Below are 144,179 nucleotides of genomic sequence, written 5' to 3' on the forward strand. Positions count from 1 at the left end.
AATCTCTCCCAGCCCAATCAACTACACCTCCATTCGCCTCATGTGGGGACAGAACAGTCAAAAAACTGCCTTGAAGCCCGGCAAAAAAATCACCCTTATATCCTAACCCGTCTGCCCGCTCACATACTGCAGCCCTGCTCTGCTATAAAACTCTGCAGCATCACCCCAGACTGCATTGTGCATAGAGACTCTCTGTATATTATACAACATCGCTGTAGATTGTCGGACTGCAAAACCCCACAATCCTCCAAAAACACATTGGGAATCTCGTCAGCACATCATAACTAAGCTGCACTGCGATTTCCAGCTCCCAATTCAAAAGTTCAGTTTCTTAAAGAGACAGTGCACCTTAAATCAAAATGGCCAAAAAAGACCCTGCACAGTCTCCCACTGCTGACACAGAGCAAATACTACCTGATACTGTCCATTATGAAGAGGGGGAAACAGAGCCAGCTTCAGAAACAGACCAAGACTCACGACCAAGACGCTCTGTCAAGCCAACCATAAAGGCTGTGGAAAACTATCACAGTGCAAAGGATGAATTCAATGACAACCTGGACGACCTATGGGAACGAGTCACCATCCTTATGTCAAGCATCAAACTCCACAGAAATGATGCAGCGGGTCTACAGGACACTATAAAATGGCTGGACATGGCCCACGGAAGATACAAGAGACTGTCCGCAAGGTACGTTGCCTTCCTAAAAGGCTCTAATATTGATGAAGCCTCATCAGAATTAAACAAAGTAGATTCCACAGAAAGAGAAAGGGACGCTGCCGTGCAAGACGCCAAAGATAAAGCGGAGCTCCGTATTGCTCATCTGCAAGAATCAAGATCTCACAGGTCAGGCTCATCCAGACACTCTGCTCGGTCATACAAATCATCCTGCTCAAGAACTTCAGCCCTCAGCGATACAAATGGAGGAAGAAATTGCGCTAGCTGAGTTAAAATACCCGAGCAAGCATTGAAGCAAAACCTCGACCCGATTTGCCTACCACCACTGGAAGAAGAGGACCCAGCCGTCCGTACCAGTGATTACGTGCAGAAACAGATATCTGCAGCACACACCTTCTCCAGCTACGTTCAACCCAACAATGTGGAAACGTCTAAGTCAGCCCAACTTACAGTGCCAGTGTTACCCACAGCATCTGCAGAGACCCAAGACCAACGCCATAATGTGTCCCCTCAGGAGCAGCAATCATCACAAGATGATCACAAGAAGCATTCCAGTCCATCTCCACAGTTCAAGCCGCAGTCATCAAAATCTCCAGAGGTTAAACCACAGCTCAACCCTGCAGCAACATCATTCTACCCGGGAACAATTCACCCTTCCGTGCCACACAGCTTATATGTCCGAGAGGCAACACAAGCTAACATGGTAACAAGGAGTGAAGGATCGGATGTGCCCGAGTTAGCCAGGTTTATGGTGAGCAAAGATCTAATCAGCACCGGCCTCTCAAAGTTTGACGACTGTGCAGAGAACTACAGAGCCTGGAAAGCAACCTTCAAGGCCACCATTGCTGACCTCAACCTATCGGCAGAACGGGAGCTCGACCTCATGGTAAAATGGTTGGGTCCTGACTCCACAAACCATATCAAGAGTCTTTGGACCATCTACGTGGGGCAAGCTGAAGCAGGTCTCGCTGCTGCCTGGCTGAGACTCGAAAGAACCTATGGCAGCGCTGAAGCCATAGAAAAGTCCCTATTCAAAGACTGCAGAACGTTCCAAGGATCAACCTTAAGGAAGCCCACAAGCTTCTGGACTTAAGCGATCTGCTTATGGAGCTGCAACTTTGAAAAAGAGACCCGCGTCTGTCTGGGTTGTGCTACGTGGACACCGCCCATGGGGTGAGCCCAACCGTCTCAAAGCTGCCACATAGTCTGCAAGAGAAGTGGGCAGTGTGCGTTTCCAGGTACAAAACGTCACATGATGTCACTTTTCCTCCGTTTAATTAGTTCTGCAAATTTGTCGACGAACAGGCCCAAATGCGGAACGACCCTAGCCTAGACTTCCTGGAGTCTAACACTACAGCTCCAGCAACACCGTCATCAAGGTATGAAAGTACCTCACATAGACGCAAGGATTTGAGGAGCAGTATAAGTGTCAGAAAGACTAACCTGCCACCACCTGCAGTAACTGCCGATAAACAGTACACTATTCCATCAAGAGATAAGTCTTTCAATCGTGAGTGTCCCATTCACAAAAAAACACACTCACTGAACAAATGTAGAGGCTTCAAGTCCAAAACCATGCAGGAGCACAAGAAAATCCTCAGCGAACTTGGGGTATGTTTCAAGTGCTGCACCTCATTAGAACACATGGCCAAGGACTGCAATTCTGCCATTAAGTGTGAAGAGTGCCATAGTGACAAACACCCATCAGCTTTGCATCCAACCTCAGCCACCAGTGATCCAGCAGTCGCAGTTACCTCTAGTCCGGCTACAAGCCATGGCGGGGAGCCACAGAATAACGCCAAGTCTACCACGGCTGTCTCCTGCTCATGCTCAGCGGTATGTGGGGAGAGCCAAAGTGATAAATGCTGTGCCAGGATATGCCTAATCAGAGATTATCCAGAAGGGCAACCAGAGAAGGCAGTAAAAATGTATGCCATCATTGACGATCAGAGCAATCGCTCCCTAGCTGGACCTAAGTTCTTTGAAGCCTTTGGAATCAAGGGACCAGCAACGCCATATACTCTGAACACTTGCTCAGGCCGCATAGAGACTAGCGGCAGAAGGGCACAAGGTTTCATTGCTTCTCCTGTCAATGGAGGCGTAGAAATACCCTTACCTACGCTAATCAAATGCGATCAAATACCCGACCAAAGGGATGAGATCCCTACCCCGGAAGCTGCGTTCCACCAACCACACCTAAGGCACCTAGTCAGTGTTATCCCACCTATGGACTCAGATGCTGAAATCCTACTTCTGCTCGGCAGAGACAATTTAAGGATACATAAGGTCAGCCAACAGTGTAATGGTCCTGACTATGCCCCCTACGAACAGAGACTCGACTTGGGGTGGGGTAATCATAGGAAATGTGTGCTTGGACCGAACAAGAGTCGATTCCTTTAAGACCTATGTACGCAAAGACGGACGAGCTACTTTCTGCAAACCATGCCCTCATCACTATGAGGTGAAAGAGAAGCCTCCAGATCCCGTACAGCTGCCTGATGTCATTACTTCTCCCTATGGAGACGACTTGGGAAGATCGGTGTTTCATGCAACTAAGGATGACAACAAGGTAGCCCCGTCAATGGAAGACAAGGAATTTGTCAGGATGATGGACAATGAGTTCCTTAAGGATGAGACCAATCACTGGGTTTTTCCCCTACTCTTCCAAGCTACCAGAGTAAGACTCCCGAAAAATCGTGAACAAGCCTTGTCCAGATTCAACTCTCACCAGTGCACACTTAGCAACAAACCGGAGATGAAAGAACACATTGTCACCTTTATGAGCAAGATATTCCAGAATAACCATGCGGAGCCAGCGCCTCCCTTAAAGGAAAACGAGGAGTGCTGGTACCTACCCTCATTCGGACTATATCACCCACGGAAACCTAAGCAAATTAGAGTTGTCTTTGATTCAAGCGCAAAACATCAAGGTGTATCTCTCAACGATGTCCTCCTCACGGGTCATAATCTTACAAACAACCTAGTAGGAGTGAGATGAGGTTCCGGAAAGAGCCCATTGCCATCACCGCCGACATTGAACAGATGTTCTACTGTTTCATAGTCAGAGAGGACAATAGGAATTTCCTCAGGTTCCTGTGGTACAAGGACAATGACCCCAGCAAGGAGATGGTGGAGTATCGCATGAGGGTGCATGTATACGGGAACAGCCCTTCCCCCGCAGTGGCAACTTATGGCCTGCGGAGAACAGCTCAAGAAGGAAAGACCGAATATGGAACAGATGCCAGAGACCTTGTAGAGAAAGACTTCTATGTAGATGATGGACTAAAATCTCTACCCACAGAAGAAGCGGCTATCGATCTACTCAAGAGGACCCAAGGTATGCTGTACCAAGCTAAGCTTAGATTGCACAAAATTGCTTCAAACAGCCAGGCTGTCAAGAAAGCCTTTGATTCAAGTGACCTCCGCATAGTTCTCACATGGGAGGTGTTAGGGCTGGCGGAACGCACCAAATTATAAATAATAGTAGGTGCATTCTCAGCCCCGGGTCCACCGTGCAGAGGTGGTACAATGCTGCTAGGTAATGGCGGAAGAATAGAGCGGCGTGAAAACAGTCACACGTGGGTTACGTCACCAAGTGTGAACAAGAGTGAACTCTGGTGACTCACTGAACCGCACAGCCGCTGAACGTAAATACCGGAGCCTGGCCAAAAAGCGCACAGAAAGCGGCCACAGAACTCTACCCTAAGGACACGGTGTTAGAGTTCCTCTAGGCCCTCTGAGCGCACGACGTCGCTGCCGTGAACGCCGCTATAGACGCTGGCTACGGAGTGTGGAGCACGTGCACTGAGGCGTGCCGAGTTACTGATGGGGACTAATGCCTTACTCCGACTCTGCCCTACCTACACCTAAGCTGGGCGCTAGCAGGCTAGGCTTCACAACACATGCGTAACAAGGGTAGGGGTTTCATAATGAGTCAGTCACCAGAGACATTCATACGTGCATACATCACTCACTCCTCATAGTCTGAAAATACAGTGTATCCTAGCGCATGGCCGAGCGGCCATGCGAACCTTTTATAGCCGCGAGCGTATAGGACCTTCCTGGCTTCTCAGATGTGCCAATCCGAACAGGAGCAGGACCTGAGCACGTGACCTTCGATCTCCAATGGGAGATCACTCCACGGGCATGCTCTGTGGCCCAACATGAGGACTTAGTCCCTGGAGAATCTCGTTGCTGAGTAGCCTGCATTGCCATAGCTGTGCCAGAGGTGGCAGCAGCAAGCAAACCCATGGAGGTGGTCTGGGCAGAGCGCTGGGACCGACGAGTTTGCTGAGCAACCTCCTCTGCGGCTGGGGAGGAATGGGAGACCGCCGGGAGCAGGGCTTGGGATTCCCGCTGTACAGGAACCTGATGCCTAACAGGAGGTTCCTGGGAAAGGATGATCAGGATCTCACACAACATCCTGAATTCAATGTTTATGGACGTAAACTCTTCAAAGCTTATGCATGAGACCTTGGTTACTCTTCTGGCTGAAGTTTCTGCCATAATCAACTCAAGACCACTTGTCCCAGTGTCAATGGATCCCGAAATGCTGCCAATTTTTACGCCAGCTACTCTTCTCACCCAAAAGACTGGGAACCCGCTAACAGTTAGTGGAGAGTTTATTCACGCAAACACCTACCAGAAACAGTGGAAACATGTGCAGTACCTCGCTGATTATTTCTGGAATCAGTGGAGAAAGGAATATCTCGTGACTCTCCAAGGAAGAAGAAAATGGCGACAGAATAAACCGAACTTGAAAGAAGGAGACATGGTACTAATGATAGAGCAACAAGCCCGAAGGATCGACTGGCCTATGGGAATCGTTACAAAGACTTTCCCAAGTCAAGATGGTAAGGTCCGGAAGGTGGAGCTGAAGGTCCTTAGGAAAGGCGAGCCTAAGACATTTCAGAGGCCAATCCACGAGCTCGTATTGATACTACCAATTGAGGACATTCCGGTAGGATGAACCATGAACAGAACATTGCCCTAGTACTTCGTCCATTGGATTACCGTTGGGTCGGAGACAGTTTGGCCTAGTGCAGCTTCTCCGATCCGAAGATGGGTATCTTTGGATTGTCTCAGGAACTGTCTGTTACCTACCTCATTTTGAAGTTATTATTGCATGCATGCATATCTGTGTTTATTTTTTAGGTTATTGAACTTTATTTAAAGAAAAACAAAAAACAATATAGTGAAATCCCTTACGGAATTTCAGACGGGGAGTGTGCTGTTCTGTCTAAGTTATGATTATATGGTTTAATAGATTTAATTATATTACCATTCTTTGTATAAGTCTTGCCTTTGGTCTGCTGCCACCTGCTGTCCTTTTTCTGTATGAAAAACACAACAAGAAAACACAAAATGACAAATTTGCAAAAATACTCTGCAGTAAAAAATATGACAGTAATCAGCAAGTGCTGGATAACAAATACAGTGTATTTAGTCGATGCGTTTTTTGTGTTTTTCAGCCAGTGGGTGGTGTGAGCACTGTCTGACCGACTTGTTCACAATTGTGCATGTCACATATGTTTTTAATCCTTTTTCTGTATGGCAGCCTGCAGCTAATACTAGCACATGTCTTCCACTTCCGGGTCAGTCACTCCTCTTCCTGCTGGCTGCCATTCTTAGTTTCACTTCACCCGGGAGAGACGCGCCTGTACCTAGCTGTGAAAGGCATCAGTTTTTTTACCACATTTGTTGCACATTTGCTGCACAAGTGCTGCACCTTGCTGCACACACTTTGCTTACCATCTTGGTTGTTACACCTGCATGTCTGGAGAAGTACTGCATTACCAATCTTACGCTGCATGTCCAGATTTCAAATAAACAAGTCTGGACTTCACAATCCTTGGTGTGTATCATCTCTCCGGACGCATGAACAGCAAAACAGCAACAATGGTCCTGTCTGCTCTGCATTGAGGAAACGGAAGGTAGGAATCTCTCCCAGCCCAATCAACTACACCTCCATTCGCCTCATGTGGGGACAGAACAACAGCCTCTGATGTTGAGGCTTCTGATAGTTCTTCAGAACTAGCAGCCACTGAACCAGGAGCTGCGCGCCTGCATTTCTTGACATTCAGGGCATACCACCCTTTTCACCCCAATGCCAGGTGTCACTTGATCCCCCGGGTACAGGTCACGATCCGGATGACCTTCCAGGAGATGCAACTCTACATCTCGCTGGGTGACAAAGATCTCTGCGAGCATTCCGGGCTCCTCCCCAGCCTTTCTTCAGCCGGAAGTCCACAATGGTGTCCTGTCTCTGTGGACCCCAGTCTGTATGTCTGGCTTTACAGGCCTGGGCCTTTGCCTGCATGCTCCGCTCTTCTAGAGCCTTCTGCTTGGCTTCACGATTTCTCTCCTCCTTCTCCCTCTTAAGCGCTTGCTGCTGACAATACAGCTGATGGTCTCTATTTTGACCCCCTCCTGTTGGATCTCCCAGGGAACCCGATCAAATCAGTCCCTGGGTGCTCCCAGCGGAACACCACCTTCTCTCCATACACCTTCAGCGGTGTTCGTTTGGGCTGTAGTGGGGCCACCAGTTAGTCTCCAAGGTCAGAGATGTGATCCCAGTCCAGGTTGCTACAAACCCGGCCGGGTGGAAGTGCTGACGGGAGCTTTAATGGGCCCAGTAGGGTATGCTCGGACACCAGGACAAGGTTGATGACAGTGCCTGCTCCTGTTGTTTTTCCGGCGCCGGTCTCCTCCTCCTCTGCTGGGGTCGGTGATGCTGGCTGCGGGGATGGTTGGCACTCCCACACCTCCAGCAGGGCTGCTTTCTACTCTGACATGGCAGTGACTTGCAATTTCAGGAGCTGGCGGCTCAGCTCCTCCAACTCCGCTTCCAAGAACTCCGGGTCCAATGCTGGCAGCTGGTCCGGGCTCACATCCCATTGGCTGGGGAAGTCTTCTGCTTCCTCCCCATGCTCCGGGTAGCCACCGCTCACCATCTTGGGTTCCGGGTTGATTCCTGTTACGCCCATGTGTAGTTCCCGCTTTCTCCTTTGTGGTCGGAGACTTCTACTTTCCTCTTTCCCGACATCCCAGACCAGGAGGTGGATCCTCCTGGTCGAGGGCCATGTTCTGATTGTATGCAAGTATCCACAATGGGTGGACCTTTCAATAACTCAGCCCACTATGGGCAGCTTCAGCACTCTCATTTGCATAAATATGGCACGTCTTGTCACAGTCTTTTTACACAGTCTTTAGGCGCACGTGACCCTGTTTACCGGGTTGGTAGCTCCTGTTTGTGATGCCAAAATGGAGCGCCCGCCAGGGCTGTGGGGATACTTGGTACCAGGCCAGTTCCAATGAAAAATGATGATTAGATTTGAAATAAAGTTTATAAGAGATGGTTCATGACGCCACCTGTGGTACTCAGCCAAGGATGGCCGACGCTGCTTAAAGAGACCACTGGGGCTGATGGTGATGCAGTAGAGTTGATACAGCTCTCCACAGATAGAGCTTAATCCCAGGGCAATTATATTGTTAAGGATGGTGATGATGGATGTAGTGCAAGGTGGATGGTGCAGTAAATAACCCCGAGGACACAGCAGGTGCAGTTTCCACACTTTTACTCACGGTTTGAAGAGCAGGCCGGGGCACTAGTTACAAATGACAATGGTGGTCCGGGGAGCCTGGAAGCAACTTAGGATCCACTAAGCCAGATGGGTTTTGAGGCCTCCGTACTGCGCTGTCCTCTGATGTCCTTGCTGCCTAAAGCTATGCTCAGTCCTCTGTTCCTTATTGTTCTGAAGTACAGGAAGGCAGGCAGCTTGAACCTATTGCAGGTGTCGCTCCTTTATGGCAGCTCTGGGCTCTGGTCTGCTACTGTGTCTTCGCGTGTTTGCTGGTCCAGGAGACCTGCATTCCCCTGCCCTCTGGATTTAGCTGCTGGGACTATTGTACCCATCAGACACGGGCTACGGCGTCCGGCTTCTAGTGTTTTAATCTGGGGTGAGCTTGGTCACAGCTCCACTCCCCAGGTTCTCCTTCACTTCTCCTCTCTCCTCTCTTCACTCAGACTCTGTCTCTCTCAGACCCAGACACTGACTGACTGACCCCACCTCCAGGCCAGAATTCAGAGAGAAGCTCCCCTGAAACCGAGTTTAAAGCTCCCCCTTCTGGTCTGGAGTCAGGAAAAGTGTTGGATGTAAGTGTTATCTGGTTAGGGAACCTCTCCTTGCTTCCAAGCATGTCATCACCCCCCTGTGAGGGAGGCAATGCCACTGTGGCAACCGGACTGCTGGGGTGCCATATTAGCCCCTAGGGAAGTTCAGTACTCCCGGACTGAGGAAACAAAACATTATAACAAGTGAACAATAATAATAATCGTTTACAAAATTTCAAAAATAAAATTTACAAAAACCCAAAGCTCAAAAATAGTACTGGTGACGATTAGTCCAAGCGTCATTGTTCATTGTTCATTTCTGAGCCATGTTGTCAACTATATACAAGTAAGCTCCTGATCACACATAGTCCAGTGGCCCAATTGTCCTTCAACAGGTTATTAGGAAAATTTCATACAGTAAGTCTCTGTAGGCTCATATGCTTAACGGTTACGTATTACCTTAGATATTTAAATATCTTCCTTACTCACTTAACTTACATGCGGAACCTTATGGGGGTTTGACCTTGGGTACTACGGGTAAACTTTCGTAGCACTGGTATTGCTGGTGATCTAACCGGATTCACTGTACTTGCTACCACTGGTGTAGTGCGCTCTTTTTCAGCTACGCTACGAGAGACTTTGCGTAGCACAGGTATGCCTGATTTTCTACGGCTCCTGATGCTCACGGTGGGCATAACAGATTTGCCGCTGGCAGGTGTGGCATTGTGACTGGTCATGTGAATGATGGGCTGTATGTATTGCAGAGGTGGGTGGCCCTGTGATGGAAGTCTGGGCAGATTTTGCTCATCAGATCTTCTGCTGAGGGTTTTTCTATACATTGGGAGGCTTCCAGGTGACTTGAAGATATGCATGGGGCCAGTCACCTACATACCCACCCAAGGGGTGTGTTTCTGAATACCTAATGAAGCCTGTGTTGTTGTAGGTCTCAGGGCCTGCAGTGAGGTCATGACCATGTGACCAGCCCATGTGATCCATACCTCACCTGTGTGTGTGGTTACAAGTTATGTAATGGAGATGTGTTTAGCACATTGGAGTGAGTGTTTGGGAGTCTGGCAGTGTGCACAGACTTCCATGTGTCAAGGTGGGACACTACAGAGTGGTCTGTGTGCAGGGAAGGAAAAGCCACCATGTGTCTGTGGTTCCAGATAGAGCTCTGCTGTGGACATTAATGCCGTGTCTGCCTGATGTGAAGACTGTTTATCTCTTTTGTTGTGGGGTTGAGGGCTTTTTGTAGCAAATAAACTCACATGCTGCTTCACCATCAGCCCCAGCGGTCTCTTTAAGCAGCGTCGGCCATCCTTGGCTGAGTACCACAGGTGGTGTCACGAACCATCTCTTACAAGCTTCAATTCCCCTTTAATCATCATTTTTCATTTTACGCCCATTGCCATGGACCGGGTCACTGCTGCCCTGACACATCCCCTTAAGAACTGGCTCAGTACCAAGTATCCCCACGGCCCTGGCAGGCGCTCCATTACCACATAGATGTAAGGCATAGAGGAATCAATGAAGACACTAGTATGGTTGCTATGGTACTCCTTCAGCATCTTTCAAAACTTTTTCCTCCTTGTCAGAGTACTTTGTTCAACAGGGCCTGGGCGATGGGAGTTTCTGAGAAAACTATCCCAGACCTTTGATATTGTTCCCCTGCTTCTTCTGCATCTAGTGTGTGTCTCCCACGTCTATAATCCTTGCTTGCCAAAGAAACTGTGACCAGCGTTGTCAGGTGGGAATATTTTTAATAACTTTTCAACTGAAGCCTTTGGGTTCTGCAACATTTTAGTAGATCTCTACACCATGTAAGAAGAAATGGAAAGTTCTCCCTGTAGCATGGGTCTAGAAGGTTAACCAACCAGTAACTAGTGTGGGCCAAAATGCACACAATGCGAGGGTCAGGAAAAAGGCAGCGGAACATAAACTCTGCCATGTGTGCCAGACTGCTAACAGCCAAGACTTCCCTGTCTCCACCAAGAGGAAAACTGGAAAGCTGTCCATCCTCTCCCCCATGTACTCCTCCTCCCTCTCCTTGCCTTCAGGCCATCCACTCTGAACAGAAAGGATGAAGGTGATGTGGGTATTACCATCTGTAGCGCAGGCAACCAGCTCCCGTTCCTCCTCCTACTCATTATCACCTAAGCCACGTTGAGAAGATGAGATGAAGCTGGGTTGTGTAGCATTACCCTGTATAGTTTATTGTTCCATTTCAACTTACTCCAGCTGCAAAGCCTCCCCTTTTTTTGTGAGCAGCGAGCGTTTCAGTAGACAGAGAAGCGGGATGTTACGCTGATTATGGCGTCATCGCCGATCACCATCTTGGTGGAGTCCACAAAGTTTTAGAGAACCGCACAGATGTCCTACATCCATCCCCACTCATCAGCTCTTATGTGTGGCGGTAGGCCGCAATACCGACAGGCATGTTTCAGATGGTAGCCAACTACTGCCCTCTCCTACTCACAAAGCCTTGCCAACATATGTATCATGGAGCTCCAACATGTGGTGACATCGCACAACAATCAGAGAGCTGTAAGTTGCAAATGGTGCTGCAACACTACCAGCATGGAGGCTGAGTACTGACTTGTGGAAATGGGCACACATGCAGCATACTTTCACCAGTAGCTCAGGCAGATATTATAGGTAGGTTTTGACAAACGACTGAACCACTAAGTTGAGCACATGGGTCAGGCATGGTACATGTGCAGGGTTGCCAAGCTTCAGAACTGCCACCAGATCACACCCGACGATGCCTGGTTATAGGTTCTGGGGCAAAAGCCAGAGATCTGTCTGGTCTGTTAGACCTTCTAACTACTCTGTGGCGGTGTTCGTTTGTCACCTCAGCAGGTTAGCTTCAGCAGAGCTTGATGCCGCTTTGCCAAAGTAGTACTGCAGTTCCAGCTTGTGACTAATGTTGACTTTTTTGGAGATGGAGGTCAAGGAGGAGAAGGAGCTGCAGGAACTTCTGTAGAAGGTGGGGGAAACCCTGGTCGAAGCAGGGTCCTCAATCCTCACTGTCAATAGCATCTTCACCCAATGTGCGATCACGAAAATGTAGCATCCCTGGCTACAAGCACTTGTCCACATGTCCATGGTTAAGTGGACCTTCCTAGCAACAGCGTTGGTCAGGGCACGGCTGATTTTATTTGACACGTGCTTGTGTAAGTCGGTATAGCATACCGGGAGAAATAGTAGCTGCTGGGGACCGAGTATCGAGGAACGGCTGCTGCCTTGAGGTTGTGGAAATCTTCCGTCTCCACAAGCCTAAACTGTAACATTTCCAAGGTAAGCAGTCTGGAAATGTAGCTGTTTAGTAATGTGGCCTGTGGGTGGGTGGCTACATATTTATATTTGTGTTGTAAGGACTAGGGTAGGGACAACTAAACAATGTGCTGGGACAAGGATGTGGACGTGGTTTCAAGTGTGCACCGACAGATGCAGGGTGGGAGGCATCTTTGCCTGCGTCATGGACAGGGGATTGGCATGCACATAGAGCAGGAAAAGGGGCAAAGCTGGCACCCGCAGACACTGTTTCTGCGTTCTGGCATTCGGCCAAAACAGTCAGGTGCTTTGCTTGCATGTGCCTGAGCATGCTTATGGTGGTCATGAATGTTACGTGGTTTGTGAATATTTGTGAATACTTAGTCCCTGGAGAATCTCGTTGCTGAGTAGCCTGCATTGCCATACCTGTGCCAGAGGTGGCAGCAGCAAGCAAACCCATGGAGGTGGTCTGGGCAGAGGGCTGGGACCGACGAGTTTGCTGAGCAACCTCCTCTGCGGCTGGGGAGGAATGGGAGACCGCCGGGAGCAGGGCTTGGGATTCCCGCTGTGCAGCAACAGGAACCTGATGCCTAACAGGAGGTTCCTGGGAAAGGATGATCAGGATCTCACACAACATCCTGAATTATATGTTTATGGACGTAAACTCTTCAAAGCTTACGCATGAGACCTTGGTTACTCTTCTGGCTGAAGTTTCTGCCATAATCAACTCAAGACCACTTGTCCCAGTGTCAATGGATCCCGAAATGCCGACAATTTTTACGCCAGCTACTCTTCTCACCCAAAAGACTGGGAACCCGCTAACAGTTAGTGGAGAGTTTACTCACGCAAACACCTACCAGAAACAGTGGAAACATGTGCAGTACCTCGCTGATTATTTCTGGAATCAGTGGAGAAAGGAATATCTCGTGACTCTCCAAGGAAGAAGAAAATGGCGACAGAATAAACCGAACTTGAAAGAAGGAGACATGGTACTAATGATAGAGCAACAAGCCCGAAGGATCGACTGGCCTATGGGAATCGTTACAAAGACTTTCCCAAGTCAAGACGGTAAGGTCCGGAAGGTGGAGCTGAAGGTCCTTAGGAAAGGCGAGCCTAAGACATTTCAGAGGCCAATCCACGAGCTCGTATTGATACTACCAATTGAGGACATTCCGGTAGGATGAACCATGAACAGAACATTGCCCTAGTACTTCGTCCATTGGATTACCGTTGGGTCGGAGACAGTTTGGCCTAGTGCAGCTTCTCCGATCCGAAGATGGGTATCTTTGGATTGTCTCAGGAACTGTCTGTTACCTACCTCATTTTGAAGTTATTATTGCATGCATGCATATCTGTGTTTATTTTTTAGGTTATTGAACTTTATTTAAAGAAAAACAAAAAACAATATAGTGAAATCCCTTACGGAATTTCAGACGGGGAGTGTGCTGTTCTGTCTAAGTTATGATTATATGGTTTAATAGATTTAATTATATTACCATTCTTTGTATAAGTCTTGCCTTTGGTCTGCTGCCACCTGCTGTCCTTTTTCTGTATGAAAAACACAACAAGAAAACACAAAATGACAAATTTGCAAAAATACTCTGCAGTAAAAAATATGACAGTAATCAGCAAGTGCTGGATAACAAATACAGTGCATTTAGTCGATGCGTTTTTTGTGTTTTTCAGCCAGTGGGTGGTGTGAGCACTGTCTGACCGACTTGTTCACAATTGTGCATGTCACATATGTTTTTAATCCTTTTTCTGTATGGCAGCCTGCAGCTAATACTAGCACATGTCTTCCACTTCTGGGTCAGTCACTCCTCTTCCTGCTGGCTGCCATTCTTAGTTTCACTTCACCCAGGAGAGACGCGCCTGTACCTAGCTGTGAAAGGCATCAGTTTTTTTACCACATTTGTTGCACATTTGCTGCACAAGTGCTGCACCTTGCTGCACACACTTTGCTTACCATCTTGGTTGTTACACCTGCATGTCTGGAGAAGTACTGCATTACCAATCTTACGCTGCATGTCCAGATTTCAAATAAACAAGTCTGGACTTCACAATCCTTGGTGTGTATCATCTCTCCGGACGCATGAACAGCAAAACAGCAACAATGGTCCTGTCTGCTCTGCATTGAGGAAACGGAAGGTAGGAATCTCTCCCAGCCCAATCAACTACACCTCCATTCGCCTCATGTGGGGACAGAACAACAGCCTCTGATGTTGAGGCTTCTGATAGTTCTTCAGAACTAGCAGCCACTGAACCAGGAGCTGCGCGCCTGCATTTCTTGACATTCAGGGCATACCACCCTTTTTCACCCCAATGCCAGGTGTCACTTGATCCCCCGGGTACAGGTCACGATCCGGATGACCTTCCAGGAGATGCAACTCTACATCTCGCTGGGTGACAAAGATCTCTGCGAGCATTCCGGGCTCCTTGATTAACCCCCAGCCTTTCTTCAGCCGGAAGTCCACCATGGTGTCCTGTCTCAGTGGACCCCAGTCTGTATGTCTGGCTTTACAGGCCTGGGCCTTTGCCTGCATGCTCCGCTCTTCTAGAGCCTTCTGCTTGGCTTCACGATTTCTCTCCTCCTTCTCCCTCTTAAGCGCTTGCTGCTGACAATACAGCTGATGGTCTCTATTTTGACCCCCTCCTGTTGGATCTCCCAGGGAACCCGATCAAATCAGTCCCTGGGTGCTCCCAGCAGAACACCACCTTCTCTCCATACACCTTCTGCGGTGTTCGTTTGGGCTGTAGTGGGGCTACCAGTCTCCAAGGTCAGAGATGTGATCCCAGTCCAGGTTGCTACAAACCCGGCCGGGTGGAAGTGCTGACGGGAGCTTTAATGGGCCCAGTAGGGTATGCTCGGACACCAGGACAAGGTTGATGACAGTGCCTGCTCCTGTTGTTTTTCCGGCGCCGGTCTCCTCCTCCTCTGCTGGGGTCGGTGATGCTGGCTGTGGGGATGGTTGGCACTCCCACACCTCCAGCAGGGCTGCTTTCTACTCTGACATGGCAGTGACTTGCAATTTCAGGAGCTGGCGGCTCAGCTCCTCCAACTCCGCTTCCAAGAACTCCGGGTCCAATGCTGGCAGCTGGTCCGGGCTCACATCCCATTGGCTGGGGAAGTCTTCTGCTTCCTCCCCATGCTCCGGGTAGCCACCGCTCACCATCTTGGGTTCCGGGTTGATTCCTGTTACGCCCATGTGTAGTTCCCGCTTTCTCCTTTGTGGGCGGAGACTTCTACTTTCCTCTTTCCCGACATCCCAGACCAGGAGGTGGATCTGGTCTGCATAAATATGGCACGTCTTGTCACAGTCTTTTTACACAGTCTTTAGGCGCACGTGACCCTGTTTACCGGGTTGGTAGCTCCTGTTTGTGATGCCAAAATGGAGCGCCCGCCAGGGCTGTGGGGATACTTGGTACCAGGCCAGTTCCAATGAAAAATGATGATTAGATTTGAAATAAAGTTTATAAGAGATGGTTCATGACGCCACCTGTGGTACTCAGCCAAGGATGGCCGACGCTGCTTAAAGAGACCACTGGGGCTGATGGTGATGCAGTAGAGTTGATACAGCTCTCCACAGATAGAGCTTAATCCCAGGGCAATTATATTGTTAAGGATGGTGATGATGGATGTAGTGCAAGGTGGATGGTGCAGTAAATAACCCCGAGGACACAGCAGGTGCAGTTTCCACACTTTTACTCACGGTTTGAAGAGCAGGCCGGGGCACTAGTTACAAATGACAATGGTGGTCCGGGGAGCCTGGAAGCAACTTAGGATCCACTAAGCCAGATGGGTTTTGAGGCCTCCGTACTGCGCTGTCCTCTGAGGTCCTTGCTGCCTAAAGCTATGCTCAGTCCTCTGTTCCTTATTGTTCTGAAGTACTTGCCCGTAAGGCAGGCAGCTTGAACCTATTGCAGGTGTCGCTCCTTTATGGCAGCTCTGGGCTCTGGTCTGCTACTGTGTCTTCGCATGTTTGCTGGTCCAGGAGACCTGCATTCCCCTGCCCTCTGGATTTAGCTGCTGGGACTATTGTACCCATCAGACACGGGCTACGGCGTCTGGCTTCTAGTGTTTTAATCTGGGGTGAGCTTGGTCACAGCTCCACTCCCCAGGTTCTCCTTCACTTCTCCTCTCTCCTCTCTTCACTCAGACTCTGTCTCTCTCAGACCCAGACACTGACTGACTGACCCCACCTCCAGGCCAGAATTCAGAGAGAAGCTCCCCTGAAACCGAGTTTAAAGCTCCCCCTTCTGGTCTGGAGTCAGGAAAAGTGTTGGATGTAAGTGTTATCTGGTTAGGGAACCTCTCCTTGCTTCCAAGCATGTCATCACCCCCCTGTGAGGGAGGCAATGCCACTGTGGCAACCGGACTGCTGGGGTGCCATATTAGCCCCTAGGGAAGTTCAGTACTCCTGGACTGAGGAAACAAAACATTATAACAAGTGAACAATAATAATAATCGTTTACAAAATTTCAAAAATAAAATTTACAAAAACCCAAAGCTCAAAAATAGTACTGGTGACGATTAGTCCAAGCGTCATTGTTCATTGTTCATTTCTGAGCCATGTTGTCAACTATATACAAGTAAGCTCCTGATCACACATAGTCCAGTGGCCCAATTGTCCTTCAACAGGTTATTAGGAAAATTTCATACAGTAAGTCTCTGTAGGCTCATATGCTTAACGGTTACGTATTACCTTAGATATTTAAATATCTTCCTTACTCACTTAACTTACATGCGGAACCTTATGGGGGTTTGACCTTGGGTACTACGGGTAAACTTTCGTAGCACTGGTATTGCTGGTGATCTAACCGGATTCACTGTACTTGCTACCACTGGTGTAGTGCGCTCTTTTTCAGCTACGCTACGAGTGACTTTGCGTAGCACAGGTATGCCTGATTTTCTACGGCTCCTGATGCTCACGGTGGGCATAACAGATTTGCCGCTGGCAGGTGTGGCATTGTGACTGGTCATGTGATTGATGGGCTGTATGTATTGCAGAGGTGGGTGGCCCTGTGATGGAAGTCTGGGCAGATTTTGCTCATCAGATCTTCTGCTGAGGGTTTTTCTACACATTGGGAGGCTTCCAGGTGACTTGAAGATATGCATGGGGCCAGTCACCTACATACCCACCCAAGGGGTGTGTTTCTGAATACCTAATGAAGCCTGTGTTGTTGTAGGTCTCAGGGCCTGCAGTGAGGTCATGACCATGTGACCAGCCCATGTGATCCATACCTCACCTGTGTGTGTGGTTACAAGTTATGTAATGGAGATGTGTTTAGCACATGGGAGTGAGTGTTTGGGAGTCTGGCAGTGTGCACAGACTTCCATGTGTCAAGGTGGGACACTACAGAGTGGTCTGTGTGCAGGGAAGGAAAAGCCACCATGTGTCTGTGGTTCCAGATAGAGCTCTGCTGTGGACATTAATGCCGTGTCTGCCTGATGTGAAGACTGTTTATCTCTTTTGTTGTGGGGTTGAGGGCTTTTTGTAGCAAATAAACTCACATGCTGCTTCACCATCAGCCCCAGCGGTCTCTTTAAGCAGCGTCGGCCATCCATGGCTGAGTACCACAGGTGGTGTCACGAACCATCTCTTACAAGCTTCAATTCCCCTTTAATCATCATTTTTCATTTTACGCCCATTGCCACGGACCGGGTCACTGCTGCCCTGACACATCCCCTTAAGAACCGGCTCAGTACCAAGTATCCCCACGGCCCTGGCAGGCGCTCCATTACCACATAGATGTAAGGCATAGAGGAATCAATGAAGACACTAGTATGGTTGCTATGGTACTCCTTCAGCATCTTTCAAAACTTTTTCCTCCTTGTCAGAGTACTTTGTTCAACAGGGCCTGGGCGATGGGAGTTTCTGAGAAAACTATCCCAGACCTTTGATATTGTTCCCCTGCTTCTTCTGCATCTAGTGTGTGTCTCCCACGTCTATAATCCTTGCTTGCCAAAGAAACTGTGACCAGCGTTGTCAGGTGGGAATATTTTTAATAACTTTTCAACTGAAGCCTTTGGGTTCTGCAACATTTTAGTAGATCTCTACACCATGTAAGAAGAAATGGAAAGTTCTCCCTGTAGCATGGGTCTAGAAGGTTAACCAACCAGTAACTAGTGTGGGCCAAAATGCACACAATGCGAGGGTCAGGAAAAGGCAGCGGAACATAAACTCTGCCATGTGTGCCAGACTGCTAACAGCCAAGACTTCCCTGTCTCCACCAGGAGGAAAACTGGAAAGCTGTCCATCCTCTCCCCCATGTACTCCTCCTCCCTCTCCTTGCCTTCAGGCCATCCACTCTGAACAGAAAGGATGAAGGTGATGTGGGTATTACCATCTGTAGCGCAGGCAACCAGCTCCCGTTCCTCCTCCTACTCGTTATCACCTAAGCCACGTTGAGAAGATGAGATGAAGCTGGGTTGTGTAGCATTACCCTGTATAGTTTATTGTTCCATTTCAACTTACTCCAGCTGCAAAGCCTCCCCTTTTTTTGTGAGCAGCGAGCGTTTCAGTAGACAGAGAAGCGGGATGGTTACGCTGATTATGGCGTCATCGCCGATCACCATCTTGGTGGAGTCCACAAAGTTTTAGAGAACCGCACAGATGTCCTACATCCATCCCCACTCATCAGCTCTTATGTGTGGCGGTAGGCCGCAATACCGACAGGCATGTTTCAGATGGTAGCCAACTACTGCCCTCTCCTACTCACAAAGCCTTGCCAACATATGTATCATGGAGCTCCAACATGTGGTGACATCGCACAACAATCAGAGAGCTGTAAGTTGCAAATGGTGCTGCAACACTGCCAGCATGGAGGCTGAGTACTGACTTGTGGAAATGGGCACACATGCAGCATACTTTCACCAGTAGCTCAGGCAGATATTATAGGTAGGTTTTGACAAACGACTGAACCACTAAGTTGAGCACATGGGTCAGGCATGGTACATGTGCAGGGTTGCCAAGCTTCAGAACTGCCACCAGATCACACCCGACGATGCCTGGTTATAGGTTCTGGGGCAAAAGCCAGAGATCTGTCTGGTCTGTTAGACCTTCTAACTACTCTGTGGCTGTGTACGTTTGTCACCTCAGCAGGTTAGCTTCAGCAGAGCTTGATGCCGCTTTGCCAAAGTAGTACTGCAGTTCCAGCTTGTGACTAATGTTGACTTTTTTGGAGATGGAGGTCAAGGAGGAGAAGGAGCTGCAGGAACTTCTGTAGAAGGTGGGGGAAACCCTGGTCGAAGCAGGGTCCTCAATCCTCACTGTCAATAGCATCTTCACCCAATGTGCGATCACGAAAATGTAGCATCCCTGGCTACAAGCACTTGTCCACATGTCCATGGTTAAGTGGACCTTCCTAGCAACAGCGTTGGTCAGGGCACGGCTGATTTTATTTGACACGTGCTTGTGTAAGTCGGTATAGCATACCGGGAGAAATAGTAGCTGCTGGGGACCGAGTATCGAGGAACGGCTGCTGCCTTGAGGTTGTGGAAATCTTCCATCTCCACAAGCCTAAACTGTAACATTTCCAAGGTAAGCAGTCTGGAAATGTAGCTGTTTAGTAATGTGGCCTGTGGGTGGGTGGCTACATATTTATATTTGTGTTGTAAGGACTAGGGTAGGGACAACTAAACAATGTGCTGGGACAAGGATGTGGACGTGGTTTCAAGTGTGCACCGACAGGTGCAGGGTGGGAGGCATCTTTGCCTGCGTCATGGACAGGGGATTGGCATGCACATAGAGCAGGAAAAGGGGCAAAGCTGGCACCCGCAGACACTGTTTCTGCGCTCTGGCATTCGGCCAAACCAGTCAGGTGCTTTGCTTGCATGTGCCTGAGCATGCTTATGGTGGTCATGAATGTTACGTGGTTTGTGAATATTTATGGTATCTCTAAAACTGCTAAAATATCTAATTTTGTAGGCTTCCATTTCTCAGACATATAGTGGTATGTGGTCTATGAATATTTCTGTGTTATATAAAAGTGAATAATAGCTTTTAAAAATTTTGTAGGATTCCGATTTTCAAACATACAGTGTTACATGGTCTGTGAAAATTTCTTTGATCTCTAAATTTGAAAAAGCATTTAAATACTTCTTTGGATTGAGTTTGTTTGTCATCCATACACTTTTGAGTTCTTTCTGTTACAATAGTTACAACAAGGTAGTGTGATGCTAGTCACAATCCACGTCTAGGCCGTGAGTCAGTGAAGTCAGATGTTCATGGGTCAATACCAAATGAACACGTAGTAAACCAAGGGGAAATATGAAGACTTAAGGCAGGTCACATGCCAGGGTCAGTGTAGGGTTCAGCAGGTTCGCAGGATGCAGTGACGAGGCACGAGACTGAGTGTGGTTTGTGGAAACAACTTTTATAAACTGTAGCTGCTGGGGCTATATTGAGCAAACAATAACCAGTCCACGCAGGGACTCAACAAACCTAACACTTTCTTATTATGGATGCGACTAACCCGGTTTGCCCGGGGTGCTATAGGCCACGTATGACCACACTGGGGGTCCTTATCTACTATAATAAACTTATCCTTCCAGGGGTCTGTCAGGTTCACAGGCGTGGCCGCGTAGAGGTCGCTGATGCGGCTGCCTTGACGCCTCGATACTCCAGGATGAAACTGGGCGCAACAGGCCCTGAAGAAACGATGCCGGTGGGGCGCAACAGGCCCTGAAGAAACGATGCCGGTGGGGCTCAACAGGCCCTGAAGAAACAATGCCGGTGGGGCACAACAGGCCCTGAAGAAACGATGCCGGTGGGGCACAACAGGCCCTGAAGAAACGGTGACGGTGGGGCACAACAGGCCCTGAAGAAACGGTGACGGTGGGGCGCAACAGGCCCTGAAGAAACGATGCCGGTGGGGCGCAACAGGCCCTGAAGAAACGATGCCGGTGGGGCGCAACAGGCCCTCAAGAAACGATGCCAGTGGGGCGCAACAGGCCCTGAAGAAACGATGCCGGTGGGGCACAACAGGCCCTGAAGAGACGATGCCGGTGGGGCACAACAGGCCCTGAAGAAACGGTGACGGTGGGGCGCAACAGGCCCTGAAGAAACGATGCCAGTGGGGCGCAACAGGCCCTGAAGAAACAATGCCGGTGGGGCTCAACAGGCCCTGAAGAAACGATGCCGGTGGGGCACAACAGGCCCTGAAGAGACGATGATGGTGGGGCGCAACAGGCCCTGAAGAAACGGTGACGGTGGGGCGCAACAGGCCCTGAAGAAGCGATGCCGGTGGGGCGCAACAGGCCCTGAAGAAACGATGCCGGTGGGGCTCAACAGGCCCTGAAGAAACGATGCCGGTGGGGCACAACAGGCCCTGAAGATACGGTGATGGTGGGGCGCAACAGGCCCTGAAGAAACGGTGACAGTGGGGCGCAGCAGGCCCTGAAGAAGCGATGACGATGGGGCGCAACAGGCCCTGAAGAAACTATGACGATGGGGCGCAACAGGCCAAGAAGAAACGATGACGGTGGGGCGCAATGGGCCCTGAAGAAAGGGTGCCGATGGGGCGCAACAGGCCCTGAAGAAACAATGCTGGTTGGCACGGTGGTGACGCAGTCTCTAAATGTAACCGTTCACCAGTCTCTGCCCAGAGGCCCTCAGCAAACCGGATGGGGGCCTCTACTGCCGCCTGTAGCGAGGTGTCGCCCCCTGGGGTCGGTGATGACAGGGCCGCAGCTGTGGGAGAAGGCAGGGGGGCAGGGTCCTGACGGCTGTAAAGAAATAGTCTCTAGTCGCAGAAGTCAGTGGAGGTCGTGGACCTGTCACAGCGGGATGGGAAACAGCGGGAGCAGCTGTGTGTGACCGTATGAGGGGAGCGGCCACCGCTGCAAGGCTCTCACGTGTCACCAGTCGGTAAGTCTGCAGCTTTCCTTTCACAGGGCCCTGTCGGTCTCTCCAGAACACACCATCCGCTCCCTTGGTCCTCTCTGTCTCACCCGGCTTCTTGTCTGTAGTCCGACTCTCTGTCAACTGCCACTTCAGCGCACCCCCTGCTCCTTTTACCCTTGCCCCACCCCTGTTTCCCTGACAACTTTAGTCAAGTCTCTCCCTTTACTGTTCTCCCAGTATCATTCCCTCAGGAATCCTGATGGCGGTCCCCTGGGTACCTGCCCGGTCACTGCATGGGAGTCCTCCTCCCCTCACTCTCCCACCCTGTAAGCTCGCCAGTCCTCGGGCGAGGGCCTTAATCTATTGAGATCGGTCTGTAGGGGTTTCAATGTTTGTTGCCATATGAATTGATCTTGCTCATATCGTTCAGGGGGTTTGCCGGCTGTTGACCGCTCGGAGCGTCTAAGTTCAACTGGGGTAGAGTCGTCTGGGGTGGTGGACATCGGTGGGCTGATTGGTGCGGGCGGGCTAATTGTGTCAGATGATTCATTAATGAGTGGAGGGCCTCTGTGTCCTGGGAGACAATCTTCATCGTTGTCCGGGTCCCAACATACGGAAGACGGCTCGGATGTCGACGGGGTAGGCTCCGGTTGCTTCGGGTCGGAGCACAATACGAGTGAGCAATGTTTCATCCTTCTCAGGTCGTATCTCGTACACCGGTCCGTCTGGATGGATACGGCGTAAGACCCGATAAGGACTTTCTTCCCAACGTGGCTCCAGTTTGTTCTGGGGGCGTTGATCTAGTACCAGCACCCGGTCACCGCTTTGGAGGTGAGGAGGTGGGGTTGCATTCTTCCCTGAGTGCTCCCAGTCTCGGAGCTTGGTGTGTACAATTCGGTGAAGAGTTTGCAGCCGGTGAAGATGATTTTGGACCCAAGACGACACTCCAGTCCAGGGCTGAGGCTCTTCGGGGTCTAACTCCACCTCTGTGATCCCTTTACCTTCTCATCCGAACAACAGGGAATAGGGGGTATAGCCCGTCACTCGATGTACCCTATTGTTATAGACCCAAACTAATTCAGAAACATATTCGGGCCAACGGGACTTCTTGTCACTCTCCAGAGTGCGCAACATCTGAATCAACGTCCGATTAAATCATTCACAAGTCCCATTCCCTTGCGGGTGATACGGTGTGGTCCGGGATTTGTCAATTCCATAGAGGTGATGTAGTTCTTCCATGACTTTTCCCAAAGAACATGCTCCCTGATCAGAATGTGTTCGTTGATGACAGCCGTATACTTGTATAAAGTTTCTACAAATTGCGGAGGCAGCTGACTCTGCGGTCTGATCCCGAGTGGGGGTGACCACAGCGAACTTGGTGAAATGATCCACCATGACGAGGCAGTGTTCGCATCCCTGGAATGCGGGATGAATGGTCAGGTAATCCACCGTCAGGAGCTCAAGGGGTACTGAAGTCACAATTGTCTGTGTTGCGGCTCGCTGAGCGGGCGGTTTGGCCAATTCACATAAGCGGCACGTCCGGCAAACTTCGTCCACAACAGCCGGCAAGCGTGGGTGATAAGCTTTCTGTTGCAACCATTGCAAAGTCTTTTTAACTCCAAAGTGGGCCCCTTTTTCGTGAGCCTCTCGAGCCAGTTCGTGTAGTTGAGCTCCGGGCGTAACCACCTGCCAAACCGTCATTGAGGTTGTTTGCGATGTTACTTTACGGTACAATAATCCCTTTCGGGTAACCAACCTCTCCTATTGTCGCAGCATAAGCAACAGGTCTTGAGTCAAATTTTGCCATTGAGAGTCAGTGGGTAATTGCCCAGCGGTGACCCATGTCCTGAGAAGGCCAACCTCTTCATCTTCTTGTTGATGTTGTATCCACTTATCCCAGGATTGTTCCAATATGCCCCTTGGGGTCTCAGAGGAAGATTTTTTTTATTGTCAGTTGTAAGCACGGCAGCAGGTATTTCCTCTCCTTCTAAATCTTCGTCTCGATTCTGTCCTGGAGTTGTATGTCGAATCCTAGAGAGGGCGTACGCATGGACATTCTCGGCCCCTCTTTTGTAGATAATCTTATAATTGTACTTCGCCATCCGGGCCACCCATCGCTGTTCCAGAGCCCCCAATTTGGCGTTTTCCAAATGAGCCAGCGGGTTGTTGTCAGTTCGCACTACCACCTTGGAGCCCGCTAGGTACTCTGCGAATCTCTCCGTCATAGCCCACACCACTGCAAGGAGCTCGAGCTTAAAGGAACTGTAATTGTCAGGGTTACGCTCAGAGTCATGGAGTGAGCGACTTCCATATGCGATCACCCTCTCCCGGCCATCCTGAACCTGTGACAACACAGCCCCCAGCCCGTGAAGACTCCCTTCAGTGTGCAAGATGAACGTTTGAGAGAAATCCGCGTAAGCCAACACTGGGGCATCCGAGAGCGCAGCATGAAAGCTGTTTTTAAATATCATGGTTATTCCACAAAATATTGATTTCTGAACTCTTCCTGAGATAAAAAAAATTAGTATTGTTGTTTCTAAATAGTTATGGGCTTGTTTTCTTTGCATTATTTGAGGTCTGAAAGCACTGGGTTATTTTTCATTTTGATCATTTCTCCTTTTCAGAAAAAAAAACAAAATTTATTGCTTGGAAATTCGGAGACATGTTGTCAGAAGTTTGTAGACTAAAAGAACAATTTACATTTTACTCAAAAATATACCGATAAAGAGAAAAAACAGACAAACTGAACATTTTACAGTGGTCTCTTAATTTTTGCCAGAGCTGTATTTCCTTACTGGAAGGCAAACCTGTATTTGTCCTATAGTTCACACATTCGTTATCTCAGTATCTGCCCACTCCACCTCAAAAGCATGATTCTGAGACAGCCATACAGTCTCAAGATGATACATTGCTCCACTTACATTTTCTCCTTCCTAACATTCATCCCAATTCACCTTGAAACTCTCCTGCAGTTAGTAATTTTATAAGTGCTGACACTGGCACTACACAGGCTCAGTGTGTTTCCGAGGAGCAATGAGTTATATAATATATTAATTTATTATAATGTATATTAGCGTTTGTGAACTTCCTGACTAAAGTCATAAACTTATAAGAAAACTTGTGCGTAGCTTTCAATGTTGTGATGTGCTCTCCAGGGTCTGTTTTCCTCCATGTGCACATCTCCAGTCACTCACAGCTTGCTGAGGAACACAGGCCATGCCCCCATGTCATTATTTAGAGCACATTGCAGAGCTTCAGGCTGAGCCATTCAGAGAACAGGCATAAAATCTCTGCTCTTTGTGCAATGAATGGACTGTATTAGGAAGTAACCAGATGGAGATGACATCACCACATGTGACAGCAGAGAAGAAGAGCAGAATTTAATCAACTAACAAATTATGAAGATTCTTCATTTCTGATTTCTGGTTTTGCTGTGCTTTAATAATCTGTATGCATGGAAAACCCCTTAGTGCACTAAATTATATTTTTTATATAGTGATTGAAAGATTATAGAAACTGCATATGTTTGTATGACTTAAAGGGGTTTTCCAGTCTAAGAGAAAAAGTCTGCAGTCATATGTAACTGCAGTCTGCCAACTCTTGACTGTGACTGTAGACTTTTCTCTTAGAATGGAAACATCTTTGAACGTGAAGAAATGATACAGGCCTTCTCTTCTCCATCTAATTGCTCCTTTATCAGAATTCCACAGCCTTTAGCTATTGAAACAGTTCTACCTATCTCAGCAGGATTTTTAATCCTAAACAGAATTTTTGAACTCAATTGCTGTCATTTGGCTGTTTGCTATTTTTGGTTTCCTTATGCTTTCTGTTTTTAGCATAATTCTTTGAAAATCTGATTTCTGAGATGGTATAGTGCCAAAAAAAAAGTAATGACGTGGTTTTTTAGAAATATAATCTAATGCAGGGAATACATTATTGGAATAATGTCATAGCAAAATGTAAGCAAAGTGTTTAGATAGGCTATCCAAGCTGATTTTAATGGCCCCATTTGAGACTTGAACTGTTGACGTTGCAAATCTTCACTGCATGTCGTCAACCTTCTTTCCTGTCTGATATAACAAATGCTGTATGTGACAATTAGCCCATAGATTAATATGGACCATCAAGTTGTATTGAAACTCACAGTGTAGACCTCACAATTTATTCCATAATCATAAAAGTGCTCACACTTTTTTCCCCCTGGAAAGTAATATTGTTTCCTGTGTGCCCCTTTGACAGTTACAATGCACTCAGTTTCACTGTAAAGGAATAATTCCTAGATGCCCACTTAGAAATTACTATTATCCCCTGAAAGCCCATAAAATGTAGTAGTGTCCCTTAAATCATTTTAATAAATAATAATAATGCACCGAGTGCTACAACAAAAGTAATAATTCCCCATGAGTCCCCAATATGCAGTAAAATGTCCCTTGTGCCCAGGACACCTACAGTAATAATACTCCTAAGTTCCCACAGATATAGCAATGTTGTCCCCTGAGTAATCTCATAGAATCAATAATGCCCCCACTCCCCCCAAAAACTAGTAGTGTCAGGAAAAAAAATATATATATATATATATATATACAGAATATTTATATACAGCTCTAGCAAAAATTAAGAGACCGCTGCACAGTTTTATAAACATCAGCTTCTCTACATGTCTGACAGCCATTCTATTCCAGTGTCAGTTGAATTCCAACCAGAGTACACCTCATTCTACTTAATGTGCTTCTGATTAGGTGATCACCTGAAACAAATCTTCTTTAACGAAGGAAAGTATGAAAAACCCTGCTGTGGTGTTCATAATCCTCTTGCAATAGGAAAAGCTGGATGGCAAAACAAGTGCTAGTAATATCCCAAAAGTAATAGGAATGAAAAAAAAATAACTTTTAGGCTATGTGCCCACGTTGCATGTTAAAACGCACACCAAAAACCGGACTCCTTCCCAGAAATCACGCGCTTTTTGCCGCGCGATTTCACCGCGATTTTACTGCGATTATGACCGCGATTTTGCCGCGATTTTCGTGTGCGATATTCAAGCACTTTCCAAGCGATTTGAAGCATCGCTTGGAAAGTGATTGACAGGTTGGTCACACTCGTCAAACATAGTGTTTGACAAGTGTGACCAGGTTTTTACTATTGAGGCCGCCTATGCTGCATCAATAGTAAAAGATAGAATGTTAAAATGCCATAAAAAAATCGGGGTATATTTACCTTCCGGCGTCCCGCGCTGCATTCCCGGGCATCAGCGTTCCCAGTAATGCCTTGCGAGACCTGTGATGACGTAGTCTCGCGTTGCTATAGCGATCTCGCGAGACCGCTAGAGTCACACGAGACTACGTCATCACAGGGCCTTGTCGCAAGGCATTACTGGGAGCGCTTAGGCCGGGAATGCAGCGCGTGACGCCGGAAGGTAAATATACCCCGATTTTTTATTTTTATTCTTTTTTTTACAGGGGTATGGTACCCAGGGCCTGGAGGACAGTCTCCTCTCCTCCACACCGTGGGTACCAACCGCACATGAGACGCTTAACTTCCCGCATGGTGGGCATAGCCACATGCGGGAAGTAAGCGGTTCCCATGCATTCCTATGGGTGCGGAATCGCGGCAATTCTTTGCGATTCCGCACAAAATAATGAGCATGCTGCGATTTTTTCTGCTATGCGATTCCGCCGCGGAAAAAAGTGCAGCATTAGCACAGCATGTGCGGAATGCCATAGGAATGCATGGGGGGCGTTCTGTACACGATTTTTAAACGTTTTCGCTGCATTTTCGCGCTGAAAATCGCGGAAAAAACGCTTAAAAATCGCTACGTGGGCACACAGCCTTAACCATGCCAAAAGAGTGGAAAAGAAAAGTCTTGAGTGGGAAAAGAAGGGCTCAATTCTGGCTTAACTAGCAGAGGGACACAGTGAGCGTCATGTTAAGGCTACTTTCACACATCAGGTTTTCGGCGTCAGGCACGATCCGGCGTCGTGCCGGAACGCCGGATCCGGCAAATGTTTCGTAAAACCGGATGTGACGGATCCGGTTTTCTGCCGGATCCGTCTTTTTCTTGACAGACAAAACCGGATCCGTCTCATCCGGTTCATCCGTTTTTCTATCCGTTTTTCGACGGATTACGCCGGATCCGGTTTTTAAAATTGACCCTTGTGGCCTTCCGAACGGGATTGGCTACTGGAAAACTATATATAGCATGTTCCTACAGCCCTTCTTTGACAGGTTGTAGAGGAGAAAGTGCAGGTTGGAGAGAAGAGCAAGTTACTGGCGAAGATGGATGTTGTGATTGGAAATATTTTGAAGAATTTGGCGGATTTTATAGCGGAGGCGAATCATTTGAGGGTGATTGTTCTGGAGAAGGAGAGAGCGAGACAGCAGCGCATCAGGCATCGTAGACGACGTTTGTGGATCCACCCCATCACAGCCAAGAGAATGACGCGTGGGGTCTATTCTACACTCTGCATGGACCTTCGACGAAACCCGGATACATTTTTTGGATATGTGCGGATGAAAATGGAGAATTTTGATTACTTGGTGGAGCGCATTGCACACCTCATAAGAAAAGCGGACACCTATTGCCGCTTCTCTGTTTCACCCGCAGAGCGTCTGATGGTGACTTTAAGGTAAGCCACATTTATTGGATGTGCTCGCATCAGAGCACACTTTCACTGCAATCTTGTTGGTGGTAGTTTGTATCTCCAAGTGTTATAGGTCAGTTTTGGTATGTAATGCTGTGATTTAAAACTAATTTATTGTTTTTTAATTCCCCACAGATTTCTTGCAACTGGAGAATCCCTTTCGTCACTGCATTTCCAGTACAGACTCGGGATTTCCACCATATCTGGAATTGTGAAGTACACATGCCGTGCACTGTGGGACTCCTTAGCTGAAGAGTTTTTACCAGAGCCCACAACAGAGAGGTGGATTGAAATTTCAGAAAAGTTTCTACAGATATGTCAGTTTCCCAACTGCTTGGGCGCTGTGGACGGGAAACATATCCGCATTGTAAAGCCAGCAGGATCGGGATCGGAATATTTCAATTACAAGAAATGTTTTTCAATTGTCCTCATGGCCATCGCTGACGCGGAATACAAATTTATTGCGGTTGATATTGGGGCCTATGGCCGCTCCAATGACTCTCAAGTTTTCAAACTGTCTGCCATGGGGCGTAAACTGTATGGAAACACCTTCCAGTTCCCACCACCTAGACCGCTGCCGCAAACATCTGGTCCACCTATGCCATTTGTCTGTGTAGGGGATGAAGCCTTCCAGCTGTCAGAACACCTTTTGAAACCGTACTCTAGCAGAGGATTGACAAGACCAAAACGCATTTTTAATTACCGCCTCACAAGAGCAAGAAGAATGGTTGAATGTACCTTTGGTATTCTGACAGCCAAATGGCGGGTCCTATTGACTGCGATCAACCTCAAGACAGAAACTGTGGACGAGGTGATCAAAGCTTGCGTGGTACTCCACAATTTTGTTATCTGCAAGGAACCCATTTCCATTGAGGACACCTCTGAAGAAACCACCTTGCAAGATTACCATGACATTACCACTAGAAGTTCTGTGACGGTTTCAGTAATGAGGGACAATTTTGCACTATACTTTATGTCACCTCAAGGCAGAGTACACTGGCAGGATGACAGAGTGTGAAAGATTTGTGCCCAACCAAACTTGTGTACCTTCTGTACCAACAGTATATACCTTTGCCAACCAAAGTTGGCTATCTTGTCATGGTCTCTATTTTTAGCTTTAGGCCACAGGTGTGTACCTGGTTGTGTTTTATGCAAAGTATTTCACCTTTTAACAAAAGTTGTGTACATTGTTAGGAAATCACCAACAATAAACACAACTTTTTAGGTGAAATACTTTGCTTCAAACACAACCAGGAACACAACTGTGGCAAAAAGCTAAAATTTACCCACAGTTATATACCTAGTTTTGAATACCATTTCACCTTTTAAATACCCTGTATTTAACCTTTTTCACCGCAGAAAGAAATGACAGACAACCAGTGTAAAATAATTTAACTTTTATTGAAAAATGTTTTTTTTAGTAAACTTTTGTAAAATTTTAATAAACTTAAAATTTTAATACACACATTATAAATCTGTGTAATGTGTGGTGGAAATACTGCTGTAGGGGCTGCGGGACACTGGGAGTGTGGAGAGAGGACTGGGATCGTGGTGGGGAAGGAACAGTTAGAGGTGAAGGTGTGGAAAAAACTACAGAATGGGTGGACATGTGGGAAGCAGAAGAGGTGGTGGGTGGTGGAGTGGAGGGTTGGGCAGGGACTGTAGGAGCAGATGATGTTGATGGCAAGTTGTATGGGGAAGGAGTTTGGTACGGGGCAGGTTGCTGGAAGTGGGGAGATGTCTGGTACGGGGCAGGTTGCTGGAAGTGGGGAGATGTCTGGTACGGGGCAGGTTACTGGAAGTGGGGAGATGTCTGGTACGGGGCAGGTTGCTGGAAGTGGGTAGATGTCTGGTACTGGGGAGGTTGCTGGTACTGGGGAGTTTGCAGGTACTGGGGAGGTTGCTGGTACTGGGGAGGTTGCTGGTACTGGGGAGGTTGCTGGTGCTGGGGAGGTTGCTGGTGCTGGGGAGGTTGCTGGTGCTGGGGAGGTGGATGGTGCTGGGGAGGTGGATGGTGCTGGGGAGGTGGATGGTATGTAATAGGAGGGGGAGGATGGAAAGTGGCTGGAGGGGGTGTAGATGTAATAGGAGGGGGAGGATGGAAAGTGGCTGGAGGGGGTGTAGATGTAATAGGAGGGGGAGGATGGAAAGTGGCTGGAGGGGGTGCAGGTGGAGGAACTACTGTGGTGGGAGGAGGAGGTTGGGAGGTAACTTGCTGTAGAGCAGCGTGGCATGAATGCATTACATGCATCTGCTGGGCAGGAGAGAGCGTTTCCATGCGCTCCACAACAGACCTGAAAAAGGTGTGGTTTGGCGAAGATCTTGCTTCTGAATGCATGGTTTGCAGAAGTGTCTTCACCTCCAGAATGCTGGAGTTGATCTGCTGATAGCCTGCGGAGATTTGCTCTGACAAGACTTTTAGACAGTTCTGGAAAGATGCATTCAGATGCAAGAACTCTGGCGCATAAGTCTTTTCCTGACCCCTCTGCCGCTGCCGCCCAGTACCCGCAGGTGTACTAGAGGTGGCAGGGGCAGAAGGGTGGGGTAAAGGGAAAGCGATCTCCTCACCAGCAGCTTCATGTAATGTAGGCGGCCACGATGCTCCTGTGCTGGTGGATGGGACAGATGGGTCGAATGTGTGGGAAGGCTGGGAAGGTGCAGATGTACCGGGGCGATCGAAGTGTCCCTCAGTGCCGGTCTCCTCAGGGATCGCCTCAGAAGGGTCCAATCGTGCAGGCTCCCGAGTGCTGCTCACCGTGCTGTGGAATAAAGAGAAAAAAAAAAACAATTAAAATACTGACATGGTATGGCCCTGGCTGAAAAAAAAAATTTACATCTAACATTTTTTTTCACATGTGGTGTGTAATATTTACCTTCTAGTGACCATTGTTTCCCGGAGGAACGACAGGGCTTCTGCGTACTTGTACTTGCTCCTGCGTCCTCCAGATCCACTCGGGGCCCGCATCTCTTTATTGAACTCCTTCTTGAAACGATCCCTCACAGACCGCCACCGATTCACAATTCTGTTCCCTGAAACGAGAAAGGACAAAGTGGTTAGTATACAACATCAGTGTTTCCCAAACTCCAGTCCTCATGGTCCCCAGGGGTCATGTTTTCAGGATTTCCATAGTAAATAGAAATCCTGAACACATGATCCGTGGGGACCACGAGGACTGGAGTTCGGGAAACACTGGTTTACATCAAGCAACCGGTACTGTATATACTTACGCTCTTTAATCTGGTCCCGAACATCGAGGTCCTCCCAGCGGCCCACAAGGAGCGAACAGATTTCCTCCCAGAGTCGTCGGGTAACGATAAGGTCAGCGTGGCGGCGGTCAGCCATATTCCAGAGCGGCTCCCTTTCTCTGACGAGATCGATGAGGTGGTCCACATCGAGTCCTCCATCCTCACCGTCAGAGTCGGGAGCACGCTGTGAAGGCTGTTAAAGAAAAAGACAAAAATAACATAATTAGCCTCCACAAAAGAAATGAAATAAAAAGTGCAAAAAAACAAAGCAAAAATATTTATACTTACACGCTGTTGACCGCCGCGTTGGTGTCGCCGACGACCCTGGGAGGCACTGCGAGGACCTCTTGGCCGAGCACCAGATTGGGAAGACTAGAGAAGAAAACAAAAAATGTTATGTCTTTGGATGTAGGCATTTGTTTGCTGTGTGTGGTCTGCAGAACATTGTTTTCTATGTGTTGTGTGTAGTGTGATGTTGTGTTTCTGCGTTTGATGAAAAAAACTTACCAATTGTGAGCCCACTCCAGGTGTCTGTCCACCCCTTCCTTCTTCTTCTGGGAGCTTCTCTTCATCTTGTGAATCCTGTTTTGAAATAAAAGGCAATGAATAGACATATATTACAGAGATGATGGATTTTGGAAATAAAAACTTACCGTCAAACGCTGACGATGCGAGGGAGGGCTCCCAGAAGATGATGTGCTGTCTTCCTGGTGGCCACACTCCATGCCTGTGGGTGGTGTTCCAGCTGCTGCCATTGCTGCTGCTGCTGCTGCATCTATTGGGCGGCTGTTGAATAAAGAGAAACAAAGGGCCAATGAATATCTTGATATTCAATAGCCCTAGTTTGGAGGAATGGGGGATTTGATAATTACCGTCTCTCATCTGCTGCTGGCCTCCCCTCCTCAGCATGTTCCATTTGCTGCTCCATTTGGGGTGGTGGTGGTGCTGATGGTGCTGCAGTGGTCTCCTGCCTTCTCCTGCTTCGCTTGGTTGCTTTCTTGGGTGGCATGTTGGGTGTGGCTGTGGGTCCCACTGTCTTGCTTTTATATATGTCTTGTGGGCAGAGCTACTGAGCATGCTCAGACCAAAGAAACCGGATCCGGCGCATTGCGGCGCTCATAGGCTTTCATTGTATGAAAAAGCCGGACACGCCGGATCCGGCGTGTCCGGCTTTTTCGCCGGAGACAAAAAACGTTACAGTAGCCGTTTTTTCCAGACGCCGGATCGCGACACATTGCCGGATCCGGTGAAAACCGGATGAAACGCATGGCCATACGGCGCGATCCGGCGCAAATGCAAGTCAATGGGGGGGAAACCGGATCCGGCATTGCATTTCGCCGGATCCGGTTTCTGTCAAAAGCGCCGGATCGCGCCTGACGGCGAAAACCTGATGTGTGAAAGAGGCCTAACTCCATCCTTAAAATTTCTAAGACGGAAGTCCATTACAACAAGGCCAATGTTAGGTGTCAGGGTTCTGCGTCTGCTCTGCAGGAATCCAGACCCTTACATTCTGCGGTCTCTTGCTGTTTATCTACAGCAGAGGAGATTGCCTTGCAGCAAATCTCTCCAGGGGCTAAGTCCCTCTGTCCTCCTACTGAGCATGCTCATGAGACAATTTCCCATTGGAGATCGGGAGTCATGTGCTCAGGTCCTGCTCCAGATCTCATTGGTCCATCTCGAAGATCTGGAAGCTTCCGGAAGGACCCTGTTGCTATAAAATGCGCGCATGGCATTTCCGCCATGCGCTAGTATAGTCTCTAGTTGCTACTGTGTGAATGATGATGAATGTATGATTCTGGTGAATGACTCATTTGAAACCCCTTCCCTCTGATATTACGTATGTGGACAGGGACTAAGCTTAGAATCAGCGCCAGCGCGCCACTACTACATCATCCACAGTTGCTAGCGTCCGACATGGCACCTCTGTGACTTAACAGAGATTGCTCTGCACACCTGGATGACGTTTAACCCATGTGCGCATTTCCGCCATATTGCTTGCCTGCCACCACTTAGCAGCATTCATATCATCTACTGCATGGTGGACCCCGAGCTGCGAACGCACTTTATTACTATTTTTATTTAGTGTGTTCTGCCATTCCTAACATTATACTAGTGCCAGGGTCTGGCTAGTGATGGCAGAACAGCAGCAACTCTTACAGTATATTCGGTAGCTGGAGGGCCGGTTGGCTACTCTTGAGAGTGCTATCTCAGCTACGAAATCCACTGAAGCTGCTGTACTGGCAATCACAGAAGCAGTTTTACGCATGTCCACGTCCTCCCACGCGCCGACAGTTACCCGCCTCCCATTGCCCGATAAATTTTTGGGCGATGGCGCCTCCTGTAGGGGTTTCGTCAGCCAGTGCTCTATCCAGCTGGAGTTACTGGCTGCGCGATTCCCTACGGAATGGGCCAAGGTGGGGTTTATTGTTTCCCTTCTGTCGGGCAAGGCGTTGGAGTGGGCTACGCCACTATGCCAGCGTGGTGACCCAGAGGTTCGGACCGCTGCTCAGTTTTTAACAGCTATTAAGCAGGTCTTCCTGGGACCACAGGTCACGCACAACACCTCTCTTCAGCTACTTGCGTTGACTCAGTGATCCCTCTCGGTTAGTCAGTATGCCGTTCATTTTCGGACACTGGCTTCCGAGCTGGAGTGGTCTGACAAAGCCCTCATCCCTGTGTTTTGGAGAGGTTTGGTGGAGCATGTTAAGGATGCTGTCTCTACTAGAGAGGTTCCTGCAAGTTTGGAAGAGCTGATTGCCATTTCCACCCGCATTGATCTCCATTTTTCGGAGCGCGGCCTGGAGCGTGCTCAATCCAAATGGAAGGTTACCTCGGCTCCCAACTTTTTTGAGCCTCTGGAACCACCTGAGCCAGAGACTCCACTCCCAGAGCCCATGGAGGTGTCTTGCGCCGTTCTCGAGGCGCGTCCGGCACAAAACTCCATTTGCGGTTACCATTGTCGACACGCTGTTTCTCAGGACAACAGTGCCCCGCAATGGCCAAACCCTGTGCCCCCGGGCAAGACCTTTGTCCCTCCCTGCCTTCGGCCGAGGGTTCTCGTGTGGGCACATGCCTCCAGGAGGGGTGGTCACTGTGGCTACATGCAGATCACAAAACTGGCGGGGTCGTATTGGTGGCCGCACAGGGCTCAGGACGTTAAAAAGTATATTCGGGCCTGCACCTTTTGTGCTCGGAATAGCTTCCTTAAGCAGAGAGTGGAGACGCCAGCCGACACACTGCAGTGTTCCACTTTGGCTTCTGCTCCTGGCGATTTTGCAGACCCCGTTGTCTCCCACACATCCCTTCTTAAACCTGGCAACCTTGCCGCCTCTGATGCCTTCCATGTGTCCCAGTTTTCCTTGTCACCTACCGGGACATCAGACTTGCTTTGGATGGGTCTGAGGCCTATGCCCCTGATGGGCACAAGGTGGTGGATCGGAAGGCTCAGGGAGGAGTGGGCCCTCGGAGGGGGGGTAATGTTAGGCGTCAGGTTTCTACGTCTGCTCTGCAGGAATCCAGACCCTTACATTCTGCGGTCTCTGGCTGTTTTTCTACCACAGAGGAGATTGCCTTGCAGCAAATCTCTCCAGGGGCTAAGTCCCTCTGTCCTCCTACTGAGCATGCTCATGAGATGATTTCCCATTGGAGATCGGGAGTCATGTGCTCAGGTCCTGGTCCAGATCTCATTGGTCCATCTCAGAGATCTGGAAGCTTCCGGAAGGTCCCGGTTGCTATAAAAAGCGTGCATGGCTGTTCCGCCATGCGATAGTATAGTCTCTAGTTGCTACTGTGTGAATGATGATGAATGTATGATTCTGGTGAATGACTCATTTGAAACCCCTTCCCTCTGATATTACGTATGTGGACAGGGACTAAGCTTGGAGTCAGAGCCAGCGCGCCACTACTACATCATCCACAGTTGCTAGAGTCCGACATTGCGCTTGCATACTAGCTTTGTCGTCTAGCGGCAGTTTCCTACGCCGCGCTGCAGTTGCAGCCCTCCTTGCAGTTTGCGACGCTGCACGCACGGTAGGTCTAGACGGACGCAGTTCTGCTGTCTTTGGCTCTGCTCCAGTGACCAGATACTGTGTGTGCATTTACTCTGAGTACTGTGACTCCAACAGGCTCAGCCTTATTGTATTTGTCTTTGTTGGCACCTCTGTGACTTAACAGAGATTGCTCTGCGCACCTGGGTGACGTTTAACCCATGTGCGCATTTCCGCCATATTGCTTGCCTGCCACAACTTAGCAGCAGTCATATCATCTACTGCACGGTGGACCCCGAGCGGCGAACGCACTTTATTATTATTTTTATTTAGTGCGTTCCACCATTCCTAACAGCCAAGCAGCAGACATTGGGGACAACCCCATCTTATTCGAATGTCACTCAGCAACCACAGGACGACATCAAGTGACCTACAAAAGGAATGGCAAATGGCAGCTGAGGTGAAGTGCACGGCAACAACAGTTCGTAACATGCTCCTAGAGGCAGGGCTCAAGTCATGTAAAGCTAGAAAAAAGCCTTTCATTAATGAGAAGCAAAGGAGAGCCAGGCTGAAGTTTGCCAAAGACCATAAGGATTGGGCCATAGAGGACTGGAGTAAGGTAATTTTCTCTGATGAATCTAATTTTCAGCTTTGACCAACACCTGGTTGTCTAGTGCTTAGAAGGAGACCTAGAGAAGTGTACAAGTCACAGTGTCTTGCACCAACTGTGAAATTTGGAGGAGGATTGGTGATGATCTGGGGATGCTTCAGCAAAGCTGGAATTGGGTAGGTTAATCTTTGAGAAGGACAAATGAATCAAGCCGCATACAAGGTTATCCTGGAAAAACAGTTGATTCCTTCTGCTCAGACAATGTTCCCCAACTCTGAGGACTGTTTTTTCCAGCAGGACAATGCACCATGCCACACAGCTAGGTCAATGTGTGGATGAAGGACCACCACATCCAATCCCTGTCATAGCCAGTCCAATCTCCAGACCTGAACCCCATTGGAAACCTCAGGAATGTAATCAAGAGGAAGATGGATTGTCACAAACCATCAAACAAAGAAGAACTGCTTACATTTTTTGTACCAGGAGTGGCATAAGGTCACCCAAAAGCAGTATGAAGGACTGGTGGAAAGCATGCCAAGACGCATGAAAGCTGTGAATAAAATTCATGGTTATTCCACAAAATATTGATTTCTGAACTCTTCCTGAGTTAAAATATTAGTATTGTTGTTTCTAAATTATTATGAACTTGTTTTCTTAGCATTATTTGAGGTCTGCAAGCACTGCATTTTTTTGTTAATTTAACCATTTTTCATTTTTCTGAAAATAAATACAAAATAGTGCTTGGAAATTTGAATACATGTTGTTAGTAGTTTATAGAATAAAAGAATAAACTAGCAAGTAACATTTTACTCAAAATTATACCTATAAAGAGAAAAGTCAGACAAACTGAAATTTTTGCAGTGGTCTCTTAAGTTTTGTCAGAGCTGTGTATATATATATATATATATATATATATATATATACACTGCTGAAAAAAATAAGGGGAACACTTAAACAGCAGAATATAACTCCAAGTAAATCACACTTCTGTGAAATCAAACTGTCCACTTAGGAAGCAATACTGATTGACAATCAATGTCACATGCTGTTATTCAAATGGAACAGACAAGAGATGGAAATTATTGGCAATTACCAAGACACCCTCAATAAAGGAGTGGTTCTGCAGGTAGGGACCATAGACCACATCTCAGTACCATTGCTTTCTGGCTGATGTTTTGGTCACTTTTGAATGTTGGTTGTGCTTTCACACTAGTTGTAGCATGAGACGGACTCTACAACCCACACAAGTGGCTCAGGTAGTGCAGTTCATCCAGGATGGCACATCAATGTGAGCTGTGGAAAGACTGTTTGCTGTGTCTGTCAGCGTAGTGTCCAGTGGCTGGAGGCGCTACCAGGAGACAGGCCAGTACACCAGGAGATGTGGAGGGGGCCATAGTAGAGCAACAACCCAGCAGCAGGACCGATACCTCTGTCTTTGTGCAAGGAAGAACAGAAGGAGCACTGCCAGAGCTGTTATGAATGAGTCACCGAGGAGGAAAAAAACAAAAAGCAAGCTAAGCCCAGAAAACCAGAGAGGTGTCATGGGAAGCCTAGGTAACTTTAGGCTGAAACCCCGGGGCCCCTGCGGTGTCCCTCAGACTAAGGGAAACCCTGTCTGTCTCTCAACCCAGGGTTTACACTGAAGGTGTGCCTGCCTGGGCCTCCACCCTGTCCTTGTCTCCTGTCCAGCCCTAAGCTGAACCCACCACCCTCCACCCAGTGAGGAGACCAAGCACCAGACCCCACAAATAAGTATGGACAGGGATAACGGAAATGCACCACACCGCGTACACACAGGGGAATACAGTAATATGCAAGGGCAACCAAATAATACAACACAGGAAGGCAAAATGGCAACAATGGAATATACTACACCAGCAACCGAATGCTCCTTAGACCACCACTCCAGACCGGTATCGCTTAGCACAAGGCAAGAGCTATAGTCGGCGACGCACATAGTCACACAGGGCAATTTAAAGACAGAGGGCGTGGCTAAGCCCTCAGCCAGAATGACAGCCTGGTTAACCCAATCCAAACCGGATCAGAAGACCAACCAGCGCCGATGAGAGCCATGTGGTAGGATGGGGTATTACCGCTGTCTGCCGGACACCCTGGTGCAAACAGTGTCCGACATGACAGTACCCCGCCTTCTACGAGGGACCCCAGGAACCTCACAATGTCGAGGACCCGGCTTATCCGGATGGCGGCAATGAAACACTGTAATCAGTCGGTCCACATGTATGTCCGAGGCCGGCACCCAAGTCCTCTCCTCAGGACCATAGCCACGCCAGTGGACCAGGTACTGTAGAGTGCGACGCACTACCCGAGAGTCAACCACCTTGTACACCTCAAACTCCAACGTGCCATCCACCAAGACGGGAGGTGGTGGCACGGGAGAAACATCAACAGCACCCACGACTTTCTTAAGTAACGCCTTGTGAAACACATTATGTATCTTGTATACGGCAGGTAACTCTAAACGAAATGCCACAGGGTTGATAATTGCGGAGATCCTAAATGGACCAATGAACCTGGGCCCCAACTTAAGTGATGGTATTTTGAGTTTGATGTTCCTTGTAGACAACCACACCCAATCACCCACACACAGGTCCGGACCAGTCACACGTCTACCGTCAGCCACACGTTTATACCTAGAACCTACATTCAGCAAGCGCTGCTTTACTCTCCTCCAAATGGATGACAATTGTGCTCCCAACTGGTCCTCCTCAGGGACGCCCGCAGAGCTCCCTTGGTGCAAAGTACAGAATTGGGGATGTTGACCATAAACACAAAATAAAGGAGATTCCCCAGACGATTCCTGACAATGATTGTTTATCGCGAATTCAGCCAGAGGAAGAAACGCCGACCACTCTTCCTGATTGTCAGACACAAAACAGCGTAAGTATTGTTCCAGGTTTTGGTTCATACGCTCAGTCTGCCCATTCGACTGAGGATGGAAAGCCGATGAATGAGACAATTTAATCCCTAGGTGTGAACAAAAAGCTCTCCAAAATTTTGCCACAAATTGTGTACCTCTATCAGATACAATGTCAGACGGGACACCATGAAGTCTGACCACCTCACGAATAAATACCTGAGCAAGGGTCTTCGCATTGGGCAAAGATGGCAAAGCAACGAAATGCGACATTTTTGAGAAACGATCAACTATTACCAGAATGACCGTGTTCCCAGCCGAGGAGGGCAAATCCATAATGAAATCCCTGGAAATCTCAGTCCATGGCTTACTGGGCACACAGAGAGGATGCAATGTGCCAGCAGGACGGGAGCGTGGTGTCTTGGCCCGTGCGCACGTGGTACAGGCTGACACATATGAGGCCACGTCCTGCCGGATTTTGGGCCACCAAAAACGACGTGATACAAGTTCCAGAGTGCCCTTAACTCCTGGGTGACCCGCCAGGACAGTATCATGATGTTCCCCTAACACTTTTAAGCGTAGGTGTAGTGGCACAAATGATTTATTAGGAGGCAGATCCGGCGGTACCTCCTCCTGAGCATCAGCAATCTCTGCCTCAACCTCTGTCGTGAGAGCCGAGACCACAACTCCCTTTTGGAGGACAGGCACCGGATCCTCACGTGGCTCTCCACCCGGAAAACATCTGGACAAGGCGTTCGCCTTAGTATTCTTAGAACCTGGTCGGTATGTCACAAAAAAATTGAACCGGGTGAAGAATAACGCCCAGCGAGCCTGTCTGGGGGACAGGCGTTTAGCAGACTCTAAATAAAGCAGATTCTTATGGTCTGTTATAACAGTAATCTGATGGACAGCCCCCTCCAAGAAGTGTCACCATTCCTCAAATGCCAACTTGATGGCCAACAATTCCCTGTTACCAATATCGTAATTACGCTCGGCCGGCGACAGTTTCTTGGAGAAGTAGGCACACGGATGCAATTCGCCCAAGGATGGACCCTGAGACAGTACAGCCCCTACTCCAACCTCAGATGATCCACCTCCACGGTAAATGGTAGGGAGACATCAGGCTGAACCAGGATGGGAGCTGAAGCAAAACTCTTTTTGAGGAATTCAAACGCGCGCACAGCAGCCTCAGACCAGTCAGAAAAATTGGTACCTTTTTTAGTCATGTCGGTGAGCGGCTTAGCAATTATAGAAAAATTCTTAATAAATTTCCTATAATAGTTTGAAAAGCCCAGGAATCGCTGAAGCGCCTTGAGATTATCAGGCTGATCCCACTGCAGCACCGCTTGCACCTTAGCGGTGTCCATTTTAAACCCTGAGGCGGAAATTACATAACCCAAAAAAGGTAATTCTTGGACGACAAATACACATTTCTCAAGCTTGGCATAGAGCTTGTTTTCCCTGAGCAACTGCAACACCTGCCTAACATGCTCTATGTGTGCATCACGGTCGCGTGAGTAAATAAGAATGTCATCAAGGTTAGAGTTGAGTGACTTTTGGTTTTTTAGGGTCGCATTTCGTTTCGTGAAACCCGACTTTTCCAAAAGTCGGGTCGAGCAAGATCGTCCGATTATAGGGAAAAGTCGGGGTCGTCCCGAAACACGAAATCCAATGTAAGTCAATGGGGAATAAAAGTCGGCAGTGAGAGGAGGACAGGAAACACACCTACAGTGCCCATTTGAATGCCAAAAGCATCAATTCTTCTTACTTAAGCTTGTCAACCTTAATTAACTTCATAATACAAGTTACGCACTGAAAAATGGGGGTTATTTGGCTAAAGTTGTGGGGGGGAGGGCTGGCTGCAGGTTTTCATGTGCCCTGGGCGAAAGAGCGCCCCTTTAACACATACCACAACTCATCATGCTCCGATACGGCAGAGAAATAGCGGTATAGTACAATGAAAAATACCTCACTTTTTACATCTCATGACGAGGCCCATCTATTTCTCCATACAGAATCATTGGTCCCATATAATGTTTGAAACAGTATATGATGAGCTCCACATAATGCTACAGTATATGTTGGTCCCCATGGATGAAGCTCCACTGTCTTATGGGCCCAAATAATGCTCCAAACATAATGGGCCCCATTTCTAATGCTCTAGTGTATAATGGGCCCTGTAAATGCTGCTCCAGTGTCTGATGTCCACCTTTGGAATGTTCCAGTGTATGGTGGGCCCCATCTATCATTCTCCAGAGTATAGTGCTCCCCAAAAATTGCTGTCCCAACATTGAAAACAATCAAATAAGTCTCCTCGCTAGGGAATCCCTGTACTTGTCTGGATTCCTCGTCGTCCCCGTATTCCATCTCACTGCACAGTATTTCAACTTTGCAAGTGCTGTGATCCTGAGCAAGCAGGGGGGGCCCACTCGTTGGCGACGGCACTGGCACAGGGCCCCTGATAGTACGGTGGTGTGTCTGATGGCGGGTGGGCCGAACCTGCACTTTCATCTGCAGCTTCCTCTTTGTCACCGTGTAAGATGGAACTGTATATGGGAAGGGTAACCTGAGTTTCATCAGGGTCAGATTCAGGTCGTGTAGCGTGCGAGGGGAATGTAGTGGTCTGGGTCAATGTACCAGCAGATTCATCGAGCAGTGGCTGGGCATCAGTGCACTTGTGTCGCCCCCAGGAGTACGGTCGCCACAGTGGCATTACCTTCTTCCTAGGGAGTGTGATGTCATGCTTGGGAGCAACGAAGGATCTCTCTAGCAGGTTAACTGATTGGGCGGCGTTATTCCCACGAGTCATGACCCTCCAAACAGCGTTCATGAAGGCAAAGTGTTTGTTTTACGTGGGCAGTATGGTTGCAAAGCTGAACCTTAAAGGAATGTCCAGAAGGGCACCACCAGGAGTGGAGCCTACGGTTAAATTCGACTCCACCTGGGAAACCTCAACCATGCCAGCTACAGAACAGATGCACACATTGCAAGCTTAATTCCGTTAACGAACGAGACTCCGTCATGCCCCGCGGTCCGAGTCCGGCTTACTAGAGGGACACGTGAGGCTCTGGCACATGAGATTGGCCAATAACTGGTGTGTCATGCCCTTACATGTCCGTGGCTGCATGTGCGCTACACTGAAAAGGCCAGCGTTTGTTGCTTACAGGTGCAGATAACCCGTTGAACAACGTTAGTGATGGGGATCACTGATTACAATTATTACCCGCGAACAATGATTTCCCAGTAAGTGCAGGTCAACCGCAGTTCCGGAATTAGGCCTAACCGTCATTCCTGAAAAAATGAAAAACTTACGTGTGCAAACCACAGGTGCTGTAGCTTGCTTAACAGCTCGCCAGCCGTTCTCACGCCCAGTATGGATTACACGTGATTGCACAAAGGTGAGAAAGGGTACCGTATCCCCAGATAACATGTATGGATAGCGTACACATTCAAAATATATGTCTCAGGAGGCAGGCTCAGACGGTGTTAGGCCCAGTATGGATTGCACGTGATTGCACAAAGGTTAGAAAGGGTACCGTATCCCCGGATAACATGTATGGATAGCGTACACATTCAAAATATATGTCTCAGGAGGCAGGCTCAGACGGTGTTAGGCCCAGTATGGATTGCACGTGATTGCACAAAGGTTAGAAAGGGTACCGTATCCCCGGATAACATGTATGGATAGCGTACACATTCAAAATATATGTCTCAGGAGGCAGGCTCAGACGGTGTTAGGCCCAGTATGGATTGCACGTGATTGCACAAAGGTTAGAAAGGGTACCGTATCCCCGGATAACATGTATGGATAGCGTACACATTCAAAATATATGTCTCAGGAGGCAGGCTCAGACGGTGTTAGGCCCAGTATGGATTGCACGTGATTGCACAAAGGTTAGAAAGGGTACCGTATCCCCGGATAACATGTATGGATAGCGTACACATTCAAAATATATGTCTCAGGAGGCAGGCTCAGACGGTGTTAGGCCCAGTATGGATTGCACGTGATTGCACAAAGGTTAGAAAGGGTACCGTATCCCCGGATAACATGTATGGATAGCGTACACATTCAAAATATATGTCTCAGGAGGCAGGCTCAGACGGTGTTAGGCCCAGTATGGATTGCACGTGATTGCACAAAGGTTAGAAAGGGTACCGTATCCCCAGATAACATGTATGGATAGCGTACACATTCAAAATATATGTCTCAGGAGGCAGGCTCAGACGGTGTTAGGCCCAGTAAGGATTGCACGTGATTGCACAAAGGTTAGAAAGGGTACCGTATCCCCGGATAACATGTATGGATAGCGTACACATTCAAAATATATGTCTCAGGAGGCAGGCTCAGACGGTGTTAGGCCCAGTATGGATTGCACGTGATTGCACAAAGGTTAGAAAGGGTACCGTATCCCCGGATAACATGTATGGATAGCGTACACATTTAAATTTATGTCTCAGGAGGCAGGCTCAGACGGTGTTAGGCCCAGTATGGATTGCACGTGATTGCACAAAGGTTAGAAAGGGTACCGTTTCCCCGGATAACATGTATGGATAGCGTACACATTCAAAATATATGTCTCAGGAGGCAGGCTCAGACGGTGTCAGGCACAGTATGGATTTGACGGCCCAGACTACACAGCGGAGGAGCATGGAGAGGTAAAGATTGCAAATGCTGGGGCCCTGCCCAAGCAAGGGGGGCCCACTCGTGGGCGTCGGTACTGGCACTGGGCCCCTCATAGTACGGCGGTGTGTCTGACGGCGGGTGTGCACCACCACCGTCAGAGACACTTGATTGCACTATGAAGGACCCTGTACCAGTGCCCGCGCCCAAGAGTCGGCCTACCCACCTGTCCAGGGCAACGGCACTCGCACAGTGTCGTGCGCTAGGTGGTGACCCCGGCCATGGGGGGGGGAGGCAGCACAGTTAGGGAGTTTTAGAAAGTGGCATATGTTGATGTTGGACATTCAGCTGATGCAAAAGGTGAAATAGGTCAAGTCCCAGGAAGAGGTGGACCAAAGCAAGACATTTTTCTGTCACCCTATGTGTCATCAGAGGAAGGTGGGACAAAATCCTTGGAAACCCATGCGTGGTTCATTTTAATGAAGGTTAGATCATCCACATTTTGGGTTGACAGACGGGTCCTTTTTTCTGTCAGGATTGATCCAGCTGCACTGAAGACTCTTTCCGATAGCACACTTGCAGCTGGGCAAGCGAGCTCCTGTAAGGCATATTGTGCCAATTCAGGCCAGGTGTCCAGTTTAGCGGCCCAATAGTCAAAGGGGAATGACCTGTGTGGGAGAACATCGATATGGGAGGAAAAGTAGTTTGTAACCATAGTTGACAACTGCTGTCTCCTGTCACTTTCCATCGATGCAGTATTACCAGTTGTGTGAGCGGTACTTGAAAAATCAGTCCACAACATTGTCATGAAACCCCTGTCTCCAACGCCACTTCTGCTGTGTGCACCACAAACACCTCTGCCAAGCTGCCCCCGGCCCGTACGGCTCGTGTGAGAACCATCACCGCTGCTGTGTGCTGGGAATGCCTCAAGCAACCGATTTACCAGAGTTGCTTGTTTATTAGCCAATATTAGGTCAAGGTTCTCCTGTGGCATGATGTTTTGTAATTTGCCTTTATAGCGTGGATCCAGGATGCTGGCCAACCAGTAGTCGTCATCGTTCATCATTTTGGCAATGCGGGGGTCCCTTTTTAGGATCCGCAAGGCATAATCTGACATGTGGGCCAATGTTCCCGGTGTCAATGATGCACTGCGAGTGCTGGGTGGAGGAGCACTTTCTGGCAAATCCACATCCCTCCAGTCACGCACAAACCCTGTACCAGACCTTGCCACGCCAACATTTTCACTTGCCCCATGAGATGCATCCTCCTCCCCTAAGTAATCATCCCCATCATCCTCCTCCTCCTCCTCTTCTTCCTCCACCTTGTCCAGGAGAGGTCCCTGAGCAGACAATGGCTGAATGTCATCAAGGATTCCCTCCTCCTCTTCCTCCTCATCAACATTGGCTGCAGACGCCTGCTCCTTAAGGTGCGTCAAAGTTTGCATGAGCAGACGCATAAGTGGGATGCTCATGCTTAGGATGGCGTCGTCTGCGCTTACCAGCCGTGTGCATTCCTCAAAACACTGAAGGACTTTACAGAGGTCTTTCAGCTTCGACAACTGCACACCTGTCAACTCCATGTCTGCTCTCAAAGTGCCTGGCCGTGTATCCTCCCACAAATGCATTATGGCCTGCCTCTGCTCGCACAGCCGCTCCACCATGTGCAGGGTGGAGTTCCACCTTGTTGCAATGTCGATAATGAGGCGGTGGTTGGGAAGGTGGAGCAATCGCTGCAGCTTCTGCATACGAACGGAGTGTACAGGCGACCGGCGGATGTGCGCGCACAGTCTTCGCACCTTCTGGAGCAGGGCTGTTAACTCCGGATAATTTTTGAGGAAGCACTGCACCACCAGGTTCAAGGTGTGAGCCAAGCAAGGTATATGGCTGAGTTTTGAAAGGGCTATGGCTGCCACAAAATTACGGCCGTTATCACTAACTACCTTGCCTGCCTCAAGATGTACACTGCCCAGCCATGACTCAGTTTGTCGCTTCAAGTACTCGGCCAGCACCTCGGCGGTGTGTCTGTTGCCCAAACACATCATCTGCAACACAGCCTGCTGACGCTTTCCACTAGCTGCTCGATAGGGGGACACATCGTGTGCAACAGTGGCAGCTGCAGATGGAGTGCTCGTACGACTGCGCTCTGTGGACGAGCTTTCGCTTCTGGAGGAGGAGGAGGAGGGTCGAACGCCTACAGCCAACTGTTTCCTATACCGTGGGCTAGGCAGCACTGTCCCACCACCGCTGTCCCCTGTGGACCCTGCATCCACCACATTAACCCAGTGCGCAGTGATGGACACGTAACGGCCCTGGCCATGCCGACTGGACCATGCATCAGTTGTGAGGTGCACCTTTCCGCTCACTGACTGCTTGAGTGCATGGACAATGCGGTCTTTCACATGATGGTGGAGGGCTGGGATGGCTTTGCGAGAGAAGAAGTGGCGACTGGGTAGGTCATAGCGTGGTACTGCATAGGCCATGAGTTCGCGGAAAGCTGTGCTTTCCACCAACCGAAAGGGCATCATCTCAAACGAGATTAGTTTGGCAATGTGGGCGTTCAAACCCAGTGTACGCGGATGAGAGACTGAGTACTTTCTTGACCTACTCATAGTGTCTGGGAGGGTGAGCTGGACTTGAGAGCTGCATATGGTGGAAGTAGCGGTGGACAGGGCGGACTGAGAGAGGGTTGATGATGGTGATGGAGTTGGTGTTCTTTCTGATGGCCTAGAATCAGTCTTTCGTTGATATAACAGTGGGATTCCCTGACTGCTGTGGCCTTGCAACGACACCTCAACATTTGCTGCTGTGCTAACCGGTGGGCTTACAGTGGGGGAAACAATGTAGCGTTGCTGACTACCTTCGTTGTGATCAGTTGCACGTGTGGCACTTGAGGTTTGGTGTTGTGTCCACGCTTGCAAGTGCATGCTGGTTAAATGTCTAAGCATGCAACTGGTATTCAAATTTTTCAGATTTTTCCCTCAGCTAAAGGTCTTTGCACACTTCTTACAGATAACCTTGGCCTGATCATGAGGATTTTGTTCAAAAAAGTGCCACACTGCACTCTTCCTACTTTGGCAGACATTTTGCGGCCTAGCACGCTGTGATCTTTTGACCCTCTGGACAAGCTGTCCAGCAACTCTTTTGATGTTTGGAACCTGTCTTTGGAGTGCTCCAGGCCTGCCAGATAACAGCTGTTGTGATGTCGATGTCTGCTGTGGATGCTCCTCATCTGAGCTATTGGAAGCAGCACCCTCTTCCCCCAATGGATGCCAATCTGGGTCAACAACTGGGTCATCCATCACCTCCTCTTCTATGTCATATGCACCTTCCTCTGTGTCACCGTGTATGGTGGTATAGTGTGCGGGAAGGGGCACCTGAGTCTCATCAGGGTCAGAATCTGGCTCTGTACACTGCGAGGACAATGTAGTGCTCTGAGTGAATGTACCAGCAGAATCATCCATCAGCGGCTGTGCATCAGTGCACTCCATGTCAGATTCATCTTGGCCTGGGTAATTCACCATTTGACTTGATAATCCAGGCATGGTATGTGAAAACAGCTCCATGGAGTAATCAGTAGTATGGCCTGCGTCATCCTTCAATCTTGGTTGGGGTGAAGGACACAAGGAAAGGTGTGGTTCATGAACATGAGCCTCCAATGACGACTCAGTGCTTTTACTTTTTACAACTGAAGAAGAGGAGGCGATAGAGCTGGAGGCTGAGTCAGCAATGTAAGACAAAACTTTTTCCTGATGCTCTGGCTTTAAAAGCGGTTTGCCAACTCCTAGAAAACTAAGCGTTCGAGGCCTTATGTAGCCAGACGATGACGCAGGCTCAACACCTCCTGCATTCGGTCCTATTTTGCTCTTGCCACTACCATCAGATCCACCACCAACACCATCATTACCAGCTGCCAACCCCCGCCCAATTCCACGGCCTCTTCCACCAGCCTTCCTCATTTTTGGTAGAAATGTAGACAAAATCCAACAAACTATATAGTAATGTAAAACAAGGTACAAGGTGTCTATAGGACAGGGGAGATTTTGAATTTCTGCACACACTTGTGGACACTGGACACTTTTGGATTGTGTGAGGCCCAATGAATATCTGAGCGCTATGTGACAGGCTCGATGGCACAGCTGTGACAAAAGTGAATAGAGGATAAGGGAGATTTTGAATCTCTGCACACACTTTTGGACACTGGACACTTTTGGATTGTGTGAGGCCCAATGAATATCTGAGCGCTATGTGACAGGCTCGATCGCACAGCTGTGACAAAAGTGACTAGAGGATAAGGGAGATTTTGAATCTCTGCACACACTTTTGGACACTGGACACTTTTGGATTGTGTGAGGCCCAATGAATATCTGAGCGCTATGTGACAGGCTCGATGGCACAGCTGTGACAAAAGTGACTAGAGGATAAGGGAGATTTTGAATCTTTGCACACACTTTTGGACACTGGACACTTTTGGATTGTGTGAGGCCCAATGAATATCTGAGCGCTATGTGACAGGCTCGATGGCACAGCTGTGACAAAAGTGACTAGAGGATAAGGGAGATTTTGAATCTCTGCACACACTTTTGGACACTGGACACTTTTGGATTGTGTGAGGCCCAATGAATATCTGAGCGCTATGTGACAGGCTCGATGGCACAGCTGTGACAAAAGTGACTAGAGGATAAGGGAGATTTTGAATCTCTGCACACACTTTTGGACACTGGACGCTTTTGGATTGTGTGAGGCCCAATGAATATCTGAGCGCTATGTGACAGGCTCGATGGCACAGCTGTGACAAAAGTGACTAGAGGATAAGGGAGATTTTGAATCTCTGCACACACTTTTGGACACTGGACACTTTTGGATTGTGTGAGGCCCAATGAATATCTGAGCGCTATGTGACAGGCTCGATGGCACAGCTGTGACAAAAGTGACTAGAGGATAAGGGAGATTTTGAATCTCTGCACACACTTTTGGACACTGGACAATTTTGGATTGTGTGAGGCCCAATGAATATCTGAGCGCTATGTGACAGGCTCGATGGCACAGCTGTGACAAAAGTGACTAGAGGATAAGGGAGATTGGATTGCTTTTAAAAAAGCAGTTTGCAGAGCAGTGGGTAAACAGCAATGCCAGCCTGTCAGGAAGCCTTAGAAGGCAGCCCAACAACCAACACCACTGATACACCACAATATAGCCTCCCCTTGCACTGCACACACAGTGACTGGTGTGTTGTGCAGGCCAAATTGCTAGCAGCAGAAGCAGTTTTTTTTTCTTCTCAGCAGGACAAAAAAAAAAAATTGGGATTGCTTTTAAAAAAGCAGTTTGCGGAGCAGTGGGTAAACAGCAATGCAGGAATGTCAGGAAGCCTTAGAAGGCAGCCCAACAACCAACACCACTGATACACCACTATATAGCCTCCCCTTGCACTGCACACACAGTGACTGGTGTGTTGTGCAGGCCAAATCGCTAGCAGCAGAAGCAGTTTTTTTGTCTTCTTCCCTGCCTAACGCTCTCCCTACAGAATCAGCAGCAACCTCTCCCTATACTGAGATCGGCAGAAGTAAGATGGCGGTCGGCGTGCACGCCCTTTTATGCCCCCTGTGACGCCCACCAAAGCAAGCCAATCACTTGCATGTCCTTCTGAAAGATGGTGGTGACCCCTGCCTATGTCATCACGTTGCCCACAGTGTCCGTGGATCCTGATTGGCTGAAAAAGAGCGCAAAACAAACTTTTGAAACGCGACTTTGGCGCGTAAGTCGCCGACCTCGTGGCCGACCTCATCCTAGGGTCGGGTTTCGTTTCATGAAACCCGACTTTGCCAAAAGTCGGCGACTTTTGAAATTTTTCGACCCGTTTCGCTCAACTCTAATCAAGGTATAAAATAACAAATTTCCCCAAGAGATGAGAAAAGACATCATTTATGAAATGTTGAAATACTGCTGGCGCGCTCGTCAACCCAAATGGCATCACCAAATTCTCAAAATGACCCTGAGGGGTATTAAATGCCGTCTTCCATTCATCCCCTTGACGGACTGTTATGAGATTGTACGCCCCCCTGAGGTCAAGCTTGGAAAACCATTTGGCAACAGACACCTGGTTGAACAAATCGGGTATCAGTGGCATCGGGTAGGGGTCACGAACCGTAATCTGCTTGAGTTCCCTGAAATCAAGACACGGGCGTAATCCGCTATCTTTCTTCTTGACAAAGAAGAACCCCGCCGCCAATGGAGATGATGAAGGCCTGATGTGCCCTTTGCTTAGACTTTCTGCAATGTATTCTTTGAGAGCTTGCCTCTCAGGACCTGAGATATTAAACATCCTGGCTTTTGGTAACTTGGCCCCCGGTTTTAACCTAATAGCACAGTCATAGGGTCGGTGCGGTGGCAGCTCTGAACAACCTCTTTCAGAAAATACATCAGCAAAGTCCAGCAGTGGCTCCGGGATGGCTACTCCTCTGTCAGCACAGCCAACTCCATAACCCTCACCCGAAGCCAGAGGCAAACCCGAAAATGAGCTCACAACACAGAGCCCTGCAAAATTACCTCCAGCAGGCCACAGATGTGCATGTGTCTGCACAAACGGATAGAAACTGACTCCTTGAGGATGGTCTGAGGGCCCGACGTCCACACCTTGCAGGATGCTTGGCATTTGCCACAGAACACCAGGATTGGTAAATTTTCAACTGGCGCCCTGTGCTCTTCACAGATGAAAGCAGGTTCACACTGAGCACATGTGACAGATGTGACAGAGTCTGGAGACGCCGTGGAGAGCAATCTGCTGCCTGCAACATCCTTCAGCATGACCAGTTTGGCAGTGGGTGTCATTTCTTTGCAGGGTCGCACAGCCCTCCATGTGCTCACCAGAGGTAGCCTGACTGCCATTAGGTACTGAGATGAAATCCTCAGACCTCTTGTGAGACCATATGCTGATTTTAAAACAAAATAAAAATCCCTTCATGTCCCCAGCGCAGTCATGTGGGGCTTACATAGGAGCTGCGCCTGTTCCTGCCCCGTCTTGACCGCGTATGGCCAATCTGCGGGGTTTCCCACATCCTGTACCCCAATATACACTTCCCGTACTAGGAAAACACCCATCCTATTAGAATAAAAACACTACACATTATCTTCTTTGGATAATTTTGTCCACAGCGGCCAGTTTAGTAACAAATAACATAAACATTTACAATAAGTATTTAATACACAATCTTATGTGACCTGAGGGGAGGGTTCTTGGAGCCCCAAAAATTCTGGCTAAATATTTGGCAAAAACACAAGAACTTAAAAACTCCACGTTACCCTCAGCCGTAAACCACCAGCTCGAGGGCACCAAAAATCCCATTCCGGGAAGTCCAACCACCAAAAGCTCCCGGGTAAAACCCTGTCCAGAGCCGTAAGCAAAAGCCAGATCCACCGAAACAATTTTAAACTGTCCAGAATTTTAACTTCCAATTCCTTTTGCGCTGATTCAGTGTTAACTCCAAGAACCCCACCCCCCACCAACCATGCACAGCCCTGACCACCTCAGGCTTGTGAGTGCCCCAACACCACCAGTGCTCTTTCGATTCCACCTTGTATCGCCAATGCCCATAAATCAATTCCGATCTCGTTCAAATGAACCCCGTCGTCCCTCCAAAAATTATCAACCCCCAATTCCAATTCAAAATGCCGTACGCAGATACCCCCATTTCTGGAAACAAAACTGGATACGGCCCGGTTCAACTTCACCATGGCTCTGTTAATCCCTTTTAACGATCGGGCCGCCCTCCATTTCTGTCTGGGAACAATATCAGACCAAACCGTCAGCACCCCTGGAAATGATGCCCACAACCTCAAAAAATCAAAGAGAATGTCCCTAATCAACTCCCTGACAGGTTTGACGCCCAAGTCATTTCCTCCCAGATGTACAACCAAAATGTCGGGAGCCTTATCCAAACGAGCAAATCTAGAAAATTCCGACAAACCTCTGCTCCAGACCATCCCTTGAAGTCCCAACCATCGAACGACAACTCGATCCCTCCGAAAACCCAATTGCCTACCATCCGGCCTCACATCCGCCCGAAGCGCCCCCCAATACACAAACGAGTGTCCGAAAATCCAGGCCAAGTACGGATCCCGACCTGAAATACATAACCAAAACAGCAATCGTTAATCACTCCCAAACCATTCACCCCAGCCCATCAATGCCGCACATATGTCAAGTATCGATCGAAATTCCAGCGGCCGATACGCTTGATCTCATCCGCCCCCAAACCACGACTATGTGCTTCAGAGGCAGCACCAATCCTAAAAGAATGCGACCCGTATGAGCCAGGAGGGAGACCCAACTCCCTCAAACCTTTCTTAAGATCCGCAATAAACTGAAAACGAGACAAAAATGCTCCGCCCTCGTGGCACAGTAAGGGGCCAACTCGACCTAACCACAAGCTCCAATATGACTTTTTACACTTTTCCGGGCACATCACGCCCCTTCCACTCTCCCCAACACCACTTGCTTACCCCTTCCCAACCGATCAGTTTTAGAATGCCGAATCCAAAAACAAACCCCCCATTCCAGAATTCACAATCCTCCGCCAGCAAACCTCCAGCCCTGTCTCTACTACGCGACACTATTTCGCCTATCCGCATAGCCCCAAAAAACGCTAACGAAAAAGCCAATTTGAACAATGCCACCTCAAACGGAGAACTCCAACCCTTCCAGTGTGCTAAACGAAATAGGTCGACGCCTGTCAAAACTCTGGGTCCTTTTTCGAAAACCTTTTAACGCTTGTCTAACCAGGAAATTCTTTGTGACATCGAACGAACCTTCCAACGTAAAACCAAAAGCCAGGCCAGCAAGGAATTTATTAACCCTCGTAACTCACCAGTCCATTTCAGCCGCCCTGCCAACCAGAAACAACACCGCTGATGTCCTGTCTTCTTCGGACTCCAATGCTCCCCAACGGGACGCCCATGCCCGCCATATGTTCCATGCTGCTTCGTATGACACCCAAGTTTGTCTCGTAACCGACTCCCGGATCAATGTTCCTGCTCGTCCGTAATAATCTGCCACAAATGCAAAGGGCATTCCGCTCCTGAGGCCTCCGAGTCTGGTGCCAGTTCCCGGAAGCGCTCCCACTGCAAACGAGACAAAGCATCCGCTATAGAGTTTTGCACGCCCGGCACATGCACCACAGTAATCCACGCATTCAATTCCAGGCACCTTACCCCAATTCCCTCACCAGCTTAATCACCGGGGGAGAAGAAGCGGACAAAGTGTTAATCACCGACACCACACTCATGTTATCACAATGAAACCTAACTATCCTATTCTCAAGCATCTCGCCCCAAATCCAAACTGCCACCAAAATGGGGAACAATTCCAGCAAAACCAGGTTTTTTGTCAAGCCTCTCTGATGCCACCGATCGGGCCACTTGCCAACACTCCACCAACCCCTACAAAAGGCCCCATAACCGACCCCGCCTGCCGCGTCCGTATAAATCTTACAATCAAAATTGTTCAAAAATTCCTGTTGAATCAAAGATCTACCATTGTAATTTTCCAAAAATCGCTACCACACCGCCAGATCCTCCCTGTGTTCCCTAGTCACCCGAATGAAGTGATGCGCCAATCACACCCCAGCCGTCGCGCCGGACAACCTACGGCAAAAAATTTGGCCCATGGGCATTATCCTGCATGCGAAATTCAATCAACCTAGCAACGACTGCAACTCTTTCAATGTCACCTTCCTTAATTTCCTAACCCTGAGAACCTCCTGCTTCAACAAGGACTATTTATCCTCCGGTAGCCGACACTCCATTCTTTCCGAATCAATCAGTATGCCCAGAAAACTCAAAACCGTACAGGGGCCTTCGGACTTTTCCCTCGCCAACGGCACCCCAAAAGTCTCTGCAACCCATTCTATGGCTGCCCAGCTATTCCTACATAGAACCGACTCTGGTGGCCCTATGAACAAAAAATCATCCAAGTAATGAATGACAGATGGAACACCGGAAACATCCCTAACCACCCATTCCAAAAAGGAACTGAACGTTTCAAACAAAGAACACGAGATTGCGCAACCCATCGGCAAACACCTATCCAAGAAATACCCCCCTTTCCAAAAACATCCCAACAACGGAATGCTATCCGGGTGCACCGGCAGCAATCTAAAGGCCTACTCGATGTTGTTTTTTGCCAACAAAGCCCTCGTGCCGTATTTCCGAACCCATTGTACTGCCGTGTCAAAAGATGTGTAGACTACCGAACACAACTCCTGAGCAATACCATCGTTGACCGACAACCCCTTTGGGTAAGATAGATGCTGTATCAGCCTAAATTTATTAGGCTCCTTCTTTGGCTCCACCCCCAATGGGGAAACAATCACCCCCTCAACTGGTAACGACGCAAACGGCCCCGCCATCCTACCCAACTCAACTTATTTACGCAATTTTGCACTAATAACTTCTGAGTGCAGATCAGCCGACCTCAAATTTTTAATAGAAAAAGGTACTACGTGACTGAGAAGGGGTAATCTAAAACCCTCTGCGAAACCTGTCCGGATCACCCTGGCCTTATCTTGATCCGGATATCTAATGTACTTAGAAAGGGGGCCATCTTTTGAAGCATCACCGGCATCTCCCCATTGACCGCCACCCACTGCTGGCTTACCCCTTGCTTTCCTAAAACATTTTGAGGCCCCGTGTGAGCCACTGTTGCAATGGAAGCACATGTGTTTGAATTTACAGGTGTTGCCATATTTGCACTGCCCCTCATTGAATTGCCAGCACGTTCCAGATTTGTCTTTTCTTCCTTGCGCACCCTGACCACTGCTTCCGAGCCCCCCCTGCTAGTTGCCACTACCTCCGCTTCCGTGAAAGGACTGCCCGTACCTGACTGGCACCATCACTTTCAACCAGAGCCCAATGTCCTTATGATACCACCTAATCTCCAGCCTCAGAGCCTTCCTCTACATAAACTGTTCGTCATCGCGCAGCCACGCCTGCCCCCCATAAGTACGGTGCGCCTCGCCAATTGCATCGAGGTAACAAAACAGACCTGAACAGTTTTCAGGAGCCTTTTCCCCTATCACACTATATCGCAAATGCTTGTAACCAGTTCACAAATGTCTGCGGAATCAGCCACCACCTCCGTTTTTCCTCCTCCTCTTTTTTACTATCGTCTTTCTTCTTCCTATCCAAATTAAACTTTTCCAGGGGTAGAAGAGAGAAAATCTCCAAAGTCTTTTCTAAATGCGCCCCCAAAGGTCCTTCAAAGCACACGTACACTTCCCCTCTTGCCCTGTCGTCCAATTTTACCGAATCTCCCTTATCCTTCTCAGTCTGAACAGATACCGATACCCCTCCTATAGGCCCGATCTCTCCACCTGGCCTCAATGCCTCCCCGACCGAAGGTGGACCGACCCCCACACCCGGAAGCCAAGCCCCCATGGGTGACGTCAAAATCTCACTCGCGGCCTCCCCATTCTTTTTAAAACTTGGGACAAACTACACAACACCTCCCGCAAACCTGGCGTCTCCGCCCCAATTACTCCGCCTATCTCCCTTCCATCAAACCCAGATCTCTAACTTACCCCGGCCCCTTGTGCTATAGCCCCTGTGGGCGACAAACGACATGGACTCATACTCACATGGCTGCGCGGGTGCTGTGTCCCCACCAGCCAGACGTCCCGAATCCTGCTGCCGTTCGCTGTCGTCCTCCGAATCTTCAGTGCTGTTCCGCTGGCCTGCGCCCCTGGCACCTGGGGGGGCGGAGCTCCTGCAGCACCCCTCACCAACGACCTCCTCCTTGATCTCGACCGCGCTTGCCCACTAGACCCAGGCCGATTAGCCCGGTCCGCTCCACGCCCCCATGACCTGCCAGGCAGCTCCTCTTCTCTGCCCGCCGCTCTTGCTGCCTGCAGATCGGTGCTTGGGCCCGGCAGCATAGGGTCATGCTGCTGCTGCCGGCCCACTGCAACTCTCCCCCGTGTTCTCTTCTCTTCTCTGCCGGCCCTCCGCTAGGGCCGCCGTCAGGTGACTCTGCTGCGGTGGTGCGCCCGGGGGCCACGTGAGTAGCGGTGCCGGCCGCCTCACCCGGCCTGCGCGCCTGCACCGCCGCTGCTCCCGCTCTCTCACAGGAGGCCGCCTGCCTCCCTGCTGTGCCGCGGGGCCCAGGTGCCACACCCCTGGATGTTGCAGGCCGCACTTCCGGTGCAGCCCTCGCTTCTGGTGCAGTCTCAGCCACCGCCTCTCCCCGCCGGTCTGCACCCGCCGGCCGGCTGTGTGGATTCCAGCCGGGCGCGCAGGGCGAGATGAAGCCGCGCCGCTGCCGCCAGCCCCCGCAGGGTCCCCAGAGGGGCTCCTTGGCCTGTGCCGACTGCGCGTCACTACCTCCGGCGAGAGCCTCTCCGGTGGCCTGGTCCTCCTCCTGCCCGCGCTCTCCCTGGTCCCGGCATCGCCTAGCAGGGAGGAGAGCTGCTCCTCCAGCCATCGTCCCCTCCTGGAACGGGCGACGTCACGCAGACTGTCAAGCAGCGCGCCCATGGACGCCATGGTAAGGACTGCACTGATTCTGTCTGTCTTCACTTGCTATCCTTCTGTCTTCTTCTGCTGTCCTTCCGGCCGAAGTCTTCTGCTGTCCTTCAGGCCAAAGTGAGGGGTTCCCGCACATTCTTGACCCTATAAAATGCCCCACCCCCAGTTCTCCTCCCCTATCCCTGAACCACCAATCCCATCCTTCCTCCACCTGATTTTAAAACAAAATAAAAACCCCTTCATGTCCCCAGCGTAGTCATGTGGGGCTTACATAGGAGCTGCGCCTATTCCTGCCCTGTCTGTCTGGTGAAGCCTTATATACAATTTCCAACTCAGGAAATGGAGGCCACACTCTGGCTTGCACAAAATGCAATAATACAAAGAAAAAAAAACACAAAAATTGGGCCTGACTTGAGTTGGCACACATGCAGAATATAAATGCATGTTCACATTGTTTTATGGCCAATGTGAACATGCAAACCTTTTGGCTACCTTTATTCACACACTGACATCAACATTGGCACATGGTAAGGTTTTAATATTAGACGGTTTAGGACTGTCCCCATCAGAGTAACCTTGACGTGGTGGGATGGCTTTTATGCTATTTTTTTATTAAAAAAAAGTATTACTAAAAACTCATTGTTATTTAAATGCACTTTTTGCTTTTTATTTACTTAGTTGCAGCAGGGTTTTTACTCACTTTTTTTTTCTCTTGTACATTTTATTAGACAGAACTATGTGGTGATTTCATTGCGCCAGCAGTGTCGAGACTCTGCCTTTCTGCCATTCTCTGAAGGCCGTGATCCTAAAGTGATCTGCGGACTACAGAAGGGAGAGTGATGGCTATCTGGCTATCTGCTTACCCCATAGTCTACCTGCATCGGCATTGTGTACATAGCGTTAGTGCTAAGAGTGGCATTCGCTCCAGGTGGCCCCCACTGTGTGTGCGCCCTGACTGACCGCCTCCTCAGCCCCCTCCCTGGTAGTTATGCATAAGAGTGGGAGAATAGCACCCCCTGAAGATGTATAATAAAAGCAATTTGTTATGTTAATACATTCCTCAGTTGTTGCATCAATTTATAAAGTGTGCTGTGAAAACAATTGCTAACTGTAGGAGATTAGGTAGAAAAAGGTTAGCATTAGTGGGAAGCCCAGGGAAGGACTGGGGCGCTTTAGAGGCCTAGTACACCAAAATGCCTGCAGTTACAGCACAGTGAGCATTAACCAGACAGAACATAGATTACAAAGACAAAAATAGGAATACAGAAAATGCTGCAGAAGAATTGAGATAGAAGTGAGCACAGCTAATTGGGAAGTTGGGAGAGACCCAAACTGGAACATATCTGGACCAACGGAGGGGTATTCCTGAGGCTACTGTTGATTGGACAGTGGCGCTCTGTAACATTGGTAGATTGCAAGGTGCCTGTCTCGAATCATTACGGAATTTGTGGCAGCTCTGGGTCTGCTGAAATTTAAATGTTTTTTCCTTTTGGACCAGCAAGAGTTAATGTCTGTCTCTTTCTGGGAGCTTCTTTTAGGCTGGTCAGCTGATGTTGATTGGTAACCACTCCCACCTTCCTTTAAATAGTCACATGAGCCATCAGCTGATCATCCGTAATAGAGTTTTTCTATGCAGACCAACCTGCAGACCTGTTGCTTCATGGTAGGTTCCTCTGTCTGATGAGCTATTGCTCTTTTCCTTCCTTGTCCAAATACTGATTTTTCTGTGGTCCGTGTTGCACGTACATGTTGTATCCAGGTGCCGTATGTATTTAAAGGGAACCTATCACTGGGTTTTTTTGTACCTGATTATTTTAATGATCAGGTACCAAGGACTGTGACAAGAACAAGGGGGCATTCTCTTCGTTTGGAGGAAAGACAATTTCTGTACCAGCATAGAAGAGGGTTCTTCACGGTAAGAGCAGTGAGGCTCTGGAATTCTCTTCCTGAGGAAGTGGTGATGGCCTACTCACTGAATGAATTTAAGAAAGGAATGGATGCTTTCTTGTGAGTAACAGTATAGAAGGTTACGAATAACAGAATATTGTAGGTAGATGGTTGACCCAGCTTAGGGGAAGGAATTTTTTTCCCTATGGAGAAAATTGGCTTCTACTCTGTGGGTTTTTTGCCTTCCCCAGGATCAACAATGCAGAACAGTTGCACTAAAAATAGGCTGAACTAGATGGACATAAGGTCTTCCTTCAGCCTTCAAAACTATGTTACTAAGTACTAGATACAAATTTTCCGTATAATATGTGTATAAAATGCCGCAAGCCCAAGCAGCATCTACAGAAATTGTACATCGCCATTTAAAATCTGACCAAAATCAGCAATGTATTCAAATTGAAGCTGAAAAATAAGATTTACTTGATGTTTCCTTGCTATAAATACATGGAGGTTGCCTGCCTCTGGAGACTTATACTCAACATTTTACGTAGACAAAATCAGAACTATTATTATCATATGCTTTCCGGAAATGAATGTAAAGAAGAAAATCCTGGTAACAAGCCATGCATTGGAATATGTAACATTTTATTTCTCACAAATTGAATATGTGAATCCATAGGAATAAACTCCATTTGCCTACAAAGGAGAACAGAGGAGTGCGGAGGTCCAGTGAACAGTCAAAGGCATGATTCCTAAAGGAAAAGAAAATGCACACAAGTCCAGCAATTGCAACCTTAGCCTTCCGCTTTTTATCTATTTGGGCAAAATTATGATTAAAACTGGGAAAAGAGATGGAGTGAAAAAAAAGGAAATAAAAGAAGGTGCTATATCAGGTCCTTATGTGAAGGTTATAAGGACAGTAATATAATAGGCTTAACTTATCTGGTCGCACGTCTGGGCAGCACTGTCATATAGCGAGGTGGTAAGAGCAGCTCTTAGGCTGGTTTCACATTTGCGTTTTTTAGCGCTGGAAAAAAACGCATACCTGCGCATGCGTTTTTTCCCCTATATTTAACATGGGTGCGCATACCTGCGCGCTGGTTAGCGCATGTATGCGATTTTCATGCGCTGCGTTTTTTTGGGGTGTGCGTTGGTATTTTCCAGACGCAGCATGTTGCATTTTTTGGCCCTGCAAAAAAGCGCATGCGCACATATGCGCACGTTTTGCGCTAAAAATGGCCATTATAGCCTATGGATGCGCATATGTGCGCACTGGCATGCTCATGTATGCGTTTTTTTGCATATGCGTTTTTTTTTTTTAACCATGGAATTTAGGGGTTTGGGTTAGAGTTAGGGTCAGGGTTAGGGTTAGGGTTGGGGTCAGGGTTAGGGTTAGGGTCAGGGTTAGGGTTAAGTATGGTTTTGTTAAGGGTTAGGGTCAGGGTTAGGGTTAGGGTTAGGGTTAGGGTCAGGGTTAGGGTTAGGGTTAGGGTCAGGGTTAGGGTTAGGGTCAGGGTTAGGGTTAAGTATGGTTTTGTTAAGGATTAGGGTCAGGGTTAGGGTCAGGATTAGGGTTAAGTATGGTTTTGTTAAGGGTTAGGGTCAGGGTTAGGGTTAGGGTTAGGGTTAGGGTCAGGGTTAGGGTCAGGATTAGGGTTAAGTATGGTTTGGTTAAGGGTTAGGGTCAGGGTTAGGGTTAGGGTCAGGGTTAGGGTTAAGTATGGTTTTGTTAAGGGTTAGGGTCAGGGTTAGGGTTAGGGTTAGGGTCAGGGTTAGGGTTAGGGTTAGGGTCAGGGTTAGGGTTAGGGTTAGGGTTAGGGTCAGGGTTAGGGTTAGGGTTAGGGTTAGTTAGGGTTTAGGGTTTGGGTTAGGGTTAAGTATGATTTGGTTAAGGGTTAGGGTCAGGGTTAGGGTTAGGGTCAGGGTTAGGGTTAGGGTTAGGGTCAGGGTTAGTAAAGTCATGGTTTGGGTAGTGTGAGGGGCCACCTAAAAATGTTGGAAAAAAACTCAAACGCGGTAAAAACGCACTAAAAACGCATACAAACGCATAAAAACGCTGCGTTTTTTTCATGCATGCTCATAAAAATGCTTGAAAAAAACGCAGCAGTTGTATGCTTATGTATGCGTTTTTTCAATGCGTTTTTTGCGGGAAAAACGCGCTGCAAAAAAAAGCAAGTGTGAAACTAGCCTTAGTATTCTACTTGCTCTGTGGAGAGACGGACAAATCCAAATGTGCATTCCAGGATATAAGTACTTACCTGGTGGCGCAGCATGCCACAGTGTGAATGTGTCCAATCCCATCCCTCCAGATGTTTGCGACTGCGGTTTGTACCATTATTGAGGTATTCACTTGTTTGCTGTGTCTGCCTCAGATGCAACATTTGTATTTCACAAAATTGAAAAATAAATTGTCTTTTTTTTTTTTCATCGGAAGAGCACAGCCTTGTCCCCCTATTTCTTCTCTCTGTCCTGTGTTTGGCTGTAAGACAAATGGCTGCAGCAGGACCGTCCCTATTATGTTTTTGCAGCAGGGTAAAAAATAGCTAAGCTAAATACTCCAGCAGAATTAATCAATACATACACAACATTTATTGGGGTTTTGGTTTCTCACTTTTTAACCATTTTTATGTAGTATTTTCAATAAAACTTTACCTTTTTATGAAGCTCTTTGTGCACAGCTCCTTGTACGTTCCTGAAGATGGATCCAGTAAATCGGAGATTATGGGATGTATCCAGACCTTGAACTGTTCTGGGGTAAATATATCTGCACTAGATGCCAGCAAGTTCTATATTTGCGAGCCAAGGTCATTGATTTAACCCCTTCACGACCTATGACGTATAGCTACTTCATAGGTCATTTATACACCTTTGATGCGGGATCCGGCACTGAGCTCGCATCTCTTTTCCAGCACATGACAGCTAGTTTGATCAGCTGACTTGTGCCCCTAACAGCCGCAGGTGGAATCACGATCCACCTGCAGCTGTTAAAATGTTAAATGACGCTGTCGATCTCTGACAGAAGCATTTAGCATGATAGTGCCGAAAGCACGTCACAAACCACACCTATATGCACCATTTGTCACATAATCACGGGGATGCCGTTGGGTTGGCAAGAAAACCGGGGGTCTGCTTGTAATTGCTGATCTGCTATGAACGCTGGCCTATGGCCAGCGTTCATAGCAGATGATGATTTTTGCTACACATAGCAGAGCTGACGCACTCATAAGGAGATTATTGAATCAACAAAAAAGTAGAAAAAAATTGTTTTGTGGTAGCCACAACATTACAATAAAATGCAATAACAGGCAATCGTATCTACATCAAAATAGTGACAATAAAAATGTCAGCTCAGTGAGCAAAAAATAAGCCTTCACCAGCCCAAAATCACGAAAAATGGAGACGTTACAGGTCTTTTTTTTTTTCAAACTTTGAAATTTTTTTTTCCACATAAATAAAAAGGAACCTTTACATTTTTGGTATCTGCGAACACGTATTGATCTGGAGTATCATAATGGCATATCAGTTTTTTCATATAGTTAATTGCACTTTTCTTTGCAATGACACAACACTTGGAATTTTTTTCCCGTTTTCTAGTACACTATATGGTGAAGTCAATGGTGTCGTTCAAAAATACAACTCGTCCCGCAAAAAACAATCCCTCACTCGGCCATATTGACAGAAAAATAAATACATTGTAGCTCTGGGAAGAATGGGAGAAAAAAAAAAAACGCAAAAATGGAAAATCCCAAAGTCGTGAAGGAGTTAAACATGCGTATTGCTAACATGGACAAACATTTAGAGCTCGCCGAACAGGTCCAAGATCAAGGGGTGGGCAAGATCAGCAAACAGTGGTTTGCTTGGTAAACTGTTAGAAGAAGGGGTAGGGTAAAAAGCACAAAGGAGACTGACAGGATGCTGGCAAAGCTGAGGAATAATATCTGGTAGACTAATATTAGGGTTGTAAATCAAGGATTAGCATCACTACAGTAGCTTCACATTCCTAGTGGCCGGAAGAATGATTCTGTAGCAGGATTTCCTGGGTCAATGTGCTCATTCCCTGTCCCTCAAGCTAGGAGGATTCTAAGCTATCCCTGTATCGCAGATTACAACCAGAAGGTGGAGATGCTGGGGTTTTGTACCTTGTTATGCTCCTATATGCATGCTGATCTGTTTCCTTCCCCACCCAGGGAAGTATGAAAGTGTATAATTTAACACAAATCTGACAAACAAAGGAAACAGACAAGGATTAAAGAGAACTTTAATCATACAAATGTATTCACCAAACAACTGAGTGGAAATCCAGAGAAAAGCAGGAGGGGTAAACCAAATGGGAGAGGATTAGGATAAACACACAATACCAAATCCTTGCAGATATAGTCATATGTTAAAGTTTGGGCACCCCTATTAATGTTAACCTTTTTTCTTTATAACAGTTTTGTTTTTTGCAACAGCTATTTCAGTTTCATATATCTAATAACTGATAGGCTCAGTTATATTTTTGGATTCAAATGAGGTTTATTGTACTAACAGAAAATGTGCAATATGCATTTAAACAAAATTTGACTGGTGCAAAAGTATGGGCACCCTTATCATTTTCCTGATTTGAGCACTCCTAACTACTTTTTACTGACTTCCTGAAGCACTAAATTGGTTTTGTAACCTCATTGAGCTTTGAACTTCATAGCCAGGTGTATCAAATCATGACAAAAGGTATTTAAGGTGGCCACTTGCAAGTAGTTCTCCTATTTGATTCTCCTATGAAGAGTGGCATCATGGGCTACTCAAAACAACTCTCAAATGATCTGAAAACAAAGATTATTCAACATAGCTTTTCAGGGGAAGGATACAAAAAGTTGACAGGGTCATCTGCTGCCGAGACCATGAATGCCAATCAGTGTGCTGTTTGCCGGGTGCTCGGGTTTGATATAGTGCTGATCAGAAAGACAGATTGTTGGATGGAATTGTGAAAGATCCTTAAAGAATATGAAAGATGAAAAGATGGAAGATCCCTAAAGAATATTTCAGGAAAATAGGAGAGAAGCTGAAGTCCTGGACCTCTAAGGTAGTGTTTTAAGAAATTTGGCCAGTGGCATGTGTGGCGCCCCAAGGGGTATGGTCCCAACAGTGGCTTTGCCTTCCTCCAGGGGAGGGTAATGCCAGGCTTGGAGGCAATGATGGGTCTCTCTCGCAGTCAATCTATGCATGCAACACAGTTCCACTCCAGGCCAGCAGGGGGAACTGTGAACCGGGATTAAGGGGAGGAGTGCCCTCTGAGGGCCAAGAGGAAGGGGTGGTTAGTTAGTCTGCGGAGGGTGCAGTGTTCAGACGTGTGGAAGGAGCGCTGAGATAGAGCGGAGAGGACGAACTCATCTCTGGAGAGAGCGCATGAACTGGAGCCTGGTCTCCACGGTTGTACGGATACTAACGGTCCTGCAACAGACACCAGAGGAGTAGGAGGCTGTAAATGCCCTACTCCCATCTAAGACTTGAGGGCACAACAGCAGCTGGGATAGTGAGCCGGAATTCAGGAGAGAGGAGTCCCCGAGATAGGCAACAGCTGTCTGCTGTGCAAGTGAGGTTCTTGAGAACATCTGACAGGAGGAACTTCAGTGTAACTCGGTACTGGAGATCCCGCAAATAAGCGCTAGTAAGGAGACTGCACAACCCATCTGCTGAGAGAGAATCCCTGAATTGCTTCTAGGCTAGCCTGCTCCAATACCATCTGTAATCAGGACCCTGGACTGCAGTTATCAAGTAAAGGTAGAGAAATTGCACCCCCCTGTGTCTTGTCTGCTTCCTACCTTTCCAGCACCGCTACATCCCCATGCCAACCACATCTACACTGCCCTGGGACTATAGCTTCACCTGTGGGGAGCTTTTACATCTTTGCTGACCATACCATCAGTCCCAGCGGATCTGCATGCAGCGTTGGCTTAACATCTCCCTTGCCAAGCACCACAGGTGGCGTCACGAACTGTTCATCTAACTACATTCCACCATTCACATCTTCCTATTACTTGGGCGCCCAGGGCCACGGTCCGGGTCACCGCTGCTGTGACACATCCCACTGACACCGGCCCGGTACCGAGTACCCCACAGCCCAGGGAGGGCGACTCACATGAGCATCACTGGAAAGGCAACTGGAGCTTAGGGAGATAAATAATGTAAATGACTTAGAAATTAGTGCAGGAAGAAAGGGTTGGATTTATGAAGAACTGGGTCGACAACTTTGTATTTGCAAAAAATACAAAAACGCAATTTATCTGATATGTACAGAAAATTTGCAGCATCAAAAATGCACCAAATACTCATGGTGGAAACGTAGACTAAAATTACATACTCCACTGTGGTTCTCATCCATTCTTTCTGCAATATATGTATTATATCCAAATAGATATTTTAACAAAATGAATCTCATCTAAAGACATAGATAAAATCTGCATCTCATTTCAGATATGAAATCACTTATTCATCGGTTTCTGCAAACGAAGCAGCTGCTGTGAAGTGCTAATCAGTATCCACAGGTAATACTCCATAAGCAGCTGCTCTCAATAGGACAGAATGAGTGCGTCCTTCCTGCGCACGGCCTATGGGATTAGGCATCTGCTCTTCCTACTGCAGGAGATTAACTCTTTTCACTCTATAGAATGTGAGAACTCAGAAAACATATTGTTACATGGCCTCTACCAACACACTCATTCAGGTGCTTTAGTCCAGCAGAAGCCTATACATTTCTCTCACTTGACAACTTTATGCTTCTTAACTGATTGCCAAATGTGCGATAAGATTAATGGTCAGACTACAGATCAGTTGGAAACCTAATTTAATTTCTCTAACAAAAGACAATATTGATGTTACGCTGCTGCTATGCAGGTAGATGCAGCTCCACTAGATGGTGTGGCATGGCAAAGGGCTGTGTAGTCGATGGGAGATATGTGTCTCATAAATGGCTTGTCTCCATAATGTAAAGCATAACAAATATTGCTGTGCTGTTATTGTTTTGCAAGGACCTGTGGTGAGGTCACAGTCATGTGACCAGTCAGCTGCTGGGTTCATGGATGTGGCTACACCCTTATAATGTAGCCTGCTCCTGAACCAGGTAGCTGTATGTGGGGAGGACTACACCTCCCATGTGTGCTGAGACTCCCGGTCTGAGTCTGAAACCACGAATGTTTATGTTTTGTTTGCCTAAGCTAGAGGCTATTTTTGGTGATACGCTGATTTATGGTTTATGACAGAAATAAACCTCATGAAATTTGGAAGAACCTGTCTCATGATTGTCTCCCGCTGCACCTGAGCGAGTCACATCCCTGCAATGGCAATAGAGTGAAGGGAGGACTGCACATGTGGTGCCCCTGAGGATCCAGTCACCACAGAGGTACTGCACCTCAGCCAGAGGTGTGGTACTCCGCTCTTGAGTAAGGAGGGGACACTACCCAGTACCCACACACTAGCACCCAACACTAGACCTCTTCAGGCCAGGCAGGGACTAGGTAGAAGGTGTGGGTGAAGAAAGTGGAGAAGAGGAGCAGCTGAAGGGAGTGACAGTGAGAGGAGGAGTAGTCATTTGGTGCTGGGGACTGTAGCAGTGAGAAGCTCGTCCCTAGACTAGAAAAGAGTGAGAAGAGAAAGAAGGGGTCCTAGGGGCACGGAAAGTGAGGAATCCACCCATGGCGCTCGAATCCACACCGACTGTTGTCGGATGGATGGACCAGGTCACAGTAGGGGACCGGCCCCAAACTAGTGGAGAAACTGAGGACTCAGCTAGCAAACTGGAGGCTGTAATATCTGTATGTGTGTCAGCCAAATCCACACACATTCGCTGGAAAGGTAGTGGGATAGGATCAAGGGGACCAAGAGATGTCGCGCAACAGGATCCGAGGCTGCTGGCTTGGGACACTGTGTGTGAGGCTCAGGGCAGGAGAGGTGGGAGTCAGCGCAGTGAGATGGCCATGGAAGGAACTTAAGAAGGGGGTTCTGGCAAAGTGTACCCCAATCTATCTAAGAGCTGGCTGGAAAGCCGACCCGGAGAACACAGCACCTGAGCTGGGGATTGTAACTGGAACAACTGTGAGTAAAAGTGTGTAGACTGCATTCCACTGTGTCCTCTGATTATTTATAGCGTCATCTGCCTTGCACTACAACCACCACCATTATATTTAACACCATAACTGCCCTGGGGCCTAGCACTACCCGTGGAGAGCTGTACCAACGCTGCTGCATCACCAACTGCTCCAGTGTATCTGAACTGCAGTGTTGCCATATTATCATTGCTGAACACAATGGGCAGCATCTCAAATTATTCCCATCTTTATTATTCCCCAAAATCATCTTTATTTCCATTGCACACCCAGGGCCATGGACTGGGTAGCCGCTGCCGTGACATCCCCTGAAGAACTGACCTGTCCGGTACCGAGTGCCCCCAGCCCTAGCGGGTGCGGCACACACAGCAGGAGCAGACCTTCGGCAGCCGCAGGTGGCAGCGAAATAGTAAAACAAGCCTGGTTGATATTAGTCTGTAGCACAGTGCCAAAAGAATAAAGAAACAGAGAGTCAGAAACAAGCCAAATGGGTCAGTACTGGTCAGGAGCAGATATGCCAAAGACAAGAGACAAACAGCAGGTCAGGGTCCAAGCCGAGTCAAATGCCAGGAAGTCCAAACATGAAAGGGGAACACGGTTTTGGGATGGGAAGAGGGGAATAAGTGGACATTGGTACAGTCAGCAAAAGCAGCAAGACGAATCAGGGTACACACAGTCAGCTACAGACGCCGTAGGCAGAAACTATAACTGACACTGCCTGCAGGATGCAGTGGGAGAAATAGCTGACCTGACACCAGGACGAGGCAGAAAAGGTTAACCCTTGACATGCTCAGACCGGGAAAGAGAGACATTCATCTTCTGATCTGAACCACCCTGCATGTATTTCACTCCATTCAATGTTAGCAAGCATTGTGAATGGTAATCATGTCATTCAACTTCTTTGCTATAATTCATCTGTTACATTGTTGTCAGTACTTACTGTTGTGCATCCATGGGGGGAATCACTGGAGATGTTATCATGGGAGAGGTGCTTTAGCAGAGAGATGGAATCAGGACTGCGTCTTTGATCATCTTTTCCACACCAGGATGTGTTGAGCAGCTGTTGCTAATTAATAACTAAGTGTTAGGAGTGGCGGAAGGCACTAAATAAAAAATATAAATGAAGTGCCTTCGCCACCCGGGGTCCACCGTGCGGTAGATGGAGAAACCGCAGCTAAGTGACGCAGAGCAATCTGGCGGTAATGTGCACAGGGTTTAGATAGCACCCAGGTGCACAAAGGAATCTGTTAAATGCACAGAGACAATAAAGCAAATATAACAGCGCTGAGCCTGTTCAGAACACAGGAACTCAGCTGTGCACGAGTGGCATATGGTCACCGGAGTAGTTAAAAATGGCACTCACTCCGCCAGAACCTACCGTACTCTCGTGGAAAACTGTGCTGCAACTGCAGACGCAAATAATAGCTGCTACAGCAGCAGATTGTAGGCTGGCTGTTTCATTTGGTATTTATGCACCTGTGCAGCTGCCATTTTACTTGGGTCCGCTGCACCCTGGATTAGTGCAGATGCATTTGGGCCTGTCTGGTTTGTAACTGAATTTTTTTGGAGAATTTTTTTTTCCTCTTTTTGAGGATTTCATGCAAGATAACACTGCAGTAAAGCAAGCGCGATGTTAGACGCTAGCAGGTGCAATAGTGGAGCAATGGCGCGCTGGCGCTAGCGCTGACTACTGGCTATAACTCATTCCCTCACACAGCCGTAATGTCAAAGGAAGGGGGTTTCAAATGAGTCATTCACCAGTCTATGCATCCATCCACATACACACAGCAGCAAGTATGACTATACTAGCTAGAGTTGAGCGATACCGTCCGATACTTCAAAGTATCGTATCGGATGGTATCGGCCGATCTTTAAAAAAAGTATCGGTATCGCCGATTGCGATACCGGAAGTCCCATTCAAGTCTATGGGACTTCCGGTATCGGAATAAGAAAAACCCTTTCCTGCCCTTGTACAGCCTCTCTGGGGTCTGTACGGGCCTTTCGGGGGGCTGTGCCGGCCTGCCAGGGGGTCTGTGCAGGCTCCGGTGGTCTGTGCCGGCCTGCCGGTGGTCTGTGCAGGCTCCGGGGGGCTGTGCCGGCCTGCCGGGGGGCTGTGCCGGCCTGCCGGGGGGCTGTGCAGGCTCCGGGGGGCTGTGCCGGCCTGCCGGGGGGCTGTGCCGGCCTGCCGGGGGGCTGTGCCGGCCTGCCGGTGGTCTGTGCAGGCTCCGGGGGTCTGTGCAGGCATCGTCCGATGGGACTACAAGTCCCATCGGGCGATGCCTGCTACCATGACAGTGATTGACACATTAGCCAATGATGGGACAGTAGTAGTCCCATCATCCGGCTAATGTGTTAAATGTAAAAAAAAAAAAAAAAATTACATGCTACATACATACAACATGCATACTACATACATGCTACATTCATACTACATACATGCTACATTCATACTACATAAATACTACATGCAACATACATACTACATACACTCACTGGCCACTTTATTAGGTACACCTGTCCAACTGTGTGTTAAGACTTAATTTCTAATCAGCCAATCACATGGCGGCAACTCAGTGCATTTAGGCATGTAGACATGGTCAAGACAATCTCCTGCAGTTCAAACCGAGCATCAGTATGGGGAAGAAAGGTGATTTGAGTGCCTTTGAACGTGGCATGATTGTTGGTGCCAGAAGGGCTGGTCTGAGAATTTCAGAAACTGCTGATCTACTGGGATTTTCACGCACAACCATCTCTAGGGTTTACAGAGAATGGTCCGAAAAAGAAAAAAAATCCAGTGAGCGGCAGTTCTGTGGCCGGAAATGCCATGTTGATGCCAGAGGTCAGAGGAGAATGGGCAGACTGGTTCGAGCTGATAGAAAGGCAACAGTGACTCAAATTGCCACCCGTTACAACCAAGGTAGGCAGAAGAGCATCTCTGAACGCACAGTGCGTCGAACTTTGAGGCAGATGGGCTACAGCAGCAGAAGACCACACTGGGTACCACTCCTCTCAGCTAAGAACAGGAAACTGAGGCTACAATTTGCACAAGCTCATCGAAATTGGACAGTAGAAGATTGGAAAAACGTTGCCTGGTCTGATGAGTCTCGATTTCTGCTGCGACATTCGGATGGTAGGGTCAGAATTTGGCGTAAACAACATGAAAGCATGGATCCATCCTGCCTTGTATCAACGGTTCAGGCTGGTGGTGGTGGTGTCATGGTGTGGGGAATTTTTTCTGGGCACTCTTTGGGCCCCTTGGTACCAATTGAGCATCGTTGCAACGCCACAGCCTACCTGAGTATTGTTGCTGACCATGTCCATCCCTTTATGACCACAATGTACCCAACATCTGATGGCTACTTTCAGCAGGATAATGCGCCATGTCATAAAGCTCGAATCATCTCAGATTGGTTTCTTGAACATGACAATGAGTTTACTGTACTCAAATGGCCTCCTCAGTCACCAGATCTCAATCCAATAGAGCATCTTTGGGATGTGGTGGAACGGGAGATTCGCATCAGGGATGTGGAGCCGACAAATCTGCGCCAACTGTGTGATGCCATCATGTCAATATGGTCCAAAATCTCTGAGGAATGCTTCCAGCACCTTGTTGAATCTCTGCCACGAAGAATTGAGGCAGTTCTGAAGGTAAAAGGGGGTCCAACCCCTTACTAGCATGGTGTACCTAATAAAGTGGCCAGTGAGTGTATATACTACATGCATGCTACATACATACTGCATGCTACATACATACCACATATATACTACATACATACTACATGCATGCTACATGCATGCTACATGCTACATACATAACACATATATACTACATGCATGCTACATACATACTACATGCTACATACTACATATATACTACATGCATGCTACATACTACATGCTACATACATACTACATATATACTACATGCATGCTACATACATACTGCATGCTACATGCATGCTACATACATACTACATACATACTACATGCTACATACATACTACATATATACTACATGCATGCTACATACTACATGCTACATACATACTACATATATACTACATGCATGCTACATACATACTACATGCATGCTACATACATACTACATGCTACATACATACCACATACATACTACATATATACTACATGCATGCTACATACATACTGCATGCTACATGCATGCTACATACATACTACATACATACTACATGCTACATACATACCACATATATACTACATACATACAATACATTCATACAATACATACATAGACATACAGTACATATAACATAGAGTAACATACTTACCAATACTTGTCACATTGTTCCCCGAAGCCATTGTCTTTTCCGGAATAAATATTAACATAACAAACCACAAAAATACTCACCCACGATCCGAAGCAGTCCACGAGTGTGTCCCACGACGATCTTGGGTAGAGAACTGCAGCATCAGCTGTTGCTGCCGTTCTCTACGGGCTGCAGGAATCCAGTGACGGAAGGTAGGTATCCTTCCGCACTGTATTCCTCCGCCACTTAAAAAAAAAAAAAGTCCCTAGTCTCACTTTATGCCATTGCTGTGTGGGAAATTCCCACGCAGCAATGGCATAAAGTGAGACTAGGGACTTTTTTTTTTTTAAGTGGCGGAGGAATACAGTGCGGAAGGATACCTACCTTCCGTCATTGGATTCCTGCAGCCCGTAGAGAACGGCAGCATCATCTGATGCTGCAGTTCTCTACCCAAGATCGTCGTGGGACACACTCGTGGACTGCTTCGGATCGTGGGTGAGTATTTTTGTGGTTTGTTATGTTAATATTTATTCCGGAAAAGACAATGGCTTCGGGGAACAATGTGACAAGTATTGGTAAGTATGTTACTCTATGTTATATGTACTGTATGTCTATGTATGTATTGTATGAATGTATTGTATGTATGTAGTATATATGTGGTATGTATGTAGCATGTAGTATGTATGTAGTATGTATGTAGCATGCATGTAGCATGTAGTATGTATGTAGCATGCATGTAGTATATATGTAGTATGTATGTAGCATGCATGTAGTATATATGTAGCATGTATGTAGTATGTATGTGGTATGTATGTAGCATGTAGTATGTATGTAGCATGCATGTAGTATATATGTAGTATGTATGTAGCATGTAGTATGTATGTAGTATGTATGTAGTATGTATGTGGTATGTATGTAGCATGTAGTATGTATGTAGCATGCATGTAGTATATATGTAGTATGTAGTATGTATGTAGTATGTATGTGGTATGTATGTAGCATGTAGTATGTATGTAGCATGCATGTAGCATGCATGTAGTATGTATGTAGCATGCATGTAGTATGTATGTAGCATGCATGTAGTATGTATGTAGTATGTATGTAGTATGTATGTAGCATGCAGTATGTATGTAGCATGTAGTATGTATGTAGTATGTATGTAGTATATATGTAGTATGTATGTAGCATGTAGTATGTATGTAGCATGCATGTAGTATGTATGTAGCATGTAGTATGTATGTAGCATGCATGTAGTATGTATGTAGCATGTATGTAGTATGTATGTAGTATATATGTAGTATGTATGTAGCATGTAGTATGTATGTAGCATGCATGTAGTATGTATGTAGTATTTTTTTTTTTTTTTTTTTTTTTTTTTAACATTTAACACATTAGCCGGATGATGGGACTACTACTGTCCCATCATTGGCTAATGTGTCAATCACTGTCATGGTAGCAGGCATCGCCCGATGGGACTTGTAGTCCCATCGGACGATGCTTGCACAGACCCCCGGACATCAGCACAGCCCCCCGGCAGGCCGGCACAGCCCCCCGGCAGGCCGGCACAGACCCCCACAGGGTGCACAGACCACCGGCAGGCCGGCACAGCCCCCCGGCAGGCCAGTACAGACCCCCACAGGGTGCACAGACCACCGGCAGGCCGGCACAGCCCCCCGGCAGGCCGGTACAGACCCCCACAGGGTGCACAGACCACCGGCAGGCCGGCACAGCCCCCCGGCAGGCCGGTACAGACCCCGGGCAGTCCACACAGCCCCCCGGCAGGCCGGCACAGCCCCCCGGCAGGCCAGCAGAGACCCCCGGAAGGCCCGAAATGACGGCGCATCATGATGCGCACACACCGCGCATCATGATGACGTCAGTCTGTCAATCAACTTTGAACTTCCGATTCCGATGCCGAATTCCGATATTGAAAAAATATCGGAAGTCGGTATCGGAATTCCGATACAGCAAGTATCGGCCGATACCCGATACTTGCGGTATCGGAATGCTCAACACTAATACTAGCGCATGGCGGAACAGCCATGCGCGCTTTTTATAGCAAACGGGACCTCTGGGAAATCTCCAGGTCTCCAAGAGGAGCCAATGGGATCCGACACAGGACCTGAACAACTGACTCCCGAAGTCCAATGGGAGTTCGTCCCATGAGCATGCTGAGATGCAGGGGTAGAGGACTTAGCCTCTGGAGAGAGTTGCCGCAAGGCAATCTCCTCTGCAGTCTCCTCTACAGCAGGTGAAGAGCAGGAGGCTGCAGAATGTGAGGATCTAGATTTCAGCAAAGTAGAGGCAGAAATCTGACTCCTAACACTAAGCAGCTCCCAGAATCCCTCTCTCCTGGCCCTGTAGTGTTGTGTATAAATTTATAATCATTCTAAGAGGTGCACGCAGTGTGGGGTACTTGCACGCATTCAGCAAAGCATTGCATTAGCTAAGCATCCAGAAAAAGGCAGTTACCCTTGGCAGTTAGTCAAGGCAGGAGTCAGGTAAATCACACTTTACACTCCCTTTTAACCACGTGCTTTATTTCTATTCTTCTGTTCCCTTTTCAGCTACATACACCGCCACATCCCCCCTCCATCACGACTCATACACATCAGCCCCTCTATACATCCCTCTCCCATGTACAGCTCCCATGCACTTCTTACCTTCCTGAAAAACTTCAGCCCATCTTGCCCAAACACATCGCACAAAAAAACTTCTTACATTTCAAAGAATTACTTGCTCTTTATGTTCATACTCCTACTGATTTCAGGGGACATCTCCCCCAACTCCGGTCCACCATCCACCAACCTCAACCCCTACCCTACCCCATATCAAAACCATAATATTCTTATTAATATTACTTGCAATCCCTCATCTCCTTCATTTAATTGTGCCCTCTGGAATACATGGTCTGTATGTAACAAACTTCTTTTCCTGCACAATTACTTTCTGAACAACTCTCTGAATCTGTTGGCCCTCACTGAAACCTGCATCCAGGATTCTGACATTGTCTACCCTGATGCCATTTCCCATGGTGGCTTACAATTCTCCCATTCCCCGAGACCCACAAACAGACCTGGTGGTGGAGTCGGCATACTTCTGTCCCCACAATGCACTTTCCAGGTCATCCCCCAGTTCCATCACTCTCATTCCATTCTTTTGAGGTCCACACCATCAGGCTCTTCCGTCCCCTCTCCCTGAGAGTAGAAGTCATATACCGGCCCCCAGGCTCATCCACCCACTTCCTTGAACAATTCTCAGCCTGGTTGCCGCACTTCATGTCCTCAGAACTACCAACTCTTATCCTGGGAAACATTAACATCCCCATTAACAGCCCCATTTCCACATCTGCATCCCAGCTTCTATCACTAACCACTTTTCTCAGCCTCTCACAACTCTCAACCTCTGAGACACACATAGACAGTAACACCCTTGACCTGGTCTTTGTCCAGCTCTGTTCAATTTCCTACCTAAATAACTCACCGCTCCACCTCTCTGACCACAACATTCTCTCCTTCACGCTCACAAACCCTACCTATCACACATTCAGATATCTACAAGCCATTAACCCTCAAATACTTTCAGACTCCCTACAATCATCCCTGTCCCCAATCTCCTCTTTTTCCTGCACTGATCTGGCTATTCATCACTACAACGACACTCTCAGATGCACCATTGACCAAGTAGCGCCCCTCACCCTCAGAACCTCCAGACACAGAGTAAAACAGCCCTGGCTCACATTGCAAACTCAACTTCTCCAGCAATGCTCTAGGAGTGCTAAACGCCGATTGCGAAAACCAGAAGACTTCATCCACTTCAAATTTTTGTTAAGAACCTATAGCTCTGCCCTTCACCTCACCAAACAGACCTACTTCACCACCCTGATCTCCTCACTAGCCAACAACCCCAAGAAACTTTTAGACACCTTTCACTCCTCCTAAGGCCAAAAGCACAAGCCCCTATTACAGACATTTGTGCTGATGACCGGGCCTCCCACTTTATAGAGAAAATAGATAATATCCATCAGGAAATCCGCTCCCAACCACCAAGTGCTGTGACTCCCATCCCTCCCTGCATTTCCCCTGGCTCACTCTCCACATTTGATCCCATCAAAGAAGAAGAAGTCTCCAGACTCCTCTCTTCTTCTCGTCCAACTACATGCACTACCGACCCCATTCCCTCACATCTCCTCAAGTCTCTCTCTCCCGTCGTCACAACTCACCTAACTACAATCTTTAATCTCTCCCTCTTCTCTGGCATTTTCCTATCCTCCTTCAAACACTCTATCATTACTGTTATGAATGAGTCACCGTAGGAGGCAAAAGCAGAAATACAAGCTAAGTCCAGAAAACCAGAGAAGTTGGCAACTATCAGATTGCAGACCCCTGAACCTATCAACACAACTAGCAGTAGCCGTGGGGGGTTCCTACGATGCCCTAGACCCCTCGATCACAGCCGGAGAATTAACTAGGCCTAAAGAAAGAAAGGGAAAATCTAAACTGCCCCAGAGCAGACCCCAAAGCAATAGGCAGCCCCCAACATATAATGACGGTGAAGCAAGATGAAAACACTAACACAGACAGAAAGATAGACTGAGCAAAGACGGGGCCCAAAACTACCTAGATAGGAAAGGACAGGAAGGCTGCTGTCTGCAATCTGCCAAAACCCTATCAAAGACATAAGCCAACAAGCTGATATGAAAAAGGCCCTGAAGCAGCTAGGCTTCAAAAACTAAATCAGCACTCAGGTATTTTCAGAAGACAGAGCTAAAGGAATTCAGCACACCCCAGCAGGGAATGGCAGAAATCCAGAAAAACAAAGCAAAACAAAGTCAAAGCACAAAAGCAAAAGGCCGAGCAGCAAACTTAGCTTTAGAGGAGCAGGAATTCAGACTGGTCTCCAAGGATCCCACAGAGAAATCACCCGCAGGGCAGAAGGGCGTCGGCAGCCTTATATCCAGTCAGTAATTCCACTCAGCCAGTCATCATCATCAGTCTCAGGTGTTTGATAATCATTCTCACTACCTTTCTTTACCAGAAGAGGGAGTTCCTCGGGCCTCAGTATTGAAGGGGAAAATGAACTCACAACAGTACCTCCCCCTTGAGGAGGGGTCACCGAACCCTCAACTACGCCACCAGGGCGATCAGGATGAGCCCGATGAAAGGCACGCACCAATCTTTTGGCATGAATATCAGAGGCAGAGACCCAGGAATTATCCTCCTGACCATAACCCTTCTACTTAACCAAAGACTGGAGTTTCCGTCTAGCCAGACGGGAATCCAGTGCTTTCTCTACCTCATATTCCATGTTACCTTCAACCAATACAGGGTCTGGAGGTGCCACCCCCGGAACAACAGGTTCAACAAACCTCTTCAACAAAGATTTATGGAACACATTATGGATTTTAAATGTGACAGGAAGAGCCAAACGAAAAGAGACCAGATTAATAATCTCCACAATCTTGTAAGGTCCAATAAATCTAGGCTTAAACTTAGGAGAAGCCACCTTCATAGCAATATTTTTTGATGATAACCACACCATATCACCAACCTTAAACTGGGGACCAATGGTCCTATGTCGGTTGGAAAACCGCTGGGCCTTTTCCTGGGAGAGAGATAACTTATCCACCACTTGGTCCCAGATCTGGTGCATTCTCTCCACCACAGTGTCAACACCTGGGCAGGCAGAGGGCTCCACCTGCCCTGAAGAAAATCGAGGATGAAACCCAAAGTTACAAAAAAAGGTGACATCAAAGTGGCAGAACTAGCTCTATTATTTAAAGCAAATTCGGCCAAAGGCAAAAATGAAACCCAATCATCCTGATCAGCAGAAATAAAACATCTCAAATATGACTCCAAGGTCTGGTTTGTTCTCTCTGTCTGCCCATTGGTCTGAGGGTGAAAAGCAGAGGAGAAGGACAACTGAATTCCCAGCCTGGAACAGAAAGTTCACCAAAATCTAGACACAAACTGGACTCCTCTGTCAGATACAATGTTCTCAGGAATCCTGTGCAAACGAACCACCTGTTGTAAAAACAGGGGCACCAACTCAGAGGAAGACGGCAACTTAGGGAGTAGTACAAGATGAACCATCTTAGAGAACCTATCACAAATCACCCAAATAACAGTCATCCTTTGAGAGACAGGCATATCAGAGATTAAATCCATTGAAATATGGGTCCATGGCCTCTTGGGGACAGGCAAAGGCATCAACAACCCACTAGAGCGAGAACACGATTTAGACCAGGAGCACGTCCCACAGGACTGCACAAAATTCCTGACATCACGAGACAAGGAGGGCCACCAAAAAAACCGACTCACCAGATCTCTAGTACCAAAAATACCTGGATGACCAGCCAAAGCAGAGCAATGAACTTCAGACATCACTCTCTTCTTCCACTGGTCAGGAACATACAACTTTCCACTGGGACAACGCTCAGGTTTGTCCTCCTGGAACTCTTCCAGAGCACGTCTCAAATCGGGCGAGATGGCAGAAAGAACTACCCCTTCGCCTAAGATGGTAGCAGGCTTGGTCACCACAGGAGAATCAGCAAAGAAGCTCCTAGAGAGGGCGTCTGCCTTGACATTCTTCGTTCCAGGAAGAAAAGAAACCACAAAATCAAAACGTGTAAAAAACAAGGCCCACCTAGCCTGTCTAGGGTTCAAGCGCTTAGCCGACTCTAGGTAAATCAAATTCTTGTGGTCAGTGAGGACCACGACTTGATGCTTAGCTCCCTCCAACCAATGTCTCCACTCCTCAAATGCCCATTTCATGGCCAACAGTTCCCTATTCCCCACATGATAGTTACGTTCAGATGGAGAGAACTTTCGGGAAAAGAAAGCACAGGGATTCATTTTAGATGTTACAGGATCCATTTGGGACAAAACAGCTCCTGCACCAATCTCAGAAGCATCCACCTCTACCTGGAATGGAAGTGAGACATCAGGTTGCCGCAAAACCGGGGCGGAGGTGAATCTTCGCTTCAGCTCCTGAAAGGAAGAAACAGACTCCGGAGACCAATTTAACACATCAGCACCCTTCTTAGTAAAATCAGTCAATGGCTTGGCAATACTAGAAAATTTTGCTATAAATTTCCGATAAAAATTAGCAAAACCCAAAAATTTCTGGAGGGCCTTCAAAGAAGTGGGCTGAACCCAATCGTAAATGGCCTGTACCTTGGCCGGGTCCATTTCAATAGATGACGGGGACAAAATAAATCCCAAAAAAGAAATCCTCTGTACTCCAAAAAGGCATTTAGATCCTTTGACATACAGGGAATTCTCCCTCAAGATCCGGAACACAGTCCGAATATGTTCCACATGAGAATCCCAATCCTTGGAGAAGATCAAAATATCATCCAGATAGATAATCAAAAATTTATCGGCAAAATCTCGGAAAATATCGTTCATGAAGCACTGGAAGACAGAAGGGGCATTAGTGAGCCCAAAAGGCATCACCAGGTACTCAAAATGTCCCTCCGGAGTATTAAACGCCGTCTTCCATTCGTCCCCATGCTTAATGCGAATAAGATTATACGCCCCCCTGAGGTCAAGCTTGGTAAACCAGCAAGCACCTTTAACTCTGGAGAATAGATCAGAAATCAGGGGTAACGGATACTGATATTTAACAGTAATTTTGTTGAGGGCACGATAATCAATACAAGGTCTTAATGATCCATCCTTTTTGACAACAAAAAAAAAATGGCACCTAAGGGTGACGATGATGGTCTAATATGACCTTTCTCCAACGCCTCCTTAATATAGGATCGCATAGCCTCGTGCTCGGGTACAGATAAATTAAAGAGCCGACCCTTGGGAAATTTACACCCCGGGCTCAGTTCAATTGCCCAGTCATAACTCCTATGAGGAGGCAGAGACGCAGACTCATTCTCACTAAATACATCATAAAAGTCCGGAACATCATGCGACTGAGGAGAGGTGGAAAACATCGGAGCCTCACTAAAGGCACACCGACAACCCCAACTCACCACAGACACAGATTTCCAATCCAAAACTGGATTATGAATTTGTAACCAGGGAAACCCCAGAACAATAGTATCATGCAGATTATGCAACACCAAAAATCTGCAATTTTCTTGATGGTCTGGGGCGACCCGCATTACCACCTGGGTCCAAAACTGAGGTTTATTTTTAGCCAAAGGAGTAGCATCAATCCCCCTCAAAGGGATAGGCGTCTGCAGAGGTGTCATCGGAAATCCACAACGTTTAGCAAAATCCAAGTCCATTAGGTTTAGGGCTGCTCCCGAATCCACAAAAGCCTTGGCGGAAAATGTGGACAGGGAGCAGATCAGAGTAATAGCCAGAAGAAACTTAGGTTGAACACCCCTAACAGAAAACATGTGTGCAAAGCGTTTCTCTCGTTTAGGACAGACAGAAATAATATGCGAGGCATCTCCACAGAAAAAGCACAACTTATTACGCCTTCTGAACTCCTGACGCTGCTCTCTGGAAAAAACTCTATCACATTGCATAGGTTCAGACATTTGACCAACAGGTGGCAACACCTCTCGTGCAGCTTTGCGTTCGCGCAAACGCCTATCAACCTGAATGGCTAATGACATAGAATGGTCAAGACCAGAGGGAACAGGAAATCCCACCATAGTATCTTTTACGGCTTCTGACAACCCCTTCCGAAAGAGAGCAGCCAAGGCATTATCATTCCAGGTAGTAAGTACTGCCCACTTTCGGAATTTTTGACAGTACAATTCTGCAGAATCACGACCCTGGTTCAATGCCAGCAGGGTCTTTTCAGCCTGATCAATGGCATTAGGTTCGTCATACAACAACCCCAAGGCCTGAAAAAATGCGTTCACATTAGTCAGAATATGATCATCTGGTTTCAATGAAAACGCCCAATCCTGGGGATCGCCACGCAGCAAAGAGATGACAATTTTAACCTGCTGCGCGGAGCTCCCTGACGAGTTAGGCTTCAAGGCAAAAAATAATTTACAATTATTTTTGAAATTCAAAAATTTAGACCGATCCCCAAAAAATACATCAGGTGTAGGAATCTTTGGTTCAGCAGCATGTGAATGAGCAAGGTAGGTGGAAATTCCCCGCACTTCCGCAGCTAGCTGCTCCACACGATCAGACAATTGCTTTATCTCCATTGAGAGAAAAAAAAAATTCCCCCTACGGCCTCAGAGATATAGAGGAAAAAATATACACACTTTTTTTTTTTTTTTTTTTTTTTTAACAATTCTTTCCTGCTATTGAGTACCCTAGGATCTGCGGTATGGCGGGTGATTCTGTTATGAATGAGTCACCATAGGAGGAAAAAGCAGAAATACAAGCTAAGTCCAGAAAACCAGAGAAGTTGGCAACTATCAGATTGCAGACCCCTGAACCTATCAACACAACTAGCAGTAGCCGTGGGGGGTTCCTACGATGCCCTAGACCCCTCGATCACAGCCGGAGAATTAACTAGGCCTAAAGAAAGAATGGGGAAATCTAAACTGCCCCAGAGCAGACCCCAAAGCAATAGGCAGCCCCCAACATATAATGACGGTGAAGCAAGATGAAAACACTAACACAGACAGAAAGATAGACTGAGCAAAGACGGGGCCCAAAACTACCTAGATAGGAAAGGACAGGAAGGCTGCTGTCTGCAATCTGCCAAAACCCTATCAAAGACATAAGCCAACAAGCTGATATGAAAAAGGCCCTGAAGCAGCTAGGCTTCAAAAACTAAATCAGCACTCAGGTATTTTCAGAAGACAGAGCTAAAGGAATTCAGCACACCCCAGCAGGGAATGGCAGAAATCCAGAAAAACAAAGCAAAACAAAGTCAAAGCACAAAAACAAAAGGCCGAGCAGCAAACTTAGCTTTAGAGGAGCAGGAATTCAGACTGGTCTCCAAGGATCCTACAGAGAAATCACCCACAGGGCAGAATTGCGCCGGCAGCCTTATATCCAGTCAGTAACTCCACTCAGCCAGTCATCATCATCAGCCTCAGGTGTTTGATAATCAGGCTCACTACCTTTCTTTACCAGAAGAGGGAGTTCCTCGGGCCTCAGTAATGAAGGGGAAAATTAACTCACAACACATTACTCCATTACTAAAGAAACCCGCTCTCGACCCATCCTGCACAAAAAACTATAGACCAGTCTCCAATCTCCCCTTCATCTCTAAACTAAGGGCTAATAGATGCATAAAGCATGTGGGAACATGATGCGGGGAACCTGGTTATGGTAAAACTTTTGACTGTGCCACACAGGGATAGATTAGGTTAATGTGTTGAGGCGGTAAGCCAGTCTGAATTTTCAGGGCGCGCTTACATTTGTAGGAATTGGGGACTAATCATATTGACCTGGGAAGTGCCTTCCAAAGAATTGGCGCAGCACGTGTATAGTCTTGGAGATGGGAGTGGGAGGTTCTGATTATTGAGGATGCTAACCTCGGGTCATCATCAGAATGGAGGGAGCGGGTAGGGTGGTATACTGAAGCAATGGAGGAGATGTAGGGTGGTGCTGAGCCATGGAGAGCTTTGTAAATGACGGTAATAAGTTTGTACTGGATTCTAGAGTGGATGGGTAGCCAGTGTAATGACTGGCACAAGGGTCGGTGTAACGATTGGCGAGGAATTTGATCCTGGCTGCAACATTCAAAACAGATTGGAGGGGGGAGAGTTTGGTAAGAGGGAGACCGATTAGAAGTGAGTTACAATAGTCGAGACAAGAAGGAATAAGAGAAACAGCAAGAGTTTTTGCGGAGTCAAAAGTAAGAAAAGGTCGAATTCTAGAAATGCTTTTGAGGTGCAGATAACAAGAGCGAGCCATTGATCGTATGTGGGGGCAAAGGAAAGCTCAGAGTCAAGTATGACCCCAAGACAGCGGGCATGTTGCTGGGGAGTATTAGTGGAACCACACACAGAAATGGCAATGTCGGGTATAGGTACATTAGTAGCAGGAGAAAATACAAGGAGTTCAGTCTTTCACAGGTTCAGTTTCAGATACAGTGAGGACATGATGTTAGTCACAGCGTTTAGACAATCGCTGGTGTTTTCTAGAAAGGCAGGCGTGATGTCAGGAGAAGAAGCATATAATTGCGTGTCATCTACATAGAGATGGTACTGGAAACCAAATCTACTTATTATTTGACCAATAGGGGCAGTGTACAAAGAGAAGAGGAGGGGGCCTAGGACTGATCCTTGAGGAACCCCAACAGTAAGGGGAAGATGAGAGGAGGAGAAACCAGCAACAGATACAGTAAAGGAGTGGTCAGAGAGATAGTAGGAGAACCAGGAGAGAATGATGTCCTTGAGGCCAATGGAACGGAGCATAGTGAGGAGGAGCTGATGATCCACAGTGTCAAATGCTGCAGAGAGATCCAAGAGAATTAGCATGGAGTAATGACCATTTGATTTAGCTGTTAGTAGATCATTAGAGACTTTAGTGAGGGCAGTTTCAGTAGAGTGTAAAGAGCGGAAACCAGATTGGAGAGGGTCGAGAAGAGAGTTATCAAAGAGATAGCAGATAAAACAGGAGTGGACCAGGCGTTCCAGGAATTTAGAGATGAAGGGAAGATTAGAGTCAGGTCTATAGTTAGCGGCACAGTTTTGGTCAAGGGATGGTTTTTTAAGTAGTGGATGTATGATGGCATGCTTAAATGAGGAGGGAAAGATACCAGAAGAGAGAGAGAGGTTAAATATTTTAGTTAGTTGAGTGGTGACAGCAGGGGAAAGGGACTGGAGGAGATATGATGGAAAAGGGTCACTGGTGCAAGTGGTTGGGCAAGAAGATGCAAGGAGCCTGCTTACTTCTTCTTCTGTGACCGGTTCAAAATCAGAGAGTGAGCTAGATGCAGTGGGGGAGGGAAGACAGTGCATGGTATGAGGTGATTGGGAGATAATTTCCTGTCGGATCTGGTCAATTTTTTCATTGAAGTAATTGGCCAGATTGTCAGCTCGAAGCTCCGTGGTTGGGGCCTGTACTCTTGGGTTGAGTAGAGAATTAAAGTGTCAAAGAGACGTTTAGGGTTATTGGACAGTAAGTTGAAGAGGGTGTTGAAATAGGTTTGTTTTGAGAGGTGAAAGGCAGTGTTGCATGTTCTAAGCATAAACTTATAATGGATGAAATCTTCATGTAGATTGGATTTTCTCCACAGACGTTCGGCGCACCTGGAGCACCGCTGCAGGAAATGTGTTTGCAGGGTGTGCCAGGGTTGTCGCCATCTGTGTTGTGGTGTTCTATGTATAGGAGGTCAAATTCATCCAGGGCACTTTGAAGTGTTTCATTGTAATGCTTCAATGCAGAATCAGGACATGAGAGGGGGGGAGATAGGGACCAATGAAAACTGCAAGTTCTTCATAAGTTTCTAGGTGTTAATGGCCTGTATGTTTCTATAAGTATGGACAGTGGGGGTGACCTGAGTGGCCTGGCAGTTCTTGATAGCGAATGAAAGAAGGTTGTGGTCAGAGAGCGGGAGAGGGGAGTTTGCAAAATCATCCACTGCACAAAGCCGAGAGAAGACCAACTCGAGGGAGTTTCCGTCTTCATGCATTGGAGAATTAGTAAGCTGCGAAAAGCCAAACAAGGAGGTTAGCGATAAAAAGTGAGTAGCAGATGGGGAGAGGGAAAGAGCAATGGGGATGTTGAAATCGTCCATGATGATGGTAGGGATGTCACAGGAGAGAAAATGTGGAAGCCAAGTGGCAAAATGATCCAGGAACTGATGGGAGGGCTCGGGAGAACGATATACCACCGCCACGCGCATGGAGAAGGGGGTGTAGAGTCTGACGGCATGGACCTCAAAAGAAGTGAAGACAAGTGAGGGTACTTGAGGGATAACCTGAAAGGCACATTTGGGTGATAGGAGCAGACCAACGCCTCTACCTGCTCTATTGTCTGATCTTGACTGCTTATTCATTAAATACAGGAGTGTGATTGACAGCTCAACTATTCAATCTGAAACTGAGAGGCGTTGGCTGTCTCCAGGTGTTCATTATTCCAGGTGATTGCCATGCTACTTAACCTAAACTGAGTTGTTTCTCCCAGACCACTGCCAGGTGTACATTCAGCTAAGTGAGGTTTGTTTCTCTGTGCCTTGAGTTTTTTGTGCTTGATCTTTGGTTGCCTGACATTGGGCTTGTTCTGATCATCTGTTTTCTGCTCTGATCCGTTATCCTCCTGGTATTCTGACCTCGGAACGTTACCTGACTATGTATTTGTCTCTTCCTTCTGTTTATGAACCCTCCTGGCTTCTGACTTTGAACTCCTTGACCATTCTGACTCACAACTTGGCTGTGAGAAGTGACTAACGTCATATGTAGACTTAGTGGAAAACTTAGTCAAAACAGGAGATGGACAAATTTATTCGAGTGGGATTGAATTATGCTCAAACATTACAAAATACTAATTCTCCAGAATTTGGATTTTTTGTAATTCATTCAATGTAAATTCAGCAAAATGCAAAGCAGCTACAGTCATCATTTTGCTTAACACCTTCCCGACCTTCACCATACTTGTAATGTAATGCTCTGTGGGAATTGCATTTCTGCATGCAGCAGCACTAGTACGGCGGCACGATCACTGCGGCCTCACGGTGATTGGGTGCGGGTATCAGCTGTATGTGACAGCTGACACCCCGCAGCAATGCCCACGATCGGTGATAGCACCGATCATGGGCATTTAACCCCTGTGATGCCGCTGTCAGTACTGACAGTGGCATAGTGAAGCATCGCGCAGGGAGGGGGCTCCCTGTGCTCTCCCACAGCAATAACGCGATGCAATCGCTTAGTTCTGGTGGTCTCCATGAAAACCCTGGCTCCAAGATGGCCGTGGGGTCCTTCCGGGTCCTTCAGTGAGGTGGCTTGCAAGCGGCAAGCCTCCTTCACTGCCTGTCAGATTGCTGATCTGACACTGGGCTGTGCAAAGTGTCAGATCAGTGATCTGACTTTATATAGTAATGTCCCATGCTGGGACAATATAATAAAGTAAAAAAAAAATTATAATGTGTAAAAATATTTTTTTAAAAATCCTCAAATAAAGAAAAAAAATATTTTACCAATAAATACATTTATTTATGCAAACATAAAAAACAATAAAAGTACACATATTTGGTATCACCACATCCGTTACGACCCGACCTATAAAACTGTCCTACTAGTTAATCCCTTTAGTGAACACCATAAAAAACAAGGCAAAAAACAATGCTTTATCATCATACCACCAAACAAAAAGTGGAATAACACACGATCAAAAAGACAGATATAAATAAACGTGGTATCACTGAAAATGTAATCTTGTCCTGCAAAAAAAAAGCCACCATATAGCTCCATCACCAGAAAAATAAAAAATATATAGCTCTCATAATAAAGTGATGCAAAGATAATTATTTTTTCTATAAATTAGTTTTTATTGTATAAAAGCACCAAAACATAAAAAAAATATATAAATGAGGTATCGCTGTCATTGTACTAACCCAAAATATAAAACTGATTTATCAATTTTACCACACGTGGAATGGTATAAACGATCCCCCCAAAAGAAATTCATGAATTGCTGGTTTTTGTTCATTCTGCCTCCCAAAAATCGGAATAAAAAACGATCAAATATGTCATATGCCCGAAAATGGTACCAATAAAAATGTCAACTCGTCCCGCAAAAAACAAGACTTCACATGACTCTGTGGGCCGAAATATGGAAAAATTATATCTCTCAAAATGTGGTGATGCAAAAAATATTTTTTGCAACAAAAAGCGTCTTAACAGGGTACGGCGTCTGTGTTAGGCGGTACCGTGGCTCTGTGAAGCAACAGAGTCTGTCGCTACTACATACTGGGTGGTGTTTAACCCTTGTGTGTCCAGTGCGATTCCGTCATTACCGAGCAGCAATTATCATCTCTGCACGGTGGACCCCGGACTGCGAACGCACCTTATTACCATTTTTATATTATATGGTGCTTTCCGCCAGCCCTAACAGGGGAAGTGTCACGACAGCGGTGACCCGGTCCGTGGCCCTGGGCGTCCAATGAAAATGTTGACTAAAGTTTATAGAGGATGATTTAAAAGGGAATTAGTTCGTCATGCCGCCTGTGGTAATCGGCTAATAAGGTGTTAGGCGACGCTGCTTTAGAGTCCGCTGGGGCTGATGGTGATGCAGCAGAGTTGTAATAGCTCTCCACAGGTAGAGATGGGCCCCAGGGCAATTGCATGTGTAAGTGATGAGATGATGATGGTGGTTGTTGTGGAGGGCAGATGGTATAGCAAACAAATCTGAGGACACAGCAGGGTTGTAATTTCCTTTACTGGATGTATAGAGATGCAGACCAGAGCACTGGTTACAGATGACAATGGAGGACCAGGCAGCCCGAAGCAACTCAGGATCCATTCAGCCAGGTGGGTTGGAGGCCTCCTTACTGCACTGCTCTATCTCATGGAGTTCAGACTTTCAGCTTTCATTTGAGGGTATCCGCATTAAAATTCTAAGAAGGGTTTAGGAGTTATAGCTCCTTAACATGTGCCACCCTGTTTTTAAAGAAACCAAAAGTAATTGGACAGATTAAATAATTGTAAATAAAATGTTAATTTCTAGTACTTGGTTGAAAACCCTTTGTTGGCAATGACTGCCTGAAGTCTTGAACTCATGAACATCACCAGACGCTGTGTTTCCTCCTTTTTGATGCTCTGTCAGGCCTTCACTGCGGTGGTTTTCAGTTGCTGTTTGTTTGTGGGCCTTTCTGTCTGAAGTTTAGTCTTTAACAAGTGAAATGCATGCTCAATTGGGTTGAGATCAGGTGACTGACTTGGCCATTCAAGAATATTCCACTTCTTTGCTTTAATAAACTCCTGGGTTACTTTGGCTTTATGTTTTGGGTTATTTTCCATCTGTAGTATGAAACGACGACCAATCAGTTTGGCTGCATTTGGCTGGATCTGAGCACACAGTATGGCTCTGAATACCTCAGAATTCTTTCTGCTGTTTCTGTCCTGTGTCACATCATCAATAAACACTAGTGACCCAGTGCCACTGGCAGCCATGCATGCCCAAGCCATCACACTGTCTCTGTCGTGTTTTACAGATGATGTGGTATGCTTTGGATCATGAGCTGTACCCCGCCTTCGCCATACTTAGGCTACGTGCACACGCTGCGGAATGGGCTGTGGATTTGGCCGCGCGGATTTTGTAAAATCTGCAGGTAAATCTGCAGGTCAAAAGATCTGCGGTTTATCTGCGAATTATCCTGCAGTTTGGCCCTGGGGTTTCACCATCTCCACAATGGTGTAGATAGGAAACCGCTGCGGAATCCATAGAAAGAATTGACCTGTCAATTCTTTCTGCGGTTTCAAAACCGCAGGAAAACCGCGAGGAAAAATCCGCACCGTCTACACTGCATTTTTTTATTCCCATAGGGAATAATGGTACTGTACACCGCAGCAAAAACTGCTGCGGACCCGCAGCGGCCAAATCCGCTGTGGAACCGCAGCAGAATCCACAGCGTGTGCACACACCCTTATGTCTTTCCATCATTCTGGTAGAGGTTGATCTTGGTTTCATCTGTTTATAGAATGTTCTTCCAGAACTGTGCTGGCTTTTTTAGATGTTTTTTTAGCAAAGTCCAATCTAGCCTTTTTATTCTTCATGCTTAGGCCTGTTTCACTCTTCAGTTTTTTACCATCAGTCAAAATCCGCCAAAATTTGAAAATGGCGGATCCACTAAAAATGTGTAAAAACGGATGCCAGCTGATGGTACGGATCCGTTTTTTTACGGATCCGCTATACGGATTTTTGTACGGATCCGTCAAAAAGCGGATCCGTTTCATCTGTTGGCATCCGTTTTTCACATCCGTTGGATCCGTTTTCTTGCGGATCCGTTTTTCCACACCTCCAAAATGGGATGCTCCCAAATATGATTGGCTCTTGGAGAATGCTCCCAAATGTGATTGGATACTGGAAACTAGGGATAAATATATCTAGGGTGTTGTGAAACAATTTCTTTGAAAGGTTTTAGAGCTAGTGGCAGCGATGGAAGGAGTAAGTGCGAGTATGGAAGGAGTTATTGCGAGTATTGACAGCTTCTGTGTGGAATTTGATCTTCACTTGAATCGGCTGGCAATTATTGCTCTCCAGAGGGAGAAAAGAAGATTGTGACTCCTGCGTATGAGGAGACGGCACCAGTGGATCATCCCATTAATGCGCAGAGGTTTACCCGTGGCGTTTTTTCCACACTATACCTGGAATTGAGGGATAATCCGGACAAGTTCTTCAACTACGTGTGCATGAGGCAGGAATTGTTCGAGATATTGGTGGATCGTGTTGGAAAACAAATCCGGAGAAGGGACACACAAATGCGGTTTTCTATATCACCGGCGGAGCATTTGATGGTGACCCTTCGGTAAGTTATCTACTTTTTAAAATGTTTCAGATTCTGCAGGATTTTATTGTTATGTTATGGCTTGTAGTTTGTATTAATTTTACTTTTTTTCCCTTTTTTTAACAGATTCCTGGCAACTGAAGAATCCTTCACCTCCCTCCATTTCCAGTTCCGGATTGGGATTTCAACTATTTCTGTAATTATCCAACAGACCTGCTGGGCATTGTGGGATTCTCTACAGGAGGAATACATCCCAGAGCCAACACAGGAGAGGTGGCTGGAGATTGCCGACAAGTTTCAACAAATCTGCCAGTTTCCAAACTGCATCGGTGCCGTGGATGGCAAGCATATTCGGATTGTGAAACCCATTGGATCTCGTTCACAGTTTTACAACTATAAGAAATACTTTTCTATTGTCCTTATGGCCATTTCGGACGCAAACTGCAAATTCATTGCCGTGGACATTGGTGCATACGGACGTTCAAATGACTCTCAGGTCTTCAAGATGTCCACCATGGGCCGTCGTTTGTATGGAGCCAATTTTGACTTCCCACCTCCAAGACTACTCCCTGGAACAACAGGCCCACCAATGCCTTTTGTGTGTGTTGGTGACAACGCTTTTCAGCTTTCTAAACACCTACTCAAGCCATATGATAGTCGTGGATTAACACAACCGGAAAAAAATATATAACTATAGGTTGACCAGAGCGCGGAGAGTGGTGGAGTGCGCGTTTGGAATTTTAACTGCCAAATGGAGAGTCCTGTTAACGGCCATTAAAATGAAAACAGAGACTGTGGATGAGGTGGTGAAGGCTTGTGTCATCCTGCACAACTTTGTCCTTTCAAAGGAACCTGTTTCCATAGAAGAAAATCTGTCTGAAACCACCTTGTGGGATTATGAGCAGCAAACTTTTCGGAGTACTGGCTCAGTGGCAAGAATGAGGGACACCTTTGCAGACTATTTTCTGACACCAGAGGGACAACTGGACTGGCAAGATGACATGATATAATTTTTTTTTTTTAATAAACCAATTGTGGGTACCAAGTGTTTGTTGTTCTTTTTTGACTTTTACACTTTGAAATGTTACCAAGTGTTGGCTATAGCATTGTGTTACCAAGTGTTGGTTTTTTTTCAACTTTTACACTGTGAAATGATACCAAGTGTTGGGTTTTACCAAGCATTGTGTTACCACGTGTTTTGTTTTACCAAGTGTTGTTTTTTTTTTTAAGTTTTACACTTTGCAATGTTACCAAGTGTTGGGTACCAAGCGTTGTTTTACACTTTGAAATGTTACCAAGTGTTGGGTACCAAGCGTAAAGTTTTACACTTTGAAATTTTACCAAGTGTTGGATACCAAGCGTTGTGTTACCAAGTGTTGTGTTACCAATTTTCTTTTTTTTTAAAACTTTAACACTGTGAAATGATACCAAGAGTTGGGTTTTACCAAGTGTTGTGTTACCAAGTGTTCGTTTTTTTTTACCTTGTACACCACCGGTGTACTGTGAAATGTTACCCAGTGTTGTGTTACCAAGTGTTGTGTTTTGTTTACCTTTTACACCACTGGTGTACTTTGAGTATTTCCCAAGAAATAAAGAACAAAAAAGAAACAACACAATAAAGTTCTTTGAAAAAAAAAACACATTGTTTATTTGTGAATTTTTCAAAGTTTTTTTTTTTTTAAACGGTTTTTTTTTGGTTGGCATATCTTAACTTTTTTGGAAAAATTTTGTAATTTTTTTTTGGTATATATTACCTTTTTTTTGGTATTTTGTTTTAAGAAAAAAGAAATTACAACATTACAAATGATGATACTGTTGGGTGGAGATAGTATCGGAGGGGTTAATAGGGTTGACCACATCGAGGGGGGGTAGAGGACTGGGGAGGGTGTTGGTGAGGATCAGAAGTGGAAGGGGGGTTTAAAACATGTGGTTGGGATGGGAGTGGATGGACAGACGAGGTTTGTGGGTACATTGAAGGTGTATGTGGGGGTGAGGGTGGTGAGGGCATTGGGGTATAATGCAATGGGGAAGGAAGTTACTGGGAAGAATGGAATGGGGAACTAGAGAAAGGAGAGGGAGTGGTAGGAGGAGGGACGGTTGTATGATGGATGGTGGTGGAAGGATGGACGGGGGAAGGATGGACAGAGGGAGGATGGACAGAGGGAGGATGGACAGGGGGAGGATGGACAGGGGGAGGATGGACAGGGGGAGGATGGGATGCTTCTGCTAGTACCTCTACTAGAGCATTCTGACAGGCTTGCATCACACGCATCTGCTGGTGAGTACTTAAACCTTCCATTTGCCGGACAACGGATTGAAAAAAGATATGTCTCGGCATCTGGTTTGATTCTAAATTCATCTGTTCCATGTATCTTCTGAGTTCCATGATACTTTGATTGATCATGGTCAACCCAGAAGATAAACGTTGTCCATAATTCTGGAAACCATGCTGGACAGATGAGGTTAGACTCAAACAGTCAGACAAGGTCATCCTTTCCTGACTCCTCAGACGCTGCCGGCCAGAACCAAAAGTTGGTCGAGATGTTGCGGCAGTGTTTGAGAGGTGGGGAACAGGGAACAAGTCGTCACCAGCAGCTTCATGTGATGAAGTCTGCCCTGCTGCTCCAGTGCTGTTGGAGGGGATAGAGGAACGAAACAAGAGGGTAGGTACAGAGGGGTCAGATACCTCGATGTGGTCACCGGGGGCGGTCTCACAAGGGATCACTCCAGAGGGAGGCAACTCTGATGCAGGCTCCCGAGTGCTGCAGATGGTGCTAAAAAAAAGAGAAAAAAAAATATATTAAATATATTGATATTTAATTTAACTCTGCTGAAAAAAAATTTGGTTAAACATTTCTACTACAGAAATGGTTTGTGGAATATTTACCTTCTGCACACCATAGTCGATCGGAGGAACCCCAGGGCTCTGTAGTTCTTGTACTGGGGTCCCCGGCGTCCTTCCGATCCACTCGGGGCCTGCATCTCCGTGTTGTAGTCCCTCTTGAAGCGATCCCTGAGCGACCGCCACAGTGTGATAACCCTTTCACCTGTGAAGAAAAAAAAGGGGTTTAGTATTCAACTCTTCACATGCTGGAATATAAGTTACTGAAGTTGTAATACTTATGCACTAAATCCCTGGCCCTCACATTGAGCTCCTCCCAGTTCTCTATAACTGCAGAACACACCTCATCCCAGAGCCGTCGGGTGGTTGGTTGGTCGGCATGTAAACGGTTTCCCATGTTCCACAGCTGCTCCCGGTTTTCAACCTCATGGATGAGGTCATCCGTGTCTATTATCACACCCTTTCATTCTATTCAAACACATGATGTTCAGTTACTCAATTATCCAAATAGGGTTACTTACCGTTTGCCGACCACCAGAGGCATCACCTCGACGACCCTGGGATTTCCTGGGAGTCGCTCTAGTGCGGGCACTGGATTCTGAAGACTGTAAAATAAAAAAAAAATTTTTGGTTTGGATGGATGCGTAGTTATTGTGTGTGCGCTGTGATGAATGTTTGTGTTGGGTGTAGCATTATGTATGTATGTGTTTGTCCTAAACTTACACTCTGTGCGCCCCCTCCTTGTGTTTCTCCACCCTGCACGTCTCCTCCTGGAAGCTTCCCTGAATCAGCTTCCTGTGAAAACAAAATACATGGATATAGGGTTTATAAAAAAAAAAAAAATATTTACCTCAGTTCGCTGATGATGTGAGGGGGAGCTGTCATGATACCAGTGCTGGATGACCGGCACTTCTGGGGTTAATGTTCTGATCTCAGTGCAGACTCTCACCTGCACACCTGGGACCTATTATGGTGGCCTCTCATTGGTTCTGGGGAGGCTTCTTATAGCCGCAGGAAGCTCCCATCCCCCGTCAGTTATACTTTCGCCCTTGGCATTGTGTGGTGACCCCTGAGTGTGTTTGTGCTGTGTTCTGGTTACTTGATTCTCTGTGTACGACTCGGTCTGTTCTCTGGATATCGCTTTGGATTCTGCCTGGTACCTTCTACGTCTGTCTGGTTTTGATCTCTGCTTGGCCCTGATTATCCTCCTGTCTCATCCCTGGTACTGTACTTATATCTTGTGTATGACCTTTGGCTTTGTCTGACCTTCCGCCTGTTTATCCCTCCTGTACCTTGCTTGTCTGTATGGTGCTTGACCTCTGCTTCGCCCTACTCTGAGTGTTTTTCCATCTCAGTAAGCAGGACGCTAAGCCCCGCCCCCTTGCAGTCACATGACCGTTCACATGACCGAAGGTCCTGTGTCTGCTTTCTAGATTTCTACGTTCAGGTCCCTGCATCTTTGCTTACCGGCTATTCTTGTCCCCAGGGATCCCTGCGGTGCAGGTGAGTCCCTGTTTAGCGGAGGCTGTATGCCGGTGATGTCAGGACCCTGACAGGAGCTTTCAGGAGAAGACATTCCTGCGTCCTTTCTTGAGGGTCTGCTGCGACCTTCCTGGCTGGATCTGCAAGTATAAAAACACTTGTTAAGCTACTATACAAAGGATATCCCAAGCTTTCAGGCCTTTATACTTACTTGTACAATTTCACACTATGGTGTGGATTTCCTACGGCCTTGGTTGGATCACCTGCTGCGACCTTCCTGGCTGGATCTGCAAGTATAAATACACTTGTTAAGCTACTATACAAAGGATATCCCAAGCTTTCAGGCCTTTATACTTATTTGTACAATTTCACACTATGGTGTGGGCTTCCTGCGGCCTTGGTTGGATCACCTGCTGCGACCTTTCTGGCTGGATCTGCAAGTATAAAGACACTTGTTAAGCTACTATGCAAAGGATAACCCAAGCTTTCAGGCCTTTATACTTACTGGGAAAATTGCACACTATGGTGTGGGTTTGCTGCGGCCTGTTGGTCTGGATGCAGCGTGCTGTATCCTGTGGACAGGCAGTTGTGCGTCAGTTACTGAAATGATATCAAAGTGAAAACAAAATTTAAATAGCATAAAAAATAAATCTTCATTGGTATTTAAAATGTGTGTAATTCCCTGAAACTGAGTATACGCACAGTTTTAAGTGTTTGCATGTGTTTGAATTGCCTGAAAAACTCTCACTGAGAGTGTAACCAGTGATGTAAAGTCTATAATTGCTGTGTATCCCCACACTTGTGTTTGCATGTGTTTGAATTCCCTGAAAAACTCTCACCGAGAGTGTAACCACAGTGATGTAAAGTGTGTAATTGCTGTGTATCTCCACACTTGTGTTTGCATGTGTTTGAATTCCCTGAAAAACTCTCACCGAGAGTGTAACCACAGTGATGTAAAGTGTGTAATTGCTGTGTATCCCCACACTTGTGTTTGCATGTGCTTGAATTCCCTGAAAAACTCTCACCGAGAGTGTAACCACAGTGATGTAAAGTGTGTAATTGCTGTGTATCCCCACACTTGTGTTTGCATGTGTTTGAATTCCCTAAAAATCTCTCACCGAGAGTAAACACAAGTGTTCGAATGTGCAAATTGCAATCTCTCAGTTGAGAGTATAACCAAAACACAAAAGTACCTTTATGGTACATAACCATACTTAATTTTACCTGGTTTTAAATTGATACTGCAGAGATTTTTTCAAAAAAGTTTTTATTACTTTATTTTTTTAGTTTATAATTTTTTTTTATTTACACAAATAGGAGCTACTCCACTCTTTATTTTAAATACCACAATAAATGAAAAATAAAATATATATATATACACAACAGATACACCACATACATTAAACAACACAATCACACCACAATGGCAAATTTGAAAATAAAATACAATACACATGCAGCAGAGTATGAAAAAAAAAAAAACCTCGCTTGACACACAGACAGGCCACACACACACACATGCTCCAGGGGTCTTGCAGGTGGAAGACTTGCAGCTGGGCAGGCAGGTTTTATAGCTCTAGATTGGTCTTCTATCAGTCTGGCTGTTGAAGGATGTATGGCTCTGTATCTTCAATGTGGCTGGTGTCGGATGTCTGGGCCCAATTACACCGCATACAATACCAGTTACACCACACAATCACAGCATAAATAATACAATAAAATTACAGTAGTATGAAAATAAAATGCAGTACACATGCAACAGAAAAAAAAAGTATGAAAAAAAAAAAAATACACACACAGACATGCAACACTCGCAGACCACACACACACACAGGCATGCTACACACAAGCAGGCCATACACACACACACACACACAGAAATGTCACACACAAATAGGTTATACTCACACTTTCAGGCGTCTTGGCTGTTGGTGCTGGTGCTGGTCACTGGCAGGCCACTCTGTCCTGGCTCAGTGGTGGCAGGCCTCTTGACTTGCTGATGGCAGGTGCTGGCTTCTGGTGGCAGACCTCTTGATGCTGGCTGGCTGGTTGGCAGATGCTTGCTGGCTGTCAGGCTGTGTCTGGTATCTTCTCTCTTCCGTCTTGATGCTGCTACTGCATGTCTGGGCCCAATTAGCCCACCTTATATAGTTTTGGGACTGTCTGGAAAAGTATCTTTTTTTCTGGGTATGCTCAGTGCGATTTTGCGGATTCTGCAAAATAGCGAATCCCAGCGGATCCGCCGCCCATAGGCGTCCATTCTACCGCATGGCGGATGACGGCTTCGTCCCCCTCAGACAGAATCCGCCAGGAATTTGGCGGATCCGCCGAATAACGGACGCAACGGACGACCATCCGCCAAAATTCGCCACTAATGTATCCCAATGGGAAAAAATGGCGGATCCGCCATTTTCAAATTTTGGCAGATTTTGACTGATGGCAAAAAACTGGTGTGTGAACCAGGCCTTATGAGTGGCTTGCACCGTGCAGTGAACCCTCTGTATTTACTTTCATGCAATCTTCTCTTTATGGTAGATTTGGGTATTGATACGCCTACCTCCTGGAGAGTGTTGTTCACTTGGTTGGCTGCTGTGAAGGGGTTTCTCTTCACCATGGAGATTATTCTGTGATCATCCACCACTGTTGTCTTCCGTTGGCACCCAGGTCTTTTTGCATTGATGAGTTCACCAGTGCTTTCTTTCTTTCTCAGGATGTTCCAAACTGTAGATTTTGCCACTCCTAATGTTGTAGCAATTTCTCGGATGGGTTTTTTTCTGTTTTTGCAGCTTAAGGCTACTTGCACACGCTGCCGATTGGGGTGCGGATTTGGCCTTGCGGATTTTGTAAAATCCGCAGGTAAATCTGCAGGTCAAAAGACCTGCGGTTTTACCTGCGGATTAGCCTGCGGTTTTTCATCTCCACAATGGAGGAGATGACAAACCGCAGCGGAATCCGCAGAAAGAATTGACATGTCAATTCTTTCTGCGGTTTAGAAACCGCAGGAAAACCATGCGGAAACATCCACACTGTCTGCACTGCGGTTTTTAATATCCATAGAATATTATGGTACTGTACTGCGGATCCACAGCGGCCAAATCCGCTGCAGAACCGCAGCAGAATCCGCAGCGTGTGCACACGCCCTTAGGATTGCTTGTTTCACTTGCATGGAGAGCTCCTTTGACCGCATGTTTCCTTCACAGTAAAACCTTCCAAATGCAAGCATCACACCTCAAATCAACTCCAGGCCTTTTTTCTGCTTAAGGCTGCTTTCACACATCCGGCTTTTTGAATCCGGCATGATGCGGCGAAAAGTGTGAAAACCGGATCCGGAATTGGATCCGGTTTTGGCACATAGAATTTAATGATCGCCTCATCGTGCTGCATGGACGATTTTAGCCGGAAGCGTAAGGTCTGCGCCGTCCAGCGTCAGCAAAAAACGTTGCCTGCAACTTTTTTTGCAGCGCCGGAACAGCTTTTTCAACAGTGCATGCGCGGACACTGTGAGGTTTAACCCACAAGTGCCAGGCGAGCGCGCGTGTATCTCTCCCCCCCCCCGCATACCGCTGCCTTTCTCGTCCCCATTGCGGCTCCTTTAAATGCTTTCCAACCGGATCAGGTTCCGCATTTGCATCCGGTATCACAGCTGCAGGCCTGATCCGGCGGTACGGCTTTTCGCCGCACGCCGCCGCACCCCTGACACCGGATGTGTGAAAGCAGCCTAATTGAGAATGACGTAACGAAGGTATTGCCCACACCTGTCCATGAAATAGCCTTGGAGTAAATTGTCCAATTACTTTTAGTCCCTTTAAAAACAGGGTGGCACATGTTAAGGAGCTGAAACTCCTAAACCCTTCATCCAATGTTAATGTGGATACCCTCAAATGAAAGCTGAAAGTCTGAACTTCAACTGCATCTGAATTGTTTTGTTTAAAATTCATTGTGGTAATGTCTAGAACCAAAATTAGAAAAATGTTGTCTCTGTCCAAATATATATATGGACCTAACTGTAGGTTCCAGTGTTAGGTAGGCAGGGTAGTATACATTGCTCTATACACATCAGTGTAAGGCCTGCAGGCACTGTATGTGTGTATATAGAGCATTACATACATCAAGAGGGTCCATTCTTTTCCTGTGTTCTGGTGCTGCTACCTGTAGGATATATTGGCCATATATTCCTAACCCCAGGTGCAACTGGCTTTGAAAATTTTTTTGGCCAGGGCTAATAGAGCTTTTTTATTGCAAAACAATCCAAAGCCCTTTTTTTTCCTCCATTTGCTTTTTGACAGTGCACAAAAAAGCCAGATCCTTTTCCTAGCACAGCGTGAAAATCTAGCAATTTTAAAGGGGTCCCAAATATTTTTATGTGGTACGGTTGAGTAGATTTTTTTTTTGAGTGTATTACACAATTTCTTGACACTATTTTGCTGAACCCCCCAAAAAAACATACAGGCTACATATTTAACAGTGTGGTATATCTGTGACAAGCCTCATCCATCTGTCTGCTAAAAATTTTGGTCTTTTAGCCCTAAATCAATATTTTTTTTTGCTGTCTGGCACTGTACTTATATACAGACCTATTTAGCCAAAAAATAAAAAAAATACAGGCCACACATTTGTCATAGTGGTATCTCTGTGCCAGCTCATATCTGTGCGTGCTCAGTTTGGCCAGTTTACGACGGTTTTCTTTTTGTGTCCTGAGTGTCACTGTAGTTATATACAGCAGTATTTAGCAAAGAAATAAAAAATATACAGACCACACATTTTCTGTGTGGTATCTCCGTGCAGCTAATATCTGTGCGTGCTCAAATTTTGGCCAGTTTAGGCCGGATTTCCTTTGTTTGTCCTGGGTGTCACAGTACTTATATACAGCACTAGTTAGCCAAAAAATAAAAATAAAAAATAGGCCACACATTTGTCGTTGCGGTATCTCCCTTAGGCCGGGGTCACACTGGCGAGGAATACGGCCGAGTGAGAGGCGCTAAAAGCACGCATTAGACACAGACAAATGATACTCTATGGGGTCACTCGCACCAGGCGTATATTTCTCATCCGTATTCTACGCTCCGTGCCAATCGCAGCATGCTGCGATTGTCAGCGTACTACGCCCGTAGTACGCCAATGCAAGTCTATGGGTGCGCAAAAAATACGGATTACACACGGACCAGACGTGTGACCTGTGAGCAATACGCAGGTCTTTTGGCTGGTGACAGGAAATGGGCCAATCCATCATCAGGAAGCCTAGACATGCAAATGAGCTCAAAAAGTGCTCCAGACATCCAGGAAGTACGCCTCCACAGAGTACAGCAGCAGCATGGCGTCCACGTACATTAATGTGGAGATGTTAATAGTCCTGGTGCAGGAGCGTCCCAAAATCTGGGACCAACGCGATGCCAATTATGCAAACCGGGCAAGAAAGGAGACGTCATGGAGGCGCATCTGTCGCCAGATGTACCATGACTTTGATAACTGACCACGTGAGGAGCAGCATAAAATTCGTAAGTACAAGGCAAAACATGAGTAACCTTAGCGCACAACAAAAAAGGAATATAGAATCAGCACCCCCCTTCCTGTGCATGTACTTTTTGCCTCATGAGGCCGTTAGATTTGGATGTGACACGTGGATTCACACAGCCATAATTTGGGTTTAGGTGACAAGCTCCTCATCCTCCTAGACAAACCAATTATTAAGTGTAGCTAAAGAGACCCTGTGTATCTGCCCAATTAGATATGCCACCATGGGTAGAAAGCACACCCCAGAAGGCCCCATGCCTAGACTACTGGTAGCAAATGTGACCTATCAAATATGTGAATTTGACAATATTTCCTGTCACATTGCAGTGGAAGATGTGATGAAACGCTGGCGAAGTATCCGGGACCAATACCTCCGGGAACGCCAGCAGCGGTCCAGGAGTGGGGATGCAGGATACGTCAAAAGGAAATATATTTATTACGACCGGCTCTCCTTCCTCGCCCCAATTCTGGATCTGAGACCGTAAGTAGATACCTCACACCACATTACACAAATACTTTACAGGGCCAAAAATATTGATGTATTTTTGCCTCTGTTCTATTTCATAACAGAACTCAATCCAACCTTATGGATCGAGGAACGGCCTCAGAGACAGAGCCCATAATTGATCCTGTAGGGGATGAGGTGGCTGGCCCATCTTCTCCCCCTACAAGAAGGATGGCAGAAGATGAGGCATCACAGGAAAACCCATTGGCTGCCCAACACACAACACCACCAGGACGGTCTGCTGCTGCCCCATCACCCATCCTGGAAGAGCCGGGCAACTTAAGCAGCAGCCCAACTGGCCATATCAGGGGATCCCCACAGGCTGCTGTTACATCCCGGCGAACATGAAGAAGGCGCCAGGTCACTGTTCAAGAGAGCAGGACCAATGTGGACACAGGGGTGCTAAATTATTTATCTAGAGTAACTACAGATGATGGGGAGGAGGCCTACTCACGTAGCCTCACCCTTTATCTCCATGCCCTTACCCGTGAGGTCAGGCTCCGTATTAGGGGATGTTTTCAGATCCTGCTTGATGCAAGCACCCCCCCAATACCCCATATGAGCTTTTCGAATATCTGGAGAGGTGGCAGCTTTCCCCCAGAAATCTAATGCGCATGAGACCATCCACACAGATGCTTGCTCAAGCAGGGTCCGAACATCCTCTAATACGTGGGCCTACACCTCACCCCCTTCCTCCCCCTACCCAACCTTCCCAACACCAGCAACAGGTTTCTGGCTCTAGCCAACCTCACCAATATGGCCACTTAGTCCCACCCAGTGTGGGAGGCTGGTCCCAACCTGGTTGGGGCCGACATGGCTATATTGGTGGGTATGAGCCACGGGCCTACCCGCCCCAACAAGATGCCCCTCAGCAGTATTACTATGGCCACTACCCCCAACAATCACAGGAGGAAGGTCACTACCAACAGCATGGGCAACAGTATGCACCCACACAGGGCGATGTTGCTCAAAGTAGTCAGCAGCAAGCACAGGCTGCTCCTCCGCCTTCTCCTTCCCCAACATTCCACAATTTATAAGTGACTTTGTAAACCCATACTGTATATGACTGTTGTTAATTGTTTTGATGGGAGGAGATGTCCAGTGTGTTTGAACTGGTGTTTAAAATCCCAAGGCAAAGTCCAAAAGAGGTTTTAGCCAGCAGCAACATGAGCTAAAACAGATACTAATAACATTTCTTATGACTGTTTTCAATTCATATGATTAAGACACCATGACAGGCAAGGCTACCTTATGTGTTTCTGATACATATTACATGTCTGTCAAAAATACAATATTTCACGGGGCTATACTGGCAAAGTCAAAGGATCAAAATAGAGTACTCACTTGAAAAAGCATAGAAAAGGCGTGCTGTCCATATTCTCTTAGTCCAATTTAGGCCAGCTAACTATATTCCAAAATCAAGGCAAACAGCCTCAAGACCATCACGCTCTCTCTATGTATTATCAAGTCAGTCTTCTTTTTTGATCCTTTGACTTTCCCAGTATAGTGCGGTGAAATATTGTGTTTTTTTGTTTGAACAACAATGTTGAAATATGCCAAAAGCCCAATTTGGGCCATTGCCCAAGTTTTTCATAGGGCAAGAATATGTTTGCCTTACAAACTTAAAAAAAAAACACAAAAAAGGCAAAAGTAAAAATTGGCCAACTACACTTTACGTCTCTGTCTTAATTGTCAAAACCCATATCAAAATACGCGTAACAAATCAAAGCAACAGTCAGAGATTCACAAGGGGTAGAAATATATATATTTTGACACACATCAAAGCAACATTGCCAACATAGATCCAGCATGCTCTTGCCAAGAAGGTTCCCCCTGAGGTGCCATAAAGTAATTCGTGAAATGATCACGCACATTGAGGTCAGAGATCGGTCTACGTTGATGGCTGTTAGGTGGTCTCACCCTACACACATTGTCCGGCCTACGCACAACACCAGCAGAGGATGAACAATCATGTATCCTGGTGAAGTTATGAAGTACCTCACAGGCTTTCACTACTTCATTAACATTTGGTTCACTCAGCTAAATGGCAGACTGGAGTAGCCACCATTTGGCACAAAGAATGCCAAAGGAACACTCCACCAGTCGCCAAGCACGTGATAGGCGCAAGTTACATATCCTGCGCCTGTGGTGAAGGTTGCGCCGGAGATATGGCCTCATGACATTGCACGTTAACTGAAAGGCATCATCTGCCACAAGAACATAATGGACAGATTCTTGAGTGGAGCCTGGTAGCTGTCGTGGTGGTGGTAGATCAAAATGGTTGGTGCGTAGCCGCCGAGCCATAATGGAAGTATTGAAGACTCTAGAGTCTCCCGTCCTTCCATAGGCCCCAATGTCAACAATTATAAACTTGTATTGAGGGTCGGCCAGAGCCAACAATACTACAGAAAAGTATTGTTTATAATCGAAGAATTGGGAGCCAGAGTTTGGCGGATTATGCCCCCGGATATGTTTGCCATCAAGGGTCCCAATACCATTTGGAAACTGGCATTCTTCCTCAAAGTCCCTTGATATCCTCAACCAGTCTTCCATCCTGACCTCGGGCATGACGACTTGATATAGTCTTGTCCATATTTCAATACATATTGACCTGACTATGCCAGAACACACACATCTTGCTTTGCACAATGAGTAAGTGATATTCAGTCCATATTCCACCCAACATTCGTGTCTGTAAGTGGAAACATATGTGGACTAAGATGAGGGCCTAAAACTTACTCCATGAAGGCAAAAATTCAAACTTTGCCCAACACATCAAGAACATAGAGAATGTGGTTGTGTAGTACATACCGTATTGTGAGTACAAGTCGCTCCTCTGCAGATATAGCTTTGCGCATCCTTGTATCCTGAAAGGTTATCCAAGGGCGCAGTGTCTACAAGAGTGTAGCAAATGTTGCAAGGCTCATGCGACAGTATTGGTAGAATTTGACAGGATGCTCCCACAGAGAATAATAGAGGCGGTGAAAATGACCTCTTGTGATTCGTTGCCTCAAAAGTGGATGTACCCATATGCGTCTCCTCCTCCGCGGATCCACTATCACTGGGTATGGTTGGCCAAAGCACCATGACAAAAGCCAGTTGAAGAGAACCTGCTCAGTTGTGGTGAAAGTCAGACTGTCTGACATGCTGCACATACCACAGCAACACACCTAGTGAAGGCAAGGTGACAAATGGACAGAATGGAGGCTGCCACCTGTTCCTGAGCCAATAAATACAGTGCAGCCTAATGTTTTAAATAGTTAGTAGGCCTCAAAACCGTTAAATGTCCATTTTGCAAGGCTGCGAGAAAATCTCGCCACACGGATTGCATACGGATGCCATACGGATTACATACGGATGCTGACATGCGCAAAATACGCGACCACACCTAGCTTACGGATGACCTACGGAGCACTATTTAGGGGTCATTCATCTTTATTACGCATCTAAACTACGGACCGTATTTTGCGCTGGTTAGTGTGACTCCAGCCTAACAGGCCTCATTTATTATTTTTAAAAATTTGGCCATTTTAGGCCTACACATTGTATTTGTTTTGCAGTCTGTTAACGTACTTATTAAATATGATAAGGCAAATCACATTTTTACCTAATGTCCAGATAGGTAAAATTTTGTTTTTCTAGCACATGTATCGCATACAAGTTGCCTCCCAAATCATCCTTTTGTAGTGTACGTGTATAATATTCTAGACCATTAACAATGGGCAAGGTGAGTGGCAAGGGACAGGGAAGTGGACATGATGTTGATGGCCGAGGCAGTGGGCAAGCTGAAATTGGGCCACAGAAAACACCCACATCTTCTCGCTGGACCTTAGTGTCCGAAGTCCTAGGGGACTGCGGCAAGACAGCACTATTGAAGCCCGAGCAGTGTGAAAAGGTTGTTGGTCGGATAGTGGATAACACATCCAGTTGCTTATCCACCACCACCTGCACCCTTTCCTCAACACGGTCAAGTCACAGTAGCCGTGAATCTGGGCCGCATATTCCTTACCCTGATCCTCCTTCCTCCCACCATGCTGAATGCCCTAAGACAACTGATCCCACACTCGGACACTCCGAAGAGCTGTTCAGTTTTCCATTTGGAGATTTGTGCCTCTTGCCCGATCCACTTGAAGTGGGTCAAGATGATATTCCATGTAGCGATGCCCAAATCTTTGAGCAGCCATGGTCACAAAAGGTGGACGATGATGAGACACAAGTGCCGGAAAGTCAGGAGGAGGACAAGTGTGGGGAAGTGGAAGATGAGGTGGTGGATGATGTAGTAACAGACCCAACCTGGTAGGAGGACATACAGAGCGAGGACAGTAGCACACAGGGGGAGGTAGGCATGGCAACACTTCAGGCAGGAAGAAACAGTGTGGTGGCTGTAGACAGAAAGCATGCAACCGTTCCCCGTAACACCAACCTGACAGAAGTTGCCAGTCCAACTGTTTCTGCATCTTTTTTTTTTTTGATCAAATAGATTTTTATTAGTCAGAATTCAAAATACAGTGTATGCAGTAAATCTTCCATAAACAATAGATTTACAAATTGAACATCCCTATTCCCCCCCTACCTACCTCCCCCCATGTAGGCAGCATATATAACATAATTTCTCCATATGATTCCTCTTTTATTATTATTATTATTATTATTATTATTATTATTATTATTATTATGCATTTATATAGCGCCATTTATTCCATGGCGCTTTACATGTGAAAAGGGGAAATATAAACAAGTATAGTAAACATGTGCAAGACAGGGACACACAAGTACATAAGGGGACCCTGCCCGCGAGGGCTCACAGTCTACAGGGATGGGTGAGGATACAGTAGGAGAGGGTAGAGCAGGTCAAGCTGTGGTTCAGTAGACCGAGGATCATTGCAGGCTGTAGGCTTGTCGGAACAGGTGGGTCTTCAGGTTCTTCTTGAAGGTTTCCATTGATGGTGAGAGTCTGATGTGTTGCGGCAGGGAGTTCCAGAGTATGGGGGAAGCACGGGAGAAGTCTTGTATGGGGTTGTGGAAGAAGAGATAAGGGGGGAGTAGAGAATGAGCTCTTGAGATGATTGAAGGTTGCGTGCCGGTAGGTATCTAGAGACCATGTCACAGATGTATGGAGGAGACAGGTTGTGGATGGCTTTGTATGTCATGGTTAGGGTTTTGAATTGGATCCTCTGGGTGATAGGAAGCCAGTGAAGGGCCTGGCATAGGGGGGAGGCTGGGAAATAGCGGGGGGACAGGTGGATTAGTCGGGCAGCAGAGTGTAGGATGGACTGGAGCGGAGCCAGAGTGCTAGAGGGGAGGCCAGAGAGTAGGAGGTTGCAGTAGTTGAGGCGGGAGATGATAAGAGCATGCATGTTTTGTGGTTTCATGGTTGAGGAATGAGCGACTCCGGGAAATATTTTTGAGTTTGAGGCGGCAGGAGGAGGCGAGGGCATGGATATGTGGTTTGAAAGAGAGCGCAGAGTCGAGGATCACCCCAAGGCACCAAGCGTACGGGACTTGGGAAAGAGAGCAGTCGTTGACATTGATGGATAGGTCTGGTGGAGGGGTAGAGTGAGATGGGGGAAAGATGATGAATTCTGTTTTGTCCATGCTCAGTTTGAGAAAGCGAGCAGAGAAGAAGGCTGAGATAGCAGACAGACATTGTGGGATTTCAGTCAGTAAGGAGGCAAGGTCGGTCCAGATAGGTAGATCTGCGTGTCATCGGCATAGAGGTGATTTTGCAAACCGTGAGATTCTATGAGCTGTCCTAAGCCGAAGGTATAGATGGAGAATAGTAGGGGTCCTAGGACAGAGCCTTGGGGAACACCGACAGACAGGGGGCGAGGTGAGGAGGTGGTGTGTGATAGGGAGACACTAAATGTTCGGTCTGTTAGGTATGATGAGATCCAGGATAGGGCCAGGTCTGTGATGCCAAGAGATGAGAGAGTCTGTAGCAGGAGGGAATGGTCTACAGTGTCGAAGGCAGAGGACAGGTCCAGGAGAAGGAGGATAGAGTAGTGTCGCTTGCTCTTGGCGGTTAGAAAGTCATTAGTGACTTTAGTTAGGGCAGTTTCAGCTGAGTGATGCGGTCGGAAGCCAGATTGTAACCGGTCAAAGAGGGAACAGGAGGAGAGGTGGGAGGACAGTTCAAGATATACATGCTGCTCCAGTAGTTTTGAGGCATAAGGGAGAAGAGATATTGGGCGATAGTTAGACACAGAGGATGGATCAAGGGAGGGCTTTTTGAGGATGGGTGTGATTGATGCATGTTTGAAGGATGAGGGAAAGGCACCATTTTTAAGTGAAAGGTTGAAAAGGTGTGTTAGAGATGGGATGAGGACTGTGGCCAAGTTAGGGATGAGGTGAGACGGGAGTGGGTCGAGGGCACAAGTGGTGAGGTGTGATCTTGACAGAAGCGTGGAGAGCTGATCTTCTGTCATGGTGTAGAAGCTGGCTTTTGCAGAACAGGGCTGAGTGGATAAGAGGGGCATTGAGGGCTGCGGGCCAAAGTTTTGTCTGGTTGTGTCGATCTTCTGCTTAAAGAAGGAGGCAAAGTCTTCGGCAGAGATGAGAGGAGGGGGAGGAGGTGCTGTGGGACGGAGTAGAGAATTGAAAGTGTTGAAGAGCTGTTTAGGGTTGTGAGACAGGGAGGATATGAGAGATGCGAAGTAAGTTTGTTTTGCGGCAGAGAGCGTGGACTTAAAGCTGGCAAGGGACTGCTTGTATGCGTTGAAGTGCTCAGTAGAATGGGTTCTCTTCCATCTCCGTTCAGCGGCCCTGGAAACCCATCTCAGTTCTTTGGTCAGGCTGGTGAGCCAGGGCTGCCTGTTGATTGTTCGAGTTTTGCTCTGCGTGAGGGGGGCAGCCGAATCAAGCATTGCTGTTATTGTGGTGTTATAAAAGTTGGCGGCAGCATCTGTGTCATGAAGGGAAGCTATGTCTGTAAGAGGGAGAAGGGATTCAGAGAGTGATTGTAAATTGAGGTGTTTGAGATTCCTGCGAGGGTGAGCGAGTTTATGGAGCGGGTGTTGCGCAGTAGGAGAGGAGAGGGAGGAGAATGTCAGTAGGTTGTGGTCAGACAGGGGGAGGGGTGAGTTATTGAGATTAGTGAGGGAACAGAGTCAGGTGAAGATAAGGTCCAGCGTGTGACCATCTTTGTGAGTGGCCGCAGAGGACCATTGAGTGAGGCCGAGAGAAGCCGTGAGTGATAGAAGTTTAGAGGCAGCCGGGGTGGAAGGTGGAAGTGTCAATGGGCATGATGAAGTCGCCCATGATGATGGTGGGGATGTCAGCAGAAAGGAAATGGAGTAGCCAGGTGGTGAAGTGGTCGAGAAAGGTGGAGATGGCTAGTTCTGGGGGGTGGTAGATGGCAGCCAGTTGGAGGTTGGAGGGGGAATAGATGCAGACGGAGTGCACCTCGAATGAGGGAAGAGTGGTGGAGGGTGGCAAAGGAATTAGGGTAAAGGAGCAGGTATCAGACAGGAGCAAGCCAACTCCTCCACCATGTTTGTTGCTGGGGCGAGGGGTGTGAGAGAGATGGAATCCGCCATAGGAAAGCGCAGCTGGAGAGGCTGTGTCAACGGGAGTGAGCCAGGTTTCAGTGTTGGCGAGGAAGGAGAGTTTGTTGGTGATAAAGAGGTCATGGATAAATGATAGCTTGTTGCAGACAGAGCGTGCATTCCATAGGGCTCCAGGTAAGGGGGTTGAGGGAGTGGGGGCTGGATGAATGGGTATGAGGTTAACATGGTTGCGAACTCGTGTAGAGGATCGTGGCAGGGTGGTAGAAGTGAGTGTAGGGAGGAGTTGAGGAGGGCCAGGATTTGGGGATACATCGCCAGCAATAAGGAGTAGTAGACAGAGCATTAGAAGGTGGGAGCAGGATAGGACATGATGTGGCCGTGTGGGTCTGGAGAAAAAGGATTGTATGTGGAGGAACAGTTGTGACGAATAGGTGAGATGGCTGGGAAGGATGGAGGGGGAAATGACAAGTTCCTTACTGGGTGGAGGGATTGCAAAAGTTAGGGAGAAATAGAGTAGTATGGGGGTGATAGTAAAAAGAAGGTGAAACAGTCAATTCCAGTCCAATTCAAGTCTAATTCAAAGTACTTAGAAATTAGTACTTTGAAATTGATGGAGCCGACTACGTCTGGAGGAGACCCATGGTGTTGAATATATGTGCAGCTAAAGACGATCAGGTGTGAGTGAAAGTGGGGTGTGACTGCCCAGGCCCATTCCTCTTACACCATAATTTACCATTAGTCATTCTCTTTACCTATATTGTCGATCAAACCGTACAAAAAAGAAATGTTCCTATGTTCGGGTATTAAGGGTTTATCCACAACATCAATGTGGGGAGGAGGACTCCCAGACAGTGAAAGGACAGGTACCCAGGGGACCGCCATCAGGGTTCCTGAGGGAACGATACTGGGAGGACAGTAAAAGGAAAGACTTGACTGAAGTTGTCAGCGAAACAGGCGGCGGGGCAAGCTTAAAAGGAGCAGGGGCGCACAGAAGTGGCAGTTGACAGAGAGCAGGACAATAGACAGGAAGCCGTGTGAGAGAGAGAGGACCGAGGGAGCAGACGGTGTGTTGTGGAGAGACCAACAGGGGCCTGTGAAAGGAAAGCTGCGGCCTCACCGACTAGTGACACGTGAGAGACTTGCACCGGCGGCCGCTCCCCGCATACGGTCCCATACAGCGACTCCCTCTGCTTCCCACCCTGTTGGGACAAGGCGGCTACCTCGGGTGACCGCTGCGACGACAGACCAATCCTTTACAGCGGTCAGGACACTGCCCCCCTGCCTTCTCCCACAGCTGCGGCCCTGTCATCACTGGCCCCAGGGGGCGCCACCTCGCTACAGGCGGTAGTAGAGACCCCCGTCCGGTTTGCTAAGGGACCCTGAGCAGAGGTTGGTGAACGGTTATATTTAGAGACTGCGTCATCACCGCGCCCCACCGGCATCTCTTCTTCAGGGCCTGTTGCACCCCACCAACACCGTTTCTTCAGGGCCTGTTGCGCCCCACCGGCACAGTTTCTTCAGGGTCTGTTGCGCCCCACTGGCATCGCTTCTTCAGGGCCTGTTGCGCCCCTCAAACACCGTTTCTTCAGGGCCTGTTGCGCCCCACCGGCACAGTTTCTTCAGGGCCTGTTGCGCCCCACCGTCATCGTTTCTTCAGGGCCTGTTGCACCCCGCCGGCATCGTTTCTTCAGGGCCTGTTGCGCCCCACCGTCATCATCTCTTCAAGGGCCTGTTGAGCCCAGTTTCATCACGGAGTATCGAGGCATCAAGGCAGCCGCATCAGCGACCTCTACGCGGCCACGCCTGTGATCCTGACAGACCCCTGGAAGGATAAGTGTACTATAGGAGATAAGGACCCCTAGTTTGGTCATACGTGGCCTATAGCACCCGGGCCAACCGGGTTAGTCGCATTTACCACAAGAAAGTATTGTTAGGTTTGTTGAGTCCCTGCGTGGACTGGTGTTTTGTTCATACTTTTTGTTTGCTCAATATAGCCCCAGTGGCAACAGTTTATAAAAGTTATTTTCACAAATCACACCCAGTCTCGTGTCTCCTCACTGCATCCTGCGAACCTAATAGAACCCTACACCAACACTGTAAAATGTAGCACACTCCCATCAGTTAACTGTACCGTATTGTAGCCAGGGATTCCACAACTTCTCATAGGTTTTACAATTGCCTCTTTTAACATATATCCTCTCCTCCAGCTGAATGATATAAGTCACCTGTTTCACAAATTCTCTTCTAGAAGGAGGTTCTTCCCTGATCCAGTTTCTCGCAATCAGCTTCCTTGCTGCATATAGCAGTCTGGCTATAGCAAGTTTTGCACTATTAACTATTCCAATTTCCTCCACATATCCCAGTAAGCAGACCAGTGGGTTTTTGGGTATAACACATCCGTAAGCCCCTTCTATTCTGTTAATGACACTAACCCAGAACGCGGATAGCCTGGGATAAGTCCACATCATATGGAGGATTCCGACATCAGACCCCCCACATCTTGGACAGTCAGAGTTATCTCTCAGCCCCATTTTAACCATGAGAAGGGGGGAGCGGTACACACAATGGATCACATAAAGAAGGGACAACCTAGCTGGTTCACTCATAGTGAGTTTGGGGACATATTCTAGGACCTTGTCCCATATCTCGTCATCAGTCATCACCCCAATCTCTCCCTCCCATATGGATCTAGCTTTAATTGGGAACCCCATTAAATGAGTATGCAATATATCTTTGTAGGTCCTAGAAATTACCCCTTTCGCAAGTCCAGCACCACCACATATATAGTCCAACACTATGTCAGATTGTATCTGCAGGTTTCTGGAAAGTTTTTGAGCTGTAATGGCATGCCGTACCTGACAGTAGTGGTACCACTCAGAATCCGGCAACTGAAACTCACTCTGTAATTGCACAAACGGTCTCAGCTTCCCGTTATCCATAATTTGAGACATTAATGTCAGCCCCCTACGTTTCCAGTCTTCCAGGCTCCCAAGTTTCTGAATCTCTGGGAGGTTACTATTATCCCATATAGCTGTGAATCAAGTCAACCCGGTCACCCCTCTCACCTTCTTTAGTCTGTTCCACAGGTCTTGTAAAAGTCGCAGAGTGGGACACCCATCTCCCATTTTACCCATCTTCCCATCTTTTAGGCCAAGTATCAACGAGCTTCTATTTAGTACGTATTCCAGTACTCCTCTGATGACGCCTGCCTTCTCTTGATTAGACCACCCTCTAAAGGTCTTTCCGCATCTAGTTGCTTTTTAAAGACTGCCGATAAACCCAAACAGGCCATTTTCAACACCACAGCTCCTTACCATGTTGTGCGTGCAAGCCAATCCCCTGTCCATGGTGCATGCGAAGATGACAACTGCCCTTCACCTGCCGTCGCCCACAGTCAAACAGCACCATCATCAAGCACGTCCACGTCCTTGTCCCAGCGCAGCCTTCAGCTGTCCATACCCCAGACATTGGAACGTAAGCGGAAATACGCAGCCAATACCCCACAGGCCACAGTAGTCAATTCTCATATTTCTCATCTGCTTGCGGTCAAAATGTTGCCTTTTAGGCTCGTGGATACGGAAGCTTTCCGCAACCTGATGGCGGCGGCCGTCCCAAGGTACTCTGTCCCCAGCTGCCACTGTTTCTCCTGCTGTGCCATCCTGGTATTACACAAGCACGTGTCCCACAACATTACCCGTGCCCACAACCTTGCAGTTACTAGGATAGTACACCTTACCACGGACACATGGACAAGTGCTTGTGGCCAGAGACGGTACATCTCGCTGACGGCACACTGGGTTAACATAGTGGAAGCCGGGACCCAGTCAGACCTTGGGATAGAACACGTCCTCCCGGTGCCAAGGATTGCGGGCTCTATGTCAGTCAGGGTTGCTCCCACTGTGTACAGCACCTGCACCTCCTCCTCCTCTTCAGCCTCCATGTCCGAAATGAGCACATCATTCACAAGATGGAAGCACTGCAGCACTGCCAAAGCGAAGCGGCAACAGGCTGTGCTGAAGCTAATTTGCTTAGGTGACAAACCGCACAATGTTGAAGAAAGAGTGGTTGACAGCTCTGAAAGAGCAGGCAGATGTGTGGTGACACCGCTGAATCTGCATCCAGGCATGGTTGTGTGTGGTAATGGCAGGAACCTGGTGGCGGCGTTGAGGTGAGGCGAACTGGCACACGTACTATGCCTGGCCCATGTGCTGAATCTTGTTGTTCAATGTTTTCTAAAAAGCTATTCAGAGCTACCAGATCTGCTGGTTAAAATACACCGCCTGTATGCACATTTTAGAAAGTCAGCTACAGCTTCAGCTGCCCTTGCCAAGCTTCAGCAACGATTGCAGATTCTGGCTCACCGACTGGTGTGTGATGTCCCCATGAGTTGGAACTCTACAATGCATATGTTAGAAAAGATTTGTGAGCAAAAGTGGGCAGTTGTTGAATACTAGCATCAACAAGGCTGTCGTTTTTCAGGTTTGACTCCACACATAAGACTTCAGGAGTGGACATCGATATCAGACATATGTAGCATCCTCCAAAACTTTGAGGAGTCCACCAAGATGGTGAGCGGCGATGACGCCATAATTAGCATCACCATCCCGCTCATCTGCATTCTGAAAAGTTCTCTGCTCACAATGAAAGAGGAGGCATTGCAGGCAGAGCACAAGGACATAATCAAGAAACCATACAGGGTGATTACACACAGCACAGCCTTGTTTCATCCCAACGTAGATTGAATGACAATAAGGAAGAGGAGGAGGAGGAAGAACAGGAGCTACATTAGTGCACTATAAACGGGACTACAACCACAACTGTCATACCATCTGTTCAGCGAGGATGACCTGAGGACAGGGAAGATGAGGAAGAGGTGGACAACTTGGTCAGTCGTCCTGTGGTGAGCACACGGAAGGCTTGCCTGTTACCAGTCTGGCACGCATGGCTGACTTAATGTTGCGCAGTCTTTCCCATGACCTGAGGACAGGGAAGATGAGGAAGAGGAGGACAACTTGGTCAGTCGTCCTGTGGTGAGCACACGGAAGGCTTGCCTGTTACCAGTCTGGCACGCATGGCTGACTTAATGTTGCGCAGTCTTTCCCATGACCCTCGTATTGTCAAAATATTGGGTACCAGTCATTACTGGCTAGTGACACTTTTAGACCCACGGTACAAGAATAACTTTCAATCTCTTGTTCCAGAGGCAGACGGGTGTGCCAAAATAGTGCAGTTATAATAACGTGCAGGAGAGGTATATGTCACCACGGAGCAGGCAGACCAACAGTGAAAGGGGAGGTTTATTTACAGGGGATAATACTGACAAAACAAACAGTATAAAAGTGAATATGATGTGAACAAATTATATCAACAGCAGAGAGACATATAAGGAGTGCAAACAGTAGAAAAGTTTTTTCCTATGAGACAAACTTATCAGTCCTCAGGGGTCTTGATTGGAGGGATCACTCTTGTCCAATTTTGGCACCGAGGCACCAGCGGTGCTTGCTGTCCTCTGTCTCTGGGGTCCTCGATGAAGTCCAGCTGGAGTATGAGGGGTTAACGCGGGAGCCAAAGGGGTATGATGCTGACAATATCCCCCTTTACTCCAAGCCCTTCTCTCTGATAAGGCAGCAGTGTTCTCCCACCGAGGTCAGGGGCTCTGCCTTACACAGTCTCTCTTTACAGGTCACTGTCCCGTCACTAAACGCCCCTCGGTCACAGGGGAGCGTCTCGGCACATAACCCGGTCTCTCTGCGGGGGAGCGTCTGGTCGAGATACGCAGTCTCTCTGTGAGGCAAAGTCTCATCAAGGAGGGGAGTCAGCAGTCTTCCTGGCAGTGCAGTACCAGGCATCTCATACTCACTGCCCACTGCCGTGTCCGCGGTCTCTCTGACTCCAGCGGCTGTACCTGTATCCTCTCTCCTCCTGCGTCAGAGTCCTCTCTCCTCCGGTCTCTGCTCTGCTCTGCAGAAAGCGCGCGCAATTTTCCCACTCCCAGTCCTGCCCTCTTCCTGGCTACAGTCCAGTCCTCTAAAGCGTTCCCCAGGGAACCGAATGCCCTGCTTATTGGTTCCGGCACGGAGCTGGGAAGGCAACTCCCCCTCGGCTCCTTAGGTGCTTCACCCCCTTACGCAGTACCTTAGGAACATTGTTGCAGAATTATTTTAAAAATTCCCATCTCAAAGTGCTGGTGGCAGCGATAACAGTTTGTTGGCCAACCAAGCAGGACAGGCGAGACAGACACAAGTCCACTCCAGCAGAGGCAGAGGAACACTGGCAAAGTTCTGGGACAGTTTTCTAAGACCCTCCCATCACCCATGCACTTAGGCGCGTATTCAGTCTTGCTCCGTCCACTCTATGTTTTGGTAAGGGTGTTATGATGCCAGTCACCAAAATACAAAAATATGTACACCCCCAAGGGGAAATGTTTGCCAGCCCATACACTAAGTGTATGGGCATTCCAAGTCTAGCAGACTCGCTCCTAGAAATTGGGCCTATTAATGAATCAGGCCTTCCTCCAAGTCTCATCATCCACCGCCACTAGATCAAATGGGTTTACGTTTTCCATGCAGCTACAGCCAGTTTCAAATTTGTAACAAGGTTGAGTGGTTAGGCTGTGCGTCAAATACTTGTTCTGCCAAAGGTTGAGGTGCACCACACAGGGGAAATGTTTGCCAGCCCATACACTAAGTGTATGGGCATTCCAAGTCTATGAGACTCGCTCCTAGAAGTTGGGCCTATTTTTTCTTCAGGCCTTCCTTCACGTCTGATCATCCACCACCACTATATCAAAAGGGTTTACGTGTTCCGTGCAGCTACAGACAGTGTCGAATTATTAACATTTTCAGATGTTTGTAGACCTTAAAAGGACCCCCGGGGGATTGCGGTAAAAATGCTCGGGTCTCCCATAGACTTACATTGGGCTCGTTGTTCTGTCCGAGTACCCGAGTATTCCAATTTGCTCGACCCGAGCAACGAGCACCCGAGCATTTTAGTGCTCGCCCATCACTAGAGAAAAACTGTGTTGGATTGGAGTTATGGGAGGACTTTCTGCTGATATCATCCTTGGAAATGACATTGGGGAGTTGCAGTAAACTTTCCCACGCCAATCAGTTCATCTCCGGTCAGCTGGGGCACCTGTGCAGACATGATTTAATTAATTCTGCAGTGGTTTACAGCCAGGCCAGCAGCATTAGCACCGATGGATTGCAGCGGGGGACCTGACTGAACTGCGGAGAGGTATGGATATTGTTGTTTTTGTATTTTAAATTTTTATTACAGGAGAACGATGGCTTCAGTTGGATTGGCAGCATAATAAATAGTTTAATCTTTATTTTCAGTTTTGAGCTAATGATATGCTTGTACTCTGGGGTGTGGCTGTGGGCGGGGCTCTGGAGGGTCTTCATATGGTGCTCCGATTAGGTATTCCCCAGTATGGCTTTTGACAGGTCACTGATCCCTTACTGACCTGCCCCCTAGTTTACATAATGAATATTATATATATTTTTAAAAAATCACCTTCTCCAGGCAGGTGTCGGCAGAGTTGCCTGCACTGCAGCATGATCACATTTATAATTTATATTTAATTATTTTTTGATGGTATACATTTGTTCCTAAGAAAAGAAAAAACAGTCTGAAAATGGCGTTGGCTGCGCCTTGCGCATTAGCACTTATCGGTGATCTGAAAGCTGCTACTGCACAAGTGCCATCGGCACCATCTTGCTAGAGAAAAAAAATTGCCTCCTCCAAGATGGTGCCTCCAGGGCCTGCAGTAGCATCTATCGGATTGCCAAAGAATGACACTGCGCAGACCGGCCGGCTCCATCTTAGTCAGCTAAGTAACATCTTAGCAACTTCGGCAGCTTTCTCGACTTGTCTTTGAGTTCCAAAGTGCACAGCACTGCACACTCCTGGACCAGCATCTATGGGCAGAGACAATACCTAAGTTTCACAGCTCACTGGGTGAATATATTAAGTGACAGTGATGCACCACAGCAATTGGGACAGCTGAAGAAGCTTCTGCAATAAGGAGATACATGGTTATCTGTATCCTCCTGCTTGTCTTCTGGACCCTGCTCAAGTGACATGGCACCATCTCCAACAGGCATAGACCATATCATTAATTCTGCACTGCACCCTTATTCTTTTCGCTTGTGCAAAGTAAAGCACTACCAAGCAATATTACAGACTGAAAGCCTGGGAGAGAAAAGCCATACTATGGATAATTTGTATCAGTGCATCAAGCATCAATTAACACTCTGTCTGTCTTTGCTTGTACTGAACCTCGGATTTGTTGTAGCGAGCGAAAATGCATGCTACGTTTTGGCTGCAATACAGTATTGAAAAGTAATTACCACTCTATGCATGGTCTATACCCTGAATTATATGTGCAACATTTCTTTCACAAATATACATTCTAGAGAAAGGCAGTGGCTATGGCTAGGAAAGTGTCAGCTCATTTAAATGAGCTTCTGTTGCAAAGCACACCCACCTGGCTTTGAAAAGGCAAAATGGTCTGCCACAAAGCCACCTGGTTTGCGACATCCCAAGCCACAGGAATTTTGATGCTGAATATGCTGCAACATCTGTATGAGCAACGTAAAGCAGACATGGACTACATAATGCAGGAGGAAAACAAGCAAAGGTTACTTTTAGATCTGTCATTGGCAGGTAATGAGGCATGCATGCTACCTACCCAAGTCTTTCAAAGAGGCCACAATATTTGTCAGTAGGGACACATGTGAAATCAATAATGTAATCCCCCTCATATTTAACCTAAAGAAATCAATCAGAATACAAGATGAGACGGGGTAAGAACAGCAAGTTGGACTTGTTTTGCTGCCTGTTGTCTGCTTGGGACCCTCAAGGTCCATTTGTATGCTGAAGAAAGTGGAATATGAGAAGGATGAAATTTAGTTTCAGACTGGTGCAAGCAGCTGTGGCGGCTATCACCTGAACTGGGAATTCTGAAATGAAATGTCATCAGAATGGAAGTTAAAGGTAAAAAAATGAAAGCTAAAGTAGAAAGGGAACAGTAGGGAATATTTAGTTAAAGTATGTTCAAAACTTGATTAGATTATTGCATTAAATATACATTTAGGATTAAATTCAACTTTGGTTAAGACCACCTCTTTATGCTCTTATGTCTAAGGGTATATCTTTTAGATGCTTGTGTACTTACTGAGATTTTAAAGTTAAAAACACTTTAGAAAAACACAAGCAGTGATTTTTCTGAAGCATTTTCTTTGGCTGCCTTTTGGTATTTTTGTGGCAGTTTTGCTAGCAACATCTTTATTTTAACTGTATGTAAATTAAATTAATTAAACTGCCTAAAAATGTACGGATCACTTCTTTTAGATGCCTTATGGCTGGAAGAGTAGAAAGGGAACTAAAGAAAATTTTTCATTAATGTAGATTAGAAAAGTGATTAGATTATTACATTAAATGAACAGACATTCAGAAATATGTTCAACTTTGGTTTCGGACCACAACTTTAAATTCACTAGGACAGGGGCGTGGAATCTTTTTTCTGCCAAGGGCCATTTGGATATTTATTCCATTTTTCGGGGGCCGTGCAAACTCCGCCCACAAAGTACATCCTGACTCTGGCACTGGTTTCATGCCTTAATCTTTCATTGCATGCCCTTCAATGTTCAGTAGTGAACACTGCGTGTGTGTGCTCACAGAGCAAGAAGAAATTAATGAGATTGTGGCAATCAAAATACAGCTCCTTGCCCAAGAATGCGGTCCCTGAGAATCTGCTCGGGGGCCTGATAAAAGGTCATCGAGGACCGTAAATGGCCCGGGGGCCTGAGGTTCCCCACCCCTTCACTAGGACAACTTCTTGAAAAGTATAGTATTACAGGGTATATACACTAGTTTCCTTAATATTGCGTTGATCCAGGGAGCTAGTCTGATTGCCGTATGTGGAGTCGGGAAGGAATTTTTTTCCCCAATGTGAAGCTTACTGTTTGCCACATGGGTTTTTTTGCCTTCCTTTGGATCAACATGTTAGGGAAAGTTAGGATAGGATATGGGTTGAACTAGATGGACTTAAAGTCTTCCTTCAACCTTAATAACTATGTTACTATGTTACTATGTAACTTATTTATGGGATACATATTTCAGTATTTATTGCAGAAAGTCATTTATCTGTGTGGATTCAAAGTTCCAGTAAAATATTGCATAATCATAGCAATGAAGCATACTTTATTTACTAGTATCAGTGACATTGGAATAAAACATAAAAGCTTAATATTTATTCTTAGGGTTTGGATAATTGTATTTTCTCTTTAAGTATCTTGGCCATATTCCTGTGACACTGTGAGTCATGCAGAAGGGCTGCAGCTCCTATTTTTGGTGAGACTGACCTGACCTTCATCTGCATTGCAATTTACTAATGGTTTTAACCTCTTAACCTTCTCATTGGCAGGTGATAACTTTCTGGCAAGTCATAGAAACTTTACAAACGTTTAAAGCCAGACAGTATATTCTGTGCAAATAACACTTCACTTTAGCATGATAAACCAAATTAAAATATGAAAGGTTAGTACAACATAAAGCAATTCTATATGTACAGTGACAATGTTATACCTACTAACGTGCAAGAGAGACAATAATAATAATTGATATGCAATAGATGCACAGAGGCTCATAGTGCTGCAAGTTTCATAGACAAGTCAAAAAGGAATACAGTTGTGTGAAAAAATGTATGCCCTCTCCCTGATCTCTTATTATTTTGCATGTTTTTCACACTTAAATGTGTCAGATCACAAGTCAAATGTAAATATTAGACAAAGATAACGCAAGTAATCACAAAATTGAGGTTTTTTAATGAAGGTCTTTATTATTAAGAGAAGATGAAATGTAAACCTACTGAGCCCTGCATGAAAAAGTGATTGCCCCACCTTAAAAGATAAACTAACTGTGGATTATCACATTTTTGGGAAGCCAAGTTCAAATTTCCTAGCCATACTCAGGCCTGATTACTGCCACACCGGTTCTCAATCAAGAAATCATTTAAATAGGACTTGCCTGTCAAAGTGAACTGGACCAAAAGATCCTCAAATGCTAGAACTCATAAGACATTTTGGAACAAATGAGAAACAAAGTAATTGAGATATATTAGTCTGGAAAAGGTTATAAAGCCATTTCTAAAGCTTTGAGACTCCAGAGAGCCACAGTGAGAGCCATTATTTACGAATGGTGAAAACATGGAACAGTGGTGAACCTTTCCAGGAGTGGCCAGCCGACTAAAATTACCCCCAGAGTGCAGAGACGATTCATCCAAGATGTCAAAAAAACCACAAAATCCAAAGAACTGGAGGCCTTGCTTGCATCATTTAAGATCAGTGTTCATGACTTCACTATAAGAAATAGACTGGGCAAAAATGGTCTGCATGACAGAGCTACAAGATGAAAACCACTGCTGAGCAATAAGAACATAAAGGCTCATCTCTGTTTTGCCAGAAAACTTTTTGATGATCACAAAGACTTTTGGGAGAATACACAGTGGACTGGTGAGATAAAAGTTGAACTTTTTGGAAGGTGTATGTCCCAATACATCTGGCGAAGAGGTAACACAGCATTTCAGAAAAGGAACATCATGCCAACACGAAAATATGGTGGTGGAAGTGTGATGACCTGAGGCTGTTTTCCTGCTTTAGGATCTGGAAGACTTGCTGTGGTAAATGGAACCATGAAATCTGCTGTCTATCAAAAAATCCTAAATGAGAATGTCCAACCATCTGCTTGTAATCTCAAGCTGAAGTGCACTTGGGTTATGCAGCAGGGCAATGATCCAAAACACACCTCAAGTCCACTTTTGATTGGCTTAAGAAAAACAAAATTAAAACTTTGAAGTGGCCTAGTCAAAGTCTTGACCTTAATCCAATTGAGATGCTGTGGCATGACCTTAAAAAGGCGGTTCATGCTCAGAAACCTCCAATGTGGCTGAACTACAACAATTCTGCAAAAGATGAATGGACTAAAATTCCTCCTGCATTTTGTGATTACTTGTCTTATCTTTGTCTAATATTTACATTTGTTTGGTGATCTGAAACATTTAAGTGTGACATACATGCAAAATAGGAAATCAGGAAGGGAGTAAACACTTTTTCACACAACTGTATAATTTCAGCATCAAAGCAATGCATTTTAGAAAAAGTTGATCCATATACTTATATTTGTTATGCAGTAAATCCCTTGATGTCTATTCTTCTTAGCGTATATTAACATGGTTGTATTCGCAGCAGGGGCGTATCTAGGGGGGGGCAGCCGGGGCAGTTGCCCCGGGCGCAGCCAGCAGGGGGGCGCAGTCGGGCTGCCTAATGCAGCGGTCCGCAGTGTCCTCCCTGGCGGCTGCGTTCTGCCACCCCCCCGACCTGGGAGTCGGCGGTTCTCTGTGTCAGCTGTCAAGCTGACAGCCGGCGCAGAGAAGGAGCACGTGTCAGCTCCCAGGCAGCAATTGTACTGGCGTCTATACAGACGCCAGTACAATTGAAGCTCTGACCGCCGGGCCAGAGCGACGTCAGCATCGTGATCAGGTCATGTGATCACGCTGCTGGCGTCACTCCCCGGCACCCAAAGCAAACGCTGGTGGTAAGTGTGCTCCTCTGTGGAGCTGAAGAACCACCGAAGATGGGAGATGAGGGGGAGTTAATGAGTGGAGATGGGGGGGATTTGTAGAGGGGATGGCGATTAATGTGTGGGGGTATTTAGAGTGGGGATGGGGGTTAATGTGTGTGGGGGTTAATGAGTGGGGATGCCATGGGGTTAATGTGTGGGGGGATTGGGAGTGGAGATGGGGGTTATTTAATGTGATGGGGGTTAATGAGTGGGGATTGGGTTAATGTGTGCGGGGGTTAATGAATGGGGATGGGGGTTAATGTGTGGGGGCGTTAATGAGTGGGGATGGGGGTTAATGTGGGGATGGGAGTTAATGAGTGGGGATGGGGGTTAATGTGTGGGGGCATTGAGTGGGGATGGGGGTTAATGTGGGGATGGGAGTTAATGAGTGGGGATGGGGGTTAATGTGTGTGGGGGCTAATGAATGGGGATGGGGGTTAATGTGTGGGGGTATTTGGAGTGGAGATGGTTATTTAATGTGTGGGGGGATTTGGAGTGGTGATGGGGTTAATGAGTGGGGATTGGGTTAATGTGTGCGGGGGTTAATGAGTGGGGTTGGGGTTAATGTGTGGGGGTATTTGGAGTGGGGGTGGGGGGTTATTTAATGTGTGTGGGGGATTGGGGATGGGGGGATTTAATGTGTGGAGAGATTTGAGGACACAAAATAAAGAGTATGTATGAGGAAACAGTATGGGGGATTGGTGCAGACAGTATGGGGAGCGAATGGGTTAATGTAAGTGGACACAGTATGGGGAGTCAGGGGTATGTGTGAGCAGACAGTATAGAGAGTGAGGGGGTAAATATATGAGGAGACAGTATGGTGAACAGGTGGGATGCTAGAGGGGAATAGTGTGAGGTGACAGTATATTGCAGATATTTTTATTTAGGGGCATTATAATGACACTTCTATCTTTAAGGGCATCGTGTGGAGATTTGCTGCAGAAGACCGGAGAAGATGGACGTCTACAGAGTCGAGATGTGGATGAGAAAACTCATCATGGGGTCTAGAAGAAAAGATGACTGACTGCAGAGACGACGTCATCTATAAGGTACTTGGATGTAAATGTTATTTGTGCTACTGACTAATTCTCATGTTTTTATTTGTTAGGAACATTAAAGGGTTTGTCCAGGTTTGTGCTGAGTCTGCAGACATTCTATGTGACTGCAGACTTCTGAATTCTCACAGTGCTCACTGCACACTGTCAGGATTCTCTCGTGCCGGTAATTTACATACATGCAGTCACATGCTGACTAGACATGTGTGGCCTCACTCAATGAAAATGAACAGAGCGAGGCCGGGCACGTCTAGTCGGAATGTGGCCAGAAGTATATAAATCACATACTTGTGCTGACATGACTGTACATCGGCAAGGGAGAATCCTAAATGTGTGCAGTGCATTCGTTGTGAGAATTCAGAAGCTGCAATGTCAGGATTCAGCTCTGCAGGTTGCAGTAGTCATCACATAGACACTTCACTCATATGCGATTTTCATAGGTATGGTCCTGTGACAATGAGCTTCTCTTCCTGCTTCTCTCAGTTTTTTACTGAACATTGAGAGCATTAGGAAGAGCAGCTCGCAGGTACATGGCTAAGTGTGCAAGTCGCATATGTACTTGGGCAGGGGGGGCGCCGAACCAAATTCTTGCTCCGGGTGCCAGAAAGCCTAGATACGCCTCTGATTCGCAGTCTATTTAACATCTCCATTTTTCCTTCATATGACTCTATTATATCAGAAGATAGACAGAAATGAAGATAACACCTCTGATATTTAAGTGTTACAAACATGCAAAAGAATAAGAAATCAGGAAGGGGGTAAACATTCTTTCACAGAATTCACCGAATAGTGCTCAAATCATATAAAACATAACTTTTAATGTAAATAAATAAAATTCCACAAAATATTTTTACTATAGTCAACACCCTTAATGATATGAGTCTGCTCATAAATGGGCAAAAGAGAAGAAAGGAAGATGATTCATCCTAATAGGTTACTATAATTTCCCTTCCAACTAGCAGAGGTTGGCACCCTAGAAAACCTGTGCAGTGGCTCCCCCGCTCAACGACGGCTCTCCCTTTCCCTGGATGACTGGTGCACAAAAAGATAGCAGTATTGTAACATATGTTTAATTATCAGGTAGACATGGTACCCTGCTTCTGATATACCATATGGCACGTGCAATATATCAGAGAGGTAGGTATATTGAAGCCAAAGGCAGACACCAAAATCATAAATAGGGATGAGCGAGTATACTCGTTAGGATTCGGTACTCGGCAAGTAATGCGGTACTCGCGGTACTCGAATCCTGGCGAGTATTTCACTACTCGCCTCGCAATATTCGGCACAGCCCGCACAGTCCCCGCACAGCTCAGCACAGTCCCCGCACAGCCCAGCACAGTCCCCGCACAGCCCAGCACAGTCCCTGCACAGCCCAGCACAGTCCCTGCACAGTACCTGCACAGCCCAGCACAGTCCCGCACAGGCCAGCACAGTGCCCGCACAGTACCTGCACAGCCCGGCACAGTCCCCGCGCAGTACCTGCACAGTCCCCGCGCAGTACCTGCACAGCCCAGCACAGTCCCGCACAGGCCAGCACAGTCCCCGCACAGCCCGGCACAGTCCCTGCACAGTACCTGCACAGCCCAGCACAGTCCTGCACAGGCCAGCACAGTGCCCGCACAGTACCTGCACAGCCCGGCACAGTCCCCGCGCAGTACCTGCACAGCCCAGCACAGTCCCACACAGGCAAGCACAGTCCCCGCACAGTACCTGCACAGCCCAGCACAGTCCCTGCGCAGAACCTGCACAGCCCAGCACAGTCCCGCACAGCCCTGCACAGTCCCCGCATATGACCTGCACAGCCCAGCACAGTCCTGCACAGGCCAGCACAGTCCCCGCACAGTACCTGCACAGCCCAGTATAGTCCCCATACAGTACTTGCACAGCCCAGCACAGTCCCGCACAGTACCTGCACAGCCTGGCACAGTCCCCGCGCAGTACCTGCACAGCCCGCACAGTCCCCGCACAGCTCAGCACAGTCCCCGCACAGCCCGGCACAGTCCCTGCAGGGGCCAGCACAGTCCCCACACAGTACCTGCGCAGCCCGGTACAGTCCCCGCACAGTACTTGCACAGCCCAGCACTGTCCCGCACAGGCAAGCACAGTGCCCACACAGTACCTGCACAGCCTGGCACAGTCCCCGCGCAGTACCTGCACAGCCCAGCACAGTCCCGCACAGGCAAGCACAGTCCCTGCACAGTACCTGCACAGCCCAGCACAGTCCCCGCGCAGTACCTGCACAGCCCAGCACAGTCCCGCACAGCCCGGCACAGTCCTCGCACATGACCTGCACAGCCCAGCACAGTCCCGCACAGCTCGGCACAGCCCAGCACAGTCCGGCACAGTCCCCGCACAGTACCTGCACAGCCCAGCACAGTCCCGCACAGGCCAGCACAGTCCCGCACAGCCCGGCACAGTCTTTGCACAGTCCCCGCCCAGCCCAGCACACACACACACACACCCCATTACTCGCATTTCCCATAGACTTACATTAGACTCGCTACTCGTTACAAGTACCCGAGTATTAGGAGGTACTCCTAACAAGTACAGCAAATCTGAATACTACACTACTCGCTCATCCCTAATTATAAATCAAAAGAAGTTAGAAAATATAGGCAGATATTATAATTGCACATATTCCCATATCTCATATACAGATTGATGCAAAAGTAAATGGTACCTTAATATATGCATCATAAAGCAATCATTGTGCACTTTTCCTTTGGATAATACATTCATATTGCACATTGCCCAAGAATCAAGGATCATATGCATCAAAACAAATTCCCGCACCATAAATAATGAGGAATAGAAATCCCAGATAAAAAAGTTGCTTATATTGCACTTAACAGAAAGATTAAATAACCAAATTGCACACTCCTTTTTCATGCCACTATCCACAACACAATCATTCAGGATATTCCATTGCCCCATATAAGTCTTGAACACATAGGGCCAGTATGCACATTTTTTTACGCGTTTCCCCATAGGTTGGTTCTTCAGGAGAACATACTGGTATAAATCCCAGAAAAGGGAAGACTTATCTTGTCAGAAGTCATCACAAAGTCAGCGCAGGAGTAATGCCATTCACATGTGTCAGTGAGTCGATATGCGCCGTGAAGACTTGCTGTGGTAAATGGAACCACGAATACTGCAGTCTACCAAAAAATCCTAAAGAAGAATGTCCAGCCATCTGTCTGTGACCTCAAGCTGAAGCACACATGGGTTATGCAGCAGGACAATGATCCAAAGCACACCAACAAGTCCACTTTTGATTGGCTTAAGAAAAACAAAATTAAAACTTTGGAGTGGCCTAGTAAAAGTCCTGACCTTAATCTGATTGATATGCTATGACATGACCTTAAAAAGGCGGTTCATGGTCAGAGACCCTCCAATGTGGCTGAACTACAACAATTCTGCAAAAGATGAGTGGGACAAAATTCCTCCAGAGCGTTGTAAAAAATGTCACTGACAGTTATCACAAACTCTTGATTGAAGTGGTTGCTGCTAAGGGTGGCCCAACCAGTTATTAGGTGTGGGGGCAACCACCTTTTCACACAGGGCCCCATAGGTTTGGATTTCTTTTTCCCTTAATAATAATAATAATGCATTTTGTGATTACTTGTGTTATCTTTGTCTATTATTTACATTTGTTTTGTGATCTGAAACATTTAAGTGTGACATACATGCAAAAGAATAAGAAATCAAGCAGGGGTAAATACTTTTTCACACCATTGTATAATTTCAGCATCAAAGCAATGCATTTTAGATAAAGTCGGTGCATATACTTATATTTGTTGTGCAGTAAATCCCTTGATGTCTATTCTTCTTATTGTATATTAACATGGTTGCATTCACAGACTATTTAACATCTCTATGTTTCCTTCATATGACTCTATTATATCAGAAGAAAGACAGAAATGAAGACAACATCTCTAATATGACAGCTGTTTTATAATGGGCACTTTCCCCCCTTAAGGTGCTTATTTTTGCTAGATCTTTGGAAATAAAGTTTAGTTTTTTCTCACTCTTTCCATATTTAGTGTAGTTTTTAGCACCTTAATTTTCATGGATTTGTGATACACAAAAACATCTTTGCTACAGTACCCTTTCAGCTTATTTCAATTAGGGGAACCTTATGGACAGGTCTGATTACATGCTCTTCAACCAGCCATTGTACTGAAGTAGGCAGTAGCAAGTAGGAGATGTAAGTGCCATAATATCGTGTTCACAGTGGACGACGAGACTGCGGGTACCTGCATGCTGGGTCCAGAACTGCAGAGGCTGCATCCCCTGTGAGACGGACCTTCCCCTTTGGCCTGGGGGAAGCATTAGTGAGTGGGACCTTACTCCTGACAGAGGGGGGCGGGGGCATAAAAAGGTAGAGTGCGCACAGCAGAGAGGTTTTGGTGTGAAAATAGGGCAGCACGCAGCCAGAGGAGTGCTGCACCCCATCCCTCGACCCAGTATTGGCATTGCGACAGGCCCCATCTCCTGCAGAGGGGCCGCAGCAGAGAGAAGGGCCAGGCTTGCTACAGCAGACCAGAAGGAGAGGAGAGCTCCATCCTGGGTACCATCAACTGTGTGCAGGCCAGTGTCGGCCGTCTCCCGCCACCAACAGCGGGGACCAGAACGGGAGAAGAATGTGCAGTGTGTGCCCAGTGACTACAGAAAGGGGTGCAGTGTTCCCGGTGAATACAGAGAGAGATGCAGTACGCTGGTGACTACCACAGAACAAGACGCCGAACATTCCGTGTCCGTGAGTACAGCACACGTGCTCCATAAGAGTGACTGGGAGTGGGACAGACACTTGCACCTTGACTTTGCCAGTAAATATCCGCCGAGCCACGTTTGGCTCGTACAGGACTGTGGCCTGTACTCTTGTCAAACACTGCAGCAGGGACCAGTGAGTACTTTGGTCCCAGAGTATCCGTACAGCGTAGGCTCGAGCCCAAGCACTGCTACTGCTGACAGAGACTGTGCAGGGGCCACGTCAGGCTCAAACAGTGCCGTGACCCATGCTCCTCTGGCTACATCAGTATATGGACTAGGCTCAGCGGAAGGTACCAGAGACCGACTGGTGCCGCCATGCATTGATGCCCACAGGACCTTCCTGGAAAAGACACCGAGCCAGTCATTGCCGGCACTATTGAGTTCATAGCAGCAGTTACAGTTTGAGAAACTCCTGACACAAGTACAACTGAACTGCCATTATCTGAACCGTTGTTCTTCACCTCACCATATCCTTTTCCATTTGTACTGTTTAATCCACTGTTTAACCCTTTACATTCCTGCGTTGAGTATTCCTCTGTTAAATAAAACTGTTAACCCTTGCTCTGCATGTAGCAAAAGGACACTATATACTAAGGGATGGCACTATACATAGCATTAGAGGACACTACGTAATAAAAGCCAGCTCTATATACAGTATAACAAGAGAAAACACTATGTAAAAGGGACATCACTATACATAACAAGAGTGGATTCTATGAAATAAAGGGCAGCTCTATATATAATAGCAAAATATACTATAAGGAATAGCACTATACATGACAAGAGAGGATGTTATGTAATAAGGTGCAGCACAATACACAACAAGAAGAGATACTATGAAATATGGAACAGCACTATACTAAATAAGTGAGGACGCTATATACTAAAGGTCAATGCTATATTTAACAAGAGAGGATGCTATGTAATAAGGAACAGCTCTATATGGAGCAATAGAGGAAGCTATGTAATATAGCATAGTTCTATAGATAACAAGAGGGGGAGATATATAATAAGAGACAGCACTATGCAAAACAAGTGGGGAAGCTGTGTTATAAGGGACAACACTATACATAACAAAAGGGGAAGCTCTACATGTAACTAGAGGGGAGGCTATGTAATAAGGGACAGCTCTATACATAGCAAGAGAGTACATTATATACTAAGGAACAGTGCTATAGATAACAAGAAGGGTTGATATATAATGAGAGTGCTGAACCAGTGCACATAAATTTGGAAGCACCTACCCTGCTTGCTCCTCAAGACACAGTAAACATCTGATCACTGCACTGGGTGTAGGGACATAAGAGGAGATGCTAAGACCAAGGAAACCCAAGAATCTCTGCTATGCAGCCAAAATGCTGAAGTTCGCCTGTGGCTGAAGCTCAAATAGCACACACCATTTATAAGGAAAATCAGCAAAAAATAATTTATTGATATTTTCAAATATCATCCCCCCACCCAAAAGGTATTTTAAGACCTTATGGGGGACACTATGTATAATATAAATAAAAAATTAAAAAATATCAAAAATAAAATTAGAATAAAAAAACATAGAAAAAACTAAAATATAAAGATGCAGCTAGCCTAAACTGCTGTTTCTAGCCCAATTCCCATCTAAAAAGTATGTCTAATATTTAAAAATAAATTATACAGCAAGGGGAAAGCAATTTAAAAATTATTTATTTATTTTACTCACTTTCATAGTGCCTTTAATTCCATAGCACTTTCCAGACCTTTCATCATTGTCCCCTTTGGGATTGACTATCTAAATTTCCTATTACAGGGTGGGCCATTTATATGGATACACCTAAATAAAATGGGAATTGTTGGTGATATAAACTTCCTGTTTGTGGCACATTAGTATATGGGAGGGGGAAAACCCTTCAAGATGGGTGGTGACCATGGCGGCCATTTTGTAGTCGGCCATTTTGGATCCAACTTTATTTTTTTCAATGGGAAGAGGGTCATATAACACATCAAACTTATTGAGAATTTCACAAGAAAAACAATAGTGTGCTTGGTTTTAATGTAACTGTATTATTTCATGAGTTTTTTACAAGTTTCTCTTTGTTTACAGCTATTGACATGTCGCAGAGGTTAACATGTGAGGAGTGGATAGAAATTGTGTTGATGTCTGGTGAACGCAGCACCCGGGTCATTGCAGCAGATTTCAATGCAAGACACCCTACGCATGAAAACTGTCACCATTCCCGTTTTATTTAGGTGTATCCATATAAATGGCCCACCCAAAAAAAGTTTGCCTCATCACTGAACATAATGTTCTGTGTAAACCAAGAGTACTGATCCAATTTTTGTTTTGCCCATTCTGCGAAATCAGAGCGCCAATCTGGGTACCAACCATTCCCATTTTATTTAGGTGTATCCATATAAATGTCCCACCTTGTACTGTAGTATATGTCTCTGGAGTTGTTTTTAGCATTCATTTGTGATCATTTAAAAAAAATAAATAAAAAATGTGAAAAATAGATGGGCATTTCCTTTTTTATTTACATTTCCCTTGACATCAGCAAAATATTAATATAAAAATTACGATAAAATTAAGCTCCAAGTATCACAAAACAAAAGAGGCAAAAATGATTTCAATATCTAGATAAGAAAAGATTATACACCTGCTAAAAGCGCATGAAAACAGAAAATGTTCCTGATTAAGTAATGGGGTAAATGACCCTGTCATGAACTGGTTAAGGAAGAGCAATTAAAATACATAACTAGGAAAACTAACACAAAGCAATTACACAGAAAATCTTCAGTATTGGAAAAGAAACTTACATTGAGAGCAATGCCAGCAAAATGCATTTCCAGAAATGCAAACATTCAATAAAAGACATCAATTTGAAAATGGATTGCACTTAAGAGGCGTCCAAGTAAATATCCAAGTAATTTATTGTGGGCTGCATGGTGAAATATCTCACTTTTAAATTCATGTACAAGTCCTGTGAGTGTCATTTCTTCTACACTGTAGAGGCAAGCATGACAGCAGTAAAAGACCAGTTGTCCCCACAAGTCAACTAGCTTGTCTAAACTCTCTGAACATTTCAACATATATTTTATTCAGAACATGGAAACATTGCAGCAAGACAATATTGTAGCTATTTTATACAATTATTGAAAGTGAATGGATTTCTTACCACTTCTAAAAATGTCAAACCAACACAGTGAAGGCCAGAGGCATATATTCTATAAAACGTGAACATAAAGTAGCATTTTCTGCTGCTATTCCTAAATAGACAGTATATGGTATTGTCACAATATATTCACAGTATTTATTCTGCAAGTACAATGTGACAAACATTTAGAGGAAAAAAATAACAAAAATGACAATAAAATTAAATATATAGTGAAAATCTAAAATGCTAAAAATTATATAAAGTATATTCTTAAAAATCAAATAAGCATCTTTGAGATTTGGCTAACTTTATATATTATCCATTAAGTTGTTTATATTATGTTTATGTATGTTTATATTATTGAAGAAATAATTATTACTCCTCTAATGACCGCTGTTACGCATTAAAATGACTGCCGTTAAGGGGCCGTATAACCTCATTGCTGTTTTAAAATGGCGATCGGGAATAAGGGTACAGCGACAGAAATTCCCTGAGGTTTCAGGTACCGTGGGTAGAGGAGACCCTAGAGAACGCAATCAGGGCCAGTTTTTGCAGTCCTCAATCACATGTTTGTTGTTATTCGATGAATAACGGCGATCAAGTAAAAAAAAGTGTGCCCGCTATTTAAAACATTTATCTCTCTCCTGCCATGATATATATATATATATATATATATCAAGAAAAGAGCAGCACTACCAAAATAATACAGCAGGTGCAAAACCTATTCAGCAGTGTCCAAACAGCCAAAATGACAAAAGCAAAAAAAAATAGGCAGCACTCAAATTAAATGTGAAAAAAGTGGATACTTTACTGTATATATCAGAGGAGAGAGAAATGAGGTCCCGAACTCCCCCGGTACCTCCAACTTCCCCCAGACCCTCTAGTTTCGTCCCCAGCCCTCCATCAACTCTTCCTGGGAAAAAAGGTGAACGTAAGCACAATGTGCTCTCTGAGATCTGCCTGATGGCACCAGACAGAAGCAGAGATTTTTCCTATTGGTTCATCTTGATCACTGTGATTGCTATGCCATCCCCCTGTGTCATCCCCTTAGTCAGATTTCTTTTTAATATTTTAATATTTTTATTTAGTTTATTCTTTACCATTAGGGTTGGAGTTGGGATTAGGCTAAGGTTAGGGTTATGGTTAGGGTTGGCACTACGCTAGGGTTAGGGCTGCGCTATGGTAAGGGTTGGGTTTAGGCTAGGTTTAGGGTTGGGATTAAGCTAGGGCTAGAATTAGGTTAGGGTTAGGGTTAGCGTTCGAGTTGGGCTAGGATTAAGATTAGTATTGGGGTTACGGTTTTCTCAAAAGTAAAAAAAATGTTGACAATATGACGGCTAGTGTTGGATGCAAGTGTCTGCGACTCGACTTTTCATAGGGGTTACTTGAGAACCAGAGCACCCTGATGAAAAGTCAAGTAGCACGCACTTGTGATCAACAGTAATGACGACATATTTAATATGACAACCTAATGTTAACAAATTCTGTATATTACCCCCTCACTACACCCCTGGATAAAATCATTGAGGGGTCTAGTTTACAAAATGGGGTAATTTGTGGGCAGTTTATACTTTTTAGGTGCAACAAAGCCTCTCCAAACGTGACATGACATCCGCTATTGATTCTAGCCATTTTTGCATTCAAAAAGTCAAATTGTGCTACTTCCATTTCAAGCCCTGCCATGCACCCAAATATTAGTTTTACTTAGAAGAAATTGAATAATACATTTTGGGGTCCATTTTCTTCTGTTGCCCTTGTGAAAGTAAAAAAAATTTTTTGTGAAATAAAAGTAAAATGTTCATTTTTCCTTCTACATTCCATCAATTTCTGGGAAGAAACAGAAGGGTTAATACATTTCTTGAATGTGGTGAGGGGTGCAGTTTTTAGAATGGTGTCACTTTTAGGTATTTTCTGTTATATAGACCCCTCAAAGTCACTTCAAATGTGATGTGGTCTCTAAAAAATGGTTTAGTTGGAAAATTGAGAAATTGCAGATTAACTTTGAACCCATCTAACTTTTTAACAAAAAAAAATATGTTTCAAAAATTTTTCTGATGTAAAGTAGACATGTGGGAAATGGTATTTAATAATTATTTTGTGTGATATGGCTCTCTAGTTTAAGGTCATAAAAATTTAAAGTTTGAAAATTGCAAAATTTTTACATTTTTTGTAACATTTTCGATATTTTCATAAATATGCGCAAGTCATGTCGACCAAATTTTGCCACTAACATGAAGTATAATATGTCACAAAAAAAATCTCAGAATCAATGAGATCAGTTAAAGCGTTCCAGAGCTATTGCCACATAGAGCGACACCGGTCAGATTTAAAAAATTTGGCCTGGTTATTAAGGTCAAAATTAGCTTTGTCACAAAGGGGTTAAAGTGAATAGATTATTGAAAAAGAACACATTTCCTACCACTTCTAAAATAAAAAGTGAAACCAACACAGAAAAGGCCAGAATCCTGTATGATACGGAAAGATATGTTAGCATTTGCCTATGATGTTTCTAACTATATATGTGTTATCATAATAAATTTATAGCATGTGCAATATGTGACACATACTATAGTTAAGGAAAAAATGCAGAAAATAAACATTTATATATGTAATGAAAATATAAAATGATAAATATTAAAAAATATAAAGTGAAGTGCAAAACATTTTAGGCAGGTGTGGGGAAAATGCTCCAAAAAACCCTTTTTTTTCAAAAATAGAAGTGTTAATAGTATATTTGTATCAATTAACAAATTGGAAAATGAATGAACAAAAGTGAAATGTAAAGAATTCAGTATTTGATGTGACCACTAGTGATGAGCGAACATGCTCGGATAACGTTTTATGCAAGCATGCTCAGGTGTTATCCATGTACAGTATCTTCGGTGTGCTCGGGTAATATATTCGAGTCCCTGCAGCTGCATGACGCAAAACATGAAGGGATTGAGTGAGGTCAAGCATGTCTAGTTGGCATGTGGCAACATGTATACAAATCACATAATATCGGTCACGTGAAAGCCCGTTGTCAACCTCTGACACCGAAGAATCCTGACCGTGTGCAGTGTCCACGCTGCGAAGATTCAAAAGTCTGTTGTCACATAGAGTAGTAGAGGAGGGAGAACTTGCCTATATAGCCATATAACATAGTCCATTGCATCTGTGTGAAGGCAGAGAAAGCTGTCTAGCTTCAGGCTATGTGCACACGTTCGGAATTGCCACAGAAATTTCCGCGGCAATTCCGCAACTCCCTGCTGCGGGAAATACGCATGCGGAATTGGCATGCGTATTCCCGCTAAACACTAGCGTTTTGCAAGCATTTTTAGCTTGCAGAATGCTAGCGTTTTCCAAGTGATCTGCTGCATCGCTTGGAAAACTGATTGGCAGGTTGGTCACACGCGTCAAACATAGTGTTTTACAAGTGTGACCAACTTTTTATTATTGAGGCTGCCTATGTGGAATCAGTAGTAAAGAGATATAATGTTAAAAATAATTTAAAAAATAAAAAATCGGGATATTCTCATCTTCCGGCGTCCCCCGCAGCCTTCCGGATCCTCCCCATGCTCCCGGCAACTCCCGTTCCCAGTAATGCCTTGCAACAATTAACCCAGATGACGTAGCACCACGCGAGATCACTATGTCATCACAGGTCATTGTCGCAAGGCATCGCTGGGAACGGAACTTGCCGGGAGCATCGCGAGGATTGGGAAGACTGCTGGGGCCGCCGGAAGGTGAGAAAAACATGATTTTTTATTTTAATTCTTTTTTTAACAGGGATATGGTACCCAGGGCATGGTGGACAGTCTCCTCTCCTCCAGACCCTAGGTACCATCCGCACATGATCCACTTACTTTGCGCATGGTGGGCATAGCCACATGCGGAAAGCAAGCAGAACAATGCATTCCTATGTGTGCGGAGTCGCCACGAAAGAATGAGCAAAAGAATGAGCATGCTGCGTATTTTTCTGCTATGCGATTCCGCCACAGAAAAATATGCAGCATTAGCACAGCATGTGCAGAATGCCATTGAATACTATAGGTTGCGTTGTGTATGCGTTTTCATGGCGAAAAAACATGGCAAAAACGCTTACAATCCGCAAAGTGTGCACATAGCCTCAATGAGCTGCTGACAAAGAAAAACTGATAAAAAAAAATGTGCTTTATTTACTTACTTTAAAAATAGACTTTATTATAACGTCATGTATTTTTTTACCAAAATTTATAAGAAAGTAAGTTTTCATTTTTTCAGCCACATACTATTTGTCACATTAATCTTTTTCTGAAGTTCAGTAGAAATATCTGTGTAGGAGACTTAAAACCTGGTAAGTAAACAAGCGGGTTTTCAAACAACCATTCAATTAACAACAAATTCAATTAACCTATTACCCAAAGGGTAAATAAACCCTGCTTAAGATATTATGTCAAAAATTGACTTTTATTTACCGGTAGTTATTTTAATAATGGTTGCCACATATTAAAAAGCACTAAAAGAATCCAGTATTTTTTATATGTATATCATTGATTTGAATTCCTGTGATTAAAGAGAATCTGTCACCCTTGGATGCTTTTAAGCTATTACTATAGGCACACAGTAGCAGAATGGTTACACCAGTCTTACCTGTATATGCCTCATAGCTGCGGTGTGGATGTTGGAAAATACAAGGTGGGCCATTTCTATGGATACACCTAAATAAAATGGGAATGGTTGGTGATATCAACTTCCTGTTTGTGGCACATTAGTATATGGGAGGGGGGAAACTTTTGAAGATGGGCTGTGACCATGGCAGTCATATTGAAGCCAAAATTATGGAAGTGTGCCCGAGGATCATTGGTGGCGCGGTGGGGGATGCAGGCACTGCACAGGCACGGCGGTGCCTGCATCCCCACCACACCACCAATGATCCTCGGGCACACTTCCATAATTTTGGCTTCTCTGGAATCAGGACCACTGGCCACAGAGGACGATCTACAAATTTTAGAAATATTGCCTAGCAGTGACACTACTTACCAGATGACCACGATCTCTCTTCTCGAAAGGGCGACTATATGATAAAGGCCGTTGTGAGGCCGAAATGTCAGCTGTCGCTTCCTCACCGTCACTTATAAAATGTGTTCAAAGTGCTGCCCATTGTGTTGGATTGTCAATGCAACCCTCTTCTCCCTCTCTTGACACACTGATAGCAACACCACAGAAGAAATGCTAGCCTAAGGGGGTCAGTTTCCTTGTAGGAATGCTCTGACCTGACACCCATAATATGGTGGTGCACCATCTTGCTGGAAAAACTCAGGGAACGTCCCATCTTCAGTGCATAAAGAGGGCAGCACATCGTCATGCAGCAATTTCAGATATCCAGTGGCATTGAGGTTTCCATTGATGAAGAATAGCCCCACTATCTTTGTACCCCATATACCACACCATACTGTCAATTATGGGTGTCAGGTCCGATCATTCCTACATGAACAGTTTCCTGGAAAGTGGATTGGTCGACGTGGGCCAGTTGAATGGTCACCAAGGTCTCCCAATCTGACCCCCTTAGACTTTTATCTTTGGGGTCATCTGAAGGCAATTGTCTATGCTCTGAAGATACGAGATGTGCAGCATCTGAAACAACAGATACTGGAAGCCTGTGCTAGCATTTCTTCTGCGGTGTTGCTATCAGTGTGTCAAGAGTGGGAGAAGAGGGTTGCATTTACAATCCAACCCAATAGGCAGCACTTTGAACATATTTTACAAGTGGTCATAAACTTGTAAACAACTAATGAAAGAATGAAGTTATGTTAAAACCAAGCACACCATTGTTTTTCTTGTGAAATTCTCAATAAGTTTGATGTGTCACATGACCCTCTTCCAATTGAAAAAATAAAGTTGGATCCAAAATGGCCAACTTCAAAATGGCTGCCATGTTCACCACCCATCTTAAAAAGTTTCCCCCTCCCATATACTAATGTGCCACAAACAGGAAGTTGATATCACCAACCATTCCCATTTTATTTAGGTGTATCCATAAAAAAGGTCCATCCTGTAGAGTTTTAATGTTTTATGTTAATGATTTCTTCTAAGCTCTGGGGTGTGCGGTGCCTGGAATAAATCTCTGCCTCCTGTGCTCTTTACAATAGCGCCCCCTCCTATGCACGTCACACTGACCTGTGATGTGATGTTGTGGCGCCGTAATCCACGCATGCGCTGTGCACTCACACAGTTATGGGTGCCTTATCCACCCTTCTATGGGCAGTGTCTTCATACTGCTTCTGCGCAATTTAATTTGAATTTTTGGAGGCTTTGGTCTCCTTTTGTGGCTTTGCTAATAGTTTTGTGTTAGGAATCGCAAGTGTGAGGATCCTTGATGTGGATTGCGAGCTTGCGTATTATGTCCAAAATATCAACCAATACCTAACTATTTTTGTGTATTTTATGCACTATATTTTTCAGGGTGCAGCCAAACCCAAACACATCTGGTCTCGCATGAGGGGTGTTCACACTGGGATGCATTGAGAGTATGCTGACCAGCCCACCTAATAGAATAGTGGGGATGTGACTAATAGGCTTTGAACCAGACACTATGCAGTACCCTTATGTGAACAGCGCCCTATGGGGGCCTTTATTGTGCAATTGTATACAGGGCAGTCACCCCCTCCAGGAATGGGTAAGTGGAGAGTGGCTGTTGATCTAGTATTTTGCACCTGTGCTGCCAACATCTTGCTATATGGGCTGGCTGCACCATGTAGTGCATTTGTTCTATGATCTGGGCAGGTAAGCGGTGCTGCCTTTTTTTCTGCTGTTTAATTTTTGGAGGCTTTTAGGGTATGTGCACACGCTGCGCATTCTGCTGCGGATCTGCAGCAGTTCTGCAGACAGTGTACAGTACAATGTAAGTCTATGGGATTTACAATCCGCAGTGCACATGCTGCGTTTTTTTCACTGTGGAAAAGCTGCGGTTTTAAATCCGCAGAAATAATTGACATGTCAATTCTTTCTGAGGATTCCGCTGCGGTTTGCAACCTATTCCATTGTCCAGGTGTCAAACCGCAGAGGAAAACCGCTGGCCAATCCGCAGGTAAAATCGCAGGTCACTTTACCTGCGGTTTTACCTGCGGATCCGCACGGAAAAATCCGCTGGTGAATCTGCAGCGTGTGCACATAGCCTTAGCCTTCTTTTGTGCTCTGATGGTATAACAGTGGAGACAGGTAATACTTTAAAGGTTTAAATAGCAGAGTGACATTGTGATATTTTTAGCATTAAATAATTGATTCAAGGTTATAATGAGTTTGTGGTAATATTTGAGAAATTATTCCTTGTGGCAAATGCTCCAGGATAGGTTTATTGCGTTGCTGCCAACTTAAGAATAATTTATTTATATGCATTTTACAATATTTTTTTTATAATAAATATATGCCAGATAATTCATGCACCTTGCCCTTAGAGCCTAGTAGAGAAGTGCAAAGCATCGACAGAAGTAAAGAACTATGTTCTGCAGTCAAATATATAACAATGTGGGGTAGAAAATGACATGCATTAAGCCAAAAATTGACCAATAGATTTAAGTGGGGACGGACCTTTTGAAGGACACATTGAAGGCCATGAAGTCTTTTAAAGAAGTCACATCAGTCCTACATTTGAGTAAGGCTGGTTTCACACTAGCGTTTTATCGCGCAGCGCATCGTGCGCTATCGGTCGCACGCGCAATGGTCCCCTATCTTTAAAATGGCGGGTGCAGTGTCTAGCGATTGCACACGTGGCTCAGCGTTTCAGTGCGCTGCGCATTTTACAAGTGTGCGACCAGACGCGCCGGACGCTACGTGTTGCATTTTTTGTTCCGCCCAACCTCGTAAAAAGTCAGCGCACGCAATGCACAAAAAAATAGCATTAGAGTCTATGGGGCGCTGACGTGCGCATTGTAGTGCGCATGTCAGCGCTTTGCAAGCGCGCGCGATTTCAGAGTAAACAATGTCTAGACACCTGTTAAATCCACCCCCTAAACAAGAAACATTGTTTTGGTGGAGGGACATAAAAGAAGGGCTTTGTAGTGCCAGATCATCACTCTCCAGACAGACTTCGAGACAAGACAACACCCACCCAGCCAGCGAGAATCAATTATAGTTTGGAGAAAACAGCACCGTATAATGTGAGTATAAACCAATGTATGTGAGCCTTTTCTTTTAAAAAATGTATAATGTACTAATGTTTTTTTTTTCCCAACATGTCTTCTGGATCAGAATATTCTCCTACCAGGCAAGAATTGGCAGACGCAGAGCGTGAGGTGAGTATTTTGCTGCCTTTTTGTAAGTATACCTGCCTCTACAAATGGGTAATTATTTCTGTTCTTTTTCAGACCTCAGCATCGGACCAGCCAAGTGAGCCGGAACAGCGGGAGCAGTGTCCACAAGGCACGGTGGGAAGGAGACGCACTGTAAGTATCCATTTTTTTTGTTTTTTTTTGCCTATTAATGTTTTGTATTCTTTTTTTCTGGCCTGCTTTTCTCCCCCTTTTTTTTTTTTTCATCTATATCATTCTCCACAACTACAAAGATTCTAAATGTATTTCTTTTCTAGGTTCCACAACGGGATGAAGACGTATATCTCGACAATGAGCAAATCATCAGCCTTGTCCAGTAGCGTGTCCCGTTGTGGGACAACTGTGACCAGCAGTACAAAGACATTGTGGTGACCCGGCAGCTCTGGAATGAAGTGGCCGCAGCGTTGATGGAGGGCTGGGAGAGCGCTTCTGCAACTGTCAAAAAGGCGTTCAGTAAGTATTTCTCTGTTGTGCGATGATGCATTGACTCTTGTTCCTGATGATACATGTGTGTTGATTGAAAAATATATACTTGCAGTAAACACACAAGTGTCCTCAGGTTCAATAGTGTACGCATTGTGTATTGTCATGCTGTATATTTCATGCTTCACTCTTGTTCCTGAGGATACATGTGTGTTTATTGCAAGATATATACTGGCAGTAAACACACAAGTGTCCTCAGGTTCAATAGTGCACGCATTGTGTATTGTCATGCTGTATATTTCATGCTTCACTCTTGTTCCTGAGGATACATGTGTGTTTATTGCAAGATATATACTGTCAGTAAGCACACAAGTGTCCTCAGGTTCAATAGTGTACGCATTGTGTATTGTCATGCTGTATATTTCATGCTTCACTCTTGTTCCTGAGGATACATGTGTGTTTATTGCAAGATATATACTTGCAGTAAACACACAAAAGTGTCCTCAAGTTCAACAGTGAATGCATTGTGTATTCAACTTGTTGGGATGCCGCCTTGACGGTTTGTCAAGTTCACTCCGGTGTGTGTTGATAAAGATGTTACCATCTGTGCAATGTATAATATATTTTTCTTTTTCTTTGCCATTTTCTCATCAGTGGACAAAGTCCGCACACGTTGGCGCTCGATGAAGACCGCTTCAACACTGATGTTCGTGCTGAGGGACAGGTTCGCAGTGGCTCAGCGGCAAGGAGAAGAGCCAAGTACCGCTATCATCGCGCGTTGGAATTCTTACGACCAGTCCTTGCCACCAGAGCGTAAGTTTTTTTTTGTGTGTTTTATTGAACCTAATCATTCATTTTCTATTCCACAGCTGATCCATCTTGAAAATGCTTGATACTAATGTTTAGCTTTTGTTTCCACAGCACCTGGAGCAGCACCCTGCAACCTGTCCCGGGAGCGGTTCGTCATCGATCGACCTCGGACCCGTCCCAGCCATCCGACATACAGGATGCAAGTTGCAGGTCAGCAACACAGACAGCTGGTGACCAGCAAGCTGGTCAATCAGGTGTTCCCCTGTCCCAGGTCTCTGCCACTGGATATGCGGACACTACCCACCAGTGGCAGAGGGCCTTGGACAGGCCTGTCTTGCCCGAGTTCATGTACTTGAGCGAGGCTTTTCATGCCAGCCTCAAGACGCTGTCCGAAAGAGTGGAAAGTGGATTTTCACTAATGTAACGTGGTTTAAACTACATGGAACACCTCTTCCACTATTCTGCACAGCGCCTTGACCGGCTGGAGGCCGACCTCAATAGACCAGCGCACCATTTCTTTAGTAAAATTGAGCGGGGCATGGCGGATCACCTTAGTCCAGAGCAACATCTGACTGTGTTACACGCCTGCAACACTGCTTACTTGCAGGCTATGCAGCAGAATCAGTGCGTGCAGCAGTCAGTGTTGTCATTCCCACCTGTGCCACCACTGACTCGCTTCACCACAGTACCAACTTCTGCTGCATATCAATGCACGGCCACATGCATTCCTAGTCAAGCCGGACACCACAATACAGCACAAATACCGAGTGCTGGTGGACACTCCACCACCGCCACCACCATGTGAAGCGCTGCTCCGGTCTGGAGCACCAGTACTGCCATGGTGACATCAGCTTGGCGCACAAGCACAAAATCATCTTGGGCCACAGCAACCACTCTCCTGTTTGGAGCACAGAGAGATCATCATCTCTGGATCGGAGAACCGCCACTTCTCAACTGTATGAGAGCACCGCCACAACTCCTCACTAGAGATGAGCGACTTTGCCTTTTTTCGGGTCGAGTCAGGTTTCGCGAAACCCGACTTTCGCAAAAGTCGGGTCGAACGAAATTGGCCGTCTATAGGGAAAAGTCGGGGGTCCGACTGAAACACAAAAGCCAATGTAAGTCAATGGGGAGTAAAAGTCGGCAGTGAGAGGAGGACAGGAAACACACCTACAGTGCCCATTTGAATGCCAAAAGCATAAATTCTTATTACTGAAGCTTGTCAACCTTAATTTACTTCATAATACTAGGTACGCACTGAAAACTGGGGGTTATTTGGCTAAAGTTGTGGGGGGTAGGGCTGGCTCCAGGTTTTCGTGGGCCCTGGGCCAAATAGCGCCCCTTTAACACATACGACAACTCATGATGCTCCGATACGGCAGAGAAATAGCGGTATAGTACAATAATAATAAAATACTTCACTTTTTACATCTCATGACTGATATCCATTTTAAATTCTCCAATAGCTCCAAAAACGGACAGTATATTACTCCATACAGTATTATGGCCAGCGCATAGTGCGCTATACAGAGTAATGAGGCCCATATATTTCTCCATACAGAATCATTGGTCCCATATAATGTTTGAAACAGTATATGATGAGCTCCACATAATGCTACACTATATGTTGGTCCCCATGGATGAAGCTCCACTGTATTATGGGCCCAAATAATGCTCCATATATAATGGGCCCCATTTCTAATGCTCCAGTGTATAATGGGCCCTGTAAATGCTGCTCCAGTGTCTGATGTCCACCTTTGGAATGCTCCAGTGTTTGGTGGGCCCCATATATCATTCTCCAGAGTATAGTGCGCCCCAAAAATTGCTGTCCCAACATTGAAAACAATTAAATAAGTCTCCTTGCTAGGGAATCCCTGTACTAGTCTGGACTCCTCATCGTCCCCATCTTCCATCTCTCTGCACTTGGCTGTTTAGGCAGAGGCAGCGTCGGACTGGCCCACCGGGGAACCGGTGGATTCTTCGGTGGGCCCTGGCATCTGGTGGGCCCTGGCACCTGCTGGCATACAGGGCCAGCAGTTGCCTAGGGCCCCCGCTGCTCCAGGGGCCCCCAGCCAGTGGTGTGTCGCACACCATGCAGCTGCTATGGGGGCCCCTGCCAGCGGAGCAGCAGCGGGTGTCAGGAGGCAGGAGCCCCTGTCCCCGCTGCTAAAGAGAAATGAATATTCACTGCGAAGCAGTGAATATCATTTCAGGTCTCCACCCCCCAGAGGCCCCGCCCCCAGCCCAGTAAGCCACTCTGCATCAGGGCCGGCGCCGCCCTCAGTCCTCTCTGCTCCTGGCTCACAGCCAGTGCGCGATGACGTCACTACATCGCGCACCCGCTGTGTGTCTGGCAGAGGGGGCAGCTCCTGACACTGAAGCCGGGATCAGCGTGGGAGCGAGGAGGAGAGGTGAGTATTGTGTTTTGTTTGTTTTTTATATCTCTCTCGCTCTCTCTATCTGTTTCTCTCTATCTATCTATCTATCTCTATATATCTCTCATATCTATCTATCTTTCTATCTCTATCCATTATCTATATCTATCTATTTCTATATCTATCTCTATCTATCGCTCTATGTTTATATCTATCTTTCTATCTCTACATCTATCTCTATATCTATCTATCTATCTATCTATCTCTATATCTATCTATCTCTATATCTTTCTATATATATCTCTATATCTATCTATCTCTATATCTTTCTATATATATCTCTATATCTATCTATTATGTCTGTTTATCTCTATATCTATTATTTCTATATTTATTATCTATCTAGCTACCATCTATATCTATCTATCTTTATCTATATATATCTCTATCTAATATCTATATCTATCTATCTTTATCTATATATATATCTCTATCTAATATCTATCTCTATCTATCTCTATACCTATCTATCTATTTATCTATCCGTTATCTATCTCTATATCTTTTCTCTGTATCTATCTATCTCTATATCTATATCTCTCGCTATCTATCGCTCTATCTCTATATCTACCTTTATATCTATATCTATATATCTATCTCTATCTATCTCTATATCTATATCTATTTCTCTCTATATCTATCTCTATCTCTCTCTATAGCTATCTATCTATATATCTCTATCTATCTCTATATCTATCTCTCTGTATATCTATCTATCGCTCTATCTCTATATCTATCTTTCTATCTATCTATCTATCTTTCTCTATCTATTTATCTCTATATCTTTTCTCTGTATCTATCTCTCTCTATAGCTATATCTATCTATCTCTATATATATCTATTATCTCTATATCTATATCTATTTCTCTCTATATCTCTCTCTATATCTATCTATCTATTTATCTCTATCTCTATATCTATCTCTCTGTATATCTATCTATCTATCTATCTATCTTTCTTTCTATCTCTATATCTATCTCTATATCTATCTATCTTTCTCTATCTATCTATCTATTTATCTCTATCTATTATCTATATCTATCTCTATCTATCTATCTATCGCTCTATATCTATCTTTCTATCTCTACATCTATCTCTATATCTATCTTTCTATCTATCTATTATGTCTATCTATCTAGCTATCTCTATTATCTATATCTACCTATCTCTATATCTTTATCTTACTCTATCTCTATATCTAGCTGTTATCTCTATATTTATTATCTATCTTTATCTATCTATCTCTATCTATTATCTATATCTATATCTATCTCTCTATCTATTTATCGATCTCTGTATCTATCTATCTCTATCTCTCTCTCTATCTACCGCTCTCTCTATCTCTATCTTTATATTTATATCTATCTATCTCTATATCTATCTATTATCTCTATATCTATCTACCTATCTATCTCTATATCTATCTCTATATCTATATCTGTTTCTCTCTATATCTATCTCTATATCTCTCTATAGCTATCTCTATATCTATCTATATATTATCTCTATATCTATCTATCTATCTATCACTATATCTATCTGTTATCTCTATATCCATATCTATCTCTATATCCATATCTATCTCTATATCTATCTATCTCTATATCTATCTTTCTATCTAACACTATATCTCTATATCTATCTCTATATCTCATTATCTATCTATCTCTATCTCTCTCTCTATCTATTGATCTATCCATCTATCTCTATATCTATCTATTATATCTATCTATTATCTCTATTATTTATATCTATATATCTAGCTATCTCTATCTATCTCTATCTCTCTCTATATCTATCTATCTTTCTAACTCTATATCTATCTATCTCTATACATATCTCTATATCTAGATATTATCTCTATATCTATCTCTATATCTATCTTTCTATAGCTATCTGTCTCTATATCTATCTATCTATCTATCTATCTCTATATCTATTATCTCTATATCTATTATCTCTATATATATCTCTATATCTATTTTTATTTATAGCCATCTATCTATATATATTTATCTCTGTATCTATCTATATATGTCTATATTATTATTATTATTATTATTATTATTATATCTGTATATCTCTATCTATTATCTATCTCTATCTATATATCTATCTATCTCTATATCTTTCTATCTATAGCTATCTATCTCTATATCTATCTATCTATCCATTATCTATTTTCTATCTGTCTCTATATCTATCTACCTACCTATCGATCTATCTATCTATCTATATTTCTTTCTATATCTATCTTTATATCTATCTCTATCTATCTCTATCTCTATGAATCTTTCTATCTATATCTATCCATTATCTACTTTCTATCCATTATCTACTATCTATCTCTATATCTATCTATTTCTACATCTATCTTTCTATCTATATCTATCTAACTCTATATCTATATATCTATATAGCATTATACCCTATGAGGGGGGCAGTATTATACCCTATGAGGGGGCAGCATTATACCCTATGAGGGGGCAGCATTATACCCTATGAGGGGGGCAGTATTATACCCTATGAGGAGGCAGCATTATACCCTATGAGGAGGGCAGCATTATACCCTATGAGGGGGGCAGTATTATACCCTATGAGGAGGCAGCATTATACCCTATGAGGAGGGCAGCATTATTCCCTATGAGGGGGGCAGTATTATACCCTATGAGGGGGGCAGTATTATACCCTATGAGGGGGCAGCATTATACCCTATGAGGGGGTGCATTATTCCCTATGAGGGGGTGCATTATACCCTATGAGGGGGGCAGTATTATACCCTATGAGGGGGGCAGTATTATACCCTATGAGGGGGGCAGTATTATACCCTATGAGGGGGTGCATTATACCCTATGAGGGGGGCAGTATTATACCCTATGAGGGGGGCAGTATTATATTCTATGAGATGGCTGCATTATATTCTATTAGATGGCTTCATTATACTATGTGAGGGGGCTGCTTTATATTATATGAGGGGGCTACCCCAACTCCTGCTACATAATTAAGACATGTACAACCTTATATTATACCCGGATATTAGCGTGTTTTACCGCATAATTGGTGGTCTGGTTTTTAACTCTATGCAGCTACGTAGTGGGCCCCAAGAATGATTTTCTCTGGTGGGCCCAAGGTGTTCCAGTCCGACGCTGGGCAGAGGGCACACTGACGTGATGTCATTGCGCTCTCTGATCAGAATATCACTGTCAGGACACGCGGAAGACGTCATGATGGTGGAGTAGGGAGAGGTAAGTATTTCAACTTTGCAAGTGCTGTGATCCTGAGCAAGCGGGGGGGGCCACTCGTTGGCAATGCACTGGCACAGGGCCCCTCATAGTACGGCGGTGTGTGGCGGTGTGTCTACTTGTGGGACAATGTTCCAGGTGTCAATGATACACTTAGATTGTTGGTTGGAGGAGGACTTCCTGGCAGAAAGGGTACAGTATCACCAGATACCAGGTATATATAGCATAGTTTAAACATTAACAATGTACGTCTGTATATCAGGAGTAGTGTTGAGCCACCCCGCTAGTGTTTTGGTTCGTCACACAGGAGGCAAATTCGTAGAATGTTCGTCGAACGTTCGACAAACACCGTCGAACCCCATTGAAAACAATGGCAGGCAAACACAAACACATACATACACATAGAAAACAATAACAAAACACCTTAAAAGGTGTCCCAAAGCACACAAAATGCTCAGAAGACAAAAATAACATATGGAAAAGGGCAACTACATTTTGAAAAGAGGCGGAGGAGTAAAAGGAGGAGGTGGAGGAGACACAGATATAGGCTTGTCATGCCCATATGAAGTCAAGAAAGGCTGGAATAAAAGTGTAAAATACAAACAAAAAAAAAAATTCTGAAATCGAACACGATCATATACCGTCGTACTTTCCACCAATAAATTATGCCAACTGCTGATCGGGCGGCGTTATTCCCACGAACCTCCAAACAGTGTTCATGAAGGCAAAGTGTTTGGTTTCCGGGGGCAGTATGATTGCAAAGCTGAACCTTAAAGGAATGTCCAAAAGGGCACCACCAGGAGTGGAGTCTGTGGCTTAATTGGACTCCACCCGGGAAACCACAACCATGCCACCTAAAGAAAAGATGCACACATTGAAAGCTTTGTCGATTCTGTGTGTGGTGTGGTATGTCCGTTTGTAGTTGTGCTAGTGATTTCTCAGCCTTATTCCGTTAACGACCGAGACTCCGGCATGCCCCCGCGGTACGCGTCAAGCTTACTAGAGGGATACGCGAAACTCTGGCACGCGAGATCGAGCAATAACAGGTCTATCATGCCCTTACATGTCCGGGGTTGCATGCGGGCTGCACTGAAAGGACCAGCTTTTGTCGCTTACAGGTGCAGATAACCCGCTGGACACCGTTAGTGATGGGGATCTGGGATTCCAATTATTCCCCGCGAACAATGATTTCCCAATAAGTGCAGGTCAACCGCAATTCCGGAATTAGGCCTAACCGTCATTCCTGAAAAAATGAAAAACTTACATGTCCAAACCACAGGTGCTGTAGCTTGCTTAACAGCTCAGCAGCCGTTCTCAGGCCCAGTATGGATTCGACAACATTGTAGAAAGTTGATAAATGGTACAGTTTCACCGGATAACACGTATATATGTAGCATAGTTTACACATTAAAAACCTATGTCTATATATCAGGAGGCAGGCTTAGACGGTCTCAGGCCCAGTATGGATTAGACGTGATTGGACAAAGGTGAGAAAGGGTAACGTATCACCGGATAACAGGTATGTATAGCATAGTTTACACAATAAAAATATATGTCTATAGATCAGGAG

This window comes from Dendrobates tinctorius, unplaced genomic scaffold (assembly GCF_039654945.1).
Source record: "Dendrobates tinctorius isolate UK_male_01 unplaced genomic scaffold, ASM3965494v1 ptg000258l, whole genome shotgun sequence".
Lineage (NCBI taxonomy): Eukaryota > Metazoa > Chordata > Amphibia > Anura > Dendrobatidae > Dendrobates > Dendrobates tinctorius.